This window comes from Microcaecilia unicolor, chromosome 4 (genome assembly GCF_901765095.1).
Source record: "Microcaecilia unicolor chromosome 4, aMicUni1.1, whole genome shotgun sequence".
NCBI lineage: Eukaryota > Metazoa > Chordata > Amphibia > Gymnophiona > Siphonopidae > Microcaecilia > Microcaecilia unicolor.
Genome location: NC_044034.1, coordinates 7,561,446 through 7,699,361, shown reverse-complemented (window position 1 = coordinate 7,699,361; position 137,916 = coordinate 7,561,446). Strand labels below are relative to the sequence as shown.

The 137,916-nt window shown below is 45.3% G+C and overlaps 1 protein-coding gene across 2 annotated transcripts; it reads left to right on the top strand.

Annotated features, from left to right (window-relative positions):
• Positions 1-54,874: 54,874 nt before the first annotated feature.
• Positions 54,875-125,708, top strand: LOC115468272 (zinc finger protein 585A-like). 2 transcript variants are annotated; one of them, XM_030199856.1, is made up of 13 exons: positions 54,875-54,986; positions 56,080-56,260; positions 64,917-65,641; positions 72,571-72,694; positions 78,404-78,951; positions 79,083-79,203; positions 87,512-88,065; positions 89,065-89,622; positions 96,372-96,498; positions 110,258-110,820; positions 112,105-112,228; positions 121,169-123,557; positions 125,698-125,708. In XM_030199856.1, the coding sequence occupies exons 3-12, from the start codon at positions 64,928-64,930 to the stop codon at positions 121,813-121,815; spliced, it is 4,080 nt and encodes a 1,359-aa protein (XP_030055716.1). In that variant the 5' UTR covers positions 54,875-54,986; positions 56,080-56,260; positions 64,917-64,927; the 3' UTR covers positions 121,816-123,557; positions 125,698-125,708. The 2 variants fall into 2 exon arrangements, with proteins under 2 accessions (XP_030055716.1, XP_030055718.1); XM_030199858.1 differs by lacking the exon at positions 89,065-89,622.
• The last annotated feature ends 12,208 nt before the right edge of the window (positions 125,709-137,916 follow it).

Sequence of the window (137,916 nt, the reverse complement as noted above, 5' to 3'; positions counted from 1 at the left end):
GGCTGGAATTGAGAATAACACAGAACAGAAGAGGCTGATCAATATATTACCCAAGAAAGTCTGGAAATCAACACACTGAGGGTGATTCTGTATAGATCACCAAAATGTGAGCGAATCAGTGGGCACTAAGTTCCCTTGTATAGCGGTATCTGCACGGTCTGATTCCTTTAACGAATACAAGTGTAAGTCTTCATTTGAATGCGATCTTACGCATGCTTTACGGCAGGTATCTAAATACACATACAGTATGTACGTAGCTTTCAGTATTCTGTAAGCTTCATGTGTAAATGACCTCACCATTCCCCACCCACATGTACACCTCCCCCCCCCCCTTGCATGAGATGGTGCCTAAGACCTGTTAACTTGTGTGACTGCATCCATTGCCCCTGGCATGTATATTTGCCTGACAGAATTAGGGGACCGAGCCCAGGACAGGCACCTGTCTTTTTGTGCCTGTGTTGGAAGCATCCCAGCCTTATTTTGCTTCTCCTCTTGAAAGGAGTTCCCTGCTCCCTTGAAGGTGGTGGTTTTGCTTCCCCAGACTCACTAAGGGAGCCATCGCCTCTCCATGGTCAGTGTGGGCTAGTTTACATGCTGCTCTAACAGCTGGCATCAGATTTGCAAAGCTTTCTAAAGTCGAGCGGAGAAGAGTACTGACTGAGGTTCAGGCGCCAGTGCCTTATTGCCAGGCAGCGAAAGGGCCCATCCCGACCTAACCCCTTGCGCTGGAAAACCTCACAAAGGGAGCACACAAGTTGTTGGTTTTTTTAACACTAACATTTATGTTTACACTCTTGTTAACAATGTGTTAAGATTTTTAAATGTTTTGTTACTTGGGTGCAGGAAATGACTTTTGAAACATCAAGTTAACCAAAACAAGTATTAAAAGAAAGTTTTGTTATCCAGACATCCCGCTGTGTTTTTGTCCTCTTTTTACTTACTCCCAGGCTTTAACACAACCTAGCACAGGAGATGGCTTCCCCCACAGCACAGCCAGTCACTAATGGAAGGGGACTGTATAATTAAACAATGCTGGGTTTGTAAGGGGCAGGAGCAGGTTTTTACTTTCCCTTGGAATGACTCTTCAGGCAAAGATGCATCCTAGAAATTTTCATGGCAGAGAACCTGGAGACTATTCAAGGACCGAAAATCCCAGCAGGTCAGCCCTGCGTGCAGCAAGCGTTTGCTGCTTACATGCTTGCATTCTGATTACCTCCATTGCTGTCTATCTGAAAGCGATAGTCAAAGGGTTACCTGACTTGAAATTCCTTCGCTCATGGCAGCTACATTTTATGTGCACAAAATTGAGCCACTTAAAAAGAGGCAAGATGAGAGTCCAGGATGTGGTTGTAACTATGCACGTAAGTTGAGTCTGCCCTAAGTTAACTGGATAAAGTGGTGCTAGAGTTTGAGGTATTCAGTGGCAAATGTATGCACTTAAGTTCTGCTGATATCTGGTCAATAACTTGATCTAGTTTACTGGCTTTTTGAAAGCAGTTGCTCTGTGCCTGCCCCAATCATAGTGTGGCCAAGTGTCTTGCTTCATACAGGACAGGTCTGCTGCTTCAGAAATTGTTCTATGACCTGTTTAAGAAAGTACAGGATGCACAGTTATCCTGCAACTGTGCCTGCCACACGTGGACAGCTTCAGGATTTAAAAGTGAGGGGGAGGTAAAGATGGAGTAGTACCGCACGTAGTCAGCTTCAGGATTTAAAAAGGAGGAGAATGTGAAGATGGAGTAGTACCACACGTAGTCAGCTTCAGGATTTAAAAAGGAGGGGGAGGTGAAGATGGAGTAGTACCACATGTGCACAGCTTCAGGATTTAAAAAGGAGGGGGAGGTGAAGATGGAGTAGTACCACACGTGGACAGCTTCAGGATTTAAAAGTGAGGGGGAGCTAAAGATGGAGTAGTACCACACGTGGACAGCTTCAGGATTTAAAAAGGAGGGGATGTGAAGATGGAGTAGTACCACACGTGGACAGCTTCAGGTTTTAAAAATGAGGGGGATGTGAAGGTGTAGTACTTCATCACCTCGAATGCCTTCTCCCCTTTTCACTTTCATCCTGTCTTCTGCTCTCCTTCCCCTTTTATTCTTTCAAATGTCTCTGTACCGCCCCCTACCCAGAAGCATCATTCCCACCCCCACCATCTCCCTGGCCTGTCCCTCAGGTACCTCTTCATCTGCCATCATAAGTTCCTTTCCCTATCTTCTCCCCCCTCCCCCAAGGTTCCTTTCCATCTCGTCCTCATACACCAGCAGTTTCTCCATATCCCGCCTTCCCAACTTTCTATCACCCCACTCTTTCCTGTATCTGACAAAGTTCATTTCACCTCAGTACACTGTTTAGTTTGTAAAGTGACATCAGCCTTACTAATTTCTGCAATTCTGTCCAGCCTAGCAGAGAACTTTCATCTTCCCATTCAGGTTCCTCTTGGTTTATTAGGATAGCAGGGTGGGGACAGGATGTGGTTATTTATGCTCCCTGTCTGCTTGGGGGCTCTTCCTTTTCCTTGTAGGACACACAGGAGGAGCAGCTGCAGAAGGTGGAGTTGTGTGCTTGTTGTGTTCCTATGCTGCCTACCCGCCCCTCCTGAAACTGATCTGTTTTCCAAGTAGGAGGGGAGGCAGAGAGGCGATCTGCCTGTATTTTGGGGATAACTTGTGCTCACCATGTCACAAAGAAAGGAGCTGCACATGGACGTGTCCTAGGTGTGCATGCATTTCTGGGCTTCTTTCATTTTTTGCATTCTTCCTCCACAAGGACCTCCAGTCATGGTATTTTCCTGTTCCCCAGATCACATCCCTTGCAGGGTCTAGTTCAGGGTGAGGCAGCAGTACCAGGTTCTGAGTGAATGAATGCTCACAGGCTCTGCCTCCTGCACAGAACCCAGAGCAGGAGATACTGCTTTGGTTCAGTGCTTGCGCTCATTCATAACCTGCTGCCATACTGAGGAAGGAATGGAAATTTGTGTAGGCAGAAGCAAGGGATGATATGGATTCCAGAGTGGGAACAGGAAATAGGACGTGTACTGCAGAACAGCAACGGATTCTAGACAATTATATTAACAGTTCAAAGTTTCTCCTTTAATTAAAACCACTGCTTGGCAACCCTACTCTGGCCTCAAGTATCCCACATCTCTCAGCAGGGGTGGACTGACAGTGGTGTGGACCAGTGGCGTTCCTAGGGTGGCTGACACCCGGGGCGGATCGCCGATGCCCCCCCCCCCCCCCGGGTGCATTTTTACTTGCTGGGGGGGGGGGGGGGCGGCGTGCAGCGTCTGCCCCGGAACAGGAATGTTCCGGGGCAGAGGGAGCAGGGAACGAGCGGAGCTGACAGGCGCGCGGCACCCTCCCTGCGGCGTGCACCCGGGGCGGACTGCCCCCAGCGCCCCCCCCCCCCCCCCCGCCTTGGTACACCACTGGTCTGGACCCCTGGTTAAACTAAATGGAAGGTAGGGGAGAGTGGGCTCCCTACTGCTTTGGGCCTTTGGGCATTGCCCTGTTGTTTCTGTGGTCTGTCCACCTGTCAGCAATTCAACATTCTCAGGTGGGAGATATGGTAGGTCTGCTGCCTCCTCTCTTCACTTTCAGGCACATGTCTAAGGCCTCATTTACCTATGCAATAATCCTGCTCTGCACATGGGGCTTGATGTCAAAGAAAGCAGACACATGGGGCCAGTGTCATAGCAAGAAGACACAGACAGCACCAGTCCACTTCACCTGCTAAATGAAGGATACATCCCGTGACTCTGGAGAGTTATGCGGGAATATCTTATCGGAGCAGATGATGCTGTTAGAGGCAGTGGACACTAGTGACAGGAGAAGAGATATTTGCCAGCAGAGTCTCTGGAGATGAATGGCTTTGTTAAGAGTGTTTTCTCAGTATAGCTTTATTGAGAATTAAGAACTTAGAAAAATTGGCACCACAGAAGGAGTCAAAGAGGGCCTGATCGCGTAAAAAATATTTAAATATGTGCATCCACTGAAGGATGGAGACATTTATTACAGAGGATGTAGCCAGCACACATGTGAAATGTCTATGCACATGTTTACATGCATAAATGGGTAGAGCTTCCTGCAGTATTTGAGAATTCCTACCTTAGGCCTATTGACAGAGAGAGATCATTTATACCAGAATACTTTAATACAATTGTGCAAACTGTCTGCCACCACTAGGTGGCAGTCCTGGAAAATGGCCAGTCCCCTGGGGCTGCTGAGTCCTTCAGTGACAGCAGCATAGGCTGGGCCCCGCACTGGATAGTGAATGATTGAGTGTGTCTGGCCCCAGTCTGCCACCAGGACATTCCCTTCACTATCAATGCACACCCCCCAGGGGTTGAACAGCATGGGGCCCAAGCCTGAATCCTGCCCCAGGACTCTGAGCACTGCCCAGTCATCACCCAAGACTTTCACACAGCAACCTCCATCAAAGCCTCGCTCTGACACTGCCACCAGCCCCAGGTTATTGGAGCTCACCAGGTAAGGTTTGTTGAAACCAGGTATGATAGTGTTTTCTACCTGTCTGCCAGTAGTCAGTTCCAGTGTGAAGGCTGAGACGGTGCCCTGCCTCATGTCAGCAACCACAAACTCATCCCTGAAGTTCGAGGTGATGCCACGTGGAGCGCTCACGTTCTTGGAGATGATATGGAGGAGCTTCCCATGCTTGCTGTAAACCTCAACTGTACGGTCAGTAGAATTAGTTAGTGCGACCAGACCCTTGTTGTTCACGGCCACATCAAAATAGTTCTTGGGCTCCAGAGCAATCTGTTGTAGCACCTTACCTTTGCCGTCCAGCACTTGCACTCGCCTGTTTCCATAGTCCACTACATACAGCGATCCCAATGGTGTGCTGTGGATTCCATGGGGAAGATTCAGCTCTGTACGACCAGAACCAAATTTACAGAATTGTCCTAGTAAGTGGTTCTTGTAAGGGGGTTCACCTTCTTTTAAAGAGCTACCTTGCAGGTTGGACTCGCTTTTGCTGAAGGCCCGAACCTTCTGAGGCTGCTGCTGGAAGCCAGCAGAAGTGGGCCTCCTTCTTTGCTGTAGTACTACACTCCTGCTGATGGGAGTGCTGTTGCAAACTGAGCGGCTGAAGACCCTAGGGTTAGATCTATAACTGGAGGTGCTGGAGGCTGAATCTCTTCTTTCTTTTGAAGACTGTGTGTGACGAGCAGTACTGGGGATAACCTTCAGTTGTTTGGGAATTTTCTCAATGAATGGCACAGAGGTTGACCTGGAAACTGTTTTCCAAGGCCCAGACATGGAGGCCCTGCGTTGTGCAGGTATTTTTGGAGATCCCTTTGTGCCATTTTGTGTATCATAAGGAGAGTCTGCAAGCTGCTTCCTTAGGAAAGTTTGTAGCTGGGTTTTTTTCCTCTGGGATTCACTGCTAGAGCTAATGACAGGGGGGCTCCTCTTCACTCTCTGATTTAGGTCTCCTTTGGCCAGGTATGAATGTGAACCTGCCCTGTATTTCCTGTGTGAAGAGCCATAGTTCCTGGGTGATTCAATTATGAAGGTATATGATGACTTGATGCTGTCAGTAGGTGACGGTGATCTGGAAGAAAGGGAACAACCTTCTTGAATGCAGTTTTCATCAGATCTCCTGAGATGATCAAACTGATACTGAAGAACATTCCTGTTTTCTCCTGATAAATCCACCCAGCTTTGACCGGAGTGGAGGACTTGCATTGTGTCTCCTGCTGTTTTACATCTTAGACTTTCTGCTGGGATTTGAACGTTGTTCTCATTTAGAGAGTTCTCCATCTGGTTGACTGAGTCCATTGATGTCCACCTGGACAGTTGCTCTTTGTTACCATCTTGTTTTGCTGAAGGTATGCGACTGGCCTGGATGGCCACTGCCCTACAAGTCTTTGGATCTTTCACCTCTTTGTTTCCTCCATTTGATTCATACACATATCCTGCTGTAGCTCTGAACAAGGTATCTTGGTGGGAAGAATTGCTCAGTTGGTGGTATCTTTCAGTGTCTGTGGTTCCAGAAACAGAAAGGTTCATGTCTGTTGGGCTGTTGGTGTTCTGAGAAAGCAGATTTACCCTACTTTGAGAAATGGTGGGCTCCCTCTCCCTATACTGCTGTGATTTGGCATCACGTTCATCATTTTTCCATCTGGTTGTCTTAGAATTTTGAGCCCACTGAGAAGTTCCAGGTAGTTGTTCCTGATTGATTGCCAGGAAGGTCCCTTGTTTGCTTGCACAAGAGAGGCCAGTTACATCTTCACCCAGCATTTCATCTCTGCTCTCCTGTGCTTCACAGGGGACATGTGTACAGTCCTCAGATGATTCCCTCAGGTTGTGTGGTGACTGGCACACTTGATGTGTAGGTGGAGAGGAGCTGGATTGATTCACTGAGTTCCTCATTTCTCTTATGCTGGGAGGCTTTCTTTCTGGAGCATGGACAGATGATGCAGAGGGAACATCAGCTGACATCTGCAGTGTCTGATTCCTTCCAGTATTCTGCATCATACTAGGTGAGGTGGACCACTTAGGATCATGTTTGTACACATTTTCATCTTTTCCACTTATGCTGCTTCCAGATGTTTCTGAATCCGCCCTACTCACTTTTTCTTTCTTCAGTTCAGCAGAGGAATCCCTGGATAAAGCACTGCAGTCTGTGGTACAAATCTTAATTTTGCCCACAGTTCTTGGGCTCAGGACTTCTTTTTCAGCCTCAGGTTTAGTCTTTTCTGACCATTTTCTAGGGGAAACAAACTTTGACGTGCTGGCTCCATTTTCTCTTCTCAGTTTCTTTGGAACATGGTGATGTCTGTTCAGAGTTTTGCCAGATTCATTGTCCATGATGTCTCTTTGGGTGTGTTGATCTTTCTGGTTATGGACAATGGTTTCAACTGCTGATCTGGTGTCAGAAGGGGGATCCTCCCAAGGTGGGGGCTCATCACTCAGAAGAGTTTCAGCACTGCTTATGAACTTGTGACCTGTCCTCGCAACATATGGAACAGAAAATCCAAATGTTTGCTCCTCATATGTTATCTTGCCCAGGGAAGGGGTCTGCAGCTGGCAAGGGGTAAAATAGACCTTCTTTAGCCTAATGAGGATGTTATGCTTTCTGCTGAACATCTCTTTGACTTTCTCCTGAATCTCTTCAAGTACTGCAGTATTTTCCTTGGAGTCCTTCATGATTTTGAGTTGTGAGGAGATAGTGGAGATTTGGTGCACCATGCTGTTGATTTCAGACACCCCTTCATTGAGAGACTTCTCATTGTCTCTGTGAAGGGACATCAGTTTTTTCTTCAGTCGACAGTGCTCAGCTTCTACCTGGGTGAGAATGTTCTGCTCCTGGCATAAGATGGATAGAAGGACCTGTTCAAATGAACTTGAGAGCCTTTCATGGTCCTTCACTTGCTCTAACTTAATCTGTTCCAGCTCTTGGCAGGTCCTGCTCAGGGTCCCCAGCAATGCGGTGAAGTCATTCATCTTTGTGTCCTTGTTCACATTTTTACCTTGATGTTTCTATGCTTGGGCCATAGCTACGTCCTGCATAGTGCTTCAATTCTGCATTCAAAGAAGAACAAGTTAGGCAAGGATTGTAACCATCTGGTTACATAGATTAATAGATACTGTGAATGGCTTCTCTTGTTAAAGTATATAATAGAAATCAAAAGGTTCTATGAGAGATCTGCCTAATGATATAGAAGGGAAAGCATGGAGAGGCATGGCTTAGGAATGCTTTCCAACATAAATTTGTAGACTTGCATACTGGCAGTTAAGTGCTCTTGAATTGCTGGTGGTCACACCACACCATTCCAGAACAACACTTCTCTCCTGCATCTCTCAAAGCCAGTTGTCCCACCACAGGGTACGGGAGTAGGGATAAATACATGGCTCCTTCCAAGTTCCATAATATCAGCCTCTACTGAACATGGGGCGTAGTCATCCTACAGTCCCCTTCCTCCCACAGAACTTACTATTGCACTGAGATGTGGGTGTCTCATTAAGTCAGGAAGGAGGTTTTTACGTTTTTTAATTAAAAAAGAATAAACAAAGGCCAGCCTCTGCATATGTTTAGGGTTTGTCCATCTGTCTGTGATACTGACATCATAGACTGGGAGTAGTGAAGGAAAAGTGGACAAAACAAAACACTGGTGAGGAACCACAAGCAAAATGGAGGAGAACTGGCAGAAGTTCCTAGGTCCCATCATCCAAGATTGGACAGTGCTTCTACTGCTCTTATTTCCCTTAATTGACTTCCATTTCATGCTCATGGTCTGTTCAAATCGGCTTGTATAATATTTAAAATGTTTGATGGTCCCATTCTGGCTTATAGTCTTAATTTATTTTTCATTTCCTACATCTAATAATAGTTTTAATAGAACTAGAGATCCATTTTGCTTGTTTCTCCCTTCTTTTTCAGGAGTTAGATACAAACACTATTATGAGTACATAAGTATTGCCATACTGGGAAAGACCAAAGGTCCATCAAGCCCAGCATCCTGTTTCCAACAGTGGCCAATCCAGGTCACAAATACCCGGCAAGATCCCAAAAATGTACAAAACATTTTATACTGCTTATCCCAGAAATAGTGGATTTTCCCCAAGTCCGTTTAATAACGGTCTATGGACTTTTCCTTTAGGAAGCCGTCCAAACCTTTTTTTAACTCCACTAAGCTAACTGCCTTTACCACATTCTCTGGCAACGAATTCCAGAGTTTAATTACACGTTGAGTGAAGAAATATTTTCTCCACTTCGTTTTAAATTTACTACATTGTAGCTTCGTCGCATGCCCCCTAGTCCTAGTATTTTTGGAAAGCGTGAACAGACGCTTCACATCTACCCGTTCAACTCCACTCATTATTTTATAGACCTGTATCATATCTCCCCTCAGCCGCCTTTTCTCCAAGCTGAAAAGCCCTAGCCGCTTTAGCTTTTCCTCATAGAGAGGTCGTCCCATCCTCTTTATCATTTATCAATTTTGAAAGTTAAATCAATTGAAAAATCTTTGATTAGACTGTACCAATTCTGGTCCCCATCTAGAGAATTGCCTTGATAACAGCAGTTAGCTGACACTTTGTGAGGAGATCACTACACAGTAGGAAGTGGGTGTTGGCTCTGAAGGTGAGACAAACCAATTGTGTTTGTAAATTTCCAGGTACTGGACCCCTGAACCAAACTCTTGCACAGTAAAGTAAATTCTGACCTTTAAATTCCAAACTTCTCAACTTTCTGGCTATAGGTGAGATACCTGATATTCTCTTTAATTTAATGCTTATTGCTTAATTAATTAATTTGCCCTGTGAAACCTTTTCTTTCTTTCTTTTCCTGCCAAGCTCTGATAGAGAGGAGAGGCTGTTTTAAACTGCAGAGCACTCAATTGAGGCTCTGAAGTTGCATTTTACATTGCTGAAACTGCTATTATTATAATTATTGGGAATATTTAGATTTATATCACAAGAAGGAAAGTTTTATATTCTAGGGCAATTTTGAAAGTTAAATCAATTGAAAAATCTTTGATTAGACTGTACTACTACTACTACTACTACTTAGCATTTCTATAGCGCTGCCAGGGTTACGCAGCGCTTTACAAGTTTAAACATGGGGAAGGACGGTCCCTGCTCAAGAGAGCTTACAATCTAAAGGTAACAAGCTATGTAGTCAGTGTAGAGTGGCTAGGCGCCAAAAGCAAGGGAGAAGAGATGGGCTTTGAGTAAGGACTTGAAAATTGGCAGGGAGGGTGCATGGCGTATGGGCTCGGGAAGTCTGTTCCAGGCATAAGGTGAAGCGAGGCAGAAGGGGCGGAGTCTGGAGTTAGCGGTGGTGGAGAAGGGTACAGATAGGAGTGATTTGTCCTGAGAGCGGAGGTTACGGGTGGGAACATACGGGGAGAGGAGGGTAGAGAGGTAATGGGGGGCTGTAGATTGAGTGCACATGAAGGTCAGTAGGAGAAGCTTGAACTGTATACGGTAGCGGATCGGGAGCCAGTGAAGCGACTTGAGGAGAGGGGTGATATGAGAGTATCGGTTCACACGGTAGATAAGACGTGCGGCGGAATTTTGGACAGATTGGAGGGGGGATAGGTGGCTAAGCGGGAGACCAGCGAGGAGGAGGTTGCCATAGTCGAGACGAGAGGTAACGAGTGAGTGGACGAGGGTTCGGGTGGTCTGTTCAGAGAGGAATGGGCGAATTTTGCTAATATTATAGAGGAAGAAGCGACAGGTCTTAGCTGTCTGCTGGATATGGGCAGAGAAGGAGAGGGAGGAGTCGAAAATGACTCCGAGATTGCGGGCTGAAGAGATGGGGAGGATGAGGGCGTTGTCAACGGAGACAGAAAGTGGGGGAAGAGGAGAGGAGGGTTTGGGTGGGAAGACAAGGAGCTCAGTCTTTGCCATGTTCAGTTTCAGGTGACGGTTGGACATCCAGGCGGCGATATCTGAGAGGCAGGCCGAGACTTTGGCCTGGGTTTCGACTGTGATGTCGGGAGTGGAGAGGTAAAGCTGGGTATCATCGGCATAGAGATGGTACTGGAAACCATGTGATGAGATCAGCGAGCCCAGGGAAGAGGTGTATATCGAGAAAAGAAGCGGTCCAAGGACAGATCCTTAAGGAACCCCAACAGAGAGCGGGATCAGGGTGGAAGAAGAGCCATTAGAAAATACTCTGAAGGTGCGTTGGGAAAGATACGAGGAGAACCAGGAGAGGACGGAGCCCTGGAACCCGAATGCGGACAGTGTGTCAAGAAGTAAATTATGATTGACGGTGTCAAAGGCGGCAGGTAGGTCGAGGAGGATGAGGATGGAATAGTGACCTTTGGATTTGGCAAGGAACAGGTCATTACAGACTTTAGAGAGTGCTGTTTCTGTCGAGTGTAGTGGGCGAAAGCCGGATTGAAGCGGATCGAGGACGACCTGAGAGGAGAGGAAATCAAGGCAGCAGCTGTGGACAGCGCGTTCAAGTAATTTGGAGAGGAAGGGTAGAAGGGAGATGGGGCGGTAATTGGAGGGACAGGTGGGGTCAAGTGATGGTTTTTTAGAAGTGGTGTGACTAGCGTGCTTGAAAGTGTCAGGGACAGTAGCAGTGGAGAGAGAGAGGTTGAGGATGTGACAGATTGAGGGGTTAACCATAGGAGAGATGTTGGTAAGCAGATTGGTGGGAATGGGATCAGAGGAACAGGTGGTGCACTTAGAGGAAGAAAGAAGGCGAGCAGTTTCCTCTTCGGTGATCTCGGGGAAGGAGAGAAGGAGGCCGGGTTAGGTTGGTTGAGGGAGTGGGTTAAGAAGTCACAGGGAGGAGAAGGCTTGGAAGTGAATTCAAGGTTTATCTTCTGCACTTTATCGCGGAAGTAGTCAGCAAGTGTTTGAGGGGAGAGTGGGTGGGGTGGGGGCGGAGGGCACCTTAAGTAGGGAGTTGAGGGTGGCGAAGAGGCGACAAGGGTTGGAGCTAAGAGAATTGGTTAATTGAGAATAATATTCCTGTTTGGCAAGGAATAGGGAGGACTGGAAGGAGGATAGCATGAATTTGTAATGGGTGAATTCTGACAGGGTGCGAGATTTCCTCCAGAGTCGTTCAGCAGATCGGGTGCAGGAGCGAAGGTAACGGATGCAAGGGGTTAACCAGGGCTGGGGATTAATGTGCTTAGTGGGGCGAGAGACAGATGGTGCTAGGGTATCCAGAGCAGTGGAGAGAATTTCATTGTAGGTAGAGACAGCCGTGTCGACAGATTCAGAAGACGAGATGGAAGGGAAGAGATTGGAGATGTGAGAGGATAGGGTAGGGGGGTCGATAGCTTGGAGATTCCTGAAGGCAGTGGTTATAGTTGGGCGAGGTTGAGGGGGAGGATGATGAAGTGTGAGGGTGATTAGGTGATGATCTGAGATAGGAAGGACTGAGGTGCAGAAATTGGAAGGTGAGCAGGAAGAGAAGAGAACGAGGTTGACACAATGGCCATCACGGTGAGTAGGGGTGGTAGAGCATAGTCGGAGGTTAAAGGAGGATATGAGAGTGAGGAATTTAGAAGCGTAGGAGTTGGATGGATTGTCAACGTGAATGTTAAAATCACCAAGAATGAGGGATGGAGATGCGGGGTCAAGAAAGACGGTGAGCCAAGCGTCGAAGTCAGTAAGGAATGAAGAGAGGGGCTTATCAGGGGGGGGCGGTAGATGACTGCAACTCTGAGTGGTAATGGCTAGAATAGCCGGATGAAGTGTGCTTCAAAGGACGAGAAGCAGTGAGATTGCGGTGGGAGGAGGGGTTGGAAACTACAGGAGGGCGAGAGAAGTAGCCCGAAGCCTCCACCGCGGCCATCTGGGCGGGGAGTGTACCAATTCTGGTCCCCATCTAGAGAATTGCCTTGATAACAGCAGTTAGCTGACATACTGGGACTTATAATCCCACCCACCCTCCCCACATCCCAACCACCCCAGGGTTTTCCACTCATTTATAGACAAACCAAACCTCATTACCTTACTCAATCATACAAAGGCAGTCTTGCAGACTGTTAACCCAACATAGTACACCTGTTCATACCCATTTCAACCAATCAGGATGACTTTTATTCTCTGCAATAATTGTGGTGCTTTAGTTTCAAGGCCAATCATCTGGAGACTTAAAGCTTGTCCTATCTGTCTTCAGCTATCTAGTTTACAACAAGAGCTCAGTAAATTAATGCAAGAATTGGATACAATTAAAGCAGCTTCTAAGACTGCACAGAAAAATAGCTTCTCACCACTCCCTCAAAGAATAAAACCACATAAGAACAGATGGTTCACAGTAGGCTCAGGCAGACTTCGTCATGTGACACAGAAGCATCCGCCCGCACAAGTGTTGCCACTAAAGAATTCTTTTGCTCCATTACAGCACTGTAATGCTCCTGAAAATAGAACTGAGGCAGAGGAAAAAGCAATAGAGTTGGAACAAAAAGACATGAAGGTACCCAAAGTGAAAAGACACCCCCAAATCACTAATGTTGAAACACATACCAAGAAACTTAGATGGAAAGCGATGGCCACAAATGCTTGTAGTCTAAGCAATAAAGTTCATGACCTTCAAGCCCTGAACTTGGAGGCAGACTTAGATGTTGTTGCAATCACAGAGACATGGCTCAACGGTTCCCACGAATGGGATGCAAGCATACCAGGCTATAATCTATTTAGGAAGGATAGAGAGGGTCGTAAAGGTGGAGGAGTAGCTCTGTATGTGAGGAATGATATCATGGCGACTGAAATGACAGGGACCTGGGGAAAAGAAGAAGCGATATGGATCACCTTAAAAAGAGAGGATAGAACCTCTGTCCACGTGGGTGTTGTCTACAGACCCCCGACACAATTAGAGGAACTAGATAAAGATCTGATAGCAGATATTCAAAAATTATGAAAGAATAAAGAGGTTCTGTTGATGGGAGATTTCAATCTGCCGGATGTAGATTGGAAGGTTCATTCTGCCAAATCGGAAAGAAGTAGAGAGATCGTGGATGCTTTCCAAAGTGCTCTGCTCAGACAGATGGTGATGGAACCCACGAGGGAGGGAGCGATGCTGGATCTGGTGCTCACAAATGGGGATAGTGTGTCAAATGTCCGAGTGGGTGCACACCTGGGAAGCAGTGACCATCAAACGGTTTGGTTTGATATAACAGCTGAAGTGGAGGGCGGCCACTCTAAACTCAAAAGTCCTAGATTTCAAGCGTGCTGACTTTAGTAAAATGGGGGAATACCTGAGGAAGGAGATGATGGGCTGGGAGGACGTACATGAAGTGGAAGGGCAGTGGTCCAGGCCAAAAGAAATAATAAATAGGGCCACAGACCTTTATGTAAGGAGAGTAAATAAAAGCAAGAGAAAAAGGAAACCGATATGGTTCTTCAAGCAAGTGGCTGAGAAAATAAAGGCTAAAGAGTTAGCGTTCCAGAAATATAGAAAATCTCAAGAAGAAGAACACGGGGAGGAATACCGGATGAAACTGAAAGAAGCCAAGAGAGAGGTATGTCTGGCGAAGGCGCAAGCGGAAGAACAAATGGCTAGAAATGTAAGGAGGGGCGACAAAAATTTCTTCAGGTATATTAGTGAAAGAAGAAGGACTAAAAAGGGAATTGCGAGACTAAAAGATACAGCGAACCGCTATGTAGATAATGATGAAGAAAAAGCCAATTTGCTAAATAGATACTTTTGTTTGGTTTTCACTGAAGAAAATCCTGGAGAAGGACCGCGAGGGACTGGCAAAAGTACACCTGAGAATGGAATGGATATAGCATCGTTCATGGAAGAGAGTGTGTATCAACAACTTGGAAAGCTAAAGGTGGACAAAGCCATGGGACCGGACGGGATCCACCCCAGAATACTGAGGGAGCTCAGAGAGGTTCTGGCGGGTCCTCTTAAAGATTTGTTTAATAAATCCTTGGAGACGGGAGAGGTTCCGAGGGACTGGAGAACGGCGGAGGTGGTCCCTCTTCACAAAAGTGGTGATAGGGAAAAAGCTGGAAACTACAGGCCGATAAGCCTCACTTCGGTTATTGGAAAAGTAATGGAAGCCATGCTGAAGGAAAGGATAGTGAATTTCCTAGAAGCCAATAAGTTGCAAGATGCGAGACAACATGGTTTTACCAGAGGGAAATCGTGCCAAACGAATCTCATTGAATTCTTTGATTGGGTAACTGGAGAATTGAATCATCGACGTGCTATAGATGTAATCTACTTAGATTTTAGCAAAGCTTTTGACACGGTTCCCCACAGGAGGCTCTTAAATAAACTAGATGGGCTGAAGATAGGTCCCGAAGTGATGAACTGGATTAGGAACTGGTTGACGGACAGACGACAGAGGGTGGTGGTAAATGGAGTTCGCTCGGAGGAGGGAAAGGTGAGTAGTGGAGTGCCTCAGGGATCGGTGCTGGGGCCGATTCTGTTCAATATATTTGTGAGTGACATTGCAAAGGGTTAGAAGGTAAAGTTTGCCTATTTGCGGATGATACTAAGATTTGCAACAGAGTGGACACCCGGGAGGGAGTGGAAAGCATGAAAAGGGATCTGAGGAAGCTAGAAGAATGGTCTAAGGTTTGGCAATTAAAATTCAATGCGAAGAAATGCAAAGTGATGCATTTAGGAAGTAGAAACCCACGAGAGACTTATGTGTTAGGCGGGGAGAGTCTGATAGGTACTGAGGGGGAGAGGGATGTTGGTGTGATAGTATCCGAGGATCTGAAGGCGACGAAACAGTATGACAAGGCGGTGGCCGTAGCGAGAAGGTTGCTAGGCTGTATAGAGAGAGGTGTGATCAGCAGAAGAAAGGAAGTGTTGATGCCCCTGTACAAGTCGTTGGTGAGGCCCCACCTGGAGTATTGTGTTCAGTTTTGGAGGCCGTACCTTGCGAAGGATGTTAAAAAAAATGGAAGCGGTGCAAAGAAAAGCTACGAGAATGGTATGGGATTTGCGTTCCAAGACGTATGAGCAGAGACTTGTTGACCTGAACATGTATACCCTGGAGGAAAGGAGGAACAGGGGTGATATGATACAGACGTTCAAATACTTGAAAGGTATTAATCCACAAAAAAATCTTTTCCGGAGATGGGAAGGCGGTAGAACGAGAGGACATGAAATGAGATTGAAGGGGGGCAGACTCAAAAAAGATGTCAGGAAGTATTTTTTCACGGAGAGGGTGGTGGATGCTTAGAATGCCCTCCCGCGGGAGGTGGTGGAGATGAAAACGGTAACGGAATTCAAACATGCGTGGGATATGCATAAAGGAATCCTGTGCAGTAGGAATGGATCCTCAGAAGCTTAGCCAAAATTGGGTGGCGGAGCAGGTGGGGGAAGAGAGGTTGGTGCTTGGGAGGCGAGGATAGTGGAGGGCAGACTTATATGGTCTGTACCAGAGCCGGTGATGGGAGGCGGGACTGGTGGTTGGGAGGTGGGAAATACTGCTGGGCAGACTTGTACGGTCTGTGCCCTGAAAAAGGCAGGTACAAATCAAGGTAAGGTATACACATATGAATTTATCTTGTTGGGCAGACTGGATGGACCATGCAGGTCTTTTTCTGCCGTCATCTACTATGTTACTATGTTATGTTAGATAAATGGGTTAAGGCCTTGGGTGGATAAGGTCTTGGCTAGTGGAGTCATCATAAGGTTGAAAAGGATCGGTAATAGTGGTGATCCTTGCAGTACTCCGCAATCAGGTTTCCACGGTGACGATATCTGTATCTGCCTTTAAGTAGCAATACTCGTAAGTACATAAGTAATGTCACACTGAGAAAAGACCAAGGGTCCATCGAGTCGAGCATCCTGTCCACGACGGCGGCCAATCCAGGCCAAGGGCACCTGGCGAGCTTCCCAAACATACAAACATTCTATACATGTTATTCCTGGAATTGTGGATTTTTCCCATGTCCATTTAGTAGTGGTTTATGGCCTTGTTCTTTAGGAAACCATCTAACCCCTTTTTAAATTCTGCTAAGCTAACCGCCTTCACCACGTTCTCCGGCAACGAATTCCAGAGTTTAATTACGCGTTGAGTGAAGAAAAATTTCTTCCCCTAGTCCTAGTATTTTTGGAAAGCGTGAACAGACGCTTCACATCCACCTGTTCCACTCCACTCATTATTTTATATACCTCTATCATGTCTCCCCTCAGCTGTCTCTTCTCCAAGCTGAATAGCCCTAGCCTCCTTAGTCTTTCTTCATAGGGAAGTCGTCCCATCCCCGCTATCATTTTAGTCGCCCTTCGCTGCACCTTTTCCAATTCTACTATATCTTTCTTGAGATGCGGCGACCAGAATTGAACACAATACTTAAGGTGAGGTCACACCATGGAGCGAAACAACAGCATTATAACATCGTCACACCTGTTTTCCATACCTTTCCTAATAATACCCAACATTCTATTCGCTTTCCTAGCCGCAGCAGCACACTGAGCAGAAGGTTTCAGTGTATTATCGACAACGACGACACCCAGATCCCTTTCTTGGTCCGTAACTCCTAACGTGGAACCTTGCATGACGTAGCTATAATTCGGGTTCTTTTTTCGCACATGCATCACTTTGCACTTGCTCACATTAAATGTCATCTGCCATTCAGCTGCCCAGTCTCGTAAGGTCCTCCTGTAATTGTTCACAATCCTGTCGCGAGTTAACGACTTTGAATAACTTTGTGTCATCAGCAAATTTAATTACCTCGCTAGTTACTCCCATCTCTAAATCATTTATAAATATATTAAAAAGCAGCTGTCCTAGCACAGAACCCTGAGGAACCCCACTAACTACCCTTCTCCATTGTGAATACAGCCAATTTAACCCCACTCTCTGTTTCCTATCCTTCAACCAGTTTTTAATCCACAATAGGACATTTCCTCCTATCCCATGACCCTCCAATTTCCTCTGTAGCCTTTCATGAGGTACCTTGTCAAATGCCTTTTGAAAATCCAGATACACGATATCAGTGGCGATCCTAGCCGGCATGACACACGGGGCGGATCGCCGATGGGCCCCCCCCCCCGGGTGCAGCGCGGCCCCCTCCCCCCCGGCGAAATGACACCCCCCCGGGTGCACGCCGCTGGGGGGGGGGTGCCGCGGCGCGTGCCTGTCAGCTAAGTTCGCTGACTTCGCTAACTTCGCTGCAGCTCCCTCTGCCCCGGCCGGAACAGGAAGTAACCTGCTCCGGGGCAGAGGGAGCTGCAGCGAAGTTAGCGAACTCAGCTGACAGGCGCGCGCCGCGGCACCCCCCAGCGGCGTGCACCCGGGGCGGACCGCCTCCAGCGCCCTCCCCTTGGTACGCCACTGCACGATATCAACCGGCTCCCCTTTGTCCACATGTTTGTTTACTCCTTCAAAGAATTGAAGTAAATTGGTCAGGCAGATTTCCCCACACAAAAGCCGTGCTGACTTGGTCTCAGTAATCCATGTCCTTAGATGTGCTCTGTAATTTTGTTTTTGATAATAGCCTCTACCATTTTCCCCGGCACCGACGTCAGACTCACCAGTCTATAATTTCCCGGATCTCCCCTGGAACCTTTTTAAAAAATCAGCGTTACATTGGCCACCCTCCAATCTTCCGGTACCACGCTCGATTTTAAGGATAAGTTGCATATCACTAACAGTATCTCTGCAAGCTCATTTTTCAGTTCTATCAGTACTTTGGGATGAATACCATCCGGTCCAGGAAATTTGCTACTCTTCAGTTTGCTGAACTGCCCCATTACGTCCTCCAGGTTTACCGTGAAGCCAGTAAGTTTCTCCGACTCGTCCGCTTGAAATACCATTTCCGTCACTGGTATCCCACCCAAATCTTCCTCGGTGAAGACCGAAGCAAAGAATTCATTCAATCTCTCCGCTACGTCTTTATCTTCCTTGATCGCCCCTTTTACCCCTCGGTCATCCAGCGGCCCAACCAATTCTTTTGCCGGCTTCCTGTTTTTAATATACCGAAAAAATTTTTACTATGTTTTTTTGCCTCTAATGCTATCTTTTTTTCGTAATCCCTCTTGGCCTTCTTTATCTGCACCTTACATTTGCTTTGGCACTCCTTATGCTGCTTCTTGTTATTTTCATATGGTTCCTTCTTCCATTTTCTGAAGGCGTTTCTTTTAGCCCTAATAGCTTCCTTCACCTCACTTTTCAACCACGCCAGCTGTCTTTTGGACTTCCATCTTTCTTTTCTAATTCGCGGAATATGTTTGGCCTGGGCCTCCATGATGGTATTTTTGAACAGCGTCCATGCCTGTTGTACAGTTTTTACCCTCTCAGTTTTTTTTAACCGTTCTTCTCATTTTATCATAGCTTTTTTAAAGTTAAACGCTAACGTATTTGACTTCCTGTGTATAGTTACTTCAAGGTTGATATCAAAACTGATCATATTATGATCACTGTTATCAAGCGGCCCCAGTACCATAACGTCCCTCACCAGATCATGCGCTCCACTAAAGACCGTCTAGAATTTTTCCTTCTCTCGTCGGCTCCTGCACCAGCTGCTCCATAAAGCTGTCCTTGATTTCATCAAGGAATTGTACCTCTCTAGCGTGTCCCGATGTTACATTTACCCAGTCTATATTTGGATAATTGAAGTCACCCATTATTATCACATTGCCCATTTTGTTTGCGTCTCTGATTTCTTTTATCATTTTTGCGTCTACCTGCTCATCCTGGTGAGGCGGACAGTAGTACACTCCTATCACTGTCCTTTTCCCTTTTAGACATGGAATTTCAACCCACAATGATTCAAAGGTGTGATTTGTGTCCTGCTGAATTTGTAATCTATCTGAGTCAAGGCTCTCGTTAATATACAATGCTACCCCTCCACCAGTCCGGTCCACCCTATCACTACGATATACTTTGTACCCCGGTATGACAGTGTCCCACTGGTTATCCTCCTTCCACCAGGTCTCAGAAATGCCTATTATATCCAATTTTTCATTAACTGCAATATATTCCAACTCTCCCATGTTATTTCTTAGACTCCTAGCATTTGCATATAGACATTTCAGAGTATGTTTGTTGTTCCTATTTGCATGATGCTTAGTACTTGACACTAATGATTTGCCATACTCAAGCTGAATATAAGGAAACTGGAACCTGCAGTGACTTCTACCACCAGCTGCTGTTTCGGATTATTATCGTAGGTCCCAACACCAGGTACAATCTCAAAATTGACCTACAATGCCAAGTTATATTGCAACATTTATCAGAAAAGCTGCTGTCCTATAAAGCACCAGAGTGATCAAATGAACCATACCCAATCGATCCTGCACTTTGGAGGACACCTCAGCGATCCCATTATCTTACGACAATTGAAGGGTGTTAAGATTTAGGATTATAACTAGTGGTATTACATCACCAGCATTAAACAAAATGTACTGGAAAGCACTGTGGTTACACCCAGTGCATTAATGCCAGGCCACCCTTCAGGGACTCACCCCAAAATAGCCAGGCCCCCTGCAACCAGTCACAGAATCTATGACAATGAGCTCTTTCATTCAAACTTGGGGACCATGGGTCAATTTTAGCAGACAATGGAAAAGGTGCTGGTACTAAGTGCCCCCTCAAAAAAAGCCCTCTTATTGCTTTGTGTGTGCAGTGATTCTGGCACTATAAGGAAACCTTTTTGTAAGCTGGACACTGCATGATGAAAGCTCCATAGACCTAGGGTCCTCTTGTCTCTGGAGTCCACAGCTGTGTCCTATGAGAGGAACGGACAAGTGGGCTGTGCTCCTTCCATTCTCTCACCTGAGCATCCAGTCCTAACTGGTGGGGTCTGTGATGTGGCTAGTGCTAAGTGGAACAGTTGTAAGTTGGGTGGCAGACGTTGTGCTGTGGTAGGGTTGAGAAAGTTTATTTCAAATCTAGGATGTGAACAGCTGGCTGCTAGCTTTCACTCCAGTGAAGAGCTGTTTACCTATAATTAGAGCAGTGGGGGCGGAAAGGGGCCGGGAAGCCTGCCAGGTTGCCATGGGTTTGAAACAGGAGACTTGTAGTGTTGCTGTAATTAATTTTGAATGAGTTCTTTAGAGCTTCTGTGGAGGTGAGGCTATCAGTAGCCCTCAGGATCGGAAGGGAACCACAGACCAAACACTCCTCTCTGGCTCCCAGTCAAGTATGGCTTCCTACTTAAGAAGCACTGGCATCCACCCTCCCACCAGTGCCCCTCCATCTCTGAAATACCACAGCTAGACCAGTGCACCTCTCTCCTCTATTCCAGTACTGTAACCCCCACCAATCCACCGAAGGTGACGTCTGTATTATGTAAGGTATGACGTGAACCAGGCATAGGCTGTTCCTCAAAGTCCCCCCCCCCCAAATGCCTGCACCTTAATAAGGCTGGAGCAATGCCCTCTCACTCTTTCAAAATGGCAGCGCCTGATCCCTCATTATGCATTCTGCCAAATAAAGGAATTTTCCCCTTATTTGTTAGTGTGAGCAGAGATCTTTCTCCCCCTCCCTGCAGCTCTCAGCCCCTCATGCACCCTTTGACCCTCTCCATGCAGCTTTCAGCTCCTCATGCATCCTTTGCTCCTCCATCCCTGAAATACCACAGCTCCACCAGTGCATCTCTCTCCTCTATTCCAGTACTGTAACCCCCACCAATCCGATTCACATCCATATTACTTTATTACCATGACAGATTACGTGTGTTGCTGAAACTACATGGAGGAGTGGCCTAGTGGTTACAGCACTGGTCTTGCAACCCAGAGATGACCAGTTCAAATCCCACTGCTGCTCCTTGTGATCTTGGGCAAGTCACTTAACCCTCCATTGCCTCAGGTACAAACTTAGATTGTGAGAGAAATATCCAGAGTACCTGAATGTAACTCACCTTGAGCTACTACTGAAAAAGGTCTGAGCAAAATCTAAAGCTCTTTCAAGGCACCCCATTCCTGCCTTGCTCTGATTCAGATCAGGGAACCATCAGGCACAGCCTTAATCCTCTGATCATGCGCAGACACTGTATATAATAGCTGCTCCTGTTTCATGCAATACATCTTTCATGGTCTTTGTTTTTCCAAACTGCCCCTCTATCCAAAATCACACAGCTGTCCATCATTCTTTCTGTCTTTCCAAATCACTGAACTGTTCCGTTTGTGTGACAACTGTCATCTCTACATCACATTGAACCACACTCTCTCCGTCTGAGCCAAGATACCCTTCCTCATTCTCTCTTTCTTGTCCCTTCCCTTTCCTGATTCTGACTCTCGTTCCTTTTATGAGTCAGGAGTCCTTTCTACCACCTCTCTCTGGAAGGAGCCAGCTATCCCACTCTTGAACTGTCTGCCTCTTACTCTCTCCCTCCCATGAGACCACTGTTCCTCTGTCTAATAATGCAACCCCTGGTTCTCACTCTGTTGTTCCCATGAAACAGCTATTCCACTGTCCCTTGTATTGCCTGCCTCTCGCTCTGTCCCTCTCATGAGACAGCTGTCTTTCTGTCCTTAGTATGAGACAGCTATTCCTCTGTTCAATGAGACAGCTGCCTCTGTCCCTTTCACTGCCTGGTTCTTGTTCCATCTGTCCTGTGTGTTAGCCGTCTGTCTGCCCCTCCCATCACATTCCTGTTTCCATCTTTGACAAATACAGATTCTGGATATTATGTAAAACAGTTCCAAGTTTCTAATATTCTCCCCTTCCCATACCACACAAAGGAACAAACTATATTCTGAAGGAGAAGAGAGGTGAAATGTATTCTGAACGAAAGAGAGAGAGAGCTGGAAGACCATTGCAATAAAGGATGAAGTTTGGACTGTATGGGACAGAAAACAGGAAAGAAAAGAAGGTCCGGGAATTTCTAGCAGGTGAAGGCAAAAAAACTTCCATTTACCTGTCTCCTCAGGGCTAAGCTACAGAGAGTGAGAGAGGAGGACAGGACACACCTGTCAGCCAGGTCCTCTCCCTCCCACCCCCAGCAGTGAGAGCAGCAAAGCCAGCCTGATCTGTTTACAGGAGCTCTCATGTACCTCCCTCCCGTTACTGCTAACAACCAGCAGGGCTAAAGTACACACACACCTAGGTCATCTTTCAAAAGCAATGCCCTGCAGCCGGATCTCAGGCAGGAGCAGCATTGTCTGGGAAGAGAGTTGAACTGCCCCACCTCACTCACCCTGAGACACACAGAGCTGTACTGCCCCACCTCACCCTGTGCCACAAGGACACACAGCTGTACTGCCCACCTCACTCACCCTAAGCCACACAGACATACAGAAATTCACTGCCCCACCTCACTCACCTTAAGCCACACAGAAATTCACTGCCCCACCTCACTCGCCCTGTGCCACAAGGACACACCGAGCTGTACTGCCCCATCTCACTCACCCTAAGCCACAGAGAAATACAAAAATTCACTGCCCCACCTCACTCGCCCTGTGCCACAAGGACACACAGAGCTGTACTGCCTCACCTCACTCACACTGAGCCATAGGGATACAGAGCTGCAGTGCCCCACCTCACTCGCCCTAATCCACAGGGATACACAGATGAAATGCAAAATAATACACATTGGGAAGAATAATCCAAATCATATTTACCTGATGCTAGGGTCCACCTTGGAGGGCAGCACTCAAGAAAAAGATCTAGGTGGTGTTGTAGAGAACACGCTGAAATCTTCAACTCAGTGTGTGGCGGCAGCCATAATAGCAAATAGGATGGCTAGGAATTATTAGGAAAGGGATGGTGAATAAGACCGGAAATACTATAATGCCTCTGTATCGCTCCATGGTGCGACCTCACCCTGAGTATTGAGTTCAATTCTGGTCACCAAATCTTTAAAAAAAATATAGTGGAATTAGAAAAGGTTCAAAGAAGAGTGACCAAAATGATAAAACTACTACTACTACTTATCATTTTTATAGTACTACTAAAAGTACGCAGTGCAGTACACTGGACACGAAGAGACAGTCCCTGCTTGACAGAGCTTACAATGTAATTAGGACAGGCAAACAGGGCAAATAAGGGATAAGGAAATTAATAAGGTGGGAATGATAAGTGAGTAAGAGTTAGGAGCTAAAAGCAGCATCAAAAAGGTGGGCTTTTAGCCTAGATTTGAAGACGGCCAGAGATGGAAAGGCTAAAGAGGCTATGGCTCTTCAGCTTGGAAAATAAATATCTTCAGGGGAGATATGATTGAGGTCTACAAAATCCTGAGTGGTACAGAATCAATTTTTTACTCATTCAAAAAGTACAAAGACTAGGTGACACTCAAAGTTACATGGAAATACTTTTTCAAAGAATAGTTAAGCTCTGGAGGATGTGGTAACAGAGGTTAGAGTATCGGAGTTTAAAAAAGGTTTGAATATGTTCCTGGAGGAAGTCCATAGTCTGTTATTGAGATGGACATGGGGAAACTACTGCTCGCCCTGAGATTGGTAGTATGGAATGTTGCTACTCTTTGAGATTCTGCATGAAATCTTGTTACTCTGTAGGATTCCAGAATGTTGCTATTCTTTGGGGTTCTACATGGAATGTTGCTACTCTTTGAGATTCTGCATGAAATCTTGTTACTCTTTATGATTCCAGAATCTTGCTATTCTTCGGGGTTCTACATGGAATGTTGCTACTCTTTGAGATTCTGCATGAAATCTTGTTACTCTGTAGGATTCCAGAATGTTGCTATTCTTTGGGGTTCTACATGGAATGTTGCTACTCTTTGAGATTCTGCATGAAATCTTGTTACTCTGTAGGATTCCAGAATCTTGCTATTCTTTGGGGTTCTACATGGAATGTTGCTACTCTTTGAGATTCTGCATGAAATCTTGTTACTCTTTAGGATTCCAGAATCTTGCTGTTCTTCGGGGTTCTACATGGAATGTTGCTACTCTTTGAGATTCTGCATGGAATCTTGTTACTCTTTATGATTCCAGAATCTTGCTATTCTTTGGGGTTCTACATGGGATGTTGCTACTCTTTGAGATGCTGCATGGAATCTTGCTACTTTTTAGGATTCCAGAATGTTGTTGTTCTTTGGGGTTCTACATGGTATGTTGCTTCTCTTTGAGATTCTGCATGGAATGTTGTTACTCTTTAGGGTTCCAGAATCTTGCTATTCTTTGGGGTTCTACATGAAATGTTGCTACTCTTTGGGATTCTGCATGGAATCTTGTTACTCTTTAGGATTCTAGAATGTTGCTACTCTTTGGGTTTCTGCCAGGTACTAGTGACCTGGATTGGCCACTGTTGGAAACAAGATACTGGATAAGATGAACCACTGGTCTGACCCAGTATGGCTGTTCTTATGTTCTGCCCTACCTCACTCACTGTAAGCCACAGGGACACACAGAGAGCAATATCGAAAAGGAAATCTACCTAAATGCTTTATCAGAACAATCCATGTGGTTACACATATAACTTTGGGCATTTTATTCGCGAAACTGCCAAATTTAGTCATCAGAAAAAGGAAAATAGTTTAGGTCAGGCTGAGAAATGTTGTAAAAGTTAAATATTAAGCAACCACATTCAGACATGTAACTGGTCACAATGAAAGTTACTTGTGGGTTTTCAATGCTGCCACTTGAACCGAAATCTCACACTGGAAAGCCATGTGAAGAATACAACAAAGAAAATGTTCCACTCAATCTGGAAACTCAAAAGAGTAAAACCTTTCTTCCCAAGGGATATATTTCGCAGCCTGGTACAATCAATGGTGCTAAGTCAACTTGACTACTGCAATGCACTCTACGCTGGTTGTAAAGAACTAATCATCAAGAAACTTCAAACAGCCCAAAACACTGTAGCCAGACTCATATTTGGTAAAACAAAATACGAAAATGCCACACCCCTAAGAGAAAAACTACACTGGCTCCCACTTAGGGAACATATTACGTTCAAGGTTTGTGCCCTGATTCATAAAATCATTTACGGAGATGCCCCGATCTACATGTCAGACCTCATAGAGACTTACCACCCAGGAACACCAAGGGATCTTCATGTAGATTCCTGAATCTTCACGTCCCCAGCTGCAAAGGACTAAAATACAAATTAACACATGAATCCAGCTTTTCCTACATAGGCACGCAGCTTTGGAATGCATTACCACTTGATGTGAAAAAAATGCCTGACCTAATCAACTTTCGGAAATCACTGAAGACCTACCTCTTCAACAGAGCATACCACAACGATCCATCATTTGAACTTTAGCGCATTACTGCTTTAACTGTTACTTGATTGTGATCTCTTTATACCTGATGCTTTATTCCATTATGTTACCCATATTCTTATGCAATTACTAATTGTATCTTTTACTCTGGTATGGTGTTAGCCATGGTGAACAATGTAAACCACATTGAGCCTTCAAATAGGTGGGAAAATGTGGGATACAAATGAAAAAGAGAAATAAATAAACAGTGCTGTTGGAAAACATGCATAACTGCCAAATGTTTAAACGGTGGTTGTGCGGCTAAATAGGACCTTGCTCGAAAGTTTGAAGGTGCTTCTACCTGTCATCTCTGAACCAGTTTTCAAAGTGAACATATGCACTGGTGCCAATGATGCCAAATGATTGGGGTACCAGACACAAATACAAATGAAGGAACCGAACCTGTGCAATATCGGGGGTGCTGGAGACCCCCAGAGTTCTGTGCTATGAATGTGTGCACTTACATTCACCTTGCAAATGGCAAAGGAAAAATACTTGGGGACTCCCACAACCGCATTGTCTATGGAGAATAACACATGTAGATCTGAAAATGGAAATCTATGCAAAGTAGCCCCCATGTGCCACTGAAACACCTCCTTTTAAATGCACTTAAAATTACATTTGCTGAGGAACAAGCACAGAGCTTTAGTTGGGTTATGGGTGGAAACGTTTCAGAGAGCCCAGCTTTTACTCAAGCAAAAAGGTACTTAGTCTAGTCATTTTTCTTTAATTGACCTGTCTGTGTCCTTTTATCACTGAGAGGCCGATGCAGAAAGCTACGCAACAATTACCAAGAGGATAACAACATAAGAGCAGACAGCGCACAGTCCATGTAAATAGATGAGGAAGAGGCTCACAGCTATTCTGCTCTGATGCAAAGCTCATTTGAGGCAGGACAGAAAGGCTAATAAACTTGTTTGGGATATAAATGTCACAAATAATTAAATAAATAATACCCCCCTTTCTTGGTCAACAAAGAACTGTCAGGACCCTAATCTCCCCCCCCCCCCCCCCTTACAAAATATCCCTGGTGTCTAGTGGCCACCTGTAACATTCTCAACATGACTGACTTTCTTTCCTCCTTTCTCCCCACTTAAAATCCCTGGTTCCTAGAGGCACCATCAAGTTTCAAATGTATTAGGAACTTCCTACCCCACCTCTCAGTAGTACCAGCTAGGCGGCTTACAGGCTATATACAGAAGATAGAAAAGAAGGAAAGCCGGAAAAGATGGGAAGCGAGATGGAGAAGGGGGAGAACTACAATATCATGATAGGAAAGAGGGCAGGGCTGGACCTGCGTCAGATATCAGTGGAACGCCTCCTGAAAGAAGTACGTTTTCAGGTCTGTCTTGAATCGATCAAGGGATAATTGGGTTCGCAGATGGTCATTTAACCGGTTCCAGAGCTCGGGCCCCTGGACTGAAAATAATGCTATGCCTTATTTTAGCATCACTGAGTTGTTTGCATGTAACATAGTAACATAGTAGATGACGGCAGAAAAAGACCTGCATGGTCCATCTAGTCTGCCCAAGATAAACTCATATCTTGAATTTGTACCTGTCTTTTTCAGGGCACAGACCGTATAAGTCTGCCCAGCAGTATTTCCCGCCTCCCAACCACCAGTCCCGTCTCCCATCACCGGCTCTGGTGCAGACCGTATAAGTCTGCCCTCCCCTATCCTAGCCTCCCAACCACCAACCCCTCTTCCCCCCACCTGCTCCGCCACCCAATTTCAGCTAAGCTTCTGAGGATCCATTCCTGCTGCACAGGATTCCTTTATGCATATCCCACGCATGTTTGAATTCCGTTACCGTTTTCATCTCCACCACCTCCCGCGGGAGGGCATTCCAAGCATCCACCACCCTCTCCGTGAAAAAATACTTCCTGACATCTTTTTTGAGTCTGCCCCCCTTCATCTCATTTCATGTCCTCTCGTTCTACCGCCTTCCCATCTCCGGAAAAGATTTTTTTTGCGGATTAATACCTTTCAAGTATTTGAACGTCTGTATCATATCACCCCTGTTCCTCCTTGTGGGAAGGATCAGGAGTTTTGGGGTCTGTAAAACGGAGAGAGCGAGCAGGGATGTCAGGAGTCAGCAGACTTGCTAAAAGGTTGGTTCTCCTACGGTCGAAATTTTAAACACCAAAAGCAACATTTTGTATACAGTGCTTTATGGAAGAGGCAGCCAGTGTGATGACTTCAGCAGGGGAGTTACATGGTCAAATTTCCGGGCACTATATATGAGTTTGATAGCTGTGTTCTGGATAAGCTGCAGGTGGTAGATATCCTTGGTCGTGAGAGATTTATAAAGTGAATTACCGTAATCAAGTTGCGAAATAAATAAGGAGTGAACAAAGACATTGAGTGTGGATGGCTGGACAAGATAACGAATGGAATGAATCAGCTTTAACTTGTAGAAGGATCGGCAAATGACACTAGAGAAAAGTCAATTTGTCATCAAGAATAACTCCAAGGATCCATATACTGGATACGTGTCGGATAGGAGTTTCGCAAAGAAGTATGGGTCAGATGAGAGAAATGTCTGTGCCCCCACTAAAGAGAAGAAGGTTTGAATTTTTTGGAGTTGAGCACCATCTTATTTCCATGAAGCTGGTCTGTGAGTTGAGTAAGCTTAGAATTAAGAGCAGATATATCTGGAGAAACTAACAAATTTAAAACGAATTGGAGAAAATATTTCTTCACTCAACGTGTAATTAAACTCTGGAATTCATTGCCAGAGAATGTAGTAAAAGCAGTTAGCTTAGCAGGGTTTAAAAAAAGGTTTGGATGGCTTCCTAAAAGAAAAGTCCATAGACCATTATTAAAATGGACGGGGAAAATCCACTGCTTCTTTCTAGAATATCAATCAGAGTATTCGCAATCAGCAACCAGGTGGAGTCTCATCTCTTTTGCACGAATATTCACATCACTCCCTTGGTGACTCTTTTACCGTGCATAGGTTTTAATCATCGACTTAAACCACCTCCACCCTGATATTGTGAAATCTTAAACTTAATGTACCCACAATTACAAACTTATGTGAATATATATCAAATGTATCAAATATACTAAAGACACTTAGCTTCTGGAGCGATTAAAACTCCCTAATTCAGACTCAGTGTGTAGAGGCCCCGACAGTGCCTGTTTCGCTGTGCTTCTTCTGGGGGAACCCACACAATATTAGCCTGGTAAAATAAATCATAAAATATATACAGTGTCAATCTCTTGTTGCCATTGCAAATCCTATACAAATAACTATTGTGGACTTACTGAATCGTGTCTTGACACAGTCCTTAAGTTGTTCACACAAAATGGCGCCTCTGCTCTCTTTCAAATCTGTTTGTTACCGGAAATTGTTATACTCTGTTTCCGTAAGGAAACATGAAGTGTTCACATAAAGCTACCCCATTGCAGCATAGTGTTGAGACCTTCGGGTTCCACCGTATTTAACCGATGTATCCAAAAGGTCTCGCGCTGCAACAATTTCCTATTAAAATCTCCCCCTCTAATAGCTGGGTCCACACATTCAATCACTTTACATTTGAGATCTTCAAAACTGTGACTCCAGAAGCTAAGTGTCTTTAGTATATTTGATACATTTGATATATATTCACATAAGTTTGTAATTGTGGGTACGTTAAGTTTAAGATTTCACAATATCAGGGTGGAGGTGGTTTAAGTCGATGATTAAAACCTATGCACGGTAAAAGAGTCACCAAGGGAGTGATGTGAATATTCGTGCAAAAGAGATGAGACTCCACCTGGTTGCTGATTGCGAATACTCTGATTGATCTTCTCCTACCAGTATATTTTAGTAGCCTAACTTCATTAGGAGTTATCTAAGCCATTTAGGTTTTTTTTGTTTTTGTCAGTTTTGAGGAAATGGCTTCCAGCTCGTGGAAGACTGGTTTTAGATTTAGTGCAGACACAGCGTCAGATCTGTTACAGAAATCTACGGATCTTGCTCCAATATTAGGTGAAACCCTGGACACAGAATGGGAAACGATGCTTTCGAATTGTAAATCATCATTAAGATTAGAGATGAATTGTTCCACATTGGTTGAATACTGTAGATCGGAACTTATTCCAAGGGGGCTCAGAATGAATAAAGCCCCACAGATTTTCAGAGAACATGAAGAATTTGTCAAAAAATGGAACATGATTTTAAATCAATGTTCACTCGATCTAATGTTGTTAATAATAGAACATTCACGGTTGGTTCTAAATAAAGAAAAAGAGCTCCTTGACAAAGAACTACAACGCTTGAAACAAAGCGTTTCTGATCAAGTTTTCAACCACAGGCACACACAACTAAAAGAGAGTTTAGAACTTTTAAAGGAAAACATCCGGAAATCAAAATTAAAGAAGTTTTCAAGAGACAAAAATGATTATATACACGATCGAGTATACCCTTGGACACAGAAAAAGAATATCAATCAGGACAATATAAGCGAAACATCGGAGTGTATTGAAAAAAGAGTAACCTTTAAGGTATTTCAATTTTCTGATAATTCGTCAGGAAGTGATACAGATGATTTTTTAGACCAAGGTCAAACACAGATACCGAGAGCCAGGGGGGGCAGACGAGGACCGAATCGCGGTTACCCCAGGTCCCGTCCACGAACCCGGTCCCAGTTCAGATGATTGACAATGTGATGAATCTTTCTAACACGCAATTGCAAGCTGCAGAACTCTCTCTTTTAGCTAAAGGCTTATCGTTTGTTCCTGCCAAACCGTTTGACACATTCCAATTTAGAATAGACTTGGAAAAATTCATACGTACTTTACAGCTACGGATTTATTTTAATGGCAGAGAGCCTGAGCAAAATACATCAAGAGTACAAGAGAAATCACAATGGATGCCCCCTATTCCCATAGATCCGGTTGTTAAAGTATTTAAACAACTCGTTCTTAGGGATGTACATCAATTATATCAAGACAAATCATACAGATGGAAGGATAATTTGTCAAAAGAAGAAAGACATGCGATAAGTACACTTAAGAATAAATCTGAGATTGTAGTGAAACGTGCAGACAAAGGAGGGGCTGTGGTAGTATTAGACAGAACTCAATATATGGAAGAAGTTTGTTCACAGTTATCTGACACGTCAGCTTACGAATTGTTAAGCGAAGATCCCACAATTAATCTTCAGAAGAGGATTCAAGAGATTACCCAAACAGGAGTTGAAGAGGGTTTTCTTACGGATAAAGAATATAGATATTTGAACAGAAAAACCCCAGTTATTCCTGTTTTATATATTCTACCGAAGGTCCACAAAAGTACAACAAATCCACCTGGCAGACCTATCATGTCATCAAGGGGATCTTTATTGGAACCATTATCTGTTTACATTGATTCCTTTCTGAAAGACTATGTAAAATCTAGCCCAGCCTTCATCAGGGACACTACTGATTTTTTGAATATATTACAAACAATACCTACAGTTGATGCACATACACTAATGGTAACTCTTGACATTAAGGCACTCTACACAATGATTCCCCAAAGAGAATTATTGGATACAATCTCAGAGTTACTAGAAACTAGGGAAAGACCACATGATGTTCCAACCGACTTTTTAATAGAATTGACTACTCTGGCGTTATGCAAGAATTTTTTTAGATTCCAAGAAGGAATCTATCTACAAAAGTCCGGAGTGGCCATGGGCGCCACGTTTGCCCCTACTTTGGCCAATCTTTTTATGGCAATGTTTGAAAGAAAATGGCTATATAGTTCACCATATGTTTGTAAGATCATATTATGGCGGAGATTTATAGATGACATTTTTATGTTATGGAGGGGAGATGTACAAGATCTGATGAAATTCATCCAATGGTTGAATAAATGCCATGCCAACATTCAATTTACAATGACATGGTCAAATACTAAAATAAATTTTTTGGATGTAGAAGTGCATCTAATTCAAAATCAGTTTGTCACTCGGGTTTTTTCCAAACCGACGGACAGGAACACGTTTCTGGATTACCATAGCTGTCACCCGAAGGCTTTGAAACAGAGTTTGCCCTTTTCTCAGTTTCTCAGATTCAAAAGAATCTGTACTGACATACAAGATTACAAATCGCATGCAAATGATCTAGGAGCAAAACTGTTACAAAGACATTATCCACACAAGACTTTGAAAAAAGCATATACACGTGCTAAGTTCAACAATAGAGAAGGTAAAATTATGTATAATCATACCTGATAATTTTCTTTCCATTAATCATAGCTGATCAATCCATAGACTGGTGGGTTGTGTCCATCTACCAGCAGGTGGAGATAGAGAGCAAACTTTTGCCTCCCTATATGTGGTCATGTGCTGCCGGAAACTCCTCAGTATGTCGATATCAAAGCTCCATCCGCAGGACTCAGCACTTAGAGAATTACACCCACGAAGGGACACTCTGCCCAGCTCACCACCGCCGAAACGGGGGAGGGGAATTAACCCAGCTCATCCCCACACAAGTGGGGGAGGGGAATCCGTCCAGCTCATCCCCGCGGAGCGGGGGAGGGACACCACACCCGCCGATGCGGGGGGATCTGGCTTATCCTGCAACCGCAACCGCGGGAGGAGCTGACTGACCCTAACACCGCCGAAGCGGGAGGGGTACAAAGCTGCCCTACAGCCGCACGAAGCGGGAGGGAGTGCCGGCAGAATTTACATCTCAATCCAGCCCCGTAAAACGGAGGGGAGAGGAATGCAGCAGCTCACTGTAACACAAACTCGTCTCAACTCTTGAAGAATCCAAGTGAAGGAAGAACTTGAACACGAAGTCTTTCTGAAGTAACTGAGGACTAAACTTGAACCTGAAATGCAACCAGAATAAAAACAGTACAGATATCTGGGAGGGGCTATGGATTGATCAGCTATGATTAATGGAAAGAAAATTATCAGGTATGATTATACATAATTTTACCTTCCATATCATCAAGCTGATCAATCCATAGACTGGTGGGATGTACCGAAGCAGTACTCACCCAGGGCGGGACATAGAAATCCCTGACCTCAACACTGAAGCTCCAAACCGGGCCTCCGCCCGTGCAGCCACAGTCAACCGGTAATGCTTGGAGAATGTATGAGCCGAAGCCCAAGTTGCCGCCTTGCATATCTCTTCCAAGGAGACGGATCCGGCCTCTGCCATCGAGGCCGCCTGAGCTCTCGTGGAGTGAGCCTTCAGCTGGATAGGCGGCACCTTCCCCGCGGCCACATAAGCCGCTGCAATGGCTTCCTTGACCCATCTTGCCACTGTAGGCTTAGCAGCCTGCAGACCCTTACGAGGACCTGCAAACAGGACAAACAGATGATCCGATTTCCGGAAATCATTGGTCACTTCCAAGTATCTGATGATGACTCGTCTCACATCCAGATATTTAAGAGCAGAGTACTCCTCTGGGTAGTCCTCCCTACGAAAGGAAGGGAGACAGAGCTGCTGATTCACATGGAAGCGAGAAACAATCTTGGGCAGAAAGGAAGGCACTGTGCGAATAGTCACTCCTGCCTCAGTGAACTGCAGAAAAGACTCTCGACATGAGAGCGCCTGGAGCTCGGAAACTCTTCTGGCTGAAGTGATAGCCACCAAAAAGACTGCTTTCAACGTCAGGTCTTTCAGAGATGCCCTCGACAAGGGTTCAAAAGGCGGCTTCTGCAATGCTCTTAGCACCAGGTTGAGATTCCACGCAGGCACCACTGAGTGCAGAGGAGGGCGCAGGTGATTAACTCCCTTGAGAAAGCGCACCACATCTGGCTGTGAAGCCAGGGAAGCACCCTTCAGGCGGCCCCTGAAGGAAGCCAGAGCCGCTACCTGGACTTTAAGGGAACTGAGCGACAGGCCTTTCTCCAGACCTTCTTGCAGGAACGCCAACACTGAAGAAATTGGAGCAGTGAAGGGAGAAAGAGAGCCTGCTTCACACCACGCTGCAAAGATACGCCAAACCCTGGCGTAAGCAGTAGAAGTAGAGCGCTTCCTCGCTCTCAGCATAGTGGCGATGACCTTGTCTGAGAAGCCCTTCTTCCTCAGACGCTGCCGCTCAATAGCCAGGCCGTAAGACGAAAGGGGGAGGGATCCTCCATCACCACGGGACCCTGATGTAACAGGCCCTGTTCCACTGGCAGTCGCAGAGGATCGTCCACTGAGAGCCTGATCAAGTCCGCATACCAGGGACGCCTGGGCCAATCCGGACCCACCAGGATTACCCTGCCGGGATGCTTTGCCACCCGGTCTAGCACCCTGCCCATCATGGGCCAGGGCGGGAACACATAGAGGAGCTCTTGTGTCGGCCACTGTTGGAGAAGAGCATCTACTCCCAGGGATCGAGGGTCCCGTCCTCTGCTGAAGAAGCGCGGCACTTGGCAATTGGCCGATGACGCCATCAGATCTAGGCTCGGCTGGCCCCAGCGCTTCGTGATGTCCAAGAACGCCTGAGCAGATAGCTGCCACTCTCCGGGCTCCAAGGTATGGCGACTGAGAAAGTCCGCCTTGACATTCATGACTCCGGCAATGTGGGCCGCTGAAAGCTGCTCCAGGTTCGCTTCCGCCCACTGGCAAAGATACATAGCCTCCTTGGCTAGAGGGGCGCTCTTGGTACCTCCCTGGCGGTTGACATAAGCCACAGCCGTGGCATTGTCCGACAGGACCCGTACAGGCTTCCACACCAGTACCGGGATGAACTCCAAAAGCGCCAACCGAATGGCTCTGAGTTCCAGGAGGTTGATAGACCACTTTGCCTCTGCAGGAGACCAGAGCCCCTGCGCTGTCCTTCCCAAGCAGTGGGCTCCCCAGCCCGACAAAGAGGCGTCCGTCGTGACGACAATCCACTCTGGGGTCACCAGAGGCATTCCCGCAGACAATTTGTCTGTCTGCATCCACCAGCTCAGTGCCTTGCGCACTGCTGGGTCCAAGGGAAGTCGCACAGCATAATCCTCCGACATCGGAGTCCAGCGCTGCAGCAAGGAGTGTTGAAGTGGTCTCATATGAGCCCTGGCCCAGGGCACTACTTCCATCGTGGCCGTCATAGAGCCCAACAGCTGCACATAGTCCCAAGCCCGAAGAGGAGAGGCTCCCAGGAACTGGTCCACCTGAGCCTGAAATTTGACAATCCGATTGTCTGGCAGGAACACTCTGCCCACTTGGGTGTCGAATCGAACTCCCAGGTACTCCAGGGACTGAGTCGGGCGCAGCTGGCTCTTCTCCCAGTTGATGATCCATCCCAGGGAGCTCAAAAGAGCAACTACCCGGTCCACAGCTTTGCCGCACTCTGCATAAGAGGGGGCTCGGATCAACCAGTCGTCCAGATAAGGATGGACTTGTATCCCTTCCTTTCGTAGGAAGGCCGCGATGACCACCATTACTTTGGAAAAGGTCCGCGGAGCAGTAGCCAACCAGAATGGGAGGGCTCTGAACTGGAAGTGTCGTCCCAGGACTGCAAAACGCAGGAAGCGTTGATGAGGAGGCCAGATGGGAATATGCAGGTACGCTTCCTTGATGTCCAAGGAAGCCAAGAACTCTCCTGCCTTCACTGCCGCTATAACAGAGCGGAGAGTCTCCATGCGAAAGTGCCGCACTTTCAAGGCCCGATTGACCCCTTTGAGGTCGAGGATAGGCCGGACAGAACCTCCTTTCTTTGGTACCACAAAGTAAATGGAGTAACGTCCCTTGCCAAGCTGACTTTCTGGCACAGGAACGACCGCGCCCAGGCGGATCAGATTGTCCAAGGTCTGCTGCACTGCCACAGCTTTGACCGGAGACTTGCAGGGAGAGAGTACAAACCCGTCTTTTAAGGGTCGGCAGAACTCTAGCTTGTAGCCGTCTCTGATGACTTCCAGCACCCACGCGTCTGAAGTTATTGTGGTCCACTCGCCCAGAAACGAGGACAGCCGTCCTCCAATCTGCACTGGGGCGTGGACCAAGGCCCCGTCATTGGGTACGAGACCCTGGGGGAGGACCGGAGGAAGCACCTCCGGGACGGCGGTCTCTGCGAAAGGAATGCTGCTTGGGGGAGAAATTCCTCTTGAAGGAAGAGGGGGCAGAGGAACCTGACTTGCCCGGGCGGTACCGACGGGCTTCCTGCAACCGTCCTCTGGAGGTACCGGGACGAGTACTAGCCCGAGCCCTGACCTCTGGTAATTTCTTGCCCTTAGACGTGCCGAGATCGGTCACGATTTTGTCCAGCTCGACCCCAAAGAGCAGCTTGCCTTTAAAAGGCAATCTAGCCAGGCGGGATTTAGAGGCGTGGTCAGCAGACCAATGCTTCAGCCAAAGCCACCGCCGCGCAGAGATTGTCTGAGCCATGCCTTTAGCTGAGGCCCTCAAGACATCATACAGCAAGTCTGCCAAATAGGCTAAGCCCGATTCCAGGGCCGGCCAATCAGCCCTCAAGGAATGATCCGAGGGGAAGCCCGCTGCACCATAGTCAGGCACGCCCTGGCCACATAGGAGCCGCAAACTGAGGCCTGCAAACTTAAAGCAGCCGCCTCAAAGAACGACCTTAAGGCCGCCTCCAATCTTCTGTCTTGGGCGTCCTTTAGGGCCGTGCCACCTTCCACCGGCAACGCCGTTTTCTTAGTCACCGCAGTGATTAAAGAATCCACGGTAGGCCACAGATAAGCCTCACGTTCACTCACAGCCAAAGGATAGAGGCGGGACATAGCCCTAGCCACTTTAAGGCTCGCTTCCGGGACATCCCATTGAGCCGAAATTAAGGTGTGCATGGCATCATGCACGTGGAAGGTTCTAGGCGGGCGCTTCGTCCCCAGCATAATGGCAGAGCCAACAGGGGATGAGGGAGAGACGTCCTCCGGAGAGGAAATCTTCAAAGTGTCCATGGCCTGTAACAACAGGTTGGGCAAATCCTCTGGGCTAAAAAGCCACGCTGCAGAGGGGTCATCCGCTCCATCCGAGCGGGGATCCGTCTCCTCCAAGGAATCCGCAAAGGACCGTTGGGAGACCTCAGACACGCTGCCCTCATCTACATCGGAGGAGACAAAGTCCTCCAAGGCCTGGGAATCAACCCGAGGGCGTTTACCTCTGGGAACCTCAACCTCTTTACCAGACGAGGGAGCCGGGGCAGCGTTTTGCATGAGGAAAGCCTGATGCAGCAGCAAAACAAACTCGGGGGAGAAACCCCCCAGACTGTGCACTTCCGCAGCCTGGGCAACAGCCCTAGACGCACCCTCAACCGGCGCTCGCAAGAGCGGGGGAGAGACATGCTGCGCATCCAAAATGGCGTCCGGCGCGACACTCCGCGAAGGAGCCGCGCGGGAAGAACGGCGCTTAACTTTAGCCGCTTTTGTGCCGTCGCCCAAATTAAGGGCGTTCATGGCATTATTGTCTCCAACCTCAAGGGCAGCCCACGAAGAAGCCGTCCGAGCCGCGTGGCCGGCCAAGATGGCGGAGGCGAGGAGCGGGGGATGGGCGTTTATGGCGGGAAAAACCGCCACGCCGGAGGAAGGACCGGGACATTCATCGGTCACGAAACTGTCACCCAACAAGGGCGAATCAGGCTGTAAGACCCCCGCATCCCCTCTAGAAGCGCTCAAGCGATCCGGGGAGCGACCCTTTGCGCCCTCGCCCTCCGACGCCATATGCCACGAGGAGAAGAATCGGGGAACCCCCTGCCCGCTATAAAAAGGTAAAAATTACCTGCTGTCCGCTCCGAGCTGTAACGAACTGGTGTCCCAGTGAGTAGCTGCAATGAACGTTTAAATAAACGTCGAAATAAACGCCTTTAAGGACGTTTAGAATTTTTTTTTTTTTTTTTTTTTAACGGAGCCAGCGGGAGGGGGGAGAAAAGGAGGGACCTGGCACCACCAGGTTTGCACTTGCTCAAAAGAGCCCTCAACCCCAGGCACTCAACAAAACCTAAAAATTAGGCTTGGAGGCCTAGCCAGAGCTGCTGCTGTGTGTGACCACCACCTGCTGAGATAGAGAACATACTGAGGAGTTTCCGGCAGCACATGACCACATATAGGGAGGCAAAAGTTTGCTCTCTATCTCCACCTGCTGGTAGATGGACACAACCCACCAGTCTATGGATTGATCAGCTTGATGATATGGAACTACTGTTGCAATCGCAACATTCAAAAAAACAAAAAGATGAGGTTTTGACTTTCGTCTTACGGTATGTCCCTGGTGGAGAAAGAATAATGAATATTATTAGACAACATTGGGACATAATACGATCTCATCCTCTATTTGAAAACCATTCAATAAGAACTGCTTTTTCCCATTCTCAGAATTTAAAAGAAATTTTGAGTCCAGCGCTACTACCAGCTCCGTCTAATGAGTCATCTGAAAATATATTAGCAATGGGACACTTTAGATGTGGCAAATCTCGATGTATGACATGCGAGATGACAGAAGAGGGAGATCATTTTTACCATAATGGCAAGACATACTCATTGTATAAACATACTACATGCCGAACTCAAGGCATTGTATATTACATTAAGTGCCCATGTCATAAGCTTTATATAGGCAAATCTATTCGATCGCTCCATGCCAGATTGATAGAACATAAATCTAGGATCAATGTACGTAACTTTGGCGCTCCTTTAGTCCAACATTGTGTGGCCAAGAGTCACAGTTTTGAAGATCTCAAATGTAAAGTGATTGAATGTGTGGACCCAGCTATTAGAGGGGGAGATTTTAATAGGAAATTGTTGCAGCGCGAGACCTTTTGGATACATCGGTTAAATACGGTGGAACCCGAAGGTCTCAACACTATGCTGCAATGGGGTAGCTTTGTGTGAACACTTCATGTTTCCTTACGGAAACAGAGTATAACAATTTCCGGTAACAAACAGATTTGAAAGAGAGCAGAGGCGCCATTTTGTGTGAACAACTTAAGGACTGTGTCAAGACACGATTCAGTAAGTCCACAATAGTTATTTGTATAGGATTTGCAATGGCAACAAGAGATTGACACTGTATATATTTTATGATTTATTTTACCAGGCTAATATTGTGTGGGTTCCCCCAGAAGCACAGCGAAACAGGCACTGTCGGGGCCTCTACACACTGAGTCTGAATTAGGGAGTTTTAATCGCTCCAGAAGCTAAGTGTCTTTAGTATATTTGATACATTTGATATATATTCACATAAGTTTGTAATTGTGGGTACGTTAAGTTTAAGATTTCACAATATCAGGGTGGAGGTGGTTTAAGTCGATGATTAAAACCTATGCACGGTAAAAGAGTCACCAAGGGAGTGATGTGAATATTCGTGCAAAAGAGATGAGACTCCACCTGGTTGCTGATTGCGAATACTCTGATTGATCTTCTCCTACCAGTATATTTTAGTAGCCTAACTTCATTAGGAGTTATCTAAGCCATTTAGGTTTTTTTGTCTTTCTAGAATAAGCAGCATAAAATGTAATGTACTGTTTTGGGATCTTGCCAGGTACTTGTAACCTTGATTGGCCACTGTTGGGAACAGGATGTAAAGTAGCTGAATGCCATCCATATAGATACATGCTGTAAATCCAAGGGAATGTGCTAATGGGGGAAGGGGAAAGGGAAACGGGATTTGATATATTGCCTTTCTGTGTTTTTTGCAAATACATTCAAAGGGTTTTACATAGTATATACAGATACTTATTTGTACCTGAGGCAATGGAGGGTTAAGTGACGCCCAGAGACACAAGGGGCTGCAGTGGAAATCAAACCCAGTTCCCCAGGATCAAAGTCTGCTGCATTTAACCACTAGGCTACGGGTGCTAGAAAAATGTTTAATAGCAATTGGTTAAATTGCGGGAGGATTGTGAAAAATTACAACAGGACCTTACGAGACTGGGCGTCTAAATGGCAGATGACGTTTAATGTGAGCAAGTGGGAAAGAGGAACCCGAATTATAGCTATGTCATGCAAGGTTCCACGTTAGGAGTCACGGACCAAGAAAGGGATCTAGGTGTCATCGTTGATACGTTGAAACTACTACTACTACTACTACTTGACATTTCTAAAGCGCTACTAGGGTTATGCAGCGCTGTACAATTTAACATAGAAGGACAGTCCCTGCTCAAAGGAGCTTACAATCTAAAGGACAAATGTACAGTCAGTGAAATAGGGGCAGTCTAGATTTCCTGAAAGGTATAAAGGTTAGGTGCCGAAAGCAACACTGAAGAGGTGGGCTTTGAGCAAGGATTTGAAGAGGGTAGGGAGGGGGCTTGGTGTAAGGGCTCAGGAAGTTTATTCCAAGCATAAGGTGAGGCGAGGCAGAATGAGCGGAGCCTGGAGTTGGCGGTGGTGGAGAAGGGTACTGAGAGGAGGGATTTGTCCTGTGAGCGGAGGTTACGGGCGGGAACGTAAGGGGAAATGAGGGTAGAGAGGTAATGAGGGGCTGCAGACTGAGTGCATTTGTAGGTAAGAAGCAGAAGCTTGAACTGTATGTGGTATCTGATTGGAAGCCAGTGAAGTGACCTGAGAAGAGGGGTGATATGAGTATATCGGTTCAGGCGGAATATAAGACGTGCAGCAGAGTTCTGAACAGATTGAAGGGGGGATAGATGGCTAAGTGGGAGGCCAGTAAGGAGTAGGTTGCAGTAGTCAAGGCGAGAGGTAATGAGAGCGTGGACGAGAGTACGGGTGGTGTGCTCAGTGTGCTGCTGCGGCTAAGAAAGCAAATAGAATGTTAGGTAGTATTAGGAAAGGAATGGAAAAATGAGGATATTATAATGCCTTTGTAATGGTCCATGGTGCAACTGCTTCTCGAATATTGTGTTCAATTCTGGTCGCCACATCTCAAAAAAGATATAGTGGAATTAGAAAAGGTGCAGAGAAGGGTGACAAAAATGATAAAGGGGATGGAACGACTTCCCTATGAGGAAAGGCTAAAGTGGCTAGGACTCTTCAGCTTGGAGAAAAGGCGGCTGAGGGGAGATATGATAGAGGTCTATAAAATAATGAGTGGAGTTGAACGGGTAGATGTGAAGCGTCTGTTTACACTTTCCAAAAATACTAGGACTAGGGGGCATGCGATGAAGCTACAATGTAGTAAATTTAAAACAAATCAGAGAAAATTTTTCTTCACTCAACGTGTAATTAAACTCTGGAATTCGTTGCCAGAGAATGTGGTAAAGGTGGTTAGCTTAGCAGAGTTTAAAAAAAGGTTTGGCCGGCTTCCTAAAGGAAAAGTCCATAGACTATTATTACATGGACTTGGGGAAAATCCACTATTTGTGGGTTAAGCAGTATAAAATGTTTTGTACTCTTTTGGGATCTTGCCAGGTATTTGTGTCCTGGATTGGCCACAGTTGGAAACAGGATGCTGGGCTTGATGTTAGTTATACAGGCGATCAACAGGTTCTCCAACACTCACTGCAAACTAGATACCTGTCCCAACTACCTAATGAAATCCACCCCTGACCGCTTCATAGCAGACCTCACATCCCACCTAAATTACATGCTCCAGCAAGGTCTCTTCCCCAAGGAATATGGCAACATCCTACTCACCCCAATACCGAAAGACTCCAAGAAAAAAACAAACGAAATCACTAACTACCATCCAGTAGCGTCCATCCTGTTGTTAGTCAAATTGATGGAAAGCATGGTAGCCAAGCAACTCACAGACTATATAAACAAATTCTCAATATTACACAAATCACAGTCAGGTTTTCGCCCCTCCACAGTACAGAAACAGTACTACTCACTCTCCTAGCCAAATTCAAGCAGGAAATATCAAAAGGCAAAAACATCCTCCTCCTCCAATTCGACATGTCTAGTGCATTCAACATGGTAAACCATAATATATTAATAAGGCTACTAGATAAGTTCGGGATCGGTGGAAACATATTTAGCTGGATCAAGGGTTTCCTAACCACAAGAACATACCAAGTAAAATCAAACTCAAACATATCATCACCGTGGAAAGCAGACTGCGGAGTACCACAAGGATCACCGCTATCACCAATCCTCTTCAACCTAATGATGACCCCACTAGCCAAGTCCTTATCCAACCAAGGCCTCAACCCTTTCATCTATACAGACGATATCACAATATACATTCCTTATAAACACAAACTGACAGAAATCACCAATGAAATCAAGCTCAGCTTGAACATCATGGACTCTTGGGCTAATGCATTTCAACTAAAACTCCACAAGGAAAAAACACACTGTCTCATCCTCTCATCCCAACACAGCACAGACAACCCCACAATCATCAACACCCCAGACTACACCCTCCCTATCTCAGACAGCCTGAAAATCCTCGGCATTACAATGGACCACAACTTAACGCTAGAGAGCCAAGTGACGCCAACGACAAAGAAAATGTTCCACTCAATGTGGAAGCTCAAACATGTGAAGCAATTCTTCCCGAGGAAAACATTTTGCAACCTGGTACAATCAATGGTACTAAGCCACGTAGACTACTGCAATGGAATTTATGTGGGTTGTAAAGAACAAACCTTAAAGAAACTCCAGACCGCTCAAAACATGGCAGCTAGGCTTATCTTCAGAAAAACACGATTTGAAAGTGCAAAACCCCTCCGCGAAAAACTACATTGACTCCCGATCAAAGACTGCATTGCTTTCAAGATCTGCACCCTGGTTCACAAAATCATCTACGGTGAAGCCCCGGGATACATGACAGACTTGATCGACCTACCAACTAGAAACACATCTGAATCAAAACGAATGTACCTAAATCTGCACTATCCAAGCTGCAAAGGACTCAAATACAAATCAACCTACGCATCCAGTTTTTCCTACGTAAACACACAACTGTGGAACGCATTACCAAGAACCTTGAAATCTATGTACGACCACCTAAACTTCTGGAAAACACTAAAAACTAACCTGTTTAAAAAGGCATACCCTATCAATCCAACATAAATGCCTGATCTCTGCAACACAACAAAACTAAAGAGCGTAATGGACATAACACAAATCTTCCGTTAGATGATGCCCTAATGTGGTTGTGCCACATGAACTTTATCTTACCACATCACATTGTATTTGTTCACACCGGAGTCTGCAAACGCCTCTCCGGTACTATGTAAGCCACATTGAGCCTACAAATGTGGGATACAAATGTAACAAATAAATAAATAAAATATGGACCTTTGGTCTTTCCCAGTATGGCAATACTTATGTACTTATGATAGGATGGATCCCTGTGGCACATCAGATTCACGGGAAAAAGGGGCCGAGTCTGAAGGTGACATCTGTATTATGTAAGAACGGTAGGTAAGGTATGACGTGAACCAGGCATAGGCTGTTCCTCAAAGTCCCTTCCAATCCCTACCCCAAATGGCATGCACCTTAATTCACAGCACCATCTTTCAAAATGGCAGTGCCTGACCCCTCACAGTGCATTCTGCCAAATAAAAGGATTTTTTTTTCCTTGTTAGTATGAGCAGAGATCTTTCTAGCCTCTCTCACCCCCTCATGTGCCCTTTGACCCTGTCCCTGTAGCTCTCAGGGTGTCCTTTGCCCCCCTCTCTTTAGATCTCAGCCCCCCCATGTGCCCTTTGCCCCTCTTCCTTTAGCTATCAGCCCCTCGTGTCCTTTGCCCCTACATCCTGTAGCTCTCAGATCCTCATGTGTCCTTTAAACCCCCACCCCCCATAGCTCTCAGTCCCTCTCACCCCGTTTCCTTTGCCCCCTTGCTGTAGCTCTCACCCTCTAATGTGTCTTTTATTTGTTATTTTATTTATTTATTTATTGCATTTGTACCCCACATTATCCCACCTTTTTGCAGGCTCAATGTGGCTTACAGAGTAAGGTTATGATAAAGTCAGTACATGATTTAAATACAGTTGATCATAAGCTGAGGTAAGAGAGGTGATAGATGGGCTGATGTTGGGTAGGTTGTATGAGAAATGTTTTAGGTGTGTTTGGGTGATTTAGGGGATGAATTGTATCATTGAGGGTGGTTATTGTAAGCTTTGTTAAAGAGGTGTGTTTTCAGAGCTTTGCGGAAGCTGGTTAGATTGTTCATGGTTTTCAGGGTTTTGGGTAGCGCATTCCAAAACTGTGTGCTTTTGTATGCAAAGGTTGTAGCATAAGCTTGTTTGTACTTCACTCCTTTGCAGCTGGGGAAATTCAGGTTTAGGAATTTGCGGGCCGATCTTTTGGCGTTTCTGGGCGGTAGGTCCACTAGGGTTAGCATATAGAGTGGGGCATCTGCGTGAATGATTTTGTGCACGGTTGTGCAAATCTTGAATTCAATTCGTTCCTTGAGCGGAAGCCAATGCAGTTTCTCTCTTAGGGGCTTTGCGCTTTCATATTTAGGTTTTCCAAAGATGAGCCTGGCTGCCGTGTTTTGGGTTGTCTGGAGTTTTTTTAATGGTCTGTTCTTTACAGCCTGCGTTCAAGGCGTTGCAGTAGTCCAAGTGGCTTATAACTAGTGACTGCACTAGGGTGCGAAAGATATTTCTTGGGAAATAAGGTTTAATTCTTTTGAGTTCCCACATCGATTGGAACATTTTTTTTCGTTGTGTTCTTCACGTGGGTATCGCAATGGTGACGCCAAGAATTTTCAGGTTTTCTGATATAGGCAGTGTGGTGTGGTTATAGTGGAGTAATTGTTACATTTGTATCCCACATTTTCTCACCTATTTCTAGGCTCAGTGTGGCTTACCCCCCCCCCCCCCCCCCCCCCCCCAGCTCTCCATCTCTCTCTCACCCCCTCATGTATCCACTGCCCCCTTCCTGTAGCCCTCAGTCCCCCTCTCACATGACCTCCCCTTCAGCTCTATTAGCTTCTGTCTGTATTGGCACCATAACATAGACTCTTCTGACCTCAGGGAGGCGGCTCTGGCTTCTGAGACTAGTCAAAAATGGCTTAAATTACAACAAAAAAAGTTTCCCTTTAACTTTCACGGGCGGTTTTTTTTCTCCTTTTTTTCTACTTCTTACAACTAAGGGCGGAAGCCGCTCACTCCTACTCTGCCTCTGCTCTATGATCCCTTTCACCCCATAGGTTACACCTTCCTTGCCAGCCAATTGGCTACAAGGGGAGGCGGGTGTAGTCGCCTAGGAAACACTCACGCTTGTCTCCCGCCCACCCCAAGGAGGTTAGATTGAGATTGAGAAGAGGCGGTTGGATTGAGGAACAGCCAAGAGACGGGAGGAAGAGATCTAGGAAGCCAGTAGGCGGAGCTTCCTTGCCAGCCAATTGACTACCAGGGAGGCGGGTGTAGTCGCCTAGGAAACATTCATGCTTGTCTCCCGTTCACCCCCAAGGAGGTTAGATTGAGATTGAGAAGAGGCGGTTGGATTGAGGAACAGCCAGGAGACGGGAGGAAGAGATCTAGGAAGCCAGTAGGCGGAGCTTCCTTGCCAGCCAATTGACTACCAGGGAGGCGGGTGTAGTCGCCTAGGAAACATTCATGCTTGTCTCCCGTTCACCCCCAAGGGGGTTAGATTGAGATTGAGAAAAGGAGGTTGGATTGAGGAACAGAAGACGGGAGGAAGCGATCTTCTAGAAAGCCAGTGGGCGGAGCTTCCTTGCCAGCCAATTGACTACAAGGGGAGGCGGGTGTAGTCGCCAAGGAAACACTCACGCTTGTCTCCCGTTCACCCCAAGAAGGAGGTTAGATTGAGAAGAGGAGGTTGGATTGAGGAACAGGAGACGGGAGGAAGCTATCTAGAAAGCCAGTAGGCGGAGCTTGCTGGCGGTAGGCGGAGTCACTAGTTCACCCAAAACATTAGCAAACGCTATTGAAAGCAATAGTAAAAGATTATTAGATATAGAAAACATTGGATCTGTTCCTTTCATGTACGGTTTGACTTTTCGGCATGGACTCAGCTTAGTGTATTTTAGTGTGTATTTTGTTTTGTTGTACTATGGTGCATGTATTTCTTTCTTTTTGTTTGTTATGTTATATCTTTAAAAAATAATAAAAATATTAAAAAAAAAAAAAAGATTATTAGATATAAGGACAGTCTATGCATGGACCATCTCTAAAAAGTAAAAACTGTTTCTAGTTGGATAGGCAAGTGCCTTCAAAAGTGGAGGACAACAATTTTTTTTTTTGATTTGACAACTTTGTAATTTATTTCAAAGGGCCCCATATCAGTAGATAGAAATATCATGAAATAACTGAATATCACTAAAACAGCTTCAAAAATTATTGCAGCTAGTGGAGAAACAGCACTAGTAAAGGCTGAATTTTGTGCTCATGTTTCTACACTGTTCTATACAATACAGTAATAGATGGCTAAATTTCAATGAGGATATCCTGTTTCCTGATAGGTTCATCTCAACAGTTGTAATCTGCCTTGGGAAGCCTGGTGTTATAAAGATTGGAAGTAAAATTAAACTCTTCTTTCATTGGGGCACATGGTCCATGGAATCACATCTTCACCTCATCTCTTTTGTACACATTAATTATTCTGTTTTGATCCAGTGCAGAAGGAATGGATCCTCAGAAGCTTACCCAAATTGGGTGGCGGAGCCGGTGGGGGGGAGGAAGGGTTGGTGCTTGGGAGGCGGGGCTATTGCTGGGCAGACTTCTATGGTCTGTGCCCTGAAAATGACAGATACAAATCAAGGTAAGGTATACACAAAAAGTAGCACATTTGAGTTTATCTTGTTGGGCAGACTGAATGGACCATGCAGGTCTTTTTCTGCTGTCATCTACTATGTTATGTTACTATGTCAGGGACAAGAGGTTTTCATAAGTCAAAATAATAAGAAAGCATATTTTCTTTCTTGCAGATCTCTCATTTGTTTAAACATAACTAAATGGGCTATAAGCCCCTGATGCAATCCACTGTTTGTTTGTTTTTTATTTTGTCCTTGTGATGACTTATACTGTGCCAAAATTGGAAATATAGTGAGACTTTAGATTGTAAACTCCTTTGAGCAGGGACTGTCCTTCTTTGTTAAATTGTACAGTGCTGCGTAACCCTAGCAGCGAAATAGTAGTAGTAGTAGTAACATCCAAAACGTATTAATTAACATTATAATGGTATTCACGTTTCGGTAATAACTGAGAAAATGCTGTTGAAAATGACTTGAAGAAGAAATAAATATATATATATATCACAGAACTGGAAAATGTTGGCACATTTAGACTGACTCTGGACTTCTGCATGAAGGTAGTTTTGCCCTCATTATTGAATATCTCTCTTTTAAATAGTAGTAATAAACAATATTAAGTGCATTTTTATAATATATCACTGCATTCTACAAAACAAAAGGAGCAAGTTCCCACAAACCATCTTTTTCTTTGATCTAGGCACAGGAAAAAAATATTTTAAATGCTCCCAGGTTTCAACCTAATTCATGTTTGATGTGGGATATAAATGTGATAAATAAATAGAAACAGTGTTGAGTACCTGATTTTTATAACATGATGTCTGTTTTAGTGGTGCTTTACCAGGAGAAAAAAAATGTTTGCATGAATTCAACAAGTGCTAGGGAGTCCTTATAACCAGCCTCTCCAAATGACACACTAATTACAATTTACAACAAATTACTACTCTACCTATGGAAAGTTATTCCGTTATTATACTTCCTCTGTGTACATCCATATGCTGCACAAGCTGGCATATTTGAAACTATAAGTGAGATTAAATAAAAATGCTACCAACAATAAAGAACAATAACATGGGTGCAGCAGCTCATTTGTTTCTTCGCTTTGCGTGTACACAGAATGAGGGCTGCGTGGGGAAGGGAAAAAAGATTAAACTAAGTGGTTTTCAATTTTTTTACATCATGTCGTCTCCTGCTCTCAATCAAACCTCCTTAATCTGATCCATTATGGGGGCTGATTGAAGCCAGTAGGCGGAGCTTGCCGCCATTTTAGTTCACCCAAAATAATGGCAAACATTATTGAAAACAATAGCAAAAACTTATTACAAAATAAGGGACTGCCTATGTGTGGTCCATTTGTAAGAAGTCTAAAGCTGTTCCAGTTGGATAGGTAGTGCCTTAAAAAGTGGAGGATAAGGAATTTTTTTTTACATTTATTTGACAGCTTTTTTTATTTATTTGAAAACTTCCCAATCTATTATTTAAATTATTTATTGAATTTTTATAACAAGCAAAAACAAAATTTTTCTTGTACAGAAACACAGAGCCACATTATTACAAAGAATTAATATAGCAATTAAATATTCTCTCTTCCTTAGACCACAACCTTGGTTGGGGGGGGGGGCGATAGGTAACAAAGGAGATTTTATAAGCGTCATTTAAACAACAAAAAAAAAAACTCGGCTTAACCTGATAACCATATATTATTTATAACTGAAAGTTATTATTTCTCTAACGGTCTGCTTAGTTTTTTCTGGTCCAAGAACAGCTGTAGCTGCGATGGTTCTAGGAAAATATACTTATTCCCCAAGTATGTGATCTTACATTTACAGGGATATGCCAACATAAATGTAGCTCCCAAATTTTTTAACTCATTGCGCAAGCTCAAAAACATCTTTCTTCTATCTTGAGTGGACCTAGAAACATCCGGGTATACCCAAACTTTTTGTCCATGAAATAATTTGGAAGTATTTTTAAAGTATAAGTTCAGTACATGGTTCAAATCTTGCTCAAAAATAAATTGAACTATCAGAGTTCCTCGATCTTTGATCTCACAGGTAGAATTTTCCAGAAAATCAGTTATATTTTGTTCTGTTTCTTTTTGACCTTTAAAGTCTTGGTTCTTAACAGGTATATAAAAAACCTTATTGCACGGAGGAATACTTGTAGCAAGAATCTGTAATATTTCATGCAAGTAACTTTTAAAAAGGTCAATTGGATTCAATAATGAAGAACGTGGAAAATTCAATAGTCTTAGATTCAATCTTCTAGTATGATTTTCCATTTGCTCAATCTTTCGTTGTATCTTAACTTTTTCTTCAATCAAGGCTCCTACTGAAACCTTAATTTCTTTCATTTCTGTATTGAACTGATTCACTTGGCTTGCGCAATCCATTTTTACCTGCTCCAATGAGGCATCTACTTTCTCAATCTTACTCACTATTTGGTGAATTTCAATTGTAGAATTCTTTACAGCCACAGTCAAATCTTGAACTGCTCTCCAAACGCGGCAATTGGCTTCTTATCACCCCTTTTCGTTTAGTATGAGGCATTTCTTCAGGAATCTAAGTAGCAGCGTTTCTGAACAAACTGTCCACACCGTCAGGCCGCCATCTTGACACGCCCCGCCGTTGAAAACTTCCCAATCTAGATGTAATATCATGAAATAAAATGGAATATCACTAAAACAACTTAAAAAATTATTGTAAGTGGTAGAGAAACGGCAGTAATAAACTCTGTATTGTGTTTTTTCTACACTGTTCTATAGAATAGAATAATACATCCTTGGGGAGAAATTCAGACAGTATGTTTCTAGACATTTAAACTAGAGGGTGGGGGTGACAAAAGGAAACAGGGGATTTCGGAAAGTCACCCCCAGAATAAACATGATGGCAGAGAGAAAGGTCATGTAAATATAAAAAAACACCCAAACTCACTAAGCACATGGAAAGCTATGTGCACAAATGCTCGTAGTCTAAGTAAAAAGGTTCAAGACTTGCAAGCCCTGATGTTTGAAGAAAACTTGGATATTGTTTTAATAATATAGCCCAGCAGAAGGGCCTGAGGGCAGCTCCAGAGCAGCAGCTGGGATCCACAAAGGGAGAGCCTGTGGAAGATGAATTCCCGCACCAAACAGAAGAGGCATTCCCAAGCCAAGTAGCAGCTGAGTTGATGATGGAGGAAGAGGAAGATGAGCCTATGGCAGAGAATGAGTCACCTTGCAGCTATCAAGATCCATCTCTAGAGGAAGAAACCCAAACACAGGCTAGTGTTGTAAAATCCTTGCCCAGTGCCTGTGTCGGGGTCCAGCTCAGCTCTGCTATCCAGCAGCTCAGTGCACAGAATTACCATATTGTGGACCTGCTAGGGTGGGTGAAGGGTGAACTGAGCAGATTGGGGGACATAATGGAAAAAATGCTAGAACACATGGGGTCCTACTCAAAGTAAAGTGCCTGTACGTCCCCCAGTGATCCTACTCACAGATGTACTAGAGCTCCTGTCTAAATTTCAGACACCTCCCACCCCTAACTCCAACATAACTTCCCTGCGGCGCAGTGCTAGACTGCAAAATAGCAGCAAGCCATTGATCAGTGTGAGAAAGCGGGGCCACCCACGCAAACACTGAATCCTGTAATTGTAAAGTGTAAATAAAGAGATCCTCACAAGTTTGTACTGTTTTTGATCAGTGTAGAAAACTAACTTGCGGATCTAGCACTGTATTTTATTTGTAGCTCTGCTGGACAACCACAGGACTACACATGGTCTCCCTGCTCCAGAGAGCTTACAATCTAAGTAGATGCCAGCAGCAATGAGAGCTAGTGACTTGCTCATGGTCACAAAGAGTCTGAGTAACTGAAGCAAGATGTGAGTTTCCTTGGGTTCCAGTGCAGTGGCTCTCCTTCCCCTTTTGGCCCTTTTCCACAATGGCTCTGTAGTGGGCTCCTAAATTTCTGAAGAATGTGGCAGAAAGTCAAAGGCCAGTGTATGGGTGGGGGTGATATGGGTTGCACTAAAGATGTGCTTTCCAGTTCTCTATGGGAGCCCTGTACTTCTTGCAGGAGCCCGACATGATCAACCAGCTGTTGGAGTGGGACAGGGCTCAGATCTCTTCCTCCCTCCAGTGCTGCAATGTGCTCTCAGGAGGGGAGAGAAAAGCTGTCTATACAAGACCTGTAGTCTCAGTACACAACAACAAGATAATTATTATTAGCTCAGAAGTAATATCCCCTCCCCTGAGTACAGAACTGGAGTATGCAATGGGTTTTGGCTTATATGATGGGGGCTGTAGCTTAGTCTAGGGGATGACCTCATCCCTCCCTCCCCCTTGGCATTTTGGGATATTCTGTCACAAGAGAGAAGTTAGACTATAAATCCAACAATGCACCAGAGTTGCAGAGTTAAACCCAAGAATGGTTGTTTTTGGATCAGTTTAGTGCAGGGGTTCTAAAGCTGGTCATTGGGATTTCTAAGACACCCACAATGATTACGCGACTTGTGTGCACTGCCTCCATTGTTTGCATATTTATGTTATGCATATTCATTATGGGTATCCTGAAAACCTTTTAGTGTAAGCTATGTCAAGGAGCTGGGAGGGTCATTCACCTAGAACATATGTCCAAAATTTGGATGAAGAAAATCTTTCAGCTAGGGACATTTGAAAAAAATATAAAAAAGTGGCTAATATTTGCTGGGATTTGCAAAATTCCGCAGTGGTCGTGGGAAGTTTAGGAACAAATTCACATTTGAAGGTCTAAAACATTAACACACACTTGAATTGTGAAGTGCTGAGTTACAAGACATGTCTTCAAAAATGGATATGTGAATCTCTGAGGCTGCATTAGAGGCAGGGTAAAGACTGCAGAAAACTTGCAGGTGAGAAATATTCGATCAGCTCTTCTGCTGACAAATCGCTCATCTGTCCCCTTCTCCTCTACTGCTAATTCCTTCCTCTTTAATTCCCCTTGCCTCTTACTTGTTTTGTCTGTTACCTGTCTTATTTAGATTGTAAGCTGTTTGAGCAGGGATTGTCTTTGTGTGTTTAGTGTACAGCGCTGTGTATGCCTTGTAGCGCTATAGAAGTAATAAGTAGTAGTATACAGGGTTCTGTTGCTCTAAAAGCTATTTGTTCATCTACTTGCGCTTTGGGCTCCTGTTAAGTAAGGTGTGCTAGTGTTTTTAGCACATGCTATGTAGATGTCCATAGGAACATTATGGGCATCTAAATGGTTAGCACACACTGAAAATGCTAGCGTGCCTCTAACACAGCATAGTCAACAGGGCCCTAAGACTTTAGGGCATGGGTTTACTATGTGCTGTGCCCATGCGCTAATTTTCCCCATTGGTGTTTGGCCATTACCGTGGGTGCCCTTATTGCCACCTATTTAGGAGGTGGTAGTGCAGTAAGGCTGCCGCACTACCCGATTACACAGACGTGCCTACTCTGCGCCCATGGGCACACCTCCTGTGCTGGAAAATAAAAAAATATATATTTTCCAATGCGGGATTAGCGCAAGGTGAGTGGGGAACTACCCTGCCTTATTAAAAGGACCCCTTTGTAGTTTCCAATGCATCATTCCTGTTTGAGGTAGCTGTAAATAGGCCATATATTAAACTTGTTATACAGTACCATAGTTTTTCAGGCACCTGTTGGGAAAAGTCTAGTGTGGTTCAGTTCGCTGCATCCTATTATTATTTGTTACATTTGTATCCCACATTTTCCCACATATTTGCAGGCTCAATGTGGCTTACATAATATTGTGAAGGCATTCGCCAAATCCGTTACGGGATAGGGAAGATAAGATTCAATCAAGTTGGGTTGAGGTAAAAGAGTTCATCAATGTCCAATACGATCTTTAATAGTGAAGTGTTGCAGGGTTGAGTCATTTAAGTTGGGTCATTCGGATATGCCCTAGTTCCGAATAGGTGAGTCTTTAATGACTTTCTGAATTTTAGGTGATCATAAGTTGTTTTCACCACTTGTGGCAATGCGTTGCACAGGCGCGTGCCTATGTAAGAGAAGTTGGACGCATGGGTTGTCTTCAGGGGTGTGCTGGTAAATTTTTAACAACGGGCTCTCTGTCAGGGCATAGCCGGCCCTGAATTTTTTTTTTTGGGGTGGGGGGGGGAATACATGCCTCTCTCTCCCCTCCCTTGTGCGGGCACACTAGGCATACCTTTGCCGAGCCCCACCAGCCAATAAATGGACTGCCGCCATTCTCTGCTGCTTGTTTCTGGCTCTGAGCAGCATGATGGAACCTTCTTGCGCTTGCATGAAAAGCCACAGCCTGATGCTCAGAGTCAGAAACAAGGAGCAGGGAGCAGCAGCAGTCTATTTACTTGGCTGGTGGGGCCAGCATCACTGCCAGCAAAGTAAAAGAGAATTCAGGAGGGGGCCCAAGCCCACATTTTGGGAGTCAGTTGTTAAAGTAGCCACGGGGAGGCCTACTTTAACAACCGGCTCCCAAAATTCTTAAAAACTTAACAAACGGCTCTCGCGAGCCAGGGGCGTATCTGGACTCGGGCGGTAGGGGGGGCCAGAGCCAGAGGGAGGGGGCACATTTTAGCCCCCCCCCCCACGGTGCCACCGATCCCCCCCCCCCGCCATTTCCGGACCCCCCCCCCTTGCCACCAATGACACCCTCCCCCGCTGCTGTCACTTACCTTTGCTGGCGGGGGACCCCAACCCCCCGCCAGCCGAGGTCCTCTCTTCCATGCAGGCAGTGCCGCTGCAAGTTTCAATGCTTCCTGTTCTTCTGAGTCTGACGTCCTGCACGTACAACGCGCAGGACGTCAGACTGAATTCCAAATTCTGAGTCTGACGTTCTGCACGTTGTACGTGCAGGACATCAGACTCAGAAGAACAGGAAGCGTTGAAACTTGCATCCTGCACGGAAGAGAGGACTTCGGCTGGCGGGGGCTTGGGGTCCCCCGCCAGCAAAGATCGGCGACGGGTTGGTGGCGGGCGGGCGGGAGGGGGAGGTGGAGAGGGTCTGTGGTAGGGGGGTCCAGGGCGAAATCTGCGGGGGCCCAGGCCCCTGTGGCCCCACGCAGATACGCCCCTGTCGCGAGCCCGTGAGAGCCTGCTCCAGCCCACCACTGGTTGTCTTGTATTTTAGTCCTTTGCAATGGAGATTCAGGTAAGACCGTGATGAACTGGTACTATTTCCTACCTCCCCCAGTGTGTAATCCTGTGTGGGTGAAATAGGTAAAAAGAGAAAGATTAGGCTTGTTCCTTCTAGGAGAAAGTGGGTGGGTGGGTGGGTGGGGCCCCCCCCCCCCGTGGGTGGGTGGGTGGGTGGGTGGGGCCCCCCCCCCCCCAGGACTGCTCACTGCAACACACACACACCAGCCTGTCCCAAGCTTATACATATCTGTAACACTGTTTCTTCTTCTCTTCTGTTTAAAAGGGCAGGTTGTGGCCGGGGCGGAAGTGACGCGGCGCTCAGTGCAGGCTGGGAGTTGTAGTGCGCGCGCGGCAGGAAGTGGGCGGAGACAGGCGGCCGGAGGAGCTGCTGCTGCACTCAGGGTAAGGGGAGGGCAGAGCTGGGGGTTCGGGGAGCGGCGGCGCTGTCGGGCCGGGGCGCGCGGTGAGTGGGGGGCGGGTTAGCACATGCGGCCACGCGCCTCCTCCTCCTCCTTCCCCCCCCTCCCTCAGGCTCGGGTGTGACAGGAGGGGGAGGGGTTTCCTCGGTGCCTCTGACACGCTGCACAGGCCCTGCAGACCCTCCTTTACTTCCTGCAAAAGGAGAGAGGGGGGGGGGGGACACGCGCTCTCTCTCTTCCCCAGAGTGATGTGAAATGTTGGGGGGGGGGGGGACTCTTACACCCCCCCCCCCACTCCCCAACCCGGTTGAACCCCTTCCCCTGGCTGCTGCTGTCTTGGATTTAGGGAAGGGGAAGCTGCTCACTGACAGCTGCTCTTTTTACACTGGGGGGGGGGGGGGGGTTGTTGGTCTTTTCCTGCTTTCTCACAGACTCTTTTTTGTTTTATGGGGGTTGGGGGCAGGGGAGACCTGCCTGACAAGCCCTTTTTATGTACTGGCATGAGGTGTTCTTTATTGGGGGGGGGGGGGGGGGGATTCTGCCTGACAGGCCTTTTCTGGCCCTAGTTCTGGGTTGGGGTGTTTGTTTTTGGGTCCCCATGTGACTCGCCCTTTTCTTGTGTTGTGTTGGGGGAGGGGTATTTACAGGTATTAGGAGTTCTCCGAGAGTACTGACAGGTAGTAGGAAGTGTCAGGGAGGGGGGGGGGGGGGGGGGAGAGTGCTGACAGGCGTTAGGACTTCTCGGGGAGAGGGGACTTCTGACAGTTCTCATTTATTTGGCCAACTCGTGAATGCCAGGCCCTTTGCTTATGTAGAACTGGAAGTATAGATATTTACAAAGCTCTGAACTGACAGACTATTGTCTATATAAAAGATAGGGTTTCCTGGCCGTTGCCCCCTTTTCTTAAATTGGGTGAGGTAGGACTCTTCCTCACTGACATGGGCTGTTCTGTATTTTGCTAGTTTATATAGAAGTGGGATTGTTCTGTATTTGAGGACTTTTCTTTCACAAGGGTACGGGAGCAGTTTCTGAGTCCCAAGCTTTTCTCTCACTCTGGCTGTTCTGTATCTAGAGGTGAGGTGGGGTGGGTGTGGTGAGGTGGCACCCTGACATCTGTATACATGTAAATACTGAACAGAATAGGGGGTAAGGGTAATGAGATGTGATGTACTGCCTTTCTATGCTACAATCAAAGCCATTTACGTTTCTTATATGCAGGTACTTTCTCTGTCCCTAGTGGGCTCACAATCTAAGTTTTGTGCCTGGAGCAATGGAGGGTTAAGAGACTTGCCCAGAGTGACAAGGAGCTGCAGTAGGAATCGAACCCAGGTTCTCAGCCTACTGCATTAACCACTCCAGTGGAATCGGTGTGAATTAGCCCAGGGGGAAGGTAATGTGTTTTCCAGCTTTGTGTCACACGCTTCTCACCTGATACTCTGTAGGCCACATACATTCTGCATCTAAACCCCTCAGGGATGATCCCAAACACTTTATCCTCTGTGTCCAACTCTTTCTCCAAGCCTAACACCAGCACGTTCCCTCTTCTGCCAGGACCCACCTCAGTACTCTCCGTGTCTAGCATGACATATGCCTCCTGTAATTATATTTACTGAGCAGAGAAGAGCCTTCTGCTTCAGGCCCACCCGTCCTCTCCTAAGGAGCATGCAGGAACATGAGGAGAGGAAGGGTGCTGAAGCTGTCTCATAATCTAGCTCCAGCCCACTCCATCGTGCAGAGAAGAGGAGGGAAGTGTGTAAGGTTGAGCGGAGTAGAGCAATCTTTCTGTCCCCTTCCCCCCCCCCCCCCCCCCCACACTAGCAGCCAGAGATTTTTGAGGTGTTCTGGAGATTTATAAATTCCATTTGGAATTGCGGTTAAACCTTGAGAATCCTGAGGTATGTAACTTAGGCCTGTGGCAAAAGCCTCAGGGGAGCAGGGAAAGCTCTTGCTTTGGGAGAACGGAAAGCGTCCTTTTGTTCTGAAAACATCCCAAAGTGGGATAAGTACCATTGGCCTCCACATGACAGTCTCCTAGTGTAAAATGTAAAAACATCTGGATACATATACGTGGTAGACAAGAGCAGTTCTATGGAGAGAGGACACAGCATAGGTGGAGGCCAGGCCTCTGCAGAGAAAAGGGGAGGGGTCTAGATGAGGGAGAGGAGGTGAAGGTGTGCAGACTGTAGAGAGGTGATTTAGATGAAGTATGGGGTGACCTATACCTGTTGCGGTCATTTGACAGGACATTACTTCTAAGGGCTTCAGGCACACACATACGTTTTCGGTGACATGTGGCTTCACCCTTTAGTCTCTGATGCTGGGGTTTACTAAGCCACTAGTACCGACACAGCCCATTCACGGCTTAGTAAACGGACCCTTGAGTGATGTCTTCACCCATTCTAGTGACCAGTGTGCCTCTGTTGGGCAGTTCCTTGGTTGGTTGTGATACTAATTTAGATCACTTTCTCTCTCTCTCTCTGCAGAGTGGCCCCAGTTCTGTTGGAAGAGCAGCTGTGATTGCAGAGCTCCAGGAACATAAGTTAGCGCATATATTCTATCACTGCGGTGCCATCGGCTGTTCTGCCTGCAACTGATGTAATGCTCACTGGTCCGTACTTTCCTGGATCACCCCTGGAACTAGAACTGACGTTGGCCAACTTCCAGGTACTGTAGATAATTTTAATTATGTGTACAAAATTATTATTAGTAGACCTGCAATTTCATTTGTAGTTCTTTCCGTTCTGTGTGGTGTAAAGTACTTGGCCCAGGTGATTTGCTACTCACTTTGCCCTGTTACATCTTACAGGTTCACATAGATCTGTTTCAGGGCCTCTGTGATCCACGTGATTTAACAGGTTTAAATTTGCAGATGACATCCTATATAATAAAACGCACCTCCAGCGTTCTGAAGCTGACTGCACGGACATAAGCCTTGAGGCATTCGTGCTTCTGTATCCATCTCCTGAAATGATGACGTCTCCCACTTCCGGGTGCGTCAGCAGCGACTGTGCCCAATCACAACATAGCAGCTCGAGCCAACTCCATTGCGTACCTGTGCTGATGGGGGACCCCGACAGCTGAAGCCCTCTTCTCGGCTGCTGCGGCATTGCTTGCTGAATGATCTGATCAAGTTTCTATGCGTGCGTCTTGACATCAGATGCATGCACAGAAACTTGATCAGACCATTCAGCAAGCAACGCCGGTGCAGACGAGAAGAGGACTTTGGCTGTCGGGGGTTGGGGTCCCCCATCAGCACAGGTACGCGACGGCGGCGGGGGGGGGGGGGTCGAGAGGGTCGCGGCAGGGGGGTCCAGGGGTCAGTAACGCGGAGGGGGGGTGTTGAAATCGGAGGGAGGGGGCAGTCTGTAACTCGGTGGGAGGGGCGTGAGGGGGCCTTGAACTGGGAGGGAGGGGGGTCTGGAACTCGGAAGGAAGGGAAGGAGGCGTGGGTCTCAGAGGGGACAGAGCAAGACAGCGAGGGAGGGTGGGGGATTACCTTGCTAGCGCCCGTTTCATTGCCTACCGAAACGAGCCTTTTTTACTAGGAAAATTAATACTCTCCTCCTCTTCAATTTATTTTGATGTACTACAAATCAAGACAGACTGTCTGTTTATAAGCAGTTTGCAAAGTCAAAATAGTCAAGGGGTGGCTCCAACAAAGACAGATGGGGTTACAGCAAAGACATCAACAAAAAGAAAACAGTTAAAAGGTAAAATGCTTACATGGCAGTGCAGGGGAGGAAGTAAGAACAGGAGCGATGCTGAAGCCAACCGGTAGAACGCAGTCTCGGCAGACGATGAAGAACCAAACTTGCGCAACAACCTGAGTAAAGAGAGAGGCTTCTAGAGTAGGAGAGTTCAGTCCTAAGGGAGGACGATGACACCGAAGCAAGAGTGTAAGCCGGATATGACATGGAGATGCTGCTGAGAAGGGCAAAGAGTGTGTTGTGGAGCTCAAGGAATGAGAAGATTGGAGAGAAATGATGGGAGTTCAGAGTGTAAAAGCTGATGGGGAATGGGCAAACATTTTTTTCTGCTGAATCTTCTAGGTTTATAGCTGTATTTTGGACCAACTGTAGTCTTACTTGAGCGAGTGGCAGACCATGATACAGGGAATTACAGGAGTATATTTTTGAGACATCAAAGGCAGGCAGGAAGGCTTAAGCATTGGATGAACAGAGTGTGTCTGCCTCCGGGTGAAGAAGTTATTTTTATTTATTTAATTTCCACAGTTTATATACTGCATTATTCAGCATGGTAAGCAAACCAGCATACATAATTAAAATCACATAAGAAATACAATGAAACGATCGTCAGTGAGTTCTCCCTCTCCATGACTCTGTCCTGTTCTTAGCGTAAAACATCTTGACCCTGTAATCATCTAGTCGAATAAGCCTAAAAAGAGAATGTCTAATAGAAGTTTGTTTGCTGAATGTTATCAGCGTTGAGGACCATGAATTCTTAAGGAGGTTGTCAGTGCAATAGGAACATCATTATTTCAAGATTCGTGTCAGAATCTTAAATTGTATGCTGTACACCATTTTAATGGCATTTAATGGCATTTTCTCCCAAGATAGGAGAGGGAGGTCTGTATTTGTGTTGTGGGGCAGGGGTGGTTTCAGAGAGGACCTATGCTCTGGTTGTGGTGGTAGAGGGTTTTCTGGAGGGGTCATATGCTGTTTTTGTGATGGGGATGCGGAGGGGACCTTTGCTCTGGTCAGGGGAGAAGCTATGCTATGGTTACTTCGTGGTAGGGGGGTTCTGGAGGGAGCCTATGCTCTGGTTGGATGAGGGGCTCACAAAGGAGGTATGCTTTTGTTCAGGGGGAGGTGAGAACAGAGCAATATTCCAGCCGTAATCTGGAAGTTATGCCTGCTGGCCGAGAATCAGTGGCACCTGCATAGCTAAGTAACCAAAGTCAGACAGTCTTTTGTGCAGTTCTGTCTGGCTGCTTATCTCTGTGGGCATTGGCATTGAAGATTGCCGGTACCTGCTTAACTCCTGGCTGTTCCCCAGATCTGCTCCTGGACCTGCTCCTCCAGTGCCTGAATTCATCCTGGGTGGTTAGAGTTGATAGTCAGTGGCACTGCCTGGTTAAGTACAAAAAACAGAAGAAACCAGTCTTCACAAGGAAATCAACAAGAAACAAAACAGCGAAGATGACTAACAAAAACAAAAAAAATATATTAAAAAAAAAAATATATATATATTAAAAATGTCAAAATTTAAAATTAATCATAAAATATGTATTTAAAAGATAAATCCATCAAAATCAAAAATTACATAAAAAAGACGACACTTCGGATGTAAAAATGAAGAATCAACTTTATTAGCCAAACTGTAGTAGGGAGAAAGGGACTCGACATCTGTGTTTTGGCCGTACTGGCCTGCGTCAGGAGTCTTCTCTGCCGTATGTTGATTATTAATTCTATCCAAATGTAAAAACAATATGTGTGTCTTACCAATAAATTGAAGCTATAGCGCTCAATTCTACTCGAAACGAAGTTGAGCGGAGAAGATCGGAGCCCAGGGAAGGAGAGACGTCCTGAAGACTCGCAGGGATCAGATGATCTTCTTGCCCATGCAGCGCCTTCACACAGAGGTTGGAGGCGCTGCGCAGGCCCGATAAGGCGGGGGGGGGTCCGGTGGAGGGGGGAGCGGCGGCGGCGACCTCAGGGGGGGCGGGGCACAGGACCGGAGGATGGCGGGAGGGGGATCTTTGGGAGAAGGAGAAAGAGAGAGACAGGAAGGGAGGGGGAACGGGGCTGCTAAACTTTTGATTTTTTATTTAATACAAGCGGAAGCGGGGAGCAGCGGTGACCTCGGGGGGGGGGGGGGGGGCAAGGCCGTCCATTCAGGACGCTCCTGATGAGCGCCTTTGCCCCCTCCGATCCTTTTTCGATTTTTGTTTTGCTTTTCTATTAATGCAGGGGGAAGCGGGGAGATGACAGGTCTGACCTCACGTTAAATTTATCACGGTAAATGATTCGTTGCAATCATCGGTATGGTTATTGCATCCCGAATTGTCCACATTTCAATGGTAGTTACTCGTTTGCATTCCGTTTTCGTTAGCTGCTAGCGTCGTCGGAAAATGACCTTTAATGCATGCTACGGTTGAAAATTTATTCGATAAAAGGGTCGTTAAGGTTTAGTGCATCTGGGCCAGAGTGTGGTATATCTGTTTTGAAGAAAGACTCCCAGTGGCTTCTTCCTGGTTCTCCAAATCCTGTTATATCAACTTTTTACAAGTGTGTCACTAAAGATTTCAAGATCTCGAAGATCGGACATTATAAGATTTTATAATCTTACTAAAGAAGAGCATGCAGCAATGATTTCTCTTTCAAAAGATAGGCATTTCATGATTAAACCTGCCGATTAAAGGAGGTGGAGTTGTGGTTTTGGATAGAATGCAATACAGTAGAGAGACAAATACATGATGGCCAGTATTAAGCTCTGTTAGACAAAAATCCTACGCCAGAATTACATAGTAACATAGTAGATGACGGCAGAAAAAGACCTGCACGGTCCATCCAGTCTGCCCAACAAGATAAACTCATATTTGCTACATTTTGTGTATACCCTACTTTGATTTGTACCTGTGCTCTTCATGGCACGAATTGCAAGAAGAAATCAATCTAGTTGTGACGATAGCTCTTAAAGCAGGATATATTAGAATCGAGGAAAAAAAGCTTTCTATTAGTTTCTAATCCTGTTCTTCCAACTATTTATGTTCTTCCTAAAGTGCACAAATCATTGATTAATCCACCAGGGCGACCAATCTTGTCAGGAAATGGTTCAGTTTTAGAACCTTTGTCTCTCAGTTTGTGGACTTTTTCTTAGACCCTTTGTCCCGTTGATTAAATCCTATGTCAGGGACTCTTACTACTACTACTATTACTACTTGACATTTCTAAAGCGCTACTAGGGTTACGCAGCGCTGTACAGTTTAACATAGAAGGACAGTCCCTGCTCAAAGGAGCTTACAATCTAAAGGACAAATGTACAGTCAGTCAAATTGGGCAGTCTAGCTTTCCTGAATAGAGGTATAAAGGTTAGGTGCCGAAGGCGACATTGAAGAGGTGGGCTTTGAGCAAGGATTTGAAGATGGGTAGGGAGGGGGCTTGGCGTAAGGGCTCAGGAAGTTTATTCCAAGCATAGGGTGAGGCGAGGCAGAATGAGCGGAGCCTGGAGTTGGCGGTGGTGGAGAAGGGTACTGAGAGGAGGGATTTGTCCTGTGAGCGGAGGTTACGGGCGGGAACGTAAGGGGACTCTTCACATATCATTAATTTATTAGAATAATTTGATGGTGATTTGCAAGATATTTTAGTTATTTTGAACATAGATAACCTCTACACCAACATACCACAATTGGAAGCTTTGTCCATTATCAAGAAGACTTTGAGAGAAAGGAAGACCGTTCTACGTCATTATGCCATTGGCTACTTTAGCATTGACAAAGAATTATTTTTGTTTTTAGAAAAGATTTTACCAACAGATTAAAGGAACAGCAATGGGGTAATCCATGGCTCCTGACATTGCCAATTTTTATGTCGCTGATTTTGAGGATAAATTTCGTAATGATCATCCATTCAAAACACAAGCGATTTTCTAGAAATGATATATTGATGTCGATCTTTTGTGGAGGGACGGTGAAGATGATTTGCTGCAGTTCTACAGATGGTTGAATACCTGCAACAGAAACCTGAGATTTATTTTTTGGATATTTTGATCAAGAAATCTACCTATAGGTTTGTCACCATAGTGTATTGAAAACCCACTGATAAAAAAACCACATTTTTATATTTGAAAGCTTCCATAATAGAAGTTTAAAAGAAAATCTTTCCTTCTCTCGGCTTTGCACAGATTTTGAAGAGTTTGATGCATAGGCTGACACTATGATGGAACATTTTAGACAAAGACATTACCCCCAACATAGCATTCAGAAGAATTTAGATAGAGCAAGAATACAATGTAGAGATAACTTGCTAAATTCTAAAAAGAATAGACCCAAACTTGTCCTAGTTTGTACCCTTAGATTTTGTTTATTTTTGTTACATTTGTACCCCGCACTTTCCCACTCATGGCAGGCTCAATGTGGCTTACATGGAGCAATGGAGGGTTAAATGACGATATTTGGAAATGTTTGAAGAGGTGGTGGAGAGGAAAATGGTAACGGAATTCAAACATGCGTGGGATAAACATAAAGGAATCCTCCTCAGAAGGAAGGGATCCCCAGAAGCTTAGCCGGCGGTGGGAGGCAGGGCAGATTTATACGGTCTGTGCCAGAGCCGGTGGTGGGTAGCGGGGCGGGTGGTTGGGAGGTGGGGATAGTACTGGGCAGACTTATACAGTCTGTGCCCTGTAAAAGACAGGTACAAATCAAGGTAAGGTATACACAAAAAATGACATGTGAGTTTATCTTGTTGGGCAGACTGGGTGGACCGTGCAGGTCTTTTTATGCTACTACCACTACTACTACTATTTAGCAATTTTATAGCGCTGCGTACGCCTTGTAGCACTATAGAAATGCTAAATAGTAGTAGTAGTACTCAAGGAATAAAAATCTTAGAGAAAAGTTAGTTCCGTCAGCTCTTCCTGAGTATGAACAAGATTAACGCAGGACACTCACCATGTGGCAAGTGCTCACTTTACAAGCATTGTAAAACCCTCAACAGCTTTGCACATCCAGTTTCCTTTTCTCTTAAAACCTTCCACTGATAGTTGACAGGGCCGCAGAGAGACTAGGCTGGGCCCGGGGCAAGGCTGCCCCGCCTCCGCCCCCCGCTGCTCCCCATGCTGCTGCAGTCCGCGGTCTCACCTGCATGGCTCTGGGCCCCCTTCATTCAAAGCGGTAGTCGCAGATCGCCTCTCTTCTGGTGTAACTTCTGGTTTCCGTGAGGGCGGGACACAGGGAGGGAAGGCCAGAAGAGAGGCGATCTGCGACTGCCGCTTTGAATGAAGGGGGCCCGGAGCCGTGGAGGCAGGCAGGTGAGACCGCAGACTGCAGCGCCGGTAGCCTGACCCCGGCGCTGGGTCCCCCTTGGAGGCCCAGGCCCGGGGAATTTTGCCCCCCCCACCCCCCACGGTGTCCCTGATTGTTGATCTATGAATGTGATATATGTCCATGTGGTTTGTTCTGTATTGGAAAAACAAAAGGCATGATTAGAACAAGAATTATTGAGCATAGAAGTTGCATAAGTAGGAATGGACAGTGAGCTCCATTGGAGAAATATTGGTATCAGAAGAATCATAAGATAGATAGATTTACAATTTTTTGTTATTAAGGAGATTCATCCAACATGGAGAAGAGAAGATGTGCATATATTTTTGTTACAAGAAGAACAGTGTTTTATTTTTAATTTTAGAACAGTACAGCCTGCTGGTCTTAATTCTGAACTTGATTTGAGATCTTTTTTTTGTGAAGACATAATTATTTGTGTGCATTTTCTGTATAATGTTGTATTTAATTTTATATAATGTATGTTTCATGTTCATTCTTTTATGATGATGTTTTATGTGGTTTAATGTTCTTATGTTTAATGCTTTTTTTATATGAATTTTTTTCACATGGGCTTAACATGTACTTTAGGCAAAAATATGATTACTATTTGTAGGCATTTTTTGATGCATGGTTTTTTACCATATTTTTAATATTTCTCTTTATATAAATAAATATTGTGATGATGAAGCTCCCACCTCAGGATCCCAGAGCCCTCTTTCACTCAGGGTGAACTGGTTCTCAATATGCAGATTTTATGCAAATTGATCTACTACCCTTTTCTGCTCAGGGTGACCTGCTTCTCAAAAGGCAAACATAGTCAGGTCTCCCCAATCAGGCTATTTCCATACACATCTTTATTCCAGCCTCTGGGGCACACTTCTTTTAGCTTAAAACACTTTCACAAGCTTAAACAGTTCTTCCAGCTTAACCCTTTCATTTCTTCCTACTCAGTGCAATCTTCCATTTCTTCTTGCACAGTTCAATATCCATAGATTTCTTCCCCCTGAGCCCTCTCACGCAGGCATTTGGGCTCAGTACTAACTCAGTCCCTGGACACACAGTCCCTCCTTGTAGCACACAGCTCTAGACACACCGTCTTTTCAGCTGGGACACACAGTCCCTCTTCACGGTTCTAGACACACACTCTTTTCCTCTGGGACACATAGTTCTTATTCTTGATACTCTAGGGCCTTCTTACCCCAGCCAGCTTCCTTCTTGGGAACACACAGTTCTACCACCAGTCCAAAGGGCACAGCCAGTACTTCTCATGGGGATCCCTCTACTTCAGTTACCAGCCCTCTTCTTCAGCTGCCAGCTCTTCTTTTCCCCCTCACACTCTGGTGGGGTCTTAAGTAGTTAATGGCCAAACAGGACCCAGCCCATAACCTGCTGCACCTGTTTCTATCCCCAGGACTCTCCCTGGTCCTAGCGACCTCCCGCTATACCTCCCCTTTCTGGCTCCCTTTAGTGACTCACCCAGCCCTTCTCCCTGGACATTTTAGGGGGAACAGCGCCCTCTAGGGGCCTAACCAGGGTAGGACAGCCTCTTCCTTATCACAATATACACACACACATACATACACATCTGTATGTGTGTGTGTATATATCATTAGGGTCCCTATTTACTAAGTCGTGGTAGAGGCATGTTAGTGTTTTTATCTCGTGCTGTGTAGATGCCCATAATATTTCTGTGGGTGTCTACGTGGTTAGCACACACTAAAAACGCTAGCACAGCTTAGTAACAGAGCCCTAAGTCACTGTTGGACCTCTTTTATGAAGCCACGCTAGCAATTCCTGTGTGACAATGCTGACGGAACCCACTCAAAGTGAATTGGCTTTGCCGGCATTATCGCACTGATAAAAGAGGCCCTGTGTTATTTATATAGTTCATTCACTTTTTTTAATGCTACTTTTATTCCACGTTTTGGATCATCAGATTTCATAACTGTTGTTGGTGGAGGAGGAGCAATGCTCTTGGGGAGGGGGTGGGATCTAATCAGATACCCTTGTGCTGTTCTCTGCCTTTATTCTTCCGGGACCCACATAAGTGTCTTATGTGGGTTTTGGCTGAATATTTGGCCAACGGCCTCCTGTCTGATCAGACCTTGATAATCCCATGTTGTTGCCCCCACGTAGCTCAGCATAACTTAGCTGGTGACGGGTAGCATTAAAAAAAAACCAACAACAACACTCGCCACTGCTGGCTGAATATTCCCTGCCGTATCTTTATTTGTTTAGGTCTTCATCAGTTGTGTGCTTGACACCTCTGTTGGCCTTGTGTGTTTATAATAAATCTAGATTCTCTTCCTTGTCCTGTAGGTGAATGGAAAATGAACAGGAACATGAAGGACCCTGGACCATGTGCTTTAACACTGGATCCTCAGCTGGTGTTTCCAGAGGACTCCAAAGACATTTTCCCCAGTACTGAGCAGGAGCAAATCTGGGAGTGTAAGCAGCAGAGACACTTTGCAGGACAGGAGCAGAGCACCGAGGTGAAAAGAAGCGTCACTAATGGGACAGTCTTCGGCACAGAGCAGAAAGGGGAAGGGGTGGCAGTATATGCTGCCTGTGACGGAGCATATATAGCAACTTTCAGCATCCCACAGGTCATTCAGGCTAAAGAAGAAACAAACACATCTGCTCAGCCTGGGAAGACCTTCAGGAATAAAAAGGCTTGCAATCTCCAGCAGAGGATGTGTAGTGGCGAGCGAGCGTTTCCTTGCAGTGAGTGTGGAAAGAGCTTCCTGCGGGGCTCCGATCTCATGAAGCACATGAGCACCCACAGGGGAGACAGATCAAACATCTGCAGAGCCTGTGGCAAGGGCTTCCGTCGGCACACCTCCCTCATCATCCACGAGCGGATCCACACCGGGGAGAGACCCTATCAGTGTGCGACCTGCGGCAAGAACTTCATCCAGCGCCAGCATCTCACCACCCACGTGAAGACTCACACTGGGGAGAGACCCTTTCTGTGCGTTGAGTGTGGGAAGGGCTTCAGGTGGCGGTCTGAGCTTATCAAGCACCAGCGAGTTCATGCTGAGAAGGTAGGCCTGCGGGTTTTGTGATGAGTAACCTTTGCAAACCTTGCTCACATTTCATTTATTAATCAATAAGTTTTTATTCGCAAGAACAACCAGCAACAAAATAAGTTGAGTGAAAAACAGTCCGTTATCAAGTCAAAATCATAGTTTGTCACTATGAAAACCCAAAGCAAAATCAAGCAAGCACAGATTACAACAGTATAATCATTAATAATCCCCCCCCCCCACATATATTTCATTTTATGAGCAGCTGTCTAAGATGATTAGAGAACAGACTTGAGTAAGATTATAGAGGAAGAGAATGCTGAGTACCCTTGTCTGTCTTTGGGATGCATCCACTAGAAACAAAGAAAATGACAGCAGAAAAAGACCATACGGCCAATCAACAACCCCTTTTTCTTGAAAAATCTTTGGTGCTTTTTGCAGGACTTCTTGAAAGCTGATGCTTTTCTTATCTGATTCATCTGTATTTATCCTTTGGAGGTGTTCAAAAAGATGAGTAGATGATGCAGGGGTGGCCTAAGACAATCTGCCGCCTGAGGCAAGGCATGAGCTGCTGCTGCCCCCGGCTCCTTCGCCACCACCAACCCCCTTCCATGAACTTACCTTTTTCTTTTCCCATAGGCTGCCCTGCCGCTGGTCCCGGACCCTTCTCTCTGTTGCGGGCGGCCCGCCTCTCTGATGCAATTTCCTGTTTCCTTGGAGGCGGGCTGCAGTAGAGAGAAGGGGCCGGGACCGGTGGCAGGGCAGCCTTTGGAAAAAAAAAAGAAAAGGTAAATTCAGGGAGGGGATTGGGGAAGGAAGAGCAGGGGGGCGATACTGCCTCAGAAGAGTGCCGCCTGAGGCCCCCACCTCAGTTGGCCTAATGGTAGGGTCGCTACTGAGATGACGACACCGTCTAGAGGATAAATACACCTAATCACTGGTCCCAGAGCTCAAAAAGTCCCGTTATGTACTTACCTAATATAATAATTTGCTATGTGAATGTTCTAAAGTGTCTCACTGGGATTGTAACTACTTGCTGACGTCACTGGCCAGCAGTAGAACCCTGCTTGCCTGACGTCAGCAGGGGGTTACGATCCCAGTGAGAGACGCGTGTTGAAGAACAGCGGGAGCAGGTAGAGACGTCCCTACGTGCACGTCGCCCCCCCTCCAAAATTGCCAACCCCCCTCTGTAACCCCCCCCCCCCCCCCCGTTACTGGGGTCCTGGCAGCAGCAATGAAGAGCCTCGTGAGTCTGCTGCCTTCCTTTCTTTTCGCCCTCAGCTCTGACTCTGGTCCCGCCCTCATTTCCTGTTTCCGCAAGGGCGGGACCAGAATCAGAGCTGAGAGCGAAGGGAAGGCAGCAGACTCGCGAGGCTCTTCACTGCTGCCGCCGGGACCCCGGTAAGACGGGGGGAGGGGAGAGTAGCAGAGGGGGGTTAGCGATTTTGGAGGGGGGGCGACGTGCACGTAGGGGGATGGGCGGGGCCAGTGTCAGGGAGGGGAGGGCCGCGGGTGGAGGCATCGCAAGGACGTGTCTGTGAGACAGAGAGGAGGGGGACTGGAACTCGGGGGAGGGACAGAGGGAAGGAGAGAGAGGGAGGACCTGGAAATTGGAAGGGAAGAAAGGGGGCCGTGGGACTTGGAGGGGACAGGGAGGGAGAGAGGGATAACCTTGCTAGCACCCGTTTCATTTCATACCGAAACGGGCCTTTTTTTACTATTTACTGAGTAACAAACAGCAGTAAAGATTCACAGTTCCTATGAAATTTAACACTATTTCTTATGTTTCCTGATAAAAATACAGAGACCCAATAAGCAAGCATAGTGCTATTGATAAATCATTTTTATTGGTGAATGACAACAGGTCACAAATGCAGAAACAATCAAAAACATTCAAGTTGGTGATCATTCTGATGAAAACTCGTTGCTCCAATAACCTTCCCTTCCTATTCTTCTATGCCTAAGTCCTACACATGACATCAATGCGGAAAGGCTAATGAAACCATACTCTGCTTCTATATAGAACATAACAGAAGCAACGCCTCCCCTCCCCCCATCTCTCTACTACTACTACTATTTAGCATTTCTATAGCGCTACAAGGCGTACGCAGCGATGCACAAACATAGAAGAAAGACAGTCCCTGCTCAAAGAGCTTACAATCTAATAGACTAGAAATAAAGTAAGCAAATCAAATCAATTAATGTGTACAGGAAGGAGGAGAGGAGGGTAGGTGGAGGCGAGTGGTTACGAGTCAAAAGCAATGTTAAAGAGGTGGGCTTTCAGTCTAGATTTTGTACCAGTCTAGATTTCCTATCCCAACCCTGCAACCATTGCCATTGATTTAATACACATTTCATGCTCTGGAAAAATCCAGCTAACTAACTCAGCTGCACACATGATCACAGAACTTAAACTTACAACCTGTAGGTGTCCGTAGAGTCATCTTCTCCACAATGGTAGCTGGAGGCAGGTAGAACAGGTCTGGTGGCTGGAGATGAAATAACTGGCCGAGTCCCTGCACAGCCTTATATGTGATTTGTTATCTGTCGTGTCCTTTAAGTCATGATAGCTCCATGACTTGTGATTGATGGGTACAATTGTTGACGGTCACAAGCCAGTAAGGAGCCTGCCAAGTAAGCCTCAGATATTCAAACACAACATAACCTTGTATCTGCTCTCTACTGGATTGGCAAACGTCTTTATTGTACCGTGTAAGCCACATTGAGCCTGCAAATAGGTGGGAAAATGTGGGGTACAAATGCAACAAATAAATAAATATGCCAAAATACGGTGGAATTCTCCTTCCTCAAGAGTTGACTCAAGTCATCCAGGTTACGTAGTAACTGAGTCATTGAACACGTCACAGTCCTTGTCCTCTGCTGATGAAATGCAGTGTAAGTCTTTGATATAGAGAATCCATGTGATGGCACAGGCCTTTGATACAGACTGGGTCAGATTAAGCTCCGTGATACGCATGCTGTGTTGTCACAGGGACTGTACTACTCACAAGCGTATACGTATTTAAATCAGTTCCCATATGCCATAACGAACGCTCTCTGGACAGACTCCATCCTGATTGTGTATTTTTGAAGGTGTGGTCTGCAGAACTGTAGAGTTATACAGGGGCACTCTCGCCTCTTTTTTGCTGCTGGACATTCCTCTCCCTATGCACCCAAGCATCCTTCTAGCTTTTGCTGTTGCTTTATCTACCTGTTTCTCTACTTTGGAGTAGGCTAGTGGTTAGTGCAGTGGACTTTGATCCTGGGGAACCGAGTTCAATTTCCACTGCAGCTCCTTGTGACTCTGGGCAAGTCACTTAACCCTCCATTGCCCCTGGTACAAAATAAGTACCTGAATATATGTAAACCGCTTTGAATGTAGTTGCAAAAACCTCAGAAAGGCGGTATATCAAGTCCCATTTCCCTTTCCCTTATTACATCACAAGTCAAGTATCAGGCAGTCAAGCCATTGTGACATCACTGATGAGGTTGGTTCTTATTGGTGGAATAATGAGTGGAGGAGTAGCCTTGTGGTTAGTGCAGTGGACTTTGATCCTGGGGAACTGTATTGGGCAATCAAGCCATTGTGACATCACTGATGAGGTTGGCTCTTATTGGTGGAATGAGTGGAGGAGTAGCCTAGTGGTTAGTGCAGTGGACTTTGATCCTGGGGAACTGAGTTCGATTCCCACTGCAGCTCCTTGTGACTCTGGGCAAGTCACTTAACCCTCCATTGCCCCTGGTACAAAATAAGTACCTGAATATATGCAAACCACTTTGAATGTAGTTGCAAAAACCTCAGAAAGGCGGTATATCAAGTCCCATTTCCCTTTCCCTGTCTTCCACAGTCCTTCAATAGAAAATGTCTTCTGTCTTAGAAGATGTGCTGGTAGCAGGATGTACAGAATCCATAGTAACATAGTAAATGATGGCAGATAAAGATCTGTACGGTCCATCCAGTCTGCCCAACAAGATAAACTCATTTTGCTTGATAATGCGATACTTTATTTATATATATATATATATATACTCAAGTTTGATTCCCCCTTGCATATTTTGCTAGTTGTGGCGAACATGTTTGCTTGTTTAAAAAAAAAAAAATCAAAATATCGTTATCTGCATCACTCAAACATAAACAACAGTGCAGTTCATTAACAAGCTTCAAAGTAGAAAGTGACATGGGGACAAAGTTTGTCCCCGTCCTTGTGGGCTCTGTTCCCGTCCCCATATCATTATCTAGTGTCCACCCTATTGCAGGTTTTTGTGTTTTCTATATAAAAAAAAGGAAAATCTTTCCCAATACTCACTTGAAAAATATTGAAAAAAAAAAAAGAATCAAGCAGAGATCTTGTGACACCCCTTTCCTCAGAGTGGACTTCGTTTGCCACTACCATTTGTCTCCTCTCAATTGCTAATCCGTTCAGTCACTCTCTAATAAGAATTGTGGGTAAATCAGATAATCGCCTAGCTTAGCAAACAGTCTGGCTAGACAGATACCTGTAAGTCTAGGGACGGCACTACAGGGAGCCAGCCAGATTCGTTTGTCTTAACTGGTAATTTCCAAAGAAGCAATATGCCAAGATGGAAAATTTATTATTGATTATATATAGATGATAATAACAAAAATACTTAGTGAAATAGCAAGCAAACACACAATAGATATGTATATGTGTGTGTATATATATATATATATATCTCCTACTATATAAATGAAGAGTGACCGACGTGCCGCGCATGTACAGAACAGCACAGCTGTTCTGCGCATATGCGGCACGTCACAGGTGACGGTCACTACACCTAATACGCTGCCACTACCACTGGGTGCAGTTGAAAAGCGCCCGCCGAATTTGAACGACATTTTAACAATGAACTCGCCCCAGCACTGCAAGTCTATTTCAGTGTGGTTTCCCTTAGTGTAAAAATAATACCTGGGTGATTTGCTATGGCAGCAGCTTCGTGGTAAAACTATGTTGTTTTTTTTTTCCTATTGTTTAAACACTGTGGCGGGGAGGTGGAGGATGGGGAAAATGGGCAACGCCTTCCAGTTTATGTGAAAAGTGGGTGTTAGGAGGAAGAACCCCCCCCCCCCCATTAAAAGGCGCACTTTCCTGTCAATCAAGTCATCGACCCCCACGAGGTCGACCGTTTTAAATAAAACAGCCATGCCTAAATCCAGGGTTCTTACCAATGGCGAATACGCCTCTACTTGCTTTCTTCCTGCGCGCGAAAAGCCGAAAACCTACAGAGCCCTGAGCGCCAACACACCGCACATGCGCAGCATTCACAGCCTGTCCCTTTCGACTGTCTTAATATTAAAAACAGCAAAGAAAACTACAGCTCCCGGCATCCCCTGCTGAGAACTCACCCAGTGATTTCCTACCCGGTCTGTCCTATCCCAGCAGAGCCAGAGTCGGGTAACAAAAGCTGAATTGCTATTTACGTCACAACTACATAAAAAAAAAAAAAAAGAGAGAAAGGGAAGTAGCCGTTCATTGGAGCTACGAGTAGTTCTCTGCGATGTCCCGAAGTTCGTAGTGGTGGTGGCGGCTGCAAAGAGGGAGGACATGGCCCAACATGAGATGCTCTCCTCCTCCTCCTCCTCTCATTTGCATGAGCTGATGACTAGCAAGGGGGTTGACTGTGTATGTCCACATAGCGCCACTGATGCTATGGGGGGAGGGTAATGCAAGAGGAGAGGAGGGAAAGCCGGGGAAGGGATTAGCTGGATTTGTGTGTGTGTGCTGGTGGGATATGTGGAGAGAACTGGAGAAGTGTGAGGGGAAGATGTATAAGGGAGTGGATTTGAAAGTGCTATGGTGGGGTGGGCATCTTGGGGGAAGGGCTTGAGAGGGTGAAGAGAGAACAAGAAGGTCTTGCTAGGGGATGGGGACAGAAGTAAAGAAAATCCTGTAAGGTATCCCCCTGGATATGGGGCAGAGAAAACAAGGGGATTCAGGATAGTTGAGGTATGAAACTCCTGGAGGAGTCAAGTCTGAGCAGGGAGAATGCTTTGTGGGGGTTGGGGGGAGTCAGGCCCAGAGCAGAACGTAGAATATAAAAGTGTACTGTACACATCCACTCTAATTTCTTCCTTTGGCTATTTCACAACAAAAATGACTGGGCTTGTTCAGTGCTAAGAGAATTCTCATTTCTTTGTCTTCCAAAAGTTGTGTCCAGACCTCAGTTCACTGTCCTCAGGTGAATGATTTGTCCCAATCAGAACACACATTCCTGCTGTCCAGAAGATGATATCCAGGCCTAAAGGACAAAGAAGTCCAGTGTTGATCCAGATGCTCTCTGGTACCATTGCAGAGTCCCACAAACGTTATCACATATTTGGGGCTTGTCAGGTAGCCAGCTTTCACCCCCTGAGATGGAGTGATATTCTCTGTGATAACAGTGTCCTTATTCTGGCAGAGAAACAGGAAATGTCCAAGCGGCCATGATAGTCTTGCTCACACAGATGATTTGGATCCAGGCCTGTATGTGGACATACTCCTCAGTTGCACAGAAGGTGGTGCTCTGCGGACACTCCTATATCTTTAGGGCCCATAACAAGGACACACAGTTTATTTATGCGGACGTTTGTCAAAGCATTGCTGAACTAGTGCTCTCCCTCAATCCAACTGTCTGATCACCCAGTCAAAGAAATTTATTGGCGTCATCTGACAAGACCTACCTCTAGTAAAACCATGCTGCTTCAGGTCCTACAATCCACTGGATTCCAGAAATTGCATGACCAGACTGTGCCAGGATTCAGATTTCAAAACAGGGAGGTTCTGATGGGCCTCATTTTAGCCGAATTAAAGGTGAAATAGTTGCAAATATTCTTGGCTTTCATTCATATTCCCCCACAAGAGAGGTGGCAGAGCTTGGGCTCACCTGCTTTCTTCACCTCAGTTGGGAGAGCACGTTGGTTCTAATCATGGCCCTGGTTTGTGTTTCAGGCCCCGGTTTTCGACGATGTTCCCATTCCCTTCTCAGAGGAAGAGTGGAAAGAGTTAGAGGACTGGCAGCGGGAGATTTACAGAAACATGATGAAAGATAACTCAACTGTCTTTACTGCACCAGGTAACTGCAGTCATCCTTGGCGTCCTTTGACACTTTTGCCTTTGCTAGATCAGCTAGGTTCATCGTGGGTCTTCATGACATCTTCTCATACCCTGATGTACAGTTTTGAGCCTCATCACTAACAGATATGTTTTGCTCATATTGTACATGCTTTTCACTTTTAAAGCAGACACTGTTCACACAGTCAAGAAGTGCTGACTCTTCAGTTCCTGTAGAGCAACTCTTCCCATTGTCAACGTTTTTCAAAGATTTTACTTGGGTAATTAACAGGTCCAGCTTGAGGGATTGTGGCGCCTTGAGCTTTTGCACTTCCATTTTGGGCCGGTCTTGCAGTAAGATCAATGCAGATATCGGAGCTCAGACCACAAGAATGATCCCATACCAGATGTGTTTTATAATTCTTTTTTAATTGGGTTGGTCCTGGTCTCTCTTTACTACTTCCTTTGTAGGTTTTCTTCTAAGTTCTTTCCCAGGTTCTCATTACCATTTTCTATTTCTTCAGTCTTCTTGTCATCTTCCCTTCCTCTCCCATATCTTTCTCTGATGTTGATCATTCTCTTTCATTTTATTTCTCTTTTTGTCATCTGGCTTTCTGTCTACATATAGCTAGATTCCTCCTCCTTCGCACACTCTAGTCTTCAGTTTCCCTCTTTTCATCTTCCCCTTACTTACAAGCTTTCCTTTTCTTCTGCTACTTTCCTACTCCTCCCATTCCCCACTTCTCTCATTCCTTCCCTGGTCTCCTATCCCACCCTTGCCTTTCACCCACTTTCTAGTTCCCCATTGCTTCCTCCTATACTTAATTCCCTCTCTACCTTCCTCTGCCTCCTATCCCATTTCCTTCCTTGTCATTCATCCCTTCCCTGCCTCCAGTTCTTTTCTTACCCCCTATACAGACTCACATTTCCCCGTTTTATATCCTCCATTTCTACCCTCTCACCTCCTCTCTGTCCCCATCCTTTGTCTCTCGCCCTCTCTATAGATCTACATTCCTTGCATCTGTCTCCCAACCTCTTTCCAAATTCTCCTTCAAATTTTCTGCTTTCCCCATTTTTTCTGTACTCAGTCTCAGAGCCCTACCCTTACCCTCACCCAATTTCCCCACTGTTCTTCCTCATCCCTGCTCAGTCCCCACTCTTCACCCAACCCAATTTCTGAATCCTAATTCACAATCCCATCAAAGTCCTGAATCCCCACTTCCCTTCTGGTCTTCCACCCAATCATAGAGTCCCTGCCTAAGTGTGAGTCTCTGTTCTCCTGCCTCCCCATGTCCGTAATATCTGCCCTTCTGCTTCTTCCTTTTTGTAAGGATCCATTACCCCTGCAGTTTTCCCCATACCTATTTCTTTCCTTCTCTAGTCTCTTCCCCTTCATATGGCCTTGCTTCGTCCCTTCACAGTTTCGGCCCTCCTTTCTCTTCCACTATCGGCCCCCTTCTTCCACCTTGTCTTCCGCCTGGACTGATATACTCATATCACCCCTCTCTTCAAGTCACTTCACTGGCTCCCGATCAAGTACCGCATACAGTTCAAGCTTCTTCTACTAACCTACAAATGCACTCGATCTGCAGCCCCTCCTTACCTCTCTACCCTCATCTCCCCTTATGTTCCGACCTGTAACCTCCGCTCTCAAGACAAATCCCTCCTTTCAGTACCCTTCTCCACCACCGCCAACTCCAGGCTCCGCCCATTCTGCCTTGCCTCACCCCATGCCTGGAATAAACTCCCTGAGCCCATACGCCAGGCCCCCTCCTTGCCCATCTTCAAATCCTTGCTCAAAGCCCACCTCTTCAATGTCGCCTTCGGCACCTAACCACTACACCTCTACTCAGGTAATCTAGACTGCCCCAACTTGACGTCCTTTAGATTGTAAGCTCCTTTGAGCAGGGACTGTCCCTCTTTGTTAAACTGTACAGCGCTGCGTAACCCTAGTAGCGCTCTAGAAATGTTAAGTAGTAGTAGTAGTACTTTCTAGCTCAGCATTAGTTCCCCTCCTTCTGGTCCTCAGCATCAGCCCCAGTATCAGGATCAGTCCCTTTTTCCCAGCCCCCAACATTAGCATCAGCCTCCAGCTCCCTTCTCCCCAATCCCAGCATTCGTCCCTAGCATCAATATCCACCCCCTTATCCTAGTGCCCAGCCCCCCAGCAGAGGCAGAACCTCTTACATTTGAAACCAGCCACATGGCTTATGGCAGTAGAACTGCACAGCAGTGGGAGCAATGGAACATGCCCCTGCCTCCGTGAAGGGTTGAGCTGGTGGGGCAGGTTAATGACACCCTTAAGCTTGGGTGCCGTCAGCCACTACCTTACTGGTTTACCACCTTAAGTTGGGTAAACTCAGGTGTTTGAAGATGGCCCTCCAGGATGGGGGATAGTGTGGTGCCAGAGTCAGGCAGTTTCCCTTTGAATATGAGTGGAGGAGTAGCCTAGTGGTTAGTGCAGTGGACTTTGATCCTGCGGAACTGGGTTCGATTCCCACTGCAGCTCCTTGTGACCCTGGAAAAGTCACTTAACTCTCCATTGCCCCAGGTACAAATTGGTACCTGTATATACTATGAACGTAGTTGCAAAAACCACAGAAAGGCAGTATATCAAGTCCCATTCCCTTTCCCCCATTGCAGAACCTTGTCTTCTCAGTGACGTGCTGAAATATTTTATGAAATCAGAGTGTCCTGTCAATACATGTCTGCTTAATATGTCCTGAGTAAGGGATACGATGAGGGACCCTTAACACTCTTTTTTTTCCTCTCCACTGTCATCCTTTAAAGAAGTGCTCGGACAGCGAGGGTAAAGGGCCATGGATGTGATACACTGTTTTTCTGTGGTGTATCCAAAGCAGTTTATGTATTACTAGTGGAACCAAGCCCGTTTCGTTAACAATGAAACGGGCCCTAGGAAGGCTCTTTGTGTAAACGTTTTTTTTTCTCTCTCCCCTGCCCTCCTCTCAATGTCCAGCGATTCTCCTCTTCCCTGTCCTCCCATCCGTGTCCCGCGATTCTCTCCTCTACTCTCCTCCCATCCCATCCATGTCCATCAATTCTCCTCTGTCCTGCCCAGTGCCTTCCCCTTCTCCTCCCCTGCCCTCCCCTCGATTCTCTCCTCCCCTCCATGTCCAGCGATTTGTACCTGAACGTTCTCTGGCTGGCTGGCTTCTGTTACGTTCGTAACTTCCTGAAGTCAGCTCGCCTCCAGCGTTCCCTTCCCTCTCACTGTTCCGCCCTCTGACATCATTATGTCTTGACATGAGGACGGGACAGTGAGGGGGAATGGAACACTGGAGGCTGGCTGACGTCAGGAGATGTTACGAACCCAGCCAGCCAGCCAGAGAATGTTGGAGGTACAAATTATTATATAGGATATACAGTCTAGGTTTTTTATTTTTTTGTACCTGTGGCAGTGGAGGGTTAAGTGACTTGCACACAAAGTGGAGGAACACTCAGTCCTTACATTCGTCCGCAAGATAGAGTCCAAAGAGTAGGGTAAAATGCTCTTTCAAAGGACCAAGGAAGGCGTTAGTTCAAAAAGATTATCTTTATTGGAGGAGCTCAAAAGACTCAACACAGCTGCTGTGTTTTGGCGTGAAGACGCCTGCTTCAGGAGTCTCGTGATGTTCGTTGTACAAGAGTAATTGACGTTTCCAAGACAACATGCAGATTTAATCAAGCAAAGTAGATCCAGTCAGTGGATGCACAAAATACTTCTGTCAGCAAAAACACCAAGACACTTGCCCAGAGTCACGAGGAGCTGCAGTGAGCATTGAACCCAGTTCCCCAGGTTCTTAGCCCACCGTGCTGACCGTTGGGCTTAGTGTGGAGTAGCCTGTCTACTGGTCTTCATACTGCCCACCCCTTCCTATGAGCAAGTACCACCCCAGTCATGCAGTTTAGGTGGGTTGTTGGATGGTGGATGTTTGTATTGCTAATTTTTTTTTTTATTGTACCTCACCTTCAGTTTGTTTAGAGCACGTAATGGGATTCAGTAAATACATGAATAAGTGTTTCCTTTGAGATGGAGAGGTAAGTTGTGGGGCAGAGTAAGAAATGGCTTTCGGTAGTGTGGAATGCACTACCGAAAGCCATGAAAACAACGTACAACCACCTTAGCTTCCGGAAATCACTGAAGACCAACCTGTTCGAAAAGGCATATCCCACTGACCCAACTTAGGTGCCTGAACCCAGCAACACAACGAAACCAAAGCCATAATGAACACTTCATAACTCTTCTCTATGATTCTCCTAATGTGTCTGTAACACATGAACCTCTTTGATAATAACATCACTTTGTATTTGTTTCTTCACCAGAGGCGACTAACACCTCACGGTACTATGTCAGCCACATTGAGCCTGCAAATAGGTGGGAAAATGTGGGGTATAAATGTAACAAATAATAATAATAAAATGAAATCAGTAACTGATTCTGTATTCGATGATTCTCAATGTGCACCTTAGGTAAAGTTCAGTGAGTGAAAACGTGCTGTCGGTACAAAGACGCGGTTGATTTCTTTGTTTACGTTTTCACTCACTGAACTTTACCTAAGGTGCACATTGAGAATCATTGAACACAGAACCAGTTACTGATTTAACGTCTGGCATTTCCACACAAGAGTTTACACCCCTGAAGCAGGCCCATGTTGTGCCGAAACCAGTGGCATAGGAAGGGCGGGGCGGTGGGGGCGGTCTGCCCCAGGTGCACGGAGGGTGCAGAGAGCAGCCGCGCGCCTGTTGGCTCCGCTGGTTCCCTGCTCCCTCTGCCCTGGAACAGGTTACTTCCTGTTCTGGGGCAGAGGGAGCAGGGGGCCACTGGAGCCGACAGGCACGCGGCTGCTCTCTGCACCCTCCAGCAGCCAAGAATGCACCCGGGGGAAAGGGGTGTTATTGCACCGGGGGGGGGGGGGTGCTTGAATCGCTGGGGGGGTGGTTGCGCTGCACCCTGGGGGGACGGACGCCGCTGCTGCACCCGGGGAGGGGGGGGGGTGCTCAGCGGCGATCCGCCCTGGGTGGCAGCCGACCTAGGATCGCCACTGGCCGAAACATAACTGTGTCGGGTTTTCCCTTGTATTCAGTCACTGTGTATAATAAAGAATCATCTGGTTTCTATTTTCACTGATTTGACTCCACTCTTTTCATTGAATTTTGCTTTGTTCCATATGTGGAAGTTTTTTTCCTTCTCTTTTTTGTTTATGCAGAGTAGCAAAGGCATGCAAATCAAAATATCACTCAGAAAGATGGGACAATCCTGGGTCTTCAATTTGCAACTTTTTCCTGATGTGCCATTGTTGTTAACCAGCTCTGACAGTGGAGTCCTGGGAATTGCTTGCTTTGTTAGTGGTTCTCAACGTCACCCTTACCCAGCCTTAGCTTTCAGGATATCCTGAATGAATATTCATATGAAAAAGAGATTTCCATGCATTTTATTTGATAAGTCATGCATGCTTATTGTTTGACCCTGAAAACCAGACTGACTCACTGGTCTTGAGAAGTGGATTGAGAGAACTGCTGTACGGTACAGGGCACCTGGTGGGTGGGTGGGGTATCTGAGTTTATAACTCTGTGGTTTTTACCCTTTTGCTTAGTGGAATGGGGCAGCAATGCCGGAGCTGCCAATTCTCCAGAACCCAGACTTCTGGGAATGTGCTGATGCATCACAAGTAATTGAGAATACTTTTCTTTTTTTCTCTAGCACAATAATATCTGGGTGCTCTTTATATAGCAGGTGATGGGGAGACGGATAAATGCAGTAACAGGAATCCTTCAGAGAAGCTGAAAGCACAGGAGACGTTAGCTGGAGACTACAAAAATGGAGATGGACAGCATCGAGCAGACCCTGTAGGAGATGAGCCTGGCCCATCCACCGAGACTGAGAGAGGGGATGATGGCAAGAAGGCCAAAGCCATCCTCAACCACAAGATTCATAAAGGGGAGAGGCCGCATGACTGTGCTGAGTGTGGTAAGTGCTTCAGCAGCAAGAGAACCCTGAAGACGCACCTGAGAGCTCACATGGGCGAGAGGTCTTACATCTGTAACAACTGTGGGAAGAGCTTCCGACGGCACACCTCCCTCATCATCCACGAGAGAATCCACACTGGAGAGAGGCCCTACCAGTGTGCGACGTGTGGCAAGAACTTCATCCAACGCCAGCACCTCACCACGCACGTGAAAACGCACACTGGGGAGAGACCCTTTCAGTGTCCAGACTGTGGGAAGGGCTTCAGGTGGAGGTCGGAGCTCGCTAAACACCAGCGGATTCACGCGGAGAAGGTAGGAACGGTTGTGTCTCCTGCAACTCCACCCCCCCCCCCCCCCACCCCAATCTCCCTCACCTGCTGAGACTGAGCTGGGGCAGCTGCAGTTTGGTGAGAAGGTGCTGAGTGTAAAGTGGTTTGTTTCAGGTGTCTGAGACCGCAAATGGCTTCCCTAAAGAAGAGAAGGTGGAGCCGGAAGAGTGGCAGAAGGAGCTTCCTAAGAATGGGACAGAGGAGAGCTCGGAGGATTTAAAGCCTCCACTCATGGGTGAGTTTTTATTGCCACTAGGGTAAACTCACTTTAGTGTTTGAGAGACTTATGTGTACATATTCTCTGAGAAGGAATCACTATCAGCCGTCTTGTGTCCCTTAGGGGGTTGGGGGACTCCACTGGGCCTTTCCCAGGAGATTTTTCAGTCCATGCCACCAGACTTGCCTTTTTTCTTAACTTTCTTTTTTGCTGTGTTACATCTCCTGCTGTGTTGCATCTGTGGTTTTGGGGTTTTCCCTACTTCTTTAGTGAGCAGAAACTTTTTTAAAAAAAATTTCCTGTTTTCTTTCTGTTAGTAGCTCAAGGCATATTGCATTAGGATACATGAGGTATTTCTCTGTCCACAGCGGTCTTATAGTCTTAACAGTTCTCTTTACTTAACCCGTGGTAAAAGAGTATTGCTTGTCTGCAGGAAAATTGACCACAGGATTCACTAACTGTTGAACCTTGCTACATTTTCTTTTTCTGTGTTGATGTAGTTGAGATTAGCAATGCAAAAATTATTGGGTCTCAGTTTGCATCTGCTCTTTTTGAAGAAGAGCTGGGCCAGCAATGTAAAAATAATGACTCCCCCGTCCCCAATCTGTCCAAACAATATTGTGGCTCATGCAATCCATCCCCTACTGCCTGATAGCAATTTTTAAAAATGTTTATGGTAAATCTTTTTCATTAATTTAAATATCGCAAAACAAAACAGGAAGCATCCAGGATAATATAAAAGTTTACGTTCAACCTTAAATAAAAATGGTGGGAACTTAAAAGTAACATTGAGTACAAAATACAATGATGACAGTTCACTTCCTGTTTCCAGTCACAGGGATGAGACCTTGTTCCTTATAGTCCCTTCCCCCCTTGAAATCAAGTAACAGGAATCCACCAGACCCTGCCCACCCAGAGATTTAAAATCCTCTCCTCCTCCTTTTTTAAATTTAGGGTGCCACTACAATCCTTTGTTCCATCCTCTGCAGTTACTGAGTCCTAGTGAGGGGCAGGAGAGATCCCTGGTCATTCTTACCCTACAGTTTCCTTACCAAAATGCGCTCTGCCTGCCTATAAGGGGAACTCTAGGCTACTCATTATATATTCCTTCGGGCCTTGTCATTGAATAGCTAAAGAGCAGAATGTAACTTAAATTATGGAGTAGGAGAGGTATGAGCAAGGGGTAGGTTGATCATTGGGGGGGGGCGGGTAGAGAGGCAGGAGGGGGGATGGGACACGGCGCCTCTCCCTATTTTAGTTTAAAAGCTGCTCTATCTACTTTTTAAATGTTAGCGCCAGCTGCCTGGTTCTGTCCCAGTTAAGGTAGAGTCCATCGTTTTAGAAGAGTCTCCCCCTTTCCCAGGATGTTGCCCAGTTCCTAACAAATCTAAATCCCTCATCCCTGCACCATCATCTCCACGCATTGAGACTTCGATGCTCTGCCTGCCTCTTGGGTCCTGCACATGGAACAGGGAGCATTTCTGAAAATGCTACCCTGGAGGATCTGGAGCTTTCTACCTAAGAGCCTAAATTTGGCTTTCAGAACCTTCATTCCATATTATCCTAGGTCATTGGTACCCACATATATAAGTACATAAATAATGCCATACTGGGCGAGGAGTCAAGATGGCGGCTCGAGCTTGAGGCTCTGTGGAGGCTAACGCTGAGCTCTGTTCAATTATTACCTTTTTCCAATATGCCGCATACAAAGCGAAAAGGTGCAGTGAAGGGTGTCTTACCGTCGGCCCAATCACTCCCTCCGGGCCAGCGAACACTCCTACAGTTTGCCACGAGCACCCCTGTGGATACTGGCATGAGGAAACCCGCTGTTGGATCCGCCGAAGGGTCGGAGACATCACTATCCCCGCCAGATCTTAATCCGCCGCTTTGCCCTGCAGCCCTTCGGATGAGCGATGAGGACTCGATGGGACCGGAAGTCGGTAACCAAAGGGCCTCAGACGGTAGAACTCTTCCCCAGGACGCAGATGGTTCGAACATAGAGCTTCAAGCTCCCCAAGCGGTGACTCTACACTCTATCTGGGCAGCAATTCAACAACTAACAACTACGGTAACAAAAACTTCTCGAGATACAGCATTGCTGGTAAATAAGCTTGATTCTTTAACATTAACCTTAGAAACTGTTAAGACTGAACAATTTGCTCAAAAAACTGAAATAACATTGCTAAAATCTTTAAAATTGGAACATTTAGAGAACTATAATAGAAGACTAAATTTGAGGTTACTGAACTTTCCTTTTCAAATTGGAGTTACTCCAGTGGATTTCCTTAAAAAATACTTAATGGAAGTTTTGGCTTATCCTCAATCAGCAATACCACCTATTAACAGAGTTTACTATTTGCCAGATAAAATCTCCAACGCAAATCCATGTGATAGTAATCAAGGTCCAGAAATGAAAGACATCAGCATTTCCGGAAGAATCTATTTCAGAGATAACTTGTCGAAGGACTCTTTTGATATCTTTTGTTTTCGAGCAAGACCTAAATGCATTATTAAGACTTTACTTCAAGAATGCTACTAAACTTTTTCATGGTCAAAAAATCTGGATTTTTCCAGACGTGATAAAAACTACTCAGGATCGTAGGAGAGCGTTTCTAGCTTACAGAGAAGAGGTTAAAACGATGGGCGCTACCTTTTTGCTGGCTTATCCCTGCAAATGCTGTATCAAGTATTTTAGGGAATAAGTATATACTTTTTTGAACCAGACCAGCTAAAAACGTTTATAGATACTAAAAAGCTATCCAAGTAAATGTGTAGAAGATATTAAGAAAATGGAAAATTGACGGGGGAATATGAGCCAGGCTATTTTCTTTTTGTCTATCTTCTTTTATCTCCTTAATTGCTTTATCTCCTCCCCCTCCTTCTGATTGTTGTGGTCTAAGAAAGTAGACTATGTTTCATAGTTAATATCTGTTAGGTATATTGAAATACTTATTAGTTAGAGATTATGTTGAATTGTTTCATGGTAATGTTAACCTATGACAATTTTACTGCTGTATTTCCATTTATAAGTCTATCTTGTAAAAATGAAAAATTCAATAAAGAAAAAAATTTAAAAAAATAAATAAATAATGCCATACTGGGAAAAGACCAAGGGTCCATCGAGCCCAGCATCCTGTCCCTGACAGCGGCCAATCCAGGTCAAGGGCACCTGGCAGCTTCCCAAATGTAACACAAATAGAGAGGGTAATACAGCATACACAAAACGTATACAAACAAAAAAAAAGCAACACTGGGCCTTCAAGACTGGGACAATTGAAATTCTTTATTGATGGGTCATCAATAAAGAATTTCAATTGTCCCAGTCTTGAAGGCCCAGTTTAGCTTCCCAAATGTACAAACATTCGATACATGTTATTCCCGAAATTGTGGATTTTTCCCAAGTCCATTTAGTAGCGGTCTATGGACTTGTCCTTTAGGAAACAGTCCAAACCCCTTTTTTTTCTCTTGTACCAAGACGGCTGGGTGATAACTGTCCTTTTAGGATAGATTGAGGATATGTCAGGTAGAATGGATGACAGTAGGGGAGATAAAGCTGAGCAGATGGGTGGGAATGGGACCAGAGTACCAGGTGTTGAGTTTGGAAGAGGAAAGAAGATGTGCAGTTTGGATCTTAGAAAAGGAAGAGAGAGGGTGGCAGGTGTTGAAGGAAGATTGTGAGAATAAAGTGGGGGAAGGTAAGAAGACGGTGACCTGGCAGAAAACTCCAAAGTTAATCTTGTGAATCTTGTTATTGAAGTACTCAGAAAGAGACGGTGGGAGGGGGCGGTGGAGGCACTGTGAGGAGAGTTTTGTCAGATGGATATAAGAGTCTTGTTTGACAAGTGCAAGAGCAGATTGGAAGGAGATCAGCAAGAATTTAAAATGTATGAAGTCAGCGTGGTCACGGGTTTTTACCCTTAGGTGCTCTGCAGCGCTTGCACAGGAGCTTAGGTAGCGGATTCTGGAAGTCAGCCAAGGCTGGGGTTTGGTACATGTTAAGGAACAGGGGATGGGAGGAGTGAGAATATCCAGAGCACAGGAAAGAGTAGTCTTATAGGAAGAGACAGTCTCATTGACAGACTTGGAATCGAGAATGTCTGTCTTGTATTTTTATTTTTATTTTTGTTACATTTGTACCCCGCGCTTTCCCACTCATCGCAGGCTCAATGCAGCTTACATATTGTATACAGGTACTTATTTGTACCTGGGGCAATGGAGGGTTAAGTGACTTGCCCAGAGTCACAAGTAGCTGCAGTGGGAATCGAACTGAGTTCCCCAGGACCAAAGTCCACCACCCTAACCACTAGGCCACTCCTCCTCTGTGTGGGGGCAAAATAACTCTCCAAAAATGTAACAGAATGGGATGAAACTTGGGGTGAGGAGAAAACCGGTGAAAAGACACGTTGAACTAAGAAATGAGGTAATATTGAACTGGTGGTTCCAGAAGAATTCCAGCTTCTGTACCAGAAAAACTTGAATACAGTGAAACATAGTGGTTAGTGACTTGCTCCTTTCAAACTGCCTGCACCCCCCCCCCCCCCCCCCGCAAAAAAAACGTAGCCCCCCCCCCCCCGGCACTGTCTTACCACTACAAACTGACATCATCTCCGACCTATAACAACCCCTGCAACTGCCCCACCTTTTGTCAAATTGAGCCCCCTCCAGCTGTGCCTAACCCTAAAAACTACCCCTATCCCTTCACAACTAGCCCTCAGAAGTGTGCCACCTTATACACAGAAGGATCACAAATAATTCCACATCCTGTATTTTTAGTCCCTCTGATGTACATTTCATTTGTTGATTGTACTGTGATAACTGATTGATCGTATAGTTTTTCTTTTTAGTTGCTGTGTGTAGTACCAGGGCCAGATTGAGACACTGGCACACTAAGAATATACCTGGGGTCCAAATTTTGGAAGCCCTGTCAGATGTGTTCACGACTTGGAAGGTTAGGATTGACAACTGTCTGGCTTTATTCTGGATTCTACAGATGTTTATCCAGAAGTTAGAATGAATATTTTTTAGACTTTAAAACCTCTGTTTAGTTCTTCCTGCCTGGCCTGCTTGTAGGGTAACTAGCGAAACACAACTCAGAAAGTAGTAACGAATCGGTCTCACAATATTCAAAATTCCAAAATGAAAACGTGAGCACTGCTAACATCACACTGACCAACAACAGCTGCTAAAATTACACGGGAAACAACCCCACAGATCAACACAGGCAGGTTATGGGACCAAACCTTAATTCTTATGTTCCTCAAGATGTTCCGGCACTTTCTAGGAATACTTGAAAATCTCGATAAACTGAATCTGTCTTTATGTTTAAACGATTTTTATTGATACTTCAGCATATTAAACCTTATCGATACATTTCACTATACAAATTTCACGCACAAACCATGCTGTATAAAGACAAGATAATACTAAGCAACATTTAAACATTTTCTCCCCTAACCACCCAACTTCCCCCTCCTTCCCCCTCCCCGACCCCAGTACTACTATCAGACTCCACAACAGGAACTAGAAACATTACTATAGTCCCACTTAAATTGATCCCTAACTCCACTGAATCTGTCTTTATTCTACAAATCAATATTGCAGATAATAAAGCCATCTTGAAAAAAGGGGAGCGCTTAAGCTTCACACAAGCAGCCACTGCCAAGTCTCAAAGTATTCACTTGACGCCTACATATGCCACGTGCAAATCGAAGGTACACAGCTTCCCTTGGTGTTTCGGCACCTCCTGTGCCTGCTTCCAGAATAAATCATTATAAACATGATAGCGTATGTACAGTACATAAGTAATGCCATACTGGGAAAAGGTCCATCGAGCCCAGCATCCTGTCCCCGACAGCGGCCAATCTAGGTCAAGGGCACCTGGCAAACTACCCAAACGTACAAACATTTTATACAAGTTATTCCCGAAATTGTGGATTTTTCCCAAGTCCATTTAGTAGCGGTCTATGGACTTGTCCTTTAGCAAACCGTCTAACCCCTTTTTAAACTCTGCCAAGCCAACCGCCTTTACCACGTTCTCCGGCAATGAATTCCAGAGTTTAATTAAGCGTTGGGTGAAGAAAACTTTTCTACGATTCGTTTTAAATTTACTACTTTGTAGCTTCATTCCTAGTCCTAGTATTCTTGGAAAGAGTATAACATAAGTACATAAGTTTTGCCATACTGGGAAAGACCAAAGGTCCATCAAGCCCAGCATCCTGTTTCCAACAGTGGGCAATCCAGGTCACAAATACCCGGTAAGATCCCCAAAATGTACAAAACATTTTATACTGCTTATCCCAGAAATAATAGTGGATTTTCCCCAAGTCCATTTAATAACGGTCTATGGACTTTTCCTTTAGGAAGCCGTCCAAACCTTTTTTAAACTCTGCTAAGCTAACCGCCTTTACCACATTTTCTGGCAACAAATTCCAGAGTTTGTATTTTATTGTATATTCTGCCTTTAACCGTTAGGATTCAAAGCAGATTAAAGAACAGCTTCACATTAGAAGGAATTTACAGGAAAAAATAAAAACTTTACACAATTATGCAATGTATAAAAGTCAAAACAGAACCCATAACTTAGCACAAAAGTAGACTACACGTGTTGATTTGAAAACAAATATGTTTTAAGCACCTTTCAAAAAAGAATATACAATGATATTTGGTGAATCTGAACAGGAATTCCATTCCAAATTTGAGCACTCTGACAAATAAATAAAATGTTCCCAGATAGACCCATGCCTTATCTTTTTCACTGAAGGAATATCTAACTTTAGCTTTTGGGCGTCTCTCAAGTATGTCCTGTTAATTAGAAAGCCAGAAGTTGTGTTAGATTTTTGGAACATAATCCAAAAGAACTTTTAAAAACCAAGCAGACTATCTTAAAATGAATAAATGATTCAATTTTGAGCCAATGTAACTTTATTCACTAATTTTTCCCACCCTGAAGATCAACCTTGCTGCTGTATTTTGCAATAATTGCAACTTTTTCCTTAGTTTTAAATTAATAGAACAATATAAGGAGTTGCAGTAATCTAAATGGGGAATTAAAATAGCCTGTGCAATTTTTCTTCACCCAACGTGTAATTAGACTCTGGAATTCGTTGCCGGAGAACGTGGTACGGGCGGTTAGCTTGACGGAGTTTAAAAAGGGGTTAGATAGATTCCTAAAGGACAAGTCCATAGACCGCTATTAAATGGACTTGGAAAAATTCCGCATTTTTAGGTATAACTTGTCTGGAATGTTTTTACGTTTGGGGAGCGTGCCAGGTGCCCTTGACCTGGATTGGCCACTGTCGGTGACAGGATGCTGGGCTAGATGGACCTTTGGTCTTTCCCAGTATGGCACTACTTATGTACTTATGTACTTATTGCTCTGAAACATCGAAGGATGAAGAAAATTTCTTCACAAGTTCATAAATTTGAAATTCAAAGGACAGTTTTGATCTAGGATTATTCCCCAAACCCTGGATTTACTTTCAAATTAAGAAGTTCTCCTGAAAGCTGTGATTTATTTTTTTAACTGATGAAACCTTGGATGTATCACCAAACCATATAAGTTTAGTTTTCTGTCTTATTTATTTTTTACTTTTGTTACATTTATACCCCATGCTTTCCCACTTATGGCAGGCTCAATGTGGCTTACATGGGGGAATGAAGGGTTAAGTGACTTGCCCAGAGTCACAAGGAGCTGCCTGTGCCTGCAGTGGGAATTGAACCCAGTTCCCCAGGACCAAAGTCCACCACCCTAACCACTAGGCCACTCCTCCACTGTTGCTACTATTTGAGATTCTACATGGAATGTTTCTATTCCACTAGCAACATTCCATGTAGAAGTCGGCCTTTGCAGATCACCAATGTGGCCGCGCAGGCTTCTACATGGAATGTTGCTAGTGGAATAGCAACGTTCCATGTAGAATCTCCAATAGTAGCAACATTCCATGTAGAATCCCCAATGGTAGCAACATTCCATGTAGAATCTCCAATGGTATCTATTTTATTTTTGTTACATTTGTACCCTGCGCTTTCCCACTCATGGCAGGCTCAGTGCGGCTTACATGGGGCAATGGAGGGTTAAGTGACTTGCCCAGAGTCACAAGGAGCTGCCTGTGCCTGAAGTGGGAATTGAACTCAGTCCCTCAGTTCCCCAGGACCAAAGTCCACCACCCTAACCACTATTATCAATTATAGCAATATAATGTTTCACAGAAAGAAGAGTCTCCTGACATCTATTGTCTCATCTTCTGCCTCACGTGTCCTGCCATGAAGGTTTGGCTGTTTTTGTTTGGTTTGCTTGTGATTCTTCTCTCTTCTCTTGCAATGATAGGGGAGCCGAGCAGTGATGTAACGGAGAAGGATCCAGGACAATCTGCATCTGGGGTAGCCAAGTCTCAGGTAAACTCCCCAGGAGACTCGAAGGACATGTCCTCATGTGCTGAGGGGCAGCGGCAGGGCAACCGTACAGGAGGTGCAAAAACCAAACCCCCTGGGTGCGGCAGAGGCTTTGGGAAGCGAGCGAAGGTGCCTCGAGCTCACAGGCCAGAGAGACAGTTTGCCTGTGCTGAGTGTGGGAAGTGCTTCAACAGCAAAAGAACCCTGAAAACACACCTGAGGGCCCACGTGGGCGATAGGTCTTATATCTGTAACAATTGTGGGAAGAGCTTCCGTCGGCACACCTCCCTCATCATCCACGAGAGAATCCACACGGGAGAGAGGCCCTACCAGTGCACAACGTGTGGCAAAAACTTCATCCAGCGCCAGCATCTCACCACGCACGTGAAGACGCACACTGGGGAGAGACCCTTTCAGTGTCCGGATTGTGGGAAGGGCTTCAGGTGGAGGTCTGAGCTCGCTAAACACCAGCGGATTCACGCGGAGAAGGTAGGAGCACTGCACCCTGAATGTATACAACAGGAGTCAGATACAGGCAGCCTTCAGGACCGTGTGCAGGCAGAGTCTGAAATAATTTATGAGAGAGAGAGAGACGGGAAGAGGAGTCAGCCAGTGGGGGTACCACAGTGTCCTCGGTGTACAGATGTTGCTCTATGAGGTAATAATCGGGTCTCTGAAGCTCTTATTCATTCCGTAGTGAACACGTGACTTGCCCTTCCTTGGTGAGCAGCCTCAATCTGTAACCTGTGAGTGCCACTTCCCAGAGTGTGATAAGTATGAAGTGTTCAGGCTCAGTGATGCTGCTCTAATTCTACTGATACGTTGCATGAATACTCGCTCACTGGCACATTAAGACTGAGGCAAATATCTGGTGAATTCTGGGAAGGGGGATAATTGGGCTTCTTGTCAGATTTAGTCCAGAGGTTTTCAGAAGGGGTGAGAGGATGCCAGATGCAGTCATTGCAGCCTTCCAGGCTCATAATGATGGAGAGATAGAGGACAATTTTAACAGCAAACTAAATAAAGGGATCCTTCTAATTTAATATTAAAGACCCCTCCTTTTCTCCATCTTTATGAGATTGGAAGGCTGCAGTCACAGCTCCTGCAACCCCTTTCCCCTTATTCTGTTGTAGTTCTGGGGCTGTAGCTGCTGTATTTCTTCACTCAACATGTAATTAAACTCTGGAATTCGTTGCCAGAGAATGTAGTAAAAGCAGTTAGCTTAGCGGGGTTTAAAGAAAGTTTGGCTAGCTTCCTAAAAGAAAAGTCCATAAGCCATTATTAAAATGGACTTGAGGAAAATCCACTGCTTATTTCTAGGATAAGCAGCATAAAATGTACTGTACTGTTTTGAGATCTTGCTAGGTACTTGTGACCTGGATTGGCCACTGTTGGAAACAGGATGCTGGGCTTGATGGACCTTTTGGTCTGTCCCAGTATGGCAATACTTATGTAGACATTCTGAGTATGGAAGCATTCTTATTTCAGGCACCTCCACCAGATGTTGAAGTCCCTGTCCTTAAGGAGGAAAAGCTGGATGGGGAAGAGTGGCGAAAGCAGATGACAGAAAATCCTGAGACCAGAAGCAGAGCCCGTGCCCGCAGGAGTCAGCAGCAAGGGAACCCGGCAGGAGATGGAAAAACCAAATCCCTTGGGTGTGGCAGAGGGGTTGGGAAGCCAGCGAAGGCACAGCAAGCTCCCAGGCCAGAAAGACAGTACGCGTGTGCTGAGTGTGGTAAGTGCTTCAACAGCAAGAGAACCCTGAAGACGCACCTGAGAGCTCACGTGGGCGAGAGGTCTTACATCTGTAACAACTGTGGGAAGAGCTTCCGACGGCACACCTCCCTCATCATCCACGAGAGAATCCACACTGGAGAGAGGCCCTACCAGTGTGCGACATGTGGCAAGAACTTCATCCAACGCCAGCACCTCACCACGCACGTGAAAACGCACACTGGGGAGAGACCCTTTCAGTGTCCAGACTGTGGGAAGGGCTTCAGGTGGAGGTCGGAGCTCGCTAAACACCAGCGGATACATGCAGAGAAGGTAAGTTCTGCTAATACTGGTTTTTTTGTTTCAGATAAGGATTGAATAGCAGTAAAAAGACACCTCCTGAAGTTCATAAGATGTAATGTTTATATGCAACTTATCAAGATGCAGTTGGAAATTCTGCAGTGTTTTTGTGGGCCGTCAGGGTGTCTCTTGCTTCTTGAGGATCTCTCTCTTTATTTATTTATTTATTTATTTATTTGTTGCATTTGTATCCCACATTTTCCCACCTCTTTGCAGGCTCAATGTGGCAGGCAATGGAGGGTTAAGTGACTTGTCCAGAGTCACAAGGAGCTGCCTGTGCCGGGAATCAAACTCAGTTCCTCAGCTCCCCAGGACCAAAGTCCACCACCCTAACCACTAGGCCACTCCTCCACTCTAGGCTGGGGCTTCTCCGTGAATGATTTTGTGAACTAGGGTGCATATTTTGAACGTGATGCGCTCTTTAAGTGGGAGCCAGTGTAGCTTTTCTCGCAGGGGCTTAGCACTTTCATATTTTGCTTTACCGAATATGAGTCTGGCTGCAGTGTTCTGAGCTGTCTGAAGTTTCTTGATTATTTGCTCTTTGCAACCAGCGTAGAGCGCGTTGCAGTAGTCTAGGTGACTGAGTACCATTTATTCGCCTGATGCTTCTGTCGGCATTGCTGCTGTTGTGTTTGTCCCATTCAGCGGAATGGACCTGATTCATGAGGGCGATTCCCATCTGTAGGTGTGAGTGAAAAGACCTTGAATAGTCTGGGCCCATCTTTTGGATTTCTTCCATCGAACGTTTTATATGTAGGTCTGAGTATTTTGTATTACAATCACACGGAACATTTCCCATATCAACAGAGAAAGTCCAGCAGTAAGTGACTGATCTGTACTACATATGGAGAAAGACAGAACATGCCCAGGTACCAAGAAAATGTACAGCAAAAATGCAGGATTGTCCCACGGGTCTGACTGCAAAGAATTTCCAAGTGCGTTTTGATATGTTACCAGTACATTTTACATGGTATGAGCTCCACAAAGAGGTGCTTCTTGGAACAATGCAAGAATCAAAAAACAACACCTTTCAGGTATAGAGCAGATAGCAGTCCTGGGATTGGGATGGGGGGGGGGGGGGGGGAAGGAATGGGGGCAAGATGTTGGAAATCACTTTGGATTATTTTAAAGTACAGAGATGTTGGTAGCCATGTTAGTCCACTTTTAAAGGTAATCAATAGAAATAAAATAAAACATAGAAAAGAAAATGATACCTTTTTTATTGGACCTACTTACTACACTTTTTGATTAAACATAGTAGATGACGGCAGAAAAAGACCTGCACGGTCCATCCAGTTTGCCCAAGAAGATACTTTTTTATTTGTACTGTCCTCTTCAGTGCACAGACCGTATAAGTCTGGCCAGCCCTATCCCCGCCTCCCAACCACCAACCCCGCCTCCCAACCACCAGCTCTGGCACAGACCCTATAAGTCTGCCCAGCACTATCCCTGCCGCCCAACCACCAGCCCCGGCACAGACCGTATAAGTCTGCCCAGCACTATCCCTGCCTCCCACCACCGGCTCTGGCACAGACCATATAAGTCTGGCCAGCACTATCCCCACCTCCCAACCACCAACCCTGCCTCCCACCACCAGCTCTGGCACAGACCCTATAAGTCTGCCCAGCACTATCCCCGCCTCCCAACCACCAACCCCGCCTCCCAACCACCAGCTCTGGCACAGACCCTATAAGTCTGCCCAGCACTATCCCTGCCTCCCAACTACCAGTCCCGCCTTCCACCACCAGCTCTGGCACAGACCCTATAAGTCTGCCCAGCACTATCCCCAGAGCCGGGAGTTAGCAGTGGGGGAGAAGGGGGACGACAGGAGACATTTACCCAGCGAACGGAGTTCACGGGGGGGAGTGTAGGGAGAGATGAGAGCTGAAAGGTACTGAGGAGCTGCGGATTGGATGCACTTGTAGGTCAAAAGGAGAAGTTTGAACTGTATGCGGAAGCAGATAGGGAGCCAGTGAAGCGACTTGAGGAGAGGGCTAACGTGAGTATAGCGACTCTGGCGGAATATAAGACGCGCAGCAGAGTTTTGGACAGATTGAAGAGGAGATAGATGGCTGAGCGGGAGACCAGATTAGCTTTCGAAGGTGGCCCTTCTTCATCAGATCAGAAATAAGCAAATGTTGATAAATAACAGTATATATAAGTGAAACATCAAAGCATTTCAGTGACTGTCTCGTCTGAATATTAGCACTTAGTGGCTAACTGGCTATCTGCGAATATTCAGCGCTTCACTGGCTAAGTTTAGCAGCCAAATCGGACGTCCTGACTATCGGGTCCTCATCTTTGGCTGCTATAAACTTTACCGGCCAGCGCTAGTAACTTGGCTGGTTTGCTTTAAGCTGGCCAACAAAACCCGGAAATTCAATGCCGGTCTCCGGAAATGGCCTGGCATTGAATATCTGGGCACAGAGTTGATCGTGGCACTTAGCTGGCCTGCCTCCCGCTGGCCGAATATCGGCCGGACTGTGTAATTAACCACTTTATTCTTTGCTCAGCTTTTAGACTCAGGATGAACATTCCTGTGAGAAGAATCCAACCTGAGAAATGCATACAGGATGTTACAAGCAGCTTGTGCTCTGTGTGTTTGTCTGTGTGGAGCATGTACTGCTGCTGTGTTTGTGTGCGTGTAGCATAGACTACCTGTTCTATGGTGCCAGTATTTGCGTGTGTATCTTGGACAGCTGCTGCATGGTACATAAGTACATAAGTAGTGCCATACTGGGAAAGACCAAAGGTCCATCTAGCCCAGCATCCTGTCACCGACAGTGGCCAATCCAGGTCAAGGGCACCTGGCACGCTCCCCAAACGTAAAAACATTCCAGACAAGTTATACCTAAAAATGCGGAATTTTTCCAAGTCCATTTAATAGCGGTCTATGGACTTGTCCTTTAGGAATCTATCTAACCCCTTTTTAAACTCCGTCAAGCTAACCGCCCGTACCACGTTCTCCGGCAACGAATTCCAGAGTCTAATTACACGTTGGGTGAAGAAAAATTTTCTCCGATTCGTTTTAAATTTACCACACTGTAGCTTCAACTCATGCCCTCTAGTCCTAGTATTTTTGGATAGCGTGAACAGTCGCTTCACATCCACCCAATCCATTCCACTCATTATTTTATACACTTCTATCATATCTCCCCTCAGCCGTCTCTTCTCCAAGCTGGTCTGTACTTGCTTTGTGGAGGGGCTGTGTGTGTGTGTGTCTGTGTAACTTGCACTGCTGCTTCATGTCCTGTACCTTTCTGTAGTGGGGCTGTGTGTGTGCTTGTGTGCAGATTGTACAGCTCCTATCCATGCTGTCCCTATAAGCAACCCAAACTTCCTGAACAATGCAACTTGTGCTCTGTAACCTTGAACTGCGCATTCCTAGAAGCTCTGAGCTCTCACGGTTTTAAGTCTCAATGCAAGAACTCCCGAACTTCTGCACCACATGGCTCAAGCTTGCAGAGATGCCGCAGTTGTGCAGTTTTGATGCAGCTGAAGTCAGACTAGGGGGGGGGGGGTGCAGAAGAGAGAAAGGAGAGCACTGGATGTTCCATGTAACTCAAAGTTACATGGAAGTACTTTGAAAACAAATAGGAGGAAGTATTTTTTCACTCAACAAATAGTTAAGCTCTGGAATTCTTTGCTAGAGGATGTGGTAACAGCGGTTAGCATATCTGGGTTTAAAAAAGGTGTGGACAAATTCCTTGTGGAAAAGTCCATAGTCTGCTATTGAGACAGACATGGGAAGCAACTGCTTGCCCTGGGATTTGTAGTATTGAGTGTTGCTACTCTGAGATTCTGCATGGAATCTTGTCACTCTTTAGGATTCCAGAATCTTGCTATTCTTTGGAGTTCTACATGGAATGTTGCTACTCTGAGATTCTGAATGGAATCTTGTCACTCTTTAGGATTCCAGAATCATGCTATTCTTTGGAGTTCTACATGGAATGTTGCTAGTCTTTGAGATTCTGCATGGAATCTTATTACTCTTTAGGATTCCAGAATCTTGCTATTCTTTTGGGTTCTACATGGAATGTTGCTATTCTTTGGAGTTCTGCATGGAATCTTGTCACTCTTTAGGATTCCAGAACCTTGCTATTCTTTGAGGTTCTGCATGGAATCTTGTGACTCTTTAGGATTCCAGAATCTTGCTACTCTTTGGGGTTCTACATGGAATGTTGCCACGATTTGGGTTTCTGCCAGGTACTTGTGACCTGGCTTGGCCACTGTTTGAGAAACAGGGTACTGGGCTAAATGGACCATTGGTCTGACCCAGTATATGGCTACTCTTATGTTCTTATGAGAATGCATGAGTGTATGATTCTCAGAAAGAGAGCGTACAAGATATAAAATGTGACCCCCCACTAGAAAAAGGTTGGACAAGCCTGGTTTATGGCTTATTACTAGCAGTACATTATCTCCTTTTTATCTTCAAGTCCACGTTATGGTTTTTAATCCTCTTAATTTTCTCATTAGTTTTGGTGGTTTATCTCCTACTGCTGTCACTTCATGAATAAGTCCAACATGGCCTATGGCTTCATCAGGGATGTCTTTGTCTCCTGAAGTTTTTGCATTATCGCTACTGTAATCCCTAGCCCTGGTGCGTAAGCCAGAGGTGGGCACTTTTTTATCCTGGGCGATGTGCGGCCAGTATGTATTTTTTTTTTCTTTCCTACCCTACTTACACAGCAGTGTCGCCTTACTGACATTTGGTATCGATGTTATACAACAGAGTCACCATGTGAAGGTACTCGGCAAGACTTGGGGATAAAACATATTCCCTCCCCCTCAGAGATACACGGCAATTGCAACGGTGAGCGTTAGCAGTAAATTTGAGAGTCTTAAGATCATATTCCATGTACGCTGGCCTAGGAATGAGGTACATTACTGTTACGTGCAAAAATAACTCATTTGGAGAAATTGCCCCCAATATAAAGTAAGTTTTTCTCCTTTGACCCCTTTGTGGGGCAGGGTGTGTAGCTCGCCCCGCTTTTGCCTGTGCTTTATATGTCCCAAAAAGCAGACAGGCAGATGGTCCACAAGCGCCAGACCAGGAGAAAAGATGGGCAGACCGAAAACAGACAAAAGTCCAGACGATCATCCAAAAACGTTTATTAGCAACAACAGTGAAGGGGTAAAAAATGCTCCCAGCTTGGCCAAGTCAAGTTTCACCCTATGAGGGCTGTGTCAGGGGCTTAAAGGTTTAAAAGAATCACTAGAACCCAGTCTGGTGAAAATGTCTTGTCTCCCTTTCAAGGCAGGCACAGTTTTTACCCCTCCGCTGTTGTTGCTAATAAACTTTTTTTAGATCATCTGGACTTTTATCGTCCACCTTTTCTGCTATGCTGTTTGTGTTCCTGTTGTGGGGCTTGTGTGTGTTTGTGTAGCTGCTGCTGCCTGTGCTGTATCTGTTCTTTAGTGCTGCGCAAAGGAGCCAACTTTTCAGAATTATTGGGGGTGCTCAAGCACCCACAGAGTCAGTCCTATGCTGTGATCCGTAAGGTCGAGAGGCCTGCCCAGAGGTAGAAGCCATAGATTTGCCGTTTATGGCGTTGTACCAGCAGTTAAGGCAGTAATTGGATAGGCCTTATGGTCTCTGATTCTCTGCTTCTACATAAAGCTTTTATATTAAAAAATGAGTTGTTATACCATTATACCAATCTCTGATGTGCACACTTAATACAGCTAGAAATGATACAGAGAAGGGTAGCTGCAAGGATTAAGGGAACGGAAGCACGTTGGATGAGAAGTGAGGGTGTCTGCATCCTGGAATAGAGACGGCAGAATGAGAAGGCATCTGGTCATTAAATCAGTTTAAAGCTGGGAGAGGTGCTATCACATGACTACTACTACTATTTAGCATTTCTATAGCGCTACAAGGCGTACGCAGCGCTGCACAAACAGAAGAAAGACAGTCCCTGCTCAAACAGCTTACAATCTAATAGAGAAAAAAAAAATAAAAAAAAAATAAAGTAATCAAATCAATTAATCTGAACAGGAAGGAAGAGAGGAGGGTAGGTGGAGGCGAGTGGTTACAAGTGGTTACGAGTCAAAAGCAGTGTTAAAGAGGTGGGCTTTCAGTCTAGATTTAAAGGTGGCCGAGGATGGGGCAAGACGTAGGGAGGGGCTCAGGAAGTTTATTCCAGGCGTAGGGTGCAGCGAGACAGAAGGCGCGAAGTCTGGAGTTGGCAGTAGTGGAGAAGGGAACAGATAAGAAGGATTTATCCATGGAGCGGAGTGCACGGGAAGGGGTGTAGCGAAGGACGAGTTTGGAGAGATACTGGGGAGCAGCAGAGTGAGTACATGAGGGTAAACTGAGCCCTTGAAGGGATTAATCACACCTAGATGAAGAGGCTAGTTTAACAGAACAGTCAGGTCAGTCACTTCGGTTCTCAGGACACGCCCAAGCAGTCAGGTTTTCATTTGCATGAGAGAGATTTGCATTCAGTGGCACCGCACTAACCCACGTTTGCTAGGAACTGGGAGAGTGTTTCTTACAAGCCTCCTCTGAGTGGCTGCTGCTTGGTGTGACGCAGGGACATTTGCTCCAATCAGCTCTGACAGTTCTTAGATCTGGGCTGCAGTCCTTGCTCCATAACCTTGACCTCCTCTCCTGCTGAGGCTGAGAGGTGTGATGTAGGTCCAGCTCCACTGACCCTCTCTTGCTCAGAGGGAGTGAGGTGTAGGAGGTGCTGAATATAGATGGGTTTATGTTTCAGGCACCAGCACCTCTTCTGGAGCGTGAAGTCACTATCCCAAAGGAGGAGCGGATGGATCTGGAGGAATGGCGGAAGGAGCTGTATAACAACATCATGAAAGAGACCTCGGAGACTCTGATGTTGCTGGGTAATGATTTCCTTTCATACCATTTGTTAGTGCCTCAGCAGTGAAGGTAAAGGAGACCAGGACAGTATCAGAATTGAAGAAGCTGTAAGGGAGAAGAATGGGTTGGAAAGATTGGGCAGATTGGATAGAACTTAGGGTCTTTTTCTGCTGTCATGTTGATTTACCCAGAGAGATGGTTTGTATAATAATTGTCAGGAGTCATCTCCCCATGGGGAAAAGAGGTGGGAGTTGGGGGCGGGTTGGGACAAGCCAGCTGTGATATACACTGGAATTTCATTTGGATATCTCCATGTGCATTTTGCACCTGCGTGGAGTTTTCCTTTAAATATCACTTAGCAAGTCCCAAGGCAAATCCAGATTCTCCTTGATGCATGAATGCTGGAATCTGAAGTGCTGGTGTTAAACTTGTTATTGGCAGAAGGTAATTATGAAATGTCTGCTATTGATAGAACAGTCATTACTGCACCAGGACTTAATTTCTGGTGAAACAGCAGGGCACACGTTTCTTTCCAGACTTGAGAACAGCAGGAGGTTTCTGTTCCAGCCATGTATCCTGTGGGAGAAAGGAGGAGCTTGGATACCCCTGGAGTAGGAGAACAGTCACTCTACTTACTAATGCTGCTCCCCCCCCCCCTTCTGTTATTCCTGTCCCAGTTCCACTTCCTTTTTGTCTACAAATTAAGCCCAGGGTAGGAATAGGCCAGTTAATTGGAGCATATAGAAATAAAGACAAGAGTTGAAGGGTTGGAAGATGCCAGGTGAAAGCCATCACCAAACACACACAACAAGGTGTTCAAGGTGGGAAACCTTTCTAAGGTTTCTGAGAGATTTAGCTGGAAATGAAAGTCTGCCTGATTTATATCCCAGACCTGAGACCCTAATGGCAGCCACAGGTTCGGATCAGTTGGTCTCTTTGTGATGCGGTTCACTGACAGACGGTTATACCAGTGGGCTAAGCAAAAAAACAAAAAGGAGAAAGCTACCAGTCCAGCTAAAGAATAACTTGCAAGTTATCCTAAAAGAAAATCCAGGCTCAAAGTGAATTACACCCAGGTGCAGTGGCTGTCTCTGTGTTAGCCTATATTATTTAATGCAATCCCCGTTATTTTCTGTGGGGCCTGTTTACTACATTCATAACTTGCATTAATATCTTAACATGCACGTTAATAAATGAGGTCCTGAGATTCTACCTTTAGGTAATGGAGGTGAAAAGAGGTCAAAAGGTCAGTGTACGAACTGATCTATGCAGTTATCTTTGTACCTAATGGCACAGACCCTCCAGAAATGGAGTTGGGGGGGACAGGAGCGATAGTTGCCACTCTTGTTACCCAGTACCTTATCCTGCTGAGGACTGAGGGGGACTTTTCATTGTCCAGTGATCTCTAGATCATATGCTCAGGTCACTGGTTTCCCTCACCCCCTGCAGAGGGAAACTTGAATGCAAAGCTCAGAATGTGTTTTTCCTATAGGCTTGAAAAAGGGATGTATAACTCATAAACTGTGTAGAACTGTGCAGTGAGTCCTAGAGCAGGTAAAGTGGATCAGTGTGACCTGGTGAAGGTGAGGATTGTAGCCCAAGAGGGCTGATTTCTTAAAGCATGGTAATCTGCACAGTCATTAAAATGAGTTTTTGCATATATTATTTTTAGTGGACCCAGTTCACTAACTTGCATGTCTTAATCTGCATTAAGGATAGGGCAGGCTACTTTACTTTAGTACATTGCACCTTGATAAGCTTCGGTGGGGTGATGAAATATGTATTTTGTTTGACACAAGTAACCTTTTCAAATGTTTACAGCGTTGAAGGAGAAGGGAGTTTGATTATGCTGTGGTAGGAGGCTTAGGTTGGGTTATTTAAGTTTGCTTTTCTGATGTAAGCTTAGGAACAGATTGGTTTCTCATGTTTAATTTTCTTGTGGTTGTCTTTTTCGCTGGGGGAATAGAAGCAATTAGCAAATGTTTCTTTGTTGTGATTATACTTTTCATAATTTCTTTTTTCTTTAGCATCCAGATCACTCCAGAACCCGTGGGTTATATCCATCGAGCAACAAAGTAGTTCTGTGCGATTCACCCCTTAAGGACACTGTGCAAACTGAAGGAATTTCTCCATCTCTAGCAAATGGATGACGCCTTAACTGTGCAGCTCTGAGCTGTTAGAAACTGAGCCGAGGGGGACCTTTTATGGCTCTTTTCAGCAGAGCTATAAGAAAGATATTTTAGCTTGGAGCGGGGTCTAGCTCAGAGGTCTTTCAGCTCCCCACCCCCACCCCCCCCAGTTGTGGTATTTCTGAATGGAGACTTTCAACCAACGAGAAGCTGAAGAGAGCTCTAGTAGAGCTGTAGAGTAGAGGATTTGGGGGGGTGTCATGTGCCAGCTAATTGAAACAATATACTGAACAATTTCAGATAACATTTGTTATATAAAGTATGTATTCTTTTGTCCGGGGGGGGGGGGGGGGATAGGGCTCTTATGGTTAGAAGTTTTAGTAAACGGCTATATAGCAATATCTCTTGTTCAATAGTCGTCAGTTAAGACTCAATGTTAATTATCTGGTGTGAACAGGAAATCTTTTGGATTGTTCTGAAAGAATGCCCAACAAGATTGATGTTATAATTAGTAAGGAGATACTAGATACTGTTGGATGGGCTTGAGTGTAAATTTTAAGGGGCTTCGACGTTAGCTTCAGAACTTTTAGTACAAGAACAGTGCTGGGCAAACTTCTATGGTCTGTGCCCTGAGAATGGCAAGGACAAATCAAACTCGGGTATAAAGTATCACATACCATGTAAAATGAGTTTATCTTGTTGGATAGACTGGATGGACCGTACAGGTCTTTATCTGCCATCATCTACTATGTTACTCTTTGGGGTTCTACATGGAATGTTGCTACTAATTGGGATTCCGGAATCTTGTAACTCTTTAGGATTCCAGAATCTTCAGAACTTTTAGTACAAGAGACTTCTACGGTCTGTGCCCTGAGAAAGGCAAGGACAAATCAAACTCGGGTATAAAGTATCACATACCATGTAAAATGAGTTTATCTTGTTGGATAGACTGGATGGACCGTACAGGTCTTTATCTGCCATCATCTACTATGTTACTCTTTGGGGTTCTACATGGAATGTTGCTACTAATTGGGATTCCGGAATCTTGTAACTCTTTAGGATTCCAGAATCTTCAGAACTTTTAGTACAAGAACAGTGCTGGGCAGACTTCTATGGTCTGTGCCCTGAGAATGGCAAGGACAAATCAAACTTGGGTATAAAGTATCACATACCATGTAAAATGAGTTTATCTTGTTGGGCAGACTGGATGGACCGTACAGGTCTTTATCTGTCGTCATCTACTATGTTACTCTTTGGGGTTCTACATGGAATGTTGCTACTAATTGGAATTCTGGAATCTTGTAACTCTTTAGGATTCCAGAATCTTCAGAACTTTTAGTACAAGAGACTTCTACGGTCTGTGCCCTGAGAATGGCAAGGACAAATCAAACTTGGGTATAAAGTATCACATACCATGTAAAATGAGTTTATCTTGTTGGGCAGACTGGATGGACCGTACAGGTCTTTATCTGTCGTCATCTACTATGTTACTCTTTGGGGTTCTACATGGAATGTTGCTACTAATTGGAATTCTGGAATCTTGTAACTCTTTAGGATTCCAGAATCTTCAGAACTTTTAGTACAAGAGACTTCTACGGTCTGTGCCCTGAGAAAGGCAAGGACAAATCAAACTTGGGTATAAAGTATCACATACCATGTAAAATGAGTTTATCTTGTTGGGCAGACTGGATGGACCGTACAGGTCTTTATCTGTCGTCATCTACTATGTTACTCTTTGGGGTTCTACATGGAATGTTGCTACTAATTGGAATTCTGGAATCTTGTAACTCTTTAGGATTCCAGAATCTTCAGAACTTTTAGTACAAGAGACTTCTACGGTCTGTGCCCTGAGAAAGGCAAGGACAAATCAAACTCGGGTATAAAGTATCACATACCATGTAAAATGAGTTTATCTTGTTGGGCAGACTGGATGGACCGTTCAGGTCTTTATCTACCGTCATTCACTATGTTACTATGTTGCTACTAATTGGGATTCCGGAATCTTGTAACTCTTTAGGATTCCAGAATCTTCAGAACTTTTAGTACAAGAGACTTCTACGGTCTGTGCCCTGAGAAAGGCAAGGACAAATCAAACTCGGGTATAAAGTATCACATACCATGTAAAATGAGTTTATCTTGTTGGATAGACTGGATGGACCGTACAGGTCTTTATCTGCCATCATCTACTATGTTACTCTTTGGGGTTCTACATGGAATGTTGCTACTAATTGGGATTCCGGAATCTTGTAACTCTTTAGGATTCCAGAATCTTCAGAACTTCTAGTACAAGAACAGTGCTGGGCAGACTTTCATGGTCTGTGCCCTGAGAAAGGCAAGGACAAATCAAACTCAGGTATAAAGTATCACATACCATGTAAAATGAGTTTATTTTGTTGGGCAGACTGGATGGACCATAAGGTCTTTATCTGCCATCATTTACTATGTTACTACTCATTGGGATTCCGGAATCTTGTAACTCTTTAGGATTCCAGAATCTTCAGAACTTTTAGTACAAGAGACTTCTACGGTCTGTGCCCTGAGAAAGGCAAGGACAAATCAAACTCGGGTATAAAGTATCACATACCATGTAAAATGAGTTTATCTTGTTGGGCAGACTGGATGGACCGTTCAGGTCTTTATCTGCCATCATTTACTATGTTACTATGTTACTCTTTGGGGTTCTACATGGAATGTTGCTACTAATTGGGATTCCGGAATCTTGTAACTCTTTAGGATTCCAGAATCTTCAGAACTTTTAGTACAAGAGACTTCTACGGTCTGTGCCCTGAGAAAGGCAAGGACAAATCAAACTCGGGTATAAAGTATCACATACCATGTAAAATGAGTTTATCTTGTTGGGCAGACTGGATGGACCGTTCAGGTCTTTATCTACCGTCATTCACTATGTTGCTACTAATTGGGATTCCGGAATCTTGTAACTCTTTAGGATTCCAGAATCTTCAGAACTTTTAGTACAAGAGACTTCTACGGTCTGTGCCCTGAGAAAGGCAAGGACAAATCAAACTCGGGTATAAAGTATCACATACCATGTAAAATGAGTTTATCTTGTTGGGCAGACTGGATGGACCGTTCAGGTCTTTATCTGCCATCATTTACTATGTTACTATGTTACTCTTTGGGGTTCTACATGGAATGTTGCTACTAATTGGGATTCCGGAATCTTGTAACTCTTTAGGATTCCAGAATCTTCAGAACTTTTAGTGCAAGAACAGTGCTGGGCAGACTTCTATGGTCTGTGCCCTGAGAATGGCAAGGACAAATCAAACTTGGGTATAAAGTATCACATACCATGTAAAATGAGTTTATCTTGTTGGGCAGACTGGATGGACCGTACAGGTCTTTATCTGTCGTCATCTACTATGTTACTCTTTGGGGTTCTACATGGAATGTTGCTACTAATTGGAATTCTGGAATCTTGTAACTCTTTAGGATTCCAGAATCTTCAGAACTTTTAGTACAAGAGACTTCTACGGTCTGTGCCCTGAGAAAGGCAAGGACAAATCAAACTCGGGTATAAAGTATCACATACCATGTAAAATGAGTTTATCTTGTTGGATAGACTGGATGGACCGTACAGGTCTTTATCTGCCATCATCTACTATGTTACTCTTTGGGGTTCTACATGGAATGTTGCTACTAATTGGGATTCCGGAATCTTGTAACTCTTTAGGATTCCAGAATCTTCAGAACTTTTAGTACAAGAACAGTGCTGGGCAGACTTCTATGGTCTGTGCCCTGAGAATGGCAAGGACAAATCAAACTTGGGTATAAAGTATCACATACCATGTAAAATGAGTTTATCTTGTTGGGCAGACTGGATGGACCGTACAGGTCTTTATCTGTCGTCATCTACTATGTTACTCTTTGGGGTTCTACATGGAATGTTGCTACTAATTGGAATTCTGGAATCTTGTAACTCTTTAGGATTCCAGAATCTTCAGAACTTTTAGTACAAGAGACTTCTACGGTCTGTGCCCTGAGAAAGGCAAGGACAAATCAAACTCGGGTATAAAGTATCACATACCATGTAAAATGAGTTTATCTTGTTGGGCAGACTGGATGGACCGTTCAGGTCTTTATCTACCGTCATTCACTATGTTACTATGTTGCTACTAATTGGGATTCCGGAATCTTGTAACTCTTTAGGATTCCAGAATCTTCAGAACTTTTAGTACAAGAACAGTGCTGGGTAGACTTTCATGGTCTGTGCCCTGAGAATGGCAAGGACAAATCAAACTCGGGTATAAAGTATCACATACCATGTAAAATGAGTTTATCTTGTTGGGCAGACTGGATGGACCGTTCAGGTCTTTATCTACCGTCATTCACTATGTTACTATGTTGCTACTAATTGGGATTCCGGAATCTTGTAACTCTTTAGGATTCCAGAATCTTCAGAACTTTTAGTACAAGAACAGTGCTGGGTAGACTTTCATGGTCTGTGCCCTGAGAATGGCAAGGACAAATCAAACTCGGGTATAAAGTATCACATACCATGTAAAATGAGTTTATCTTGTTGGGCAGACTGGATGGACCGTTCAGGTCTTTATCTACCGTCATTCACTATGTTACTATGTTGCTACTAATTGGGATTCCGGAATCTTGTAACTCTTTAGGATTCCAGAATCTTCAGAACTTTTAGTACAAGAACAGTGCTGGGTAGACTTTCAAGGTCTGTGCCCTGAGAATGGCAAGGACAAATCAAACTCGGGTATAAAGTATCACATACCATGTAAAATGAGTTTATCTTGTTGGGCAGACTGGATGGACCGTTCAGGTCTTTATCTACCATCATTCACTATGTTACTATGTTGCTACTAATTGGGATTCCGGAATCTTGTAACTCTTTAGGATTCCAGAATCTTCAGAACTTTTAGTACAAGAGACTTCTACGGTCTGTGCCCTGAGAAAGGCAAGGACAAATCAAACTCGGGTATAAAGTATCACATACCATGTAAAATGAGTTTATCTTGTTGGATAGACTGGATGGACTGTACAGGTCTTTATCTGCCATCATCTACTATGTTACTCTTTGGGGTTCTACATGGAATGTTGCTACTAATTGGGATTCCGGAATCTTGTAACTCTTTAGGATTCCAGAATCTTCAGAACTTTTAGTACAAGAACAGTGCTGGGCAGACTTCTACGGTCTGTGCCCTGAGAAAGGCAAGGACAAATCAAACTCGGGTATAAAGTATCACATACCATGTAAAATGAGTTTATCTTGTTGGGCAGACTGGATGGACCGTACAGGTCTTTAGCTGCCTTCATTTACTATGTTACTGTTGTAAGACGTTACATTCCAACACTAGACTTAATGGTAGACGTTTTAGGCTTTTAGGATCTTATAAAACTGAAAACATGTTTATCAGTTCCTATTCCCAGCTCATATTTATGTTTAATCAATTTTTTATTGATGACATCAAAACGAACATAACCAACCGAATGCATGTACAAAGAATCAAGGATCCAGACATATCAAAAGCAAAAATGATGCGGATTGTCATCAGACATTTAACATTGTTCCACCCCATTTCCCTTCCCCAAGGTGCCCCAACCCTTAAGCAAAACAAGTGAACAACAACAAAGGCAACCAGCATAAAAGCTGCAACAGCCTAACAGCAAAGCTGTCGACCCAGATCACAGCCAAGCTGCCCCTGCTCATATTTAAATGTTAGATCAGTGGGGAATAAGGCTCATATTTGGAGATTGGCTCGAGGAACACTAACTTGGGTTCATGTTTCTGATGGAAACATGGCTACAGCTAGAGGATGACCCAATTATTTAGGACCTATGGCCCCCAGGATTTAAAATATTGTCTATTCCTAGGAAGGGTAAAAAAAAAAAGGGGGGGGGTGAGGGGAGGGCTACCTGGTTAAAAAAAAGTTTCCAATGCAGCTCACCATCGTTAGAAATAATGGTCTGTAAGATGATCGATAAACACTATTAGATTCATTCATTGTATTTTATTTTACTGCCCTACTGGCAAGTGGTTTTCAGCAAAAAATAATTATAATTTTTAGCCAAGAATATATTAAACTCCTCATATAACATACTAGTGGGAGATATAAACATACACCTAGAATCTATTAGCAATTCCAGGGTCGTTGATTTCTCTGCCTTTCTAGATTCCCACACTATGGTCTGACCATTATGCATTACTAGTAAAAAAGCCCCGTTTCTGATGCAAATGAAACGGGGGCTAGCAATGTTTTCTTCTGTGTGCATGTGGGAGTGTGTGTGTCCCTGCCCTCTGCCCTCTCTCCCCTCCCCCCTCTGAGTCCTTCAGTAAAAAAGCCCTGTTTCTGATGCAAATGAAAGGGGGGAGGGCTAGCAAGGTTTTCTTCTGTGTGCATGTGGGAGTGTGTGTGTCCCTGCCCTCTGCCCTCTCTCCCCTCCCCCCTCTGAGTCCTTCAGTAAAAAAAGCCCTGTTTCTGATGCAAATGAAACGGGGGCTAGCAAGGTTTTCTTCTGTGTGCATGTGGGAGTGTGTGTGTCCCTGCCCTCTGCCCTCTCTCCCCTCCCCCCTGAGTCCTTCAGTAAAAAAGCCCTGTTTCTGATGCAAATGAAAGGGGGGGGGGCTAGCAAGGTTTTCTTCTGTGTGCATGTGGGAGTGTGTGTGTCCCTGCCCTCTCTCCCCTCCCCCCTCTGAGTCCTTCAGTAAAAAAGCCCTGTTTCTGATGCAAATGAAACGGGGGCTAGCAATGTTTTCTTCTGTGTGCATGTGGGAGTGTGTGTGTCCCTGCCCTCTGCCCTCTCTCCCCTCCCCCCTCTGAGTCCTTCAGTAAAAAAGCCCCGTTTCTGATGCAAATGAAACGGGGGGCTAGCAATGTTTTCTTCTGTGTGCATGTGGGAGTGTGTGTGTCCCTGCCCTCTGCCCTCTCTCCCCTCCCCCCTCTGAGTCCTTCAGTAAAAAAGCCCTGTTTCTGATGCAAATGAAAGGGGGGGGGGCTAGCAAGGTTTTCTTCTGTGTGCATGTGGGAGTGTGTGTGTCCCTGCCCTCTCTCCCCTCCCCCCTCTGAGTCCTTCAGTAAAAAAGCCCTGTTTCTGATGCAAATGAAATGGGGGCTAGCAATGTTTTCTTCTGTGTGCATGTGGGAGTGTGTGTGTCCCTGCCCTCTGCCCTCTCTCCCCTCCCCCCTCTGAGTCCTTCAGTAAAAAAGCCCTGTTTCTGATGCAAATGAAACGGGGGCTAGCAATGTTTTCTTCTGTGTGCATGTGGGAGTGTGTGTGTCCCTGCCCTCTGGCCTCTCTCCCCTCCCCCCTCTGAGTCCTTCACTGTTACAGAGCCAGCGATTTGATTTCGTGCTCTGCTGTTTTCCTTCACTGACTGTTTGTGTTACAGAGAGGGCGGGGCAGACACTCATAGGGAAACCGGATATCTCTCCCCCTTCACACTTCCGTCTGGAGGCTTCATAGAACGTTGGTGTTGCCTTTTATATAGAGAGATGGTTTACCATCAATTGGTAGCAACCAGTGGCAGTAATTCAGAAAAATAAAGGTAAATCTCAATATTTTACTAGAAATTTTGAAAATCCAAACCAGGATTCATTCACATGGACTAAAATAAGTGAACAGATTCTAGATGAAATAGCTCTGATATATGAAAAACAGAAATTGAGATGACAGAATAACAAATGGCTTGATATTGAACTATTGGAATTAAAACAAACATGCAGAAAGCTGGAAAGAAAATGGCCAAAATGTTTTTAAAATGATTATAATAGAGACTCTTGGAGGGCGGCCATAATTACCTACAAAATAAAATTGAGAGAAGTCAATAAACATTACTACTCTAAGTTAATAGGTGAAGGGTATTTCCAATACGAAATCAGTTTTTCAAATTGTTTAAAATTTAATGGACACGAAGAAGGTAATCAGTAATTATGGAGATATGCCACCAACTACCACCCGACGTGAAAAAATTGCGAGACCTAACCAACTTTTGGAAATCATTGAAGACCTACCTCTTCAACAAGGCATACCGCAAAGATCCCTCCTATGAACGTTAACACAATACCGCTTTATCTCCCATTCCGAATTTGAATCTACTATGTCCTCATCAAGACGTACTGGAAATGACCTGTTCCTCGCCAAATCCAAAGGTCATTACTCCATCCTCATTCTCCTCGACCTATCCACCGCTTTTGACACTGTCAATCACGACTTACTTTTTGACACTCTGTCCTCTTTTGGGTTCCAGGGCTCTGTCCTCTCCTGGTTCTCCTCTTATCTCTCCCATCGTACCTTCAGAGTACACTCTCATGGTTCTTCCTCCACCCCTATCCCGCTCTCTGTTGGAGTCGCTCAGGGTTCTGTCCTTGGACCCCTTCTTTTCTCTATCTACACCTCTTCCCTGGGCTCCCTGATCTCGTCTCATGGCTTCCAGTATCATCTTTATGCTGACGACACCCAGCTTTATCTCTCCACACCTGACATCACTGCAGAAACCCAGACCAAAGTAACGGCCTGCTTATCCGACATTGCTGCCTGGATGTCCAACCGCCACCTGAAACGGAACATGGCCAAGACCAAACTTCTTGTCTTCCCACCCAAACCCACTTCTCCTCTACCTCCTCTCTCTATTTCGGTTGATAACACCCTCATCGTCCCCGTCTCATCTGCCCGCAACCTTGGTGTCATCTTCGACTCCTCCCTCTCCTTCTCTGCGCACATCCAGCAGATAGCCAAGACCTGTCGCTTCTTCCTCTATAACATTAGCAAAATCCGCCCTTTCCTCTCTGAGCACACCACCCGAACTCTCATCCACTCTCTCATTACCTCTCGCCTTGACTACTGCAACCTACTCCTCACTGGTCTCCCACTTAGCCACCCAGCCCCCCTTCAGTCCGTTCAGAACTCTGCTGCACGTCTTATCTTCCGCCTGAACCGATACACTCATATCACCCCTCTCCTCAAGTCACTTCATTGGCTTCCGATCAGGTACCGCATTCAATTCAAGCTTCTGCTACTAACCTACAAATGTACTCGATCTGCAGCCCCTCCTTACCTCTCAACCCTCATCTCCCCTTACGTTCCTACCCGTAACCTCCGCTGTCAAGACAAATCCCTCCTTTCAGTACCCTTCTCCACCACCGCCAACTCCAGGCTCCGCCCTTTCTGCCTCGACTCACCCCACACGTGGAACAAACTCCCCGAGCCCATACGCCAGGCCCCCTCCCTGCCCATCTTCAAATCCCTGCTTAAAGCCCACCTCTTCAATGTCGCCTTCGGCACCTAACCTCTACACCTCTACCCAGGAAATCTTGACTGCCCCAACTTGACATTTCGTTCTTTAGATTGTAAGCTCCTTTGAGCAGGGACCGTCCTTATTTGTGGATTTTGTACAGCGCTGCATAACCCTAGTAGCGCTCTAGAAATGTTAAGTAGTAGTAGTACTTCAACGACCCATCCTATGAACTTTTAATGGAATACCGTTCTATCTCTTATTCTGAACATGAACTCTTTATACCTGATTGCTTAATCTACTATGTCATTCATGATGTTTATGTAATACGTCTTGTATTTCTTACTCCGGAATGGCGATCACCGTGACGGAACAATGTAAACCACATTGAGCCTGCTAATGAGTGGGAAAATGTGGGATACAAATGCAACAAATAAATAAAATAAATAAACTACTACTCAATTAGCTGGTTATTTTAAAGGTAAAATAGAAAATATTTGAGATCAATTTGCTACAATTGCTGAAGAACTTAAAGGACAAGTCCATAAACCGCTACTAAACGGACTTGGAAAAATCCACAATTCCAGGAATAACATGTATAGAATGTTTGTACGTTTGGGAAGCTCGCCAGGTGCCCTTGGCCTGGATTGGCCGCTGTCGTGGACAGGATGCTGGGCTCGATGGACCCTTGGTCTTTTCCCAGTGTGGCATTACTTATGTACTTATGTCCTCTACTTGGCTCACTTTTATTACATAGAGCAGTGATTTAACCTATTGTGATGTCATAGTGGCTCATTCCACCAATAAGAGCCAACCTCATTAGTGATGTCACAATGGCTTGATTGTATAGAATGTTTGTACGTTTGGGAAGCTCACCCAGGTGCCCTTGGCCTGGATTGGCCGCTGTCGTGGACAGGATGCTGGGCTCGATGGACCCTTGGTCTTTTCCCAGTATGGCATTACTTAAGTTCAATTATAGAATATAGAAAATGATGCTATATACCAGCCGATAGAATTTGAAGTGACTTTAAATAAGTTAATTAGGAAATTTGCAGGGTCTCACTGTCTGCTGGACAGTTGTCCTATGAAGGTTGTGAAAGAAGCTCCAGTAAACTCCTGACCCAGTTGAAGAAATGTGTGTCAGTGGAGTAGAGCTGTGCCCTGTTGGTAAAGGTACTAGATAGAAACATGATTCTTATTGACGATTGTTTATACATTGACCATGTTTCCCATTATCCTTATTGCTACCCCTTATCCGTTCCTCTCCATCTTCTTACGCCTACCTCCCAACGCTCATTTTCTTCTGCACCCAATTCCTCCTATGTTCAATTTACTTATCCGTTAACCCCATTAATATTGCATTTACTACAAACTGTATATTCTTCTTACGGCTTTGTAATTCTTTATATTGGAGTGGAGGAGTGGCCTAGTGGTTAGGGTGATGGACTCTGGTCCTGAGGAACTGAGTTCGATTCCCACTTCAGGCACAGGCAGCTCCTTGTGACTCTGGGCAAGTCATTTAACCCTCCATTGCCCCAGGTACAAATAAGTACCTGTATGTGTAAGCCGCATTGAGCCTGCCGTGTGTGGGATAGCGCGGGGTACAAATGTAATAAATAAAAATGACAGCAGATAAGGGCCAAATGGCCAATCCCGTCTGTCCATCCTCAGCATCTACTATCTGCTTCTGTTCTTAAGAGATGAATAAAGCTTTGACCGGAACTGTGAACTTGAGCTCCACTTCTTTGTCATTTTAATCACTGAGGGGTCCTTTTACTAAGGTGCGGCAAAAAGTGGGCGCGTGTATTTGGCACACGCCGGGCCAGTTTTTACTGCATCTGGGGGAAAAAGGCCTTCGGTAAAATTGAAACCAGCGTGTGCCTATTTACGGCCTGAGCCATTGATCTAGTGGTAAGGGCTCACATGCGGTGAACAGTCGGCGTGCACCAACTGCGGATTAACACTGGGAACGCCATACACGGTAGGAAATTAAAAAAAAAAATTGTCACGGTGTTATGGGCTTGCGCCAAATCCAAAATTACTGCCAGTGGGGTGTGTTAGCCTGGCGGTGGTCTCATTTTGGCGCATGCTGCAAGCGCGTAGAGCCTATTGCGCCTTTGTAAAAGGGGCCCCTCAGTTTTCCTGAATTTGCAGGGTAACCTTAAGGGGTGAATCACACAGAACTACTTTGATTTCTCTCTCCATTCACTGGTCGATTGGCATAACCCACAAGTTCTGGACTGGTCTGATAGGACTAAAGGACAAATTCTCAGGTAGGACATAATTTTGTCCTTTGCTCTCTTTCCTTTTCCTGTTATGTATTTAAATATAAATGTTTCAATAACATGAAATGATCCCCCCCCCCCAAAAAAAAAACAAACAAACAACTTTGTGTGCAGTACAGAGAATAAGAACTTGATGGATTTTTTTTCTTGTCTAACCCAGCAAACAAAGGACCAGATTCCCAAATGCTGAACACGAAGCCTGGGGATAATTATTCTGCTAAGCTGGGGACACATGGGACTGCATTGGCAGGAGCAGACATTTCAGAAAGGCCTCAACAGGGAAACCCTGAACTGTTCGGACAGGGGGACAATAAGGATAAGACACCCCAGAACGGAGGGAGTCCGCAGGTACCAGATGAGAAAAAGCAGCAGCAGCTCCCGCAAGAGAGACTCTATCCATGTACAGAATGTGAGAAAACTTTCTGGTGGAACTCGGACCTCGTCAAGCACCTGAGGAGCCACAGGGGAGACCGGCCCTATATCTGTAAGGGTTGTGGCAAGGGCTTCCGGCGACACACCTCTCTCATCATCCACGAAAGGATCCACACGGGGGAGAGACCCTATCAGTGTGCGACCTGCGGCAAAAAGTTCATACAACGCCAGCATCTCACCACACACGTGAAGACTCACACCGGGGAGAGACCCTTTCCTTGTAACCAGTGTGGGAAGAGCTTCAGGTGGAGGTCTGAGCTCGCTAAGCATCAGCGGATTCACGTTGGGGAGGTAACATGTAGGGACAGTAGACATGAAGGCTTTGGCCCTGCTGGGAAGCTGAAAGCACCATGAGCGGGCCAGAGATCCTGAACTTTTGAGGGTTACAAACTGAACTGTCTCTCAGGATACTTACAATGAATATGCATGAGATTCTTTACATAGAGTCGTTTGAGTGTGTAGATAAATTGTACCCTTTTAGTTATCTGGAAAAGCAGATGGTGACTTGTATTCGTTGCCCTTGGCCTGGATTGGCCGCTGTCGTGGACAGGATGCTGGGCTCGATGGACCCTTGGTCTTTTCCCAGTGTGGCATTACTTATGTACTTAAGTACCCCAAAAAACTGAGTCAGAGCTACTGTAATCATAGTAACATAGTAGATGACGGCAGAAAAAGACCTGCACGGTCCATCCAGTCTGCCCAACAAGATACACTCATATGTGCTACTTTTTGTGTATACCCTACTTTGATTTGTACCTGTGCTCTTCAGGGCACAGACCGTATAAGTCTGCCCAGCACTATCCTCGCCTCCCACCACCGGTTCTGGCACAGACCGTATAAGTCTGCCCAGCACTATCCTCGCCTCCCAACCACCAGCCCCACCTCCCAACCACCAGCTCTGGCACAGACCGTATAAGTCTGCCCAGCACTATCCCCGCCTCCCACCACCGGTTCTGGCACAGACCGTATAAGTCTGCCCAGCACTATCCTCGCCTCCCACCACCGGTTCTGGCACAGACCGTATAAGTCTGCCCAGCACTATCCCTGCCTCCCACCACCGGCTCTGGCACAGACCATATAAGTCTGCCCAGCACTATCCCCGCCTCTCAACCACCGGCTCTGGCACAGACCATATAAGTCTGCCCAGCACTATCCCCGCCTCCCAACCACCGTCTCTGGCACAGACCGTATAAGTCTGGCCAGCACTATCCCAGCCTCCCACCACTGGCTCTGCCACCCGATCTCGACTAAGCTCCTAAGGATCCAGTCCTTCTGCACAGGATTCCTTTATGCTTATCCCACGCATGGTTGAATTCCGTTACCGTTCCTGTCCTGCTGCTGAGTTTGAGGAGCTGTAAAAAAACAGTCATAGCTGCTATAACCCCATCTCCTCCCCCCCCATCTCCTGCTGAAATTGGGATGGAAGGACGTTGCTCCTGTAATTCCCTCTTGCTGCAATCACTGCTCTTCTGTTTCCCATTTGCACTTCTGATATGGGGAGGGTCATAGGGGGCTGTTCATTCTCAGGTTTATGTGGTCAGAAGGTGCTGAGTGTGGATGGATTTCTCGTTTCAGGCTCCAGTCACCTTCGAGGATGTTGCCGTCTATTTCTCAGATGAGTGGAAGGAGCTGGAAGAATGGCAGAAGGAGCTTTATCGGAACATGATGAAGGAGAATTCTGAGACTTCGGTTTCCCTGGGTAAATACTTGCATTTCCTCTTCCTCAGCGGCCTGCAGCATTTCCCACTGCCCTCTGACCTGCTTTCTTACGTTCATGGTGCTGGTTAGGCACTGTGGATGGATACACGAGAGCCTCTTGGATTTATCAGCAGTGGAGGAGTGGCCTAGTGGTTAGAGTGGTGGACTTTGGTCCTGGGGAACTGGGTTCGATTCCCACTGCAGCTCCTTGTGACTCTAGGCAAGTCACTTAACCCTCCATTGCCCCATGTAAGCCGCATTGAACCTGCTATGAGTGGGAAAGCGCGGGGTACAAATGTAATAAAATTAAAAAAAAAAATCTGTGTGATTCTACTTACCTGGACAATTTCACTTTTCGATTTTGTTCTGTTCTTACATTTTACCCTTTTGACTAAAAGCCCCTCAGCATTTTGTACCTGTCCTGGGTTTCCTGTGGAATTTTTATAGTGAAGCACTGAAGAAATGCAGTTAGTTCTGTAAACTCCCTTGCAGCTTTTTCTGTGTATTTTATTAAAGGGGTTTTTAGCTTAATTTTGGGCAAAGTTTTCATCTGGTTCAGGGTATGCCTTCAGCTACTTTCCTGTGATCACTTCCTGATCCTAGAAACGCCAACTTAATTTGATAGTTTTATTATTATATTTAAAGGTAATCAATAGAAATAAAACAAAATAAAACATGGAAAAGAAAATAAGATGATACCTTTTTTATTGGACATATTGGAGGAGTGGCCTAGTGGTTAGAGTGGTGGACTTTGGTCCTGGGGAATTGGGTTCGATTCCCACTGCAGGCACAGGCAGCTTCTGACTCTGGGCAAGTCACTTAACCCTCCATTGCCCCAGGTACAAATAAGTACCTAAGCTGCATTGAGCCTGCCATGAATGGGAAAGTGCGGGGTACAAAATAAAATACATTTCTTGATTAGCTTTCAAAGGTTGCCCTTCTTCGTCAGATCGGAAATAAGCAAATGTTGGTAGATGACAGTATATATAAGTGAAACATCAAAGCATTTCAGTGACAGTCTAACAAGATGGGGGTGGATAGGTAAGAGACAGGAAGAGGGACAGGTGAGATATGCATGGAGACAGGAGGGTGACAAAGCAATACAATTTTATGGTTTATAATGGGCTAGAAAACCCAGATCTTTGTTAAGTCCTGTCTGGTGGGTGTCAAAATATTTAATCATTCTGACTTCCAAGGTCTTACGTTCCTGTATTGTTTTAAAGTTCTCTTTTAAGATTCTTATCATGAAGTCACTGGTACAGTGTTCTGGTTTTGTAAAGTGCTGCCCCACAGGCGTGACATCTTTATTGGTACTGGCATTTTTCACATATGGTGTCTAAGTAAAGTAAATCTCTTCTTTAGCATCTGACTGGTTTCTCCAATGTAGCAGCCTTCGTTGCATTTTTTACACTGAATGATATATACCACATTGGAAGATGAGCACGTGAAAGATTCCTTAATGTTGAATATTTTTCCTTTGTGAACGACTGTGGGGTCCTGTGAAATGTTTTGGCATAGTTTGCAGCTGGATATATTGCAAGGATATGTGCCATTCTTTTCTTTTTGAGTCTGTGTTGGGAGCTTACTTCTAATTAGCTTGTGTTTTAAGTTGGGAGGCTGTCGGAAGGCTAGCACTGGTGGGGATGGGAATATCTCTTTCAGTAATTCATCCTCCTGGAGTAGAGGCTGCAGATCTTTTATGATTTTTCTTAATTTTTCCAGCTCTGGGTTGTATGTCACTATAAGGGGGATTCTGTCTGTGGCTTTTTTTTTTCTTTGTACTGTCTCCATGCATATTGACTGTCACTGAAATGCTTTGATGTTTCACTTATATATACTGTCATCTACCAACATTTGCTTATTTCCGATCTGACGAAGAAGGACAACCTTCGAAAGCATAGGCGGTCGGTGGCCCAACTGTTTGGGGAGGCTAAAGGGGGTGGGGTTAGGGGTGGGGCCAGGGGTGGAGCTTAAATCCATAATTGTCTGATAACACACAGAAAAAAATAAAAATAAAAGTCACAATTAATACCTTTTATTAAATTTAGATATTAGATATGTATCATATGTCAAAGAATAAATTGGTTGCTCAAAGCATATTCTAAGCACAATCGCTCAACTGCAAAACACTGTGCACAACTTTGTGCAAAAACACACTCGGAACCTTACTGTACCATAAATAAGTGTATGTCCCAAATATTTCAATATCTACATTTACAAGTTGCTCCTTTGCAGAAACACATTTTTCAAAAGTGCTTAATATGGCCAGCTCTTTACTACTACTACTATTTAGCATTTCTATAGCGCTACAAGGCGTACGCAGCGCTGCACAAACATAGAAGAAAGACAGGGCTTAAGGGAGTATCCTATTTTCCTTTCCTAATTAGAAATAAATAATGATTGTGGCCTCTGTATTTAATTAGTAACAATCACACATGTATATTTGTAAAACGGCTTTCATACACATGTAAGTTGTGAAACACCATGTTGCACATTGTCACAAGAGGGCACATGTCTATGCTTTACTCAAAAATCTGGGGATCTAGGGGTTGTGGGCTCCACAGTCTCAGAGGTGCTCTTGCCTTCTGTCCTTCAGGTGCAAAAACTAAACATATGGCCCCTCCCCCCATTTAATATTGTTACATAAATCTTTACTTTTTTTTTAAATAAACAATACAGGGCCATTTTCTCACACTGTTGCTCTTTTGTGAATCTGCCTCAAACACAGCCCACTCTTGGAAAGATTGTTCCTTTCCACAGCAGTACAAGCACAACATACAAATATCCTTTCTAAAATAAAAGAGTCTTCACAGGTATTCTCATTTATACGCCCTACTTCATGTGCTTCCTGCCAACCTTTAACCCTGCACAGTCCACAAAAGAAAGGGGGACTAACAAATAGAAAATAAAAATACTGTACTGTTTTTGGGCCTCAGCAGCATTTCCAGGCAGCAGGGTCTAATTGCACAAATCATTAATCTGCAAAGTTCATAGCAGTTTCTTAGCTGGGTCTTAGCTCTCACTGCCATTCAGTCTGAGTTACTGCCATGATTTTATGCCATGTAAAAAGTCGTTTCATGCTGTTTTGAGCTGAAGCATGTTGTAGTTATCCACATAAAATGTAATCTGCAATTCAGATGCCCAGTTCTCCAGTCCAGCAAGGTCCCTCTCCATTTCCTCAAAGTTTGCATTTTTTTAACACCTTTGAAGAATATTGCGACATCTGCAAATTTAATCCTTTTACTCATTGCACCAATTTCTGATCATTTATGTTAATGTTAAACAGCACAGGTCCTATTAAAGTTTCCTGGGGTTCTCCACTATTCACCTCTCCATACGTTGTTCAGTTATGTATAAGTAGGCAGATACTGGCATGGAATAGTAGACAGCACCTGCATAACCTCCAGGTCTGCTGAGGACCTGGATATTCAGCGGGTCTAATTAAGTAGCAGCTTTAAAACTGATGATTATTAGGGCTGAATGTTTGGCTGGCTCACCCTTACCAAAGTGTGTATTTAAACCTTCAAAAAGAATTCTAAAAGCTTGGGTGATGCAAGACTTACCTGTTCTAAATCCATGTTGGTTCTTCCCGGTGGCTCATATTTAAGAAGGATCCCCACGTGTGAACAGCAGCTTCGGCGCCCCGTAAAAGAAGCTGTGACCTTTTTAAGTTGCAGCGACGGCTCACCTCTGCTCCAGCCTTTCACTTCTCGCTCAGTGTCCCGCCTTCCTCTGATGAGGTATTTCCTGTTTCCGCGAGGGCGGGCGGGACAGTGAGCGAGAAGCGAAAGGCTGGAGCGGAGGTGAGCCGTCGCTGCAATTTAAAAAGGTTTAAACGCCGGGCGGCCACTGCAGGAAGGTCGGGGGGGGGGGGGGGCGGCGGAGGAAAAGGCGAGGAAAGGTCACAGCTTGGCTCCCCAAGCCTCTTATACCGGGCGCCTATGTTCGAAAGCTAATCAAGAAATGTATTATGTCTAATAAAAAAGGTATGATCTTATTTTCTTTTCCATGTTTTATTTTGTTTTATTTCTATTGATTACCTTTAAAAGTGGACTAACACAGCTACCACACCTCTCTACTCAATATTATATTTATAAAAGTATAAAATTTAAAACTCTAAGCCTTCTACTTTAGGTCTTATGTGTGTGTTGGGGAGGGGGTGTAATTGTTTACAGTTTTAAGAGAAATAAGATGGAGACATGACATAGGCAAAGAACAGTAAAATAGAGCAGCAGTCGGGCTCACCTTCCGTGTCATCGCAGAGATTTTAAAACAAATAGAAATTATTTTTTTCACTCAATGAATAGTTAGTCTTTGGAAATCCTTGAAGGAGGCTGTGGTTAGAGCAGTTAGTGTAGTTGGGTTTAAAAAAGATTTGGACGAGTTCCTAATCTGCTATTAAGATAGACATGGGGAAAGCCACTGCTTATCCCTGGCTTTGTCAGCATGAAAATCTTGCTACTATTTGAGATTCTGCATCCAATCTTGCCACTCAGCATAAGTACATAAGTATTGCCATACTGAGAAAGACCAAAGATCCATCAAACCCAGCATCCTATCTCCAACAGTGGCCAATCCAGGTCACATATACCTGGCAAGATCCCAAAAAAGTACAAAACATTTTATACTGCTTATCCCAGAAATAGTGGATTTTCCCCAAGTCCATTTAATAATGGTCTGTGGACTTTTCCTTTAGGAAGCCGTCCAAACCTTTTTTAAACTCCGCTAAGCTAACCGCCTTTACCACATTCTCTGGCAACGAATTCCAGAGTTTGTTTACACATTGAGTGAAGAAAAGGTTTTTACAATTCATTTTAAATTTACTACATTGTAACTTCATCACATGCCCCCTAGTCCTAGTATTTTTGGAATGCGTAAACAGACGCTTCACATCTACCCATTCCACTCAACTCATTATTTTATAGACCTCTATCATATCTCCCCTCAGCCGCCTTTTCTCCAAGCTGAAGAGCCCTAGAGACGCTCACTGTTGGAATCAGGATGCTGGGCTTGATGGACCTTTGGTCTTTCCCAGTAAGGCAATACTTATGTACTTATCTTGCTCCTGTTTGGGATTCTGCATGGAATCTTGCTAATCTTTGGGATTCGGATTCTGAGTGAAATCTTACTGCTGTTTGGGATTCTTTGTGGAATCTTGCTGCTGTTTGGGATTCAGCATGGAATCTTTCTACTTGGGGTTTGTCATGGAATCTTGCTACTTTTTGGGATTCTGTATGGAATCTTACTGCTGTTTGGGATTCTTTGTGGAATCTTGCTGCTGTTTTGGATTCTGTATGGAATCTTGCTGCTCTTTGGGATTCTGTATGGAATCTTGCTGCTGTTTGGGATTCAGCATGGAATCTTTCTACTTGGGGTTTGTCATGGAATCTTGCTGCTCTTTGGGATTCTGCCAGGTACTTATGACCTATATTGTCCACTGTTTGAAAGCAAGATACTGGGCTAAGTGGACCTTTGGTCTGTTCCAGTAAGACAGGTTCTTATGAATTGGAAAGATAGATAGATATATAGTGGTCAATATTTAGCATAAGTTAAGCAGGTAGGATGATGGGTCTAAGTCATGCTGATTGGGTCTAACCTGGATTTTCAGCACCACGTTCTCAGATAATGCTGCTAAAAATCTGGGCAGACTGCTTTGGCACTGTCCGGATGGTGCCAGGATTGTCTGGAGGTGGCATTTGGGCAGAGCTGGGATATTCGGCAGCAGTACCCAGATATCTACCTAGTTAGCCTGGGACAGGAAAAAAGGCTGTCCTAAATTAACTGTGTAGCTCTCTGGATATTGCTGCTGAATATCATGGGACCTAGGTAACTCTCAGTGGCTGCCTAATAGCTGGATTTGCAGCATTGGTATCCGGGTATGGTTCTGGCACTGAAAATTTGGGTATAGAAAAACATTGACTCCTGCATTCTCAATATTGACCCGAGAGCAAATGATGGTAGATAAAGACCATAGAGTCCATCTAGTCCACCTACCATACCAGATACTAAGCCCTTCCTCTCTTTTAGAGATCCCCTAGACTGGACCTGTGGAGCGCCTGTCATTTCCCTCCCATGTTATAGGCCTTGCACAGTGTCTGTGACCAGTCATATCTGTCTACTTGTCCTGTCCTGATACCCTGGCCCTATATGACATTCAACACTTCTGCAACTAAGGATCTTCTGTGCTTGTGCCAGGCTTTCCTGAAATTTGTTAGTGTTCTTGCTTCCACTTCCTGTTCCCTCACTCAGTGCAGGAACCCTTCCTACCATGGCCTCTGAGCTGTCCTAAACTTTCCTCTGATGAGAGGGTGTGTCTGTTTGTTGGCAGCTCAGACTCTCATTTGGTGGTGATGTCTGGCACAGAACTGGATCAGGCACAGGAGAGAGAGGGTATCAGAGACATTTACTAACTGAAATTTTAGAGGTGAGTGACTGGTGAGGAAAGGTTCGATTTGCAAAGCTGAGAGATTTCCTGAGACCAGGATAGGAATTCTTCTCTTTTGTTTTGTCAATGTTAATTGTACAATGCTACTACTTAACATTTATAAAGCGCTACCAGGGTTACGCAGCGTTGTACAATTTAACACAGAGGACAGTCCCTGCTCGAAGGAGCTTACAATCTAAAGGACAAAAAAAATAGTGCAGTCAATCAAATTGGAGCAGTCTAGATTTCCTGAATAGATGAATAATGGTTAGGTGCCGAAAGCGACATTGAAGAGGTGGGCTTTGAGCAAGAATTTGAAGATGGGCAGGGAGGGGGCTTGGTGTATGGGCTCAGGGAGTTTATTCCAAGCATAGGGTGAGGTGAGGCAGAAAGGGCGGAGCCTGGAGTTGGCGGTGGTGGAGAAGGGTACTGAGAGGAGGGATTTGTCCTGTGAGCGGAGGTTACGGGTAGGAGCGTAAGGGGAGATGAGGGTAGAGAGGTAATGAGGGGCTTCAGATTGAGTGCATTTGTAGGTTAATAAGAGAAGCTTGAATTGTATGCAGTACCTGATTGGAAGCCAGTGAAGTGATATGAGCATATCGGTCTAGGCAGAAGATAAGACGCGCAGCAGAGTTCTGAACAGATTGAAGGGGGGATAGATGGTTAAGTGGGAGGCCAGTGAGGAGTAGGTTGCAGTAGTCAAGGCGAGAGGTAATGAGAGAGAGGATGAGAGTACGGGTGGTGTGCTCAGAGAGGAAAGGGCTGCCCCTTTAATTATAGCATCAGCAGAGGGATCACTGCCCTGGGGCATGGTGGACCTTCAGCCTGACAGTCAAGTAGGAAAAGGCTAGAAATGCAGGGGAAAATGAGGTCCACTTGACCTGCTTCCTTTATGGGACTGTCTTCGGATCAGTACTTCTGATCAAATCTATCAGGGATAACATTGGTGCAACTTGAATTCTACCCCAGATATGCCAGGAGCTGCTTAAAGCCTTCCAATACCCAAATCTAGCAAGCTAAGATTTGTAGCTGGGACAGGGATAAGCGATATCGTGGAAAGACGATTAGGAAAAAATTGCCTCTTTGTAGATGATACCAAATTCTGCAGTGGGACATGGACAACATGAGAAGGGATCTAGCAAAGCTTGGAAAATGATTTAGAATTTGGTATCAGAGATTTAATATTAAAAGATACGAGGTCATACGTTTGATCTGCAAAAACCCAAGGGAGAGTCTCAGTATGAGAGATGATGTTCTTCCATGCATGAAAGAAGAGCAGGAATTGGGAGTGAGGGTAACCAAACAGATAGAAAAGGTGTTGGGTGCATAGGGAGAAGAAAAAGGAGGTGATAGTTCCTTTGTATAAGTCTCTGGAGAGACCTCATATGGATTGCTGTGTGGAGTGGAGTTGAACGGGTAGATGTCAAGCGTCTGTTCACGCTTTCCAAAAATACTAGGACTAGGGGGAATGCGATGAAGCTACAATGTAGTAAATTTAAAACGAATTGGAGAAACTTTTTTTCTTCACTCAATGTGTAATTAAACTCTGAAATTCGTTGCCAGAGAATATGGTAAAGGCAGTTACCTTAGCGGACTTTTAAAAAGGTTTGGACGGCTTCCTAAAGGAAAAGTCCATAGACCGTTATTAAATGGACTTGGGGAAAATCCACTATTTCTGGGATAAGCAGTATAAAATGTTTTGTACTTTTTTGGGATCTTGTCAGGTATTTGTGACCTGGATTGGCCACTGTTGGAAACAGGATGCTGGGCATGATGGACCTTTGGTCTTTCCCAGTATGGCAATACTTATGTAATGTAGCTTCAATAAGGTATAAGCAGTGAATGGTAAGTGATGTTCTTCATAAAGCTTTTGGGAACAGACTTAAACATCTCAGTGTGTATGCTTTGGAAGAAAGGCGAGAGAGGGGAGATATAAAGAGACATTTAAATACTTCCATGGCATAAAAACACAGGAGGCGAGTCTCTTTTAAATGAAAGGAAGCCCTGGAATGAGGAGGTGAAGGGTGAAGGTCAAAGGGGCAGACTCAGAAGTTATCTAAGGAAATACTTATTTACGGAGAGGGCGATGGATGTGTGAAACAGCTTACTGGTAGCGGAATTTCTGAATTCAAGAAAGCATGAAGTAAGCACAGAGGATCTCGGAGGGAGAGGAAGGGATAATAGAGCCAAACAGTTGGTGTGGGTGGGCAGACTGTCCACGTGCTATCATTTTCTATGTTTTGCTTGCACTTTGGTGCCTGATAGATGCGTGTTTCAGTTGTGTGACCTCAGGTTTCTTTGAATTGCTGAAAAGATGGGAGTTGCATACAGGCAGTAGTAGAAAAGTCGAGCACGTAAGTTTATTAAACAGTTCCCAGCCCGAAGCCCACAGGAACAGGATATTATAGCTTAGCTATGAAAAGATAACAGCTGAGCCGTAGATCAGTAACTTCAGTGTCCTCTGAAGTTGACCATAGAATCCTACCATTCTCACTGTGGGTTTCTCTTTCTCTGCAGGTGATGACACGTGGATGAATAAAAATGGAAAGGAAAATCATATGAAGAGCCCTGAAGAGCCGGAGCCACTGCCAGCATTTCCTGGAGAATCTAAGGATGATGCTGTGCCTTGTACAGGTCAGCAGCTGGAAAACCCTGGAATAGATGAACGAGAGCAGACCATGGCGAGGGACACTGTTGTGGGCAGTACGACAGATTGTACTGTGCCAGTGAAAGGACCGCAGGCTTCCATTGAGTGTGTGCCGCCCTCTGCAGAGCGTTCTGTGCTTGCTGAGCCCCTGAAAGGGCGTGCACAAGAGAGACCCTTTCAATGTACTCAGTGTGAGAAAAGTTTTATTCGGAACTCGGATCTTGTAAAACATCAAAGAACTCACACGGGGGAGAGATTCTATATCTGTAATGAGTGTGGGAAGAGTTTCCGGCGTCACACCTCCCTCATTATCCATGAGAGGATACACACAGGGGAGAGACCGTATAAATGTACTGAATGCGGGAAGAACTTTATTCAGCGGCAGCACCTCACCACACACCAGAAAACACACACAGGGGAGAGACCCTTTCCATGTACTGAATGTGGAAAGGGCTTCCGGTGGCGTTCTGAGCTTATCAAGCATCAAAAGGTTCATACAGGTTATACACGGGGCTGACCTCTAGCTGTGTTGAAAGACTTCAGCAAGGCGTGTGCTCCCGGCACAATCCAGGAGAAACATACACACACTGCAGATGGTATGCATGTTTTGGAAGACACGCAGGACATGTAAGGTACCAGAGGCTTCCTGAGGAGCCGGAGATGTGGTGAGGCTGGAAAACTTCTTCTGATGCAGCTGGGCACTGCTCACTGCAGGCCAGGTGTGGGGTGTGGTATATTTTCTGCACACTCGGAGAACTGAGACGAGCACATACAGAGCCAAGGACTAAACCTGCTTTCTGTGCCTGAAGAGATCCCGCTTGGGGACCATTCATTTCACATACTGAACTGTGTCGCCAAGAAATCTGTGTTGTGACCATCCTGAGAACCTTTTCAGGTTTTGTTTTTATATAACAGAAAAATGAGTGTACAAGTTAGCAACAAAAATTAATAAATAGTCTTATTCTATTTACAGGGGTGTACATGTGTGTATGTCAGCAGCTGATGGCTTTCCCTCCAAGGATATTTAGGGCAGAATCTTTGGTATTCCTAGGAAATAGTTTGATCCACTACTGTGTGTTGTAGCTCTATCCATCCTGGAGCAAACTGGGCCTTTGTAAGCTGCTACACTTGTTATGGGATCAAGATACAAATTATCCAAAAGGTTATAGTGTAGCTGAGTTTGGAGACCCCAGAGCTTCTTTTTCAGATGTGATGAGTCTTCCTTTCTTCGTGCTGCTATTTATTTAAAATATTTTGGTCTGGTAGGAGGGAGAGAAGCCAGGCTCAGGAGTTGAACCATGTTTCCTATACTAGATTCACCAAGTGTACCCTTGACCTTCCTATGACTTCTGAAGACGGAACCTGTCCTTAATGAGCTGAGGCAAATTCCAGTAAAAATTCAAAATATTAATTTTATCTGATGTTTCAAATACTTAAGAAGCTCTTCTGAAGCCCAGGAGAAAGTCAGGTCAGAGCAATAGTATCACAGATGAACTCACATCAGTGGTGTCCACTCGAGTCTCCTTGATCAGAGGGTTACAGATTACTACAAGAGCTCTTGAGATATGGAATCTGAGAAAGATGGGACCTGGAAGAAGGACAATAGGAGGATATCTAGAGTCATAGGAAGCTGGGGCTGGAAGGGACATTGGAGGGACATCTAGAATAGGAGAAAGATGGGACTGGAAGAAGGACAATAGGAGGATATCTAGAGTCATAGGAAGCTGGGGCTGGAAGGGACATTGGAGGGACATCTAGAATAGGAGAAAGATGGAACTGGAAGAAGGACAATAGGAGGATATCTAGAGTCATAGGAAGCTGGGGCTGGAAGGGACATTGGAGGGACATCTAGAATCAGAGAAAGATGGGACTGGAAGAAGGACAATAGGAGGATATCTAGAGTCATAGGAAGCTGGGGCTGGAAGGGACATTGGAGGGACATCTAGAATAGGAGAAAGATGGAACTGGAAGAAGGACAATAGGAGGATATCTAGAGTCATAAGAAGCTGGGGCTGGAAGGGACATTGGAGGGACATCTAGAATCAGAGAAAGATGGGACTGGAAGAAGGACAATAGGAGGATATCTAGTCGCTGGAAGGGACATCAGAGGGGCATCTGGAATTTGGAGAAAGATGGGACTGGAAGAGGTACAATAGGAGGACATCAGAGAGGCATCAGAAAACTGATAAAGATGGATGAAGGACAGTAGGAGGATATCTAGAATGACAAGTTGGAGCTGGAAGGGAGATTGGAAGGGCAGTTCAAACATGCGTGGGCTATGCATAAAGGAATCCTGTGCATAAGAAATGGATCCTCAGAAGCTTAGCTGAAATTGGGTGGCGGAGCAGGTGGGGGGAAGAGGGGTTGGTGGTTGGGAGGCTAGGATAGGGGAGGGCAGACTTATACGGTCTGTACCAGAGCTGATGATGGGAGGCGGGACTGGTGGTTGGGAGGCGGGAAATACTGCTGGGCAGACTTATACGGTCTGTGCCCTGAAAAGGACAGGTACAAATTCAAGGTAAGGTATACACATATGAGTTTGTCTTGGGCAGACTGGATGGACCATGCAGGTCTTTTTCTGCCGTCATCTACTATGTTACTATCTGGAAAAAAAGAATAGGAGGATATCTAGAATCACAACAAGCTGGTGCTGGAAGGGACATTGGAGGGGCGTCTAGAATTGGAGAATAGGAGGATATCTAGAATCGCAGAAGGCTGGTGCTCGAAGGGACATCTATAATTGGAGGATAGGAAGATATCTAGAATCGTGGAAGGGACATCAGAGGGACATCTGTAATTGGAAAGTAGGAGAATATCTAGAACCAAAGGAAGCTGGGGCTAAAAGGGACATCAGAGGGCATTGGAATATGAGGTTTGGGTGAAGATTCTGGATTTAGCTTATGTTAGTGGTTGCTGGTACTCCAATACCGTGTGGGGTCATCAGCTGTTTACTGTGTATGCTGGTTGAAATAAAGACTGTTTGATTCCACAAGGCGACTCCATCTGTTCACTGTGTTTGGTGATTTTGTTCTTCGTGAGGTTCTGGTCCTTGTTTGTTGTTTGTTTGCCGGTACTCAAATGCCAGGCCATCCTTCAGAGGTGGGGTGATCACTGAGGGAGCCACCCCCACAATAGCGGGGACTATGGGTCAATTTTAGCAGGCAATGGAAAAAGCCCTGGCTAATGTCTTGTTCTTCAGTGGCTGAAGGTGAGTTACATTCAAGTACAGCACATATTTTTCTGCCCCTGCAGGACTTACAGTTTGTGCCTAAGGCAGTAGGTGTAGGTGTGTGTGTGTGTCTGTGTGTGTGTGTGTGTGTGTCTGTGTGTGTGTGTGTGTGTGTGTGTGTGTGTTAAATAACTTGCCCAACCTTTCAAGGAGCTGCACTGCAATGTGAACCAGGCTTCTGGCTACTCCACTCCAAATGGGATATATTAAAACCCACCTTTCTGTGAACATGGTGTAGCTGATTTTTGTTTGTTTGTTTAAAGACAACAAGCTCCCTAATTTTGGTACTTGTGAGCTTATTACAAAACTTGTTAAGACACGGAGGGGGGGGTCTTGGTATTCGGGCTGTATGAATGAAAGTTAAAGATGAAAAAGCCTGAAATGGACTTCCAGCAGAAGTGATGGAGGTCAGCATCATTTTAAACACATTTTAGGCATGGTTGGGACAGATATGAGTACTACTACTACTAATAGCATTTGTATAACACTACCAGATGCACGCAGCGCTGAACACTTGACATAGAGAGACAATCCCTGCTCAAAGAGCTTACAATCTAGGTAAAGGGTTTTCAGGGAGAAGGCAGGATACATGGTGGGTTCTAGAGCTGGTGTCCAGTGGTTACTTATGAGAATGTATATATTCGTGTACCCGACATGGAAAGGAGGATGGGCAAATTTGGTGATTTATTAAGGGTCCATATTCAAAGTGATTTAACTGTCCAGAAATGACTCCTGGCTAGTCAAATCAATTCTTTGGGGCTAACCAGTCATTTTCAGCGGCACGTAACCGATTCCTGCGGCTGAAAATGACTGGTTAGCACGTAATGCAAAGCCAGATATTTTAGGTGGGGGTGTTCCGGGGTGGAATCGGCACTTTGACCGGTTAAATGCCGAGATTAAGCACATAAATAGGACCACATAAAAGTCAGTCCTATCCTTATGCGGTGAATACTGCACTCGGGGGGAGGGGGGTCTTTTCCTAAGGTGTGCTAGTGTTTTTAGCTCTTGCTAAAAATCAGCTGGCACTAAACGCTGAGATGCCCATTATATTCCTGTGGGCATCTCGGTATTTAGTGCCAGATGATTTTTAGCATGAGGTAAAAACACTAGCACACCTTAGGAAAAGACCTCTTTAACCGGCTCCGTAAACCTGGAAATTCAGTGCAGGAGTCTGGACATGGCCTGGCATTGAATTTCCAGACATAACGCCGGCAGTGGTCAGCAAAATGCTGAGTGCTGCTGGCTGAGTATTGACCCCTAGAGATCTATAATAACCCTGCAGATTATCACACATCTCCTTAGGCCTCCATCTTAATTCCTGTTTTGTTTTTGCAAGTGAACTGGGTCTTCTGATATTTTTCTGCAGATTATCACACATCTCCTTAGGCCTCCATCTTAATTCTTGTTTTGTTATTGTAAGTGAGCTGGGTCTTCTGATATTTTTCTGCAGATTATCATGCATCTCCTTAGGCCTCCATCTTAATTCCTGTTTTGTTTTTGCAAGTGAACTGTGTCTTCTGATCCATCTTAATTCCTGTTTTGTTTTTGCAAGTGAACTGTGTCTTCTGATATTTTTCTGCAGATTATCATGCATCTCCTTAGGCCTCCATCTTAATTCCTGTTTTGTTTTTGCAAGTGAACTGGGTCTTCTGATATTTTTCTGCAGATTATCATGCATCTCCTAGGTGTCCATCTTAATTCCTGTTCCATCTTTGCAAGTGAACTGGGTCTTCTGATATTTTTCTGCAGATTATCATGCATCTCCTAGGTGTCCATCTTAATTCCTGTTCCATCTTTGTAAGTGAACTGGGTCTTCTGATATTTTTCTGCAGATTATCACACATCTCCTTAGGCCTCCATCTTAATTCCTGTTTTGTTATTGTAAGTGAGCTGGGTCTTCTGATATTTTTCTGCAGATTATCATGCATCTCCTTAGGCCTCCATCTTAATTCCTGTTTTGTTTTTGCAAGTGAACTGGGTCTTCTGATATTTTTCTGCAGATTATCATGCATCTCCTAGGTGTCCATCTTAATTCCTGTTCCATCTTTGTAAGTGAACTGGGTCTTCTGATATTTTTCTGCAGATTATCACACATCTCCTTAGGCCTCCATCTTAATTCCTGTTTTGTTATTGTAAGTGAGCTGGGTCTTCTGATATTTTTCTGCAGATTATCATGCATCTCCTTAGGCCTCCATCTTAATTCCTGTTTTGTTATTGTAAGTGAGCTGGGTCTTCTGATATTTTTCTGCAGATTATCATGCATCTCCTTAGGCCTCCATCTTAATTCCTGTTTTGTTTTTGCAAGTGAACTGTGTCTTCTGATATTTTTCTGAATATTCTTAGGCCTTCATCTTAAATCCTGTTCCATCTTTGCAGATGAACTGGGTCTTCTGATATTTTTCTGCAGAAACTAGTGTTTGAAAGCATTTGTAATTCACACTTTCTACTTCGACTGTAAGGTGGGCTTTTGTCTGGCTGTGATTCAGGAGTTCTTTGTTGTTACCCTTGATTGCCCTGTTCTATGAGCATCTTCACTGCATGGCAGAAGAGCTGGTGGGAAGAGCTTGGATTTCAGTGCTGTACCTGGAGACAAAAAATAAGTAAATTTAAGCGTATTTGACAGGGAAACCAGTTCAGATCAAATAGACAGCAGTTTGAATGGGATAAGTACATAAGCGCGGGAGGTGGTGGAGATGAAAACGGTAATGGAATTCAAGCATGCGTGGGACAGGCATAAAGGAATCCTGTGCAGAAGGAATGGATCCACAGAAGCTTAGCTGAAATTGGGTGGCGGGGGGAAGAGGGGTTGGTGGTTGAGAGGCTAGGATGGGGGAGGGCAGACTTATACGGGGTCTGTGCCGGAGCCGGTGATGGGAGGCGGGACTGGTGGTTGGGAGGCGGGAAATACTGCTGCACAGACTTATATGGTCTGTGCCCTGAAAAAGACAGGTACAAATCAAGGTAAGGTATACACATGAGTTTATCGTGGGCAGACTAGATGGACCGTGCAGGTCTTTTTCTGCCGTCATCTACTATGTTACTATGTTACATACTGGGACATACCGAAGGTCCATCAAACCCAGCATTCTGTTTCCAACAGTGGCCATTCCAGGTCACAAGTACCTGGCAAGATCCCAAAAAATTGCAATGCAATTTATGCTGCTTATTCTAGAAATAAGCAGTAGGTTTTCAGCAAGTCCATTTTAATAATGGTCTATGGACTTTTCCTTTAGGAAGCCATCCAAACCTTTTTTTAAACCCTGCTAAGCTAACCACTTTTATTACATTCTCTGGAAACAAATTCCAGAGTTTAATTATACGTTGAGGAAAGAAATATTTTCTCTGATTCGTTTTAAATTTACTACTTTGTAGCCTCATTGCATGCCCCCTAGTCCTAGTATTTTTGGAAAGAGTAAACACTTGCTCTACAATAAACGTCATCTGCCATTTGGATGCCCAGTCTCCCAATCTTGTAAGGTCCTCATGTAATTTTTCAAAATCCTCTTGCGATTTAACAACTTTGAATAACTTTGTATTGTCGACAAATGTAATTACCTCACTAGTTATTCCCATCTCTAGGTCATTTATAAATATGTTTAAAAGCAGTGGTCCTACCACAGACCCCTGGGGAACCCCACTAACTACCCTTCTCCATTGAGAATACTAAACATTTAACCCCACTCTCTGTTTTCTATCTTTTAACCAGTTTTTAATCCACAATAGAACACTACCTCCCATCCCATGACTCTCCAATTTCCTCTGGAGTCTTTCATGAGGTACTTTGTCAAACGCCTTCTGAAAATCCAGATACACAATATCAACTGGCTCACCTTTATTCACATGTTTATTCCTTTATGCATGCAAATTTGGAATGAATTACCAAAATCCATAAAAATAACACACAACATCATGACCTTCCGTAAACTATTGAAAACTTACCGTATTTTTCGGACTATAAGACGCACCGGACCATAAGACGCACCTAGGTTTTAGAGGAGGGAAAGAGGAAAAAAAAAATTTTCCTCTTTCCCTCCTCTAAAACCTAGGTGCTCCGGTGCGTCTTGTCCGAATTTTTGACCTCCGTTTTGTACTTACAGGATTCCGTGTTCCCTGGTGGTCTAGTGACGTCGGGGCAGGAAAGAGCCCATCGCGCTGCTCTCCCTGCTTCTCAATGGTTTCCGACGGTCTCGGCGAGATTCAAAATGGCCGCCGAGAATCTCGGCGGCCATTTTGAATATCGCCGAGACCGCCGGAAACCATTGAGAAGCAGGGAGAGCAGCGCGATGGGTAGGAAAGAGGGGGCTCTTTCCTGCCCCGACGTCACTAGACCACCAGGGAACACGGAATCCTGTAAGTACAAAACGGAGGTCAAAAACCGCTACCTTCGGACTATAAGACGCACCCCCCATTTTCCTCCCAAATTTTGGGGGAAAAAAGTGCGTCTTATAGTCCGAAAAATACGGTATTTATTTAAGAAAGCATACAATAACTCATAAATTCAAATTAAAAAATCTCAAATTATACAACATGTATTCTCTATATCTCAACTGTTTTGCTAATTATCTTGATTTAATGATCCTAATTGTTCAAGCTATTTTTTGTCATGATTGAAGTTTAACCTATTACCTTTAGCTCTTATCGTAGGACGAACTTTCCTCTTGTAACCTAACCTAATCTGTCCCTTTGCCCCAACTATGTATTTCTCCTATCCAGAACTGGTAATCACCACTTGCAGAATTATGTAAGCCACACTGAGCCTGCAAATAGGTGGGAAAATGTGGGATAGAAATGTTATAAATAAATAAATAAATAAATGTTTGTTCACCCCTTCAAAGAAATATAGTAGATTGGTGAGGCAAGATTTCCCTTCACTAAATCCATGTTGACTGGTTCAGCGGTCTATAATTTCCCGGATCTCCTCTGGAACCTTTTTTAAAAATCGGCATTACAGTGGCTACCCTCCAGTCTTCCAGAACTATGCATGATTTTAAAGGTAAATTACATATAACTAACAATAGTTCTTCAAAGAGGAGATACCTTCCCGTACTCTGTACCCTGCACAGAAACAGAGAACCTGCCACCCCTAATCCCTACAGCAGTTTTGAGTATCAAACCCCCCCATACTGTGTACCCCACCCCAATACACAGAATCTGACCCTACATACTTTCTGCAGCAGGATAGACCCCCCCCCCCCATTCTCAGTATCCCGCCCAAACACAGAGACCCTGACACTCTCTAATTTCTACAGCAGAGTAGGGAACCCCCATACTGTGTACCCTACCTTAGTGCAGAGAACCTCTGTGCTGTTTACACTACTTTAGTATTGGGGAACCCCCCAGATTTTGTGTCCCAGCTCAGTTCAGGATGAGTGCACACTGTAACTCATTTCACTCTAGGAAATTCCCTTCCTCCACGGTTTGGCTGTAATCCCTGAACCATGTGCCTGAATATCTGAGCATAAATTTGGACAGGTCTCTTATTTTCTTGTGCCTCAAGCGTATTGTGATTTACTGTTAATAATGAGCATGGTTTTGTTCCCACACTAGTATCTGTAACATCTGGGTGGATCCGTCACTTTATGTAATGTCCAGAGGCGTAAGAAGAATGTGGAAGAGACAAGTCGATCTTCCACAGGGGTGGTAAAATTTAATTAAAACAGTTGTTTTGTTAAGCTCAATGTTATCAACTTTCTGGTATCTCTGATGAAGAAAGAAGTCTCTACTCCCTTGCCACACCCTTTGGAAGCATTTGTGTGCTGTGGCTTCCAGAAATCTTGTTTCAGCTTTACATAAGCATTGCCATACTGGGACAGACCAAAGGTCCATCAAGCCCAGCATCCTGTTTCCAACAGTGGCCAATCCAGGTTGCAAGTACCTGGCAAGACCCCAAAACACTACAATACATTTTATGCTGCCTATCCTAGAAATGAATGGATTAATCCCAATAATGGCTTATGGACTTTTCTTTTAGAAAGCTATTCAAACCTTTTTTAAACCCCGCTAAGCTAACTGCTTATACCTCATTCTCTGGCAATGAATTCCAGAGTTTAATTACACATTGAGTAAAGAAGTATTTTCTCTGATTCATTTTAAATTTACTACTTTGTAGCTTCATTGAGTGCCCACTAGTCCTATTATTTTTGGAAAATGTAAACAAGCAATTCACGTCTACCCGTTGCATTCCGCTCATTATTTTATAGACCTCTATCATAGCTCCCCTCAGCCATCTTTTCTCCAAGCTGAAGAACCCTAGCCACTTTAGCCTTCCCTCACAGGGATGTTGTCCCATTCCTTTCGTCATTTTCATCACCCTTCTGTGTACCTTTGGTAATTCCACTACATCTTTTTTTTTTTTTTTTTTTGCTTTTTATGTTTCAACGATTTTTATTGATGACAAGACAATATCAAGACATTATACAACCATCTGGCCATACACAAATACAGTTCACAAAATAATACCTTAAGGGCTCCTATATTTTACATAATGTCATCCAGTTATAACTGATTAATCTTACCCCCCACCCACCCACCATTCCAAATTTAGCAACTTCACAACAACCTTAAAAATAACCAACCTCGGAGGAAGTGACGTCACCGGGAGAGATGGCAGCCTAGCTTGGAAGCTCCGTCTCCTCGCGCTAGATTTCAGCTTTAAAAAGCACTAAAAAACGGCAGCGAGCGTGAGAACATAGCGATATCAGCTTATTAAATTCTCCCTTCAACAAAATCGGCGATGAGCAAAACTCCCGCTACGCGCAAAAAAGAGTGCGAGCGGTCTGAGAGAATCATGGCGGGAAAAAGCGCCAAACGCCACGAGTCGCCAGAGCGAGCCTCGCACTCCGACTCCGAATCGGCCCAGTCTCAGGCTGAGCAGCGACTCCCGCCCTCCAAAAAAGGTATCTCAGCTGAACTGCGGAGGTTTTTAGCGAACATTCAGGCGGAGATAAAGCAGTCGAAGGATGAAATTCTGGAACGCATGGATTCGTTGAGCACAGATCTCCGTGAGTTGGGGGGGCGGGTAGAAGATGCAGAACTTAAACTGGAGGAACAGGCAGAGACACTGATTAAACACAACGAGAAGCTGCTTGAACTGGACAAACACCGACTGGAACTAGAATATAAGATAGATGATTTGGAAAATCGAGGGAGGCGAAACAACCTTAGGTTTCAGGGGGTGCCAGAAGGAGGAGAAACAGAGAACGTTACACAGATTGTGCAGACGATATGTGCCTCTTTACTTGGCCCAGAAGCTGGAGAGAATAGCGTGGAACTGGACAGAGCACATAGAGCGCTTGGAGCTCGTAAAGAACAGCAACAGCGAGACATTATTGTCCGCTTCCACAAATATGAAACCAAGGAACTGATCATGACAAAGGCGCGGAAGGCGCAGAATCTGGAGTTTGGAGGCGCAAAGGTATTGGTGTATCAAGATTTGTCGCAATATACCCTGCAGCAACGACGACAAATGAAACCAGCCCTAGATATTTTAACAAAACATCAAGTGCAATACAGATGGGGCTTCCCGTTTTCTCTGAACTTTACCCTGAAGGGTAGCAAATACCGTGTGCGATCCCTACAAGAAGCCTGGGAGGCCTTGCACGCGGCAGAGCTGGTGAACTCGGCCATCCCACCAGGTGAGCTGGCATTATCCACCAAGGCTAAGCTCCAGGGCTGGCAAAGAGCATCGGGGCCAGTGCGACGTGGCAACAACAAGAGATGATTGGACAGATTCCATTAGAGAAAAGAGACATTTGGACTGAGTAACTGGACATAGATATGTGTCATTGTGCCTGGCTCCCATTGGTCTGCCAGGAGCTGTACTAACAGGCGGCCAAGTCTGGTGTATGGCCAGCTAATTCTTGCTGTGAGGTGAGGATGTGGGATTGTAAGTCTGATCGGATTGCACGAATGACATGATGTGGTTGGCTGAAGCTGGAAGTGTATAAATACACTTTATAGGAACTAACATTATGTTGAAGGGGGATGGATAGGGTTGTATACAATAACGGTTGAATGCTGGAATGCAACTGGGCGGGGGGAGGGGATGTCTGGCCGGGGTGTCGGGAGTGTTGTGACCCACTTACTCGGAACCCATCTAGGGGTTTTACACTCCTGGCTGGAGTAACAGTGGGTAGATGTGGGGGAGGGATTGGGAGAGCGAGACGAGGGAGGGTTGTGGGGGGAGGGAAGACATAGGTAATAATTACTGCTACACTAACATGTGCTGCTCACAAGGGGGATGTACATTGCTTTTACTCTTTGCAGACCTTAGCTCTTCTTTACACGCTAAGACATGTGTCCTGAGCTGAAGATAGTCTCCTATAATGTCAAGGGACTTAACATGCCTCAAAAAAGACAGAAGCTCTATGGGGAACTCCACCAGTTAAAACCACACATAGTTCTATTGCAAGAAACACACCTGCGTCGCAAGCACGAGAAATTTCTCTCCTGCCCTGGCTACTCAGGGGTCTACTGTGCATCCGGGGCGGACTCAAGGAGGGGAGGAGTGGCGGTATTGCTGCACTCTTCACTGGGGGCCCAGGTGACGCAGACTAAAAGAGACCCTGGGGGGCGTTTTTTATTTTTACAACTTAAGATAGACCAAGCAGTCCTCACGGTAGCATCAATATATGCCCCAAATTCTGGACAAGGGGATTTTTTAAACAAAATTCAAACCTTATTGGGGACCTTCACTACTGGGGCGCTTATACTTGGGGGTGACTTCAATGCAGTTATGAGCCCAGGACAAGATCGCTCTGGGGCTGTCAGGACGGAGGGGCACAAAGAAGCGCGATCGCTGGTCTCGTTGGCCTATTCCCTGGGGCTCTTAGATCTTTGGAGACTGACACACAATACAGAAAGGGACTACACTTACTACTCTCCAGTACATGAAACATACTCCCGTATTGACTACATCTTCCTAGACACCACACTAGTGGAATTAGGCCCAAACGCTGGAATTGGTAGTATGACGATATCGGATCACGCCCCAATATGGGTCACTCTCCCAAATATTCAAACTGAAGTGAAAGACAGACGTTGGTCTCTGAACGCGAGCCTGTTGCAGGATGAGCAGGTGGTGGAGGGCTACAAATGGGTGTTTAAAGAATACCTCGACCATAACTTAGCTTCTGGCCCACCGTTGCATGTGGTGTGGGACGCTTTAAAGGCGGTATCCAGAGGACATTTTTTGCAATTGGCTAGTACTCGTGCAAGGGCCCGTAGATCCCGCTTAAACACATGCATAGGACGTATACAGGCACTGGAGCAACAGCACAAGGCTGGTCCCACGCCACAAATCTGGGATGCCCTGTGTAGGGAGAGAATGGCACTGGATTCGATGTACTCGGAGCAGCTTGAGTTAATAAGGGCGAGACAAGGGGTACAATCGTATGAATTAACTAACAAAGCTGGGCGCCTATTGGCAATGCGATTGCGAAGACAGAAAGTGGATAGAATGATCAAGCAGGTGAAAGACAGAGGGGGTGGTTTGTTGCGTCATTCGGCACTCATTCGTGAGCGCTTCAGAGAATATTATCAGAAGCTCTATGAGCAGGAGATTGAACCTCCTAGGGAAAAAATAGATAACTACTTGCAAGACAGTGATCTCATCCCTCTAGCTAAGCAACACCAGGAATTGTTGGAAAAGCCTGTTACACCTAAAGAGGTCCAGGAGGCGATTGGAGGTATGCCCTCAAACAAGTCTCCTGGGCTTGACGGCTTTCCCAACGAGTTCTACCGGACATTCGCCATTGAATTGGCACCCTTGCTTGCTGATATGTTCAACCAGGTAGGGGTGGGGGGAAATCTGCCACGAACAATGTTGGAGGCTTGGATAGCGGTGATCCCAAAGCCCGGCAAAGATACCACTGAGTGTGGCTCTTATAGGCCCATATCTGTACTAAATGCGGACGTTAAAATCCTGGCTAAGGTCCTTGCTAATAGGCTGGCACCGCTCATGCCAACCCTAGTGCACCCTGACCAAGTGGGCTTTGTTTCCTATCGAAAGGCGATGGACAATATCAGACGCACCTTAGATCTTATATACTTGGCCAAGCGAAACCAGAGACCATTGTGCCTCTTAAGCCTAGATGCAGAAAAGGCCTTCGACAGGGTCCACTGGCCCTTTATGTATAGGACCCTGGAGACTTTGGGGTTTGGCACGCGGTTTAGGGGCTGGATACAAGCGTTTTATTCCTTTCCCAGAGCTTGCATTAAGATTAACGGCAGTCACTCAGACTCATTTTCCCTGCATAGGGGCACAAGACAGGGTTGTCCTCTTTCCCCTCTTTTGTTTGCAATTGTCATGGAACCATTTGCCTCTAAGGTTCGGAAAGATTCGCTGATTGCAGGGCCTACAGTGGCAGGGAGAATGCATAAAATAGCACTCTTTGCGGATGATGTTTTGCTGTATATTACACGCCCTCACGACGCGTTCCTTAGGCTTACTCAGCTTATTGAGGAGTATTCTGTAGTATCGGGCTTTAAAGTCAACATGACAAAATCCGAGGCCCTGAATATCTCTCTACCGGAAGATACAGTCGCAGAACTTAAAGTTGCTCATGCTTTCCGGTGGGCGGGAAGATACATTCGATATCTGGGGGTGAACCTCACTTCCAACTTGTCTGACTTATTCTCCGCCAACTATAGAGGCCTGATTCGAGCCCTTGCGGCAGATATGGAACGTTGGGGTGATCTAGAGGTCTCCTGGTTCGGTCGTATAGCAATTCTTAAGATGAACGTCTTACCTCGAATCTTATACTTATTCCAGGTGCTGCCTGTAATGATGCCCAGGCGATTTCTTGCCTCTTTGCAAGATAGAATTGTGCGGTTCGTCTGGGCAGGAAAACATCCTAGGTTGTCTCGTGCCCTGTTGTATCAAGGGAGACGTCGTGGAGGCCTGGCGGTCCCGAATGTCTTTTGGTACTATCGGGCGGCCCAAGGAAAGGTAGCTTTGGAATGGTATCAGGGATACCCGGACAGACAATGGGTGCACTTGGAACAACATTCTGCAGGTGCGACACCGCTGGAAGCGCTTATGTGGCTACCAAAGCCATTTCGCAAGCTTGCCGAGAGCGTCTGTCCCTCGGTGGAAGTTACCCTTCATTACTGGGATAAGTTGTTTCCAGGGGGCAGATGTACTTTGACTCGTTTGGCCCCTATAGCACACAACCCGTTATTCCTGCCTGGGACGACGGAGGGCTCGGTCATGAGGTGGTACAGGGAAGGGCTACGAACATGGGACCAGCTGTTTGATGGAGACACTCTCCTTGAACTTGGAGAGCTGCAGTCACGCAACCCTGGGGTGTTGAGAGACGATTTTGCATACTACCAACTAGCGCATTTCCTTCGCACCAAGGCCGTTACTACGGTAATTAAGCGGACCAAAGGCTACTTAGAGGAGATATGTGAAAAGTTAACCACTTCTAGAGGCTTGATAGGCACACTATACAAATATATCATTACGCAGAACCCTGTGTATGAATGTCATAGGATGGGGTTGGGAGAGGGAATTGGGGCTGACACTGGATGTGCCGGGGTGGGAGAGAATAGAACGTGAGGCGACAAAGGTCTCCATACATGTCCCGCTAAAGGAAAATGCTGTGAAGGTGCTATACAGATGGTACCTTACTCCTGATCGCCTCCAGCGCATATATCCAAACACATCAGGTCTCTGCTGGAGGGGGTGTGGTATGAGGGGGACAATGGGGCACCTCTGGTGGAATTGCCATAAAGTGAAAGCTTTCTGGAAGGCGGTTCAAAACAGGCTGCAGAGCTGGTTACAAACACCCATTCCTTGGGCCCCGACGGTGTTTCTTTTTGCTGCAAAAGTAGAGGGTATGCCGGCTGCGCAGCATAAGCTGCTGAAGCAGGCGGTATGTGTTGCCCGAGTGACAATTGCACAGCATTGGAAACACCGGGGGGTCCCGTCGGTTAAGAGATGGCACAATAAACTGAAACATGTGTGTGAGATGGAAAGACTCTTGGCAGTCAGGAGACATCAAATGCACAAGTGGCATGACATATGGCAGTTCTTTGTTAATGCAGTAGGTAATGTTTAGAACAGGCACATGTGAGAAGTGTGAATGACGCAAAGTGAGACAGCCATGAAGGGCAGTGAAATAGAAGGGGGAGGGAGGGATTGGGTAGGTTTTAATTTTGGATGGGGGCGGTTGTTTAGAGGGGGGCTAGGGGGGGGGGAATGTTTTCCTTATTAAAACAAAACAACAAAAAAGTTGAAGTTTCTACAGTTATAATTCACTGTTGTAATGTGGCAGCACATTGCGCTACTTGGGTCTCATCTTGCTGGGACTATATTGTAAACATACCAGTGTGGAGCGATGATTACTGTACATTGTTTATTGCAAATTTTCAATAAAAGACTTCTTACAAATAAAAAAAAATAACCAACCTCTCTTCTTTATAATCACCTCAAACCCCATCTTATAACCCAACAACCCCAAAAAAGAAGAAAAAAAAGCTCCCCCCTCCCAGGGCGAGGTACGTACACCACCACATCGGCCTGCCAAAGCAAGAAGACTTGGGGCGATCCAGCAGTTCACTGACCAGCTAACAACAGAGTTGTCCTGTCAAGAGGTGTTCAAAATCAAGCTCCTAGCCCTATGTGGAAGAGATTCAATATACCCTTCCCAAATTGCTAAAAAGACCTTCCAGTGTTTTGGAGAATACCTCTCATACCTCTTTTCCAATAACATCATTTCATGTAAATGATTTCTCCAAGCCCAAAAGGACGAGGCCAACTTCCCCACCCAAACGCTCATAATTACCCTCTTGCCCTATAGCTCCCACCTTACGCAGCAACGATATCTGGGAGCGCTTATGTATCCTAAAACTTTCATAATTGTCTAATGACCACCCCTCCGGTGAGAGGGGCAACACCCTATCCAACAACTTCTCCATATACCGTGATATTTCTTTCCAAAAAAGTTTTACCCTCGGACAACCCCAAAAAGCATGAAAAAAAGAGTTGGTTTCTCTTCCACATTTCTGACAATCCGGGGTATCAATGCCCTCCTGCTATAAACTTCTGTTCTTGCGTAAAGTAAGCCCTGTGTAAAGTTCGAAACTGGCACTCCCGAATCTCCACACTCACCAAGATTTCCGGGATTCTTCAAATTAATTTGTGAAAATCAAGAGAGCTCGCTAAGGACCCTAAATCACCCCACCTGTGGGCAAGATCCTCAAAAGAATCCTGAATAATATTCCGCAGAGCCACATGCAGCGCCGAGACCGTCAGGCCCCCCTCTCTGAATTTGCAAAAAAAAAAAACCTGTAAGCTTGCCCCCAATGACGGGAACAAAACCCCTCCAGGAAGAGCCCGAATATAATGTTGTAACTGGCGATACGCCAAGAAATCCCTAGCTTCAA

Coding starts and splice junctions, on each gene's coding strand:
- LOC115468272 (XM_030199856.1), top strand. CDS start 64,928: ATGAACAGGAACATGAAGGACCCTGGACCATGTGCTTTAACACTGGAT. Junction 65,642..72,570: donor AGCGAGTTCATGCTGAGAAG/GTAGGCCTGCGG, acceptor TTTGTGTTTCAG/GCCCCGGTTTTCGACGATGT. Junction 89,623..96,371: donor AGCGGATACATGCAGAGAAG/GTAAGTTCTGCT, acceptor TTTATGTTTCAG/GCACCAGCACCTCTTCTGGA.